A 144,179-nucleotide genomic window follows, 5' to 3' on the forward strand; every position below is an offset into this window, starting at 1 on the left:
AGCCTAAAAAATCAGTGTGAAAAAATGAAAAAATTTTTCTTTAAAGATATTTCATATAATCATAGTTTAATTTCTACTATTTGACTTAACAGAACTCTCTGAAGACAATGTATTTTATCAACTCTAATTTGCTTAAGTTTCTTTGAAATCATATAGGATCAGTATGGTCCAAAACATATCAGATGTACACAAGTTATGAACAGAGAGGCTGTTAATATAAAGTAGCATAATGGATATTAAAGTTGTATAAAGTTATGTTAGCAAGTCATTACAAAGACAAAATTTATTTATTTTTAAATCTTGTTTCTGAGAGAATTAATTTTTAAAAATATCTGGCTATGCATGTCCTCCTACTAATCCGAGCAGATATGTTGGTTGAGTTCTATTACTAGTTTTATTTTCGACTCACCTTTCACATATTTGAGCCCAACTTCTAATCCTTGCTGAGGGGTGGTCGAGATGAGAAAGAATTTCACAGTCTCAAAGATGTCACCATTGTTTACTAAAAGTTCTTTGGCTTTAATAATACACTCATCCACAGGAGGAAGGAATGCCTAAAAATGAACACAAAATTCCAAATTATCTCTTTCTTCATGAAGTTGGTGTGAATTGAATTTAGAAAGTTTTGTTACTTTAACTCACTTAAGTTCCTCAAGGTAAATTAGAATGTTATTTTTCATGACAAAAAATCCACTTCAAATAAAAATGTATCTCAGAACTGTTGGTATGTGTATTAACACTTTTACTATTAAAGCACTGCAAGTCAAATAAACACAACATAACCATAGAAAACACCCAGAAACAAACTACGAAAACAAATATAAACAAATGCAAAATCAAAGAAGCCCTACTTATACAGCAACTAAAACCAATATAAAGAAACATCTTTATACATGTACTAATTAACAACCCAACATCTAACTACCACACTCCCTTCAATCCCATACCCACTTATACTCTCACTCCTACGACATGCACTTTCGGCAACTGTCAGTTGCAAACTCTTTCTTTATTAACCTGATGATGACCTACAAAGGTCAAAACATTGCTCTCTGGTTTATTATTAAAAGTGTTAATACCCATACCAGCCATTCTGAGACACATTGGAATGTTATTTTAAGTTACATAGGTTCCATAAGTGTCCTACAAAAGAGACAGACAAATGATAACAAGGTAAAAGTGTAACAACACATAGAGAAAAGTTTCAAATAAGAGGGTTAAATAAGAAATCTAAAACTATAAATCCAACATGGCTAACTAGACTTCAAATGTGATGGACAAACATGAAACACGAGGACTTTTATCATATAAAGCATCAAGTACAATAAGTACTTTTAGGGATAAGAGGAAACATAAAACATATATACAGCCAGCAAAAAATAACACAGTTACTATGACTAAGTTACAAAGGAAACACATAAACGTATTGAAGTTAGGGGAATGCATATACCAACATCAAAATGTAGAAGATGGTTTTCATCACTGGATCCCAAAGACACATTTACTACCAATGGGACTGACATACAATATTTCAGATTTTCATTAGTTATTAACCAATCTGATGAATAAGTAGCAAAATGGATTTAATGTTATTTTAACATCCACCTTTCTTTAAGTTTAATATATATTCAGAAATGTGACTTATATTCCTAAATGTGTATTGTGCATGTCCCACCTGTTCTCTAAATTTGTAGAAGAGTCTTGAGAGTAAGAATACAAAAGATATGTTTTACGAAAGCACTAGAATATCATTGAATACTGTTGCCAAGTGAATTTATCAATGCTCTTGACTAATGAGTATAAATATTAACCATTGCAACATGCAGAGAGACAATTATTGAATACTGGATGTTATCTACTTTCAGTATACCATAAGCCACAGAAGCTATAATTGTGATTAATGCTTATTAATGAAAAACAACAACAGAATCTCACCAGAAACATTTGAAAATGTTTAACATTATGAATCATTCAACTTCAGAGAACTAACTTTGGATGTTATTATTTATACAAAGACATTTATAACTTTGGTAGTGAAAAATTTGCATGTGCTTGTACAAGGGCTGTTCAAAAAATAAGCGGACTGTTTGAATTGCGCCGCTCCAGTTGGTTCCAGGGGAATCCACTTGGTGTCGCTAGGTTCGCACAGATCAGCTGATTACGACGCCATTTCCCGATTGCAGATATCTTCATTTGTGTATTAGCTACGCGGTTTTAAGTGAAGTGCGATTTTTTCGTTTGGCAGATTTCAGAATGAATGACCTGAAGGAGCAACGACTTGCTGTGAAATTTTGTGTTAAACTTGGAAACTCTGCGACTGAAACTTTTGCTATGCTTAACACGGCTTACGGTGATGTTGCTATGAAGCGTATGGCATGTTTCAAGTGGCATGAACGTTTTAAGGATGGTCGACAGTCCATTGAAGATGATGAGCATCCTGGATGTCCTTCCACGTCAACTGACGACCCACACGTCGACAAAATCAACACCCTGGTGCAGGCAAATCGACGTCTGACTGTCAGGAAGCTTGCTGAAGAGTGTGGGATATCAGTTGGATCTTGTTACAAGATTTTGACCAAAAAATTGAAGATGCACCACGTTGCTGGGAAATTCAGCCCTCAGAACTCGTGAGTTTTTGGCCAAACACTCGATCACTGTTCTTCCCCACCCCCCTACTCACCTGACCTTGCTCCTTGCAATTTTTTCTTGTTCCCCAAACTCAAAAGACCCTTGAAAGGAAGAAGATTTGAGACGATTCCCAAGATTAAGGCAAATGCAACGAAGGAGCTGGAGGACATTACAAAAGAAGCGTGCCAGGATTGTTTCAACAAGTGGAAACACCGTTGGGATAAGTGTGTGCGTTGGGGAGGAGAGTACTTTGAAGGGGTCCCAGACCTGTAACTTCTAAATAAAGTACATTTTGTTTTATGACGCCAGTCCGCATATTTTTTAACAGACCTCGTAAAGCAGACAGCTAGCTTTGCCGTCAAGTGAACTGTACACGCACCAACATAGAATTAATTTGTTGTCTGTAAATGTTGAAGATAAAGTATTCAGTTCCAGACCAGATAAAAGACTCAGCATTGTTTCTAAGTTTGTAACAGTGTTAAATATAATCCATTATTTGTAATAACCGTTATTATAAATTGTACTGTTGTTTATATATTAAAATATATTTGTTTTGAAATAAAATTGTTGCAAATATCATACATTTGATACATATCAACATTCAAGTAACTTCTAAATTCAAATTTCTGGTTATTTGAAATCCTAATATGTAACATAATAAATCAGAGACCCATCCAAGATTGATTATCATGTGTAACAGCTGATATGTAACATAATAAATCAGAGACCCATCCAAGATTGATTATCACGTGTAACAGCTGATATGTAACATAATAAATCAGAGACCCATCCAAGACTGATTATCATGTGTAACAGCTGATATCTCAGAGACCCATCCAAGATTGATTATCATGTGTAACAGCTGATATCTCAGAGACCCATCCAAGATTGATTATCATGTGTAACAGCTGATATCTCAGAGACCCATCCAAGATTGATTATCATGTGTAACAGCTGATATCTCAGGGTTTTCATTGCTATAAACCAATCTGGTAAATGAGAAGTATCTCATATTTTCTTTGTTATTAACCAACCTGGTATTTTAAACATAATATTTTCTTTGTTATTAACCAACCTGGTATTTTAAACATAATATTTTCTTTGTTATTAACCAATCTGGTATTTTAAACATAATATTTTCTTTGTTATTAACCAATCTGGTATTTTAAACATAATATTTTCTTTGTTATTAACCAATCTGGTATTTTAAACATAATATTTTCTTTGTTATTAACCAATCTGGTATTTTAAACATAATATTTTCTTTGTTATTAACCAATCTGGTATTTTAAACATAATATTTTCTTTGTTATTAACCAATCTGGTATTTTAAACATAATATTTTCTTTGTTATTAACCAATCTGGTATTTTAAACATAATATTTTCTTTGTTATTAACCAATCTGGTATTTTAAACATAATATTTTCTTTGTTATTAACCAACCTGGTATTTTAAACATAATATTTTCTTTGTTATTAACCAATCTGGTATTTTAAACATAATATTTTCTTTGTTATTAACCAATCTTGTATTTTAAACATAATATTTTCTTTGTTATTAACCAATCTGGTATTTTAAACATAATATTTTCTTTGTTATTAACCAATCTGGTAAATGAGAAGTATCTCATATTTTCTTTGTTATTAACCAACCTGGTATTTTAAACATAATATTTTCTTTGTTATTAACCAACCTGGTATTTTAAACATAATATTTTCTTTGTTATTAACCAATCTGGTATTTTAAACATAATATTTTCTTTGTTATTAACCAATCTGGTAAATGAGAAGTATCTCATATTTTCTTTGTTATTAACCAACCTGGTATTTTAAACATAATATTTTCTTTGTTATTAACCAACCTGGTATTTTAAACATAATATTTTCTTTGTTATTAACCAATCTGGTATTTTAAACATAATATTTTCTTTGTTATTAACCAACCTGGTATTTTAAACATAATATTTTCTTTGTTATTAACCAATCTGGTAAATGAGAAGTATCTCATATTTTCTTTGTTATTAACCAACCTGGTATTTTAAACATAATATTTTCTTTGTTATTAACCAATCTGGTATTTTAAACATAATATTTTCTTTGTTATTAACCAATCTGGTATTTTAAACATAATATTTTCTTTGTTATTAACCAATCTGGTATTTTAAACATAATATTTTCTTTGTTATTAACCAATCTGGTATTTTAAACATAATATTTTCTTTGTTATTAACCAATCTGGTATTTTAAACATAATATTTTCTTTGTTATTAACCAATCTGGTATTTTAAACATAATATTTTCTTTGTTATTAACCAATCTGGTATTTTAAACATAATATTTTCTTTGTTATTAACCAATCTGGTATTTTAAACATAATATTTTCTTTGTTATTAACCAATCTGGTATTTTAAACATAATATTTTCTTTGTTATTAACCAACCTGGTATTTTAAACATAATATTTTCTTTGTTATTAACCAATCTGGTATTTTAAACATAATATTTTCTTTGTTATTAACCAATCTGGTATTTTAAACATAATATTTTCTTTGTTATTAACCAATCTGGTATTTTAAACATAATATTTTCTTTGTTATTAACCAATCTGGTATTTTAAACATAATATTTTCTTTGTTATTAACCAATCTGGTATTTTAAACATAATATTTTCTTTGTTATTAACCAATCTGGTATTTTAAACATAATATTTTCTTTGTTATTAACCAATCTGGTATTTTAAACATAATATTTTCTTTGTTATTAACTGGTATTTTAAACATAATATTTTCTTTGTTATTTTAAACATAATATTTTCTTTGTTATTAACCAATCTGGTATTTTAAACATAATATTTTCTTTGTTATTAACCAATCTGGTATTTTAAACATAATATTTTCTTTGTTATTAACCAATCTGGTATTTTAAACATAATATTTTCTTTGTTATTAACCAATCTGGTATTTTAAACATAATATTTTCTTTGTTATTAACCAATCTGGTATTTTAAACATAATATTTTCTTTGTTATTAACCAATCTGGTATTTTAAACATAATATTTTCTTTGTTATTAACCAATCTGGTATTTTAAACATAATATTTTCTTTGTTATTAACCAATCTGGTATTTTAAACATAATATTTTCTTTGTTATTAACCAATCTGGTATTTTAAACATAATATTTTCTTTGTTATTAACCAATCTGGTATTTTAAACATAATATTTTCTTTGTTATTAACCAACCTGGTATTTTAAACATAATATTTTCTTTGTTATTAACCAATCTGGTATTTTAAACATAATATTTTCTTTGTTATTAACCAATCTGGTATTTTAAACATAATATTTTCTTTGTTATTAACCAATCTGGTATTTTAAACATAATATTTTCTTTGTTATTAACCAATCTGGTATTTTAAACATAATATTTTCTTTGTTATTAACCAATCTGGTATTTTAAACATAATATTTTCTTTGTTATTAACCAATCTGGTATTTTAAACATAATATTTTCTTTGTTATTAACCAATCTGGTATTTTAAACATAATATTTTCTTTGTTATTAACCAATCTGGTATTTTAAACATAATATTTTCTTTGTTATTAACCAATCTGGTATTTTAAACATAATATTTTCTTTGTTATTAACCAATCTGGTATTTTAAACATAATATTTTCTTTGTTATTAACCAATCTGGTATTTTAAACATAATATTTTCTTTGTTATTAACCAATCTGGTATTTTAAACATAATATTTTCTTTTGTTATTAACCAATCTGGTATTTTAAACATAATATTTTCTTTGTTATTAACCAATCTGGTATTTTAAACATAATATTTTCTTTGGTATTTTAAACATAATATTTTCTTTGTTATTAACCAATCTGGTATTTTAAACATAATATTTTCTTTGTTATTAACCAATCTGGTATTTTAAACATAATATTTTCTTTGTTATTAACCAATCTGGTATTTTAAACATAATATTTTCTTTGTTATTAACCAATCTGGTATTTTAAACATAATATTTTCTTTGTTATTAACCAATCTGGTATTTTAAACATAATATTTTCTTTGTTATTAACCAATCTGGTATTTTAAACATAATATTTTCTTTGTTATTAACCAATCTGGTATTTTAAACATAATATTTTCTTTGTTATTAACCAATCTGGTATTTTAAACATAATATTTTCTTTGTTATTAACCAATCTGGTATTTTAAACATAATATTTTCTTTGTTATTAACCAATCTGGTATTTTAAACATAATATTTTCTTTGTTATTAACCAATCTGGTATTTTAAACATAATATTTTCTTTGTTATTAACCAATCTGGTATTTTAAACATAATATTTTCTTTGTTATTAACCAATCTGGTATTTTAAACATAATATTTTCTTTGTTATTAACCAATCTGGTATTTTAAACATAATATTTTCTTTGTTATTAACCAATCTGGTATTTTAAACATAATATTTTCTTTGTTATTAACCAATCTGGTATTTTAAACATAATATTTTCTTTGTTATTAACCAATCTGGTATTTTAAACATAATATTTTCTTTGTTATTAACCAATCTGGTATTTTAAACATAATATTTTCTTTGTTATTAACCAATCTGGTATTTTAAACATAATATTTTCTTTGTTATTAACCAATCTGGTATTTTAAACATAATATTTTCTTTGTTATTAACCAATCTGGTATTTTAAACATAATATTTTCTTTGTTATTAACCAATCTGGTATTTTAAACATAATATTTTCTTTGTTATTAACCAATCTGGTATTTTAAACATAATATTTTCTTTGTTATTAACCAATCTGGTATTTTAAACATAATATTTTCTTTGTTATTAACCAACCTGGTATTTTAAACATAATATTTTCTTTGTTATTAACCAATCTGGTATTTTAAACATAATATTTTCTTTGTTATTAACCAATCTGGTATTTTAAACATAATATTTTCTTTGTTATTAACCAATCTGGTATTTTAAACATAATATTTTCTTTGTTATTAACCAATCTGGTATTTTAAACATAATATTTTCTTTGTTATTAACCAATCTGGTATTTTAAACATAATATTTTCTTTGTTATTAACCAATCTGGTATTTTAAACATAATATTTTCTTTGTTATTAACCAATCTGGTATTTTAAACATAATATTTTCTTTGTTATTAACCAATCTGGTATTTTAAACATAATATTTTCTTTGTTATTAACCAATCTGGTATTTTAAACATAATATTTTCTTTGTTATTAACCAATCTGGTATTTTAAACATAATATTTTCTTTGTTATTAACCAATCTGGTATTTTAAACATAATATTTTCTTTGTTATTAACCAATCTGGTATTTTAAACATAATATTTTCTTTGTTATTAACCAATCTGGTATTTTAAACATAATATTTTCTTTGTTATTAACCAATCTGGTATTTTAAACATAATATTTTCTTTGTTATTAACCAATCTGGTATTTTAAACATAATATTTTCTTTGTTATTAACCAATCTGGTATTTTAAACATAATATTTTCTTTGTTATTAACCAATCTGGTATTTTAAACATAATATTTTCTTTGTTATTAACCAATCTGGTATTTTAAACATAATATTTTCTTTGTTATTAACCAATCTGGTATTTTAAACATAATATTTTCTTTGTTATTAACCAATCTGGTATTTTAAACATAATATTTTCTTTGTTATTAACCAATCTGGTATTTTAAACATAATATTTTCTTTGTTATTAACCAATCTGGTATTTTAAACATAATATTTTCTTTGTTATTAACCAATCTGGTATTTTAAACATAATATTTTCTTTGTTATTAACCAATCTGGTATTTTAAACATAATATTTTCTTTGTTATTAACCAATCTGGTATTTTAAACATAATATTTTCTTTGTTATTAACCAATCTGGTATTTTAAACATAATATTTTCTTTGTTATTAACCAATCTGGTATTTTAAACATAATATTTTCTTTGTTATTAACCAATCTGGTATTTTAAACATAATATTTTCTTTGTTATTAACCAATCTGGTATTTTAAACATAATATTTTCTTTGTTATTAACCAATCTGGTATTTTAAACATAATATTTTCTTTGTTATTAACCAATCTGGTATTTTAAACATAATATTTTCTTTGTTATTAACCAATCTGGTATTTTAAACATAATATTTTCTTTGTTATTAACCAATCTGGTATTTTAAACATAATATTTTCTTTGTTATTAACCAATCTGGTATTTTAAACATAATATTTTCTTTGTTATTAACCAATCTGGTATTTTAAACATAATATTTTCTTTGTTATTAACCAATGGTATTTTAAACATAATATTTTCTTTGTTATTAACCAATCTGGTATTTTAAACATAATATTTTCTTTGTTATTAACCAATCTGGTATTTTAAACATAATATTTTCTTTGTTATTAACCAATCTGGTATTTTAAACATAATATTTTCTTTGTTATTAACCAATCTGGTATTTTAAACATAATATTTTCTTTGTTATTAACCAATCTGGTATTTTAAACATAATATTTTCTTTGTTATTAACCAACCTGGTATTTTAAACATAATATTTTCTTTGTTATTAACCAACCTGGTATTTTAAACATAATATTTTCTTTGTTATTAACCAACCTGGTATTTTAAACATAATATTTTCTTTGTTATTAACCAATCTGGTATTTTAAACATAATATTTTCTTTGTTATTAACCAATCTGGTATTTTAAACATAATATTTTCTTTGTTATTAACCAATCTGGTATTTTAAACATAATATTTTCTTTGTTATTAACCAATCTGGTATTTTAAACATAATATTTTCTTTGTTATTAACCAATCTGGTATTTTAAACATAATATTTTCTTTGTTATTAACCAATCTGGTATTTTAAACATAATATTTTCTTTGTTATTAACCAATCTGGTATTTTAAACATAATATTTTCTTTGTTATTAACCAATCTGGTATTTTAAACATAATATTTTCTTTGTTATTAACCAATCTGGTATTTTAAACATAATATTTTCTTTGTTATTAACCAATCTGGTATTTTAAACATAATATTTTCTTTGTTATTAACCAATCTGGTATTTTAAACATAATATTTTCTTTGTTATTAACCAATCTGGTATTTTAAACATAATATATTTCTTTGTTATTAACCAATCTGGTATTTTAAACATAATATTTTCTTTGTTATTAACCAATCTGGTATTTTAAACATAATATTTTCTTTGTTATTAACCAATCTGGTATTTTAAACATAATATTTTCTTTGTTATTAACCAATCTGGTATTTTAAACATAATATTTTCTTTGTTATTAACCAATCTGGTATTTTAAACATAATATTTTCTTTGTTATTAACCAATCTGGTATTTTAAACATAATATTTTCTTTGTTATTAACCAATCTGGTATTTTAAACATAATATTTTCTTTGTTATTAACCAATCTGGTATTTTAAACATAATATTTTCTTTGTTATTAACCAATCTGGTATTTTAAACATAATATTTTCTTTGTTATTAACCAATCTGGTATTTTAAACATAATATTTTCTTTGTTATTAACCAATCTGGTATTTTAAACATAATATTTTCTTTGTTATTAACCAATCTGGTATTTTAAACATAATATTTTCTTTGTTATTAACCAATCTGGTATTTTAAACATAATATTTTCTTTGTTATTAACCAATCTGGTATTTTAAACATAATATTTTCTTTGTTATTAACCAATCTGGTAAAACATAATATTTTCTTATTTTCTTTGTTATTAACCAATCTGGTATTTTAAACATAATATTTTCTTTGTTATTAACCAATCTGGTATTTTAAACATAATATTTTCTTTGTTATTAACCAATCTGGTATTTTATTTTCTTTGTTATTAACCAATCTGGTATTTTAAACATAATATTTTCTTTGTTATTAACCAATCTGGTATTTTAAACATAATATTTTCTTTGTTATTAACCAATCTGGTATTTTAAACATAATATTTTCTTTGTTATTAACCAATCTGGTATTTTAAACATAATATTTTCTTTGTTATTAACCAATCTGGTATTTTAAACATAATATTTTCTTTGTTATTAACCAATCTGGTATTTTAAACATAATATTTTCTTTGTTATTAACCAATCTGGTATTTTAAACATAATATTTTCTTTGTTATTAACCAATCTGGTATTTTAAACATAATATTTTCTTTGTTATTAACCAATCTGGTATTTTAAACATAATATTTTCTTTGTTATTAACCAATCTGGTATTTTAAACATAATATTTTCTTTGTTATTAACCAATCTGGTATTTTAAACATAATATTTTCTTTGTTATTAACCAATCTGGTATTTTAAACATAATATTTTCTTTGTTATTAACCAATCTGGTATTTTAAACATAATATTTTCTTTGTTATTAACCAATCTGGTATTTTAAACATAATATTTTCTTTGTTATTAACCAATCTGGTATTTTAAACATAATATTTTCTTTGTTATTAACCAATCTGGTATTTTAAACATAATATTTTCTTTGTTATTAACCAATCTGGTATTTTAAACATAATATTTTCTTTGTTATTAACCAATCTGGTATTTTAAACATAATATTTTCTTTGTTATTAACCAATCTGGTATTTTAAACATAATATTTTCTTTGTTATTAACCAATCTGGTATTTTAAACATAATATTTTCTTTGTTATTAACCAATCTGGTATTTTAAACATAATATTTTCTTTGTTATTAACCAATCTGGTATTTTAAACATAATATTTTCTTTGTTATTAACCAATCTGGTATTTTAAACATAATATTTTCTTTGTTATTAACCAATCTGGTATTTTAAACATAATATTTTCTTTGTTATTAACCAATCTGGTATTTTAAACATAATATTTTCTTTGTTATTAACCAATCTGGTATTTTAAACATAATATTTTCTTTGTTATTAACCAATCTGGTATTTTAAACATAATATTTTCTTTGTTATTAACCAATCTGGTATTTTAAACATAATATTTTCTTTGTTATTAACCAATCTGGTATTTTAAACATAATATTTTCTTTGTTATTAACCAATCTGGTATTTTAAACATAATATTTTCTTTGTTATTAACCAATCTGGTATTTTAAACATAATATTTTCTTTGTTATTAACCAATCTGGTATTTTAAACATAATATTTTCTTTGTTATTAACCAATCTGGTATTTTAAACATAATATTTTCTTTGTTATTAACCAATCTGGTATTTTAAACATAATATTTTCTTTGTTATTAACCAATCTGGTATTTTAAACATAATATTTTCTTTGTTATTAACCAATCTGGTATTTTAAACATAATATTTTCTTTGTTATTAACCAATCTGGTATTTTAAACATAATATTTTCTTTGTTATTAACCAATCTGGTATTTTAAACATAATATTTTCTTTGTTATTAACCAATCTGGTATTTTAAACATAATATTTTCTTTGTTATTAACCAATCTGGTATTTTAAACATAATATTTTCTTTGTTATTAACCAATCTGGTATTTTAAACATAATATTTTCTTTGTTATTAACCAATCTGGTATTTTAAACATAATATTTTCTTTGTTATTAACCAATCTGGTATTTTAAACATAATATTTTCTTTGTTATTAACCAATCTGGTATTTTAAACATAATATTTTCTTTGTTATTAACCAATCTGGTATTTTAAACATAATATTTTCTTTGTTATTAACCAATCTGGTATTTTAAACATAATATTTTCTTTGTTATTAACCAATCTGGTATTTTAAACATAATATTTTCTTTGTTATTAACCAATCTGGTATTTTAAACATAATATTTTCTTTGTTATTAACCAATCTGGTATTTTAAACATAATATTTTCTTTGTTATTAACCAATCTGGTATTTTAAACATAATATTTTCTTTGTTATTAACCAATCTGGTATTTTAAACATAATATTTTCTTTGTTATTAACCAATCTGGTATTTTAAACATAATATTTTCTTTGTTATTAACCAATCTGGTATTTTAAACATAATATTTTCTTTGTTATTAACCAATCTGGTATTTTAAACATAATATTTTCTTTGTTATTAACCAATCTGGTATTTTAAACATAATATTTTCTTTGTTATTAACCAATCTGGTATTTTAAACATAATATTTTCTTTGTTATTAACCAATCTGGTATTTTAAACATAATATTTTCTTTGTTATTAACCAATCTGGTATTTTAAACATAATATTTTCTTTGTTATTAACCAATCTGGTATTTTAAACATAATATTTTCTTTGTTATTAACCAATCTGGTATTTTAAACATAATATTTTCTTTGTTATTAACCAATCTGGTATTTTAAACATAATATTTTCTTTGTTATTAACCAATCTGGTATTTTAAACATAATATTTTCTTTGTTATTAACCAATCTGGTATTTTAAACATAATATTTTCTTTGTTATTAACCAATCTGGTATTTTAAACATAATATTTTCTTTGTTATTAACCAATCTGGTATTTTAAACATAATATTTTCTTTGTTATTAACCAATCTGGTATTTTAAACATAATATTTTCTTTGTTATTAACCAATCTGGTATTTTAAACATAATATTTTCTTTGTTATTAACCAATCTGGTATTTTAAACATAATATTTTCTTTGTTATTAACCAATCTGGTATTTTAAACATAATATTTTCTTTGTTATTAACCAATCTGGTATTTTAAACATAATATTTTCTTTGTTATTAACCAATCTGGTATTTTAAACATAATATTTTCTTTGTTATTAACCAATCTGGTATTTTAAACATAATATTTTCTTTGTTATTAACCAATCTGGTATTTTAAACATAATATTTTCTTTGTTATTAACCAATCTGGTATTTTAAACATAATATTTTCTTTGTTATTAACCAATCTGGTATTTTAAACATAATATTTTCTTTGTTATTAACCAATCTGGTATTTTAAACATAATATTTTCTTTGTTATTAACCAATCTGGTATTTTAAACATAATATTTTCTTTGTTATTAACCAATCTGGTATTTTAAACATAATATTTTCTTTGTTATTAACCAATCTGGTATTTTAAACATAATATTTTCTTTGTTATTAACCAATCTGGTATTTTAAACATAATATTTTCTTTGTTATTAACCAATCTGGTATTTTAAACATAATATTTTCTTTGTTATTAACCAATCTGGTATTTTAAACATAATATTTTCTTTGTTATTAACCAATCTGGTATTTTAAACATAATATTTTCTTTGTTATTAACCAATCTGGTATTTTAAACATAATATTTTCTTTGTTATTAACCAATCTGGTATTTTAAACATAATATTTTCTTTGTTATTAACCAATCTGGTATTTTAAACATAATATTTTCTTTGTTATTAACCAATCTGGTATTTTAAACATAATATTTTCTTTGTTATTAACCAATCTGGTATTTTAAACATAATATTTTCTTTGTTATTAACCAATCTGGTATTTTAAACATAATATTTTCTTTGTTATTAACCAATCTGGTATTTTAAACATAATATTTTCTTTGTTATTAACCAATCTGGTATTTTAAACATAATATTTTCTTTGTTATTAACCAATCTGGTATTTTAAACATAATATTTTCTTTGTTATTAACCAATCTGGTATTTTAAACATAATATTTTCTTTGTTATTAACCAATCTGGTATTTTAAACATAATATTTTCTTTGTTATTAACCAATCTGGTATTTTAAACATAATATTTTCTTTGTTATTAACCAATCTGGTATTTTAAACATAATATTTTCTTTGTTATTAACCAATCTGGTATTTTAAACATAATATTTTCTTTGTTATTAACCAATCTGGTATTTTAAACATAATATTTTCTTTGTTATTAACCAATCTGGTATTTTAAACATAATATTTTCTTTGTTATTAACCAATCTGGTATTTTAAACATAATATTTTCTTTGTTATTAACCAATCTGGTATTTTAAACATAATATTTTCTTTTATTATTAACCAATCTGGTATTTTAAACATAATATTTTCTTTGTTATTAACCAATCTGGTATTTTAAACATAATATTTTCTTTGTTATTAACCAATCTGGTATTTTAAACATAATATTTTCTTTGTTATTAACCAATCTGGTATTTTAAACATAATATTTTCTTTGTTATTAACCAATCTGGTATTTTAAACATAATATTTTCTTTGTTATTAACCAATCTGGTATTTTAAACATAATATTTTCTTTGTTATTAACCAATCTGGTATTTTAAACATAATATTTTCTTTGTTATTAACCAATCTGGTATTTTAAACATAATATTTTCTTTGTTATTAACCAATCTGGTATTTTAAACATAATATTTTCTTTGTTATTAACCAATCTGGTATTTTAAACATAATATTTTCTTTGTTATTAACCAATCTGGTATTTTAAACATAATATTTTCTTTGTTATTAACCAATCTGGTATTTTAAACATAATATTTTCTTTGTTATTAACCAATCTGGTATTTTAAACATAATATTTTCTTTGTTATTAACCAATCTGGTATTTTAAACATAATATTTTCTTTGTTATTAACCAACCTGGTATTTTAAACATAATATTTTCTTTGTTATTAACCAATCTGGTATTTTAAACATAATATTTTCTTTGTTATTAACCAATCTGGTATTTTAAACATAATATTTTCTTTGTTATTAACCAATCTGGTATTTTAAACATAATATTTTCTTTGTTATTAACCAATCTGGTATTTTAAACATAATATTTTCTTTGTTATTAACCAATCTGGTATTTTAAACATAATATTTTCTTTGTTATTAACCAATCTGGTATTTTAAACATAATATTTTCTTTGTTATTAACCAATCTGGTATTTTAAACATAATATTTTCTTTGTTATTAACCAATCTGGTATTTTAAACATAATATTTTCTTTGTTATTAACCAATCTGGTATTTTAAACATAATATTTTCTTTGTTATTAACCAATCTGGTATTTTAAACATAATATTTTCTTTGTTATTAACCAATCTGGTATTTTAAACATAATATTTTCTTTGTTATTAACCAATCTGGTATTTTAAACATAATATTTTCTTTGTTATTAACCAATCTGGTATTTTAAACATAATATTTTCTTTGTTATTAACCAATCTGGTATTTTAAACATAATATTTTCTTTGTTATTAACCAATCTGGTATTTTAAACATAATATTTTCTTTGTTATTAACCAATCTGGTATTTTAAACATAATATTTTCTTTGTTATTAACCAATCTGGTATTTTAAACATAATATTTTCTTTGTTATTAACCAATCTGGTATTTTAAACATAATATTTTCTTTGTTATTAACCAATCTGGTATTTTAAACATAATATTTTCTTTGTTATTAACCAATCTGGTATTTTAAACATAATATTTTCTTTGTTATTAACCAATCTGGTATTTTAAACATAATATTTTCTTTGTTATTAACCAATCTGGTATTTTAAACATAATATTTTCTTTGTTATTAACCAATCTGGTATTTTAAACATAATATTTTCTTTGTTATTAACCAATCTGGTATTTTAAACATAATATTTTCTTTGTTATTAACCAACCTGGTATTTTAAACATAATATTTTCTTTGTTATTAACCAATCTGGTATTTTAAACATAATATTTTCTTTGTTATTAACCAATCTGGTATTTTAAACATAATATTTTCTTTGTTATTAACCAATCTGGTATTTTAAACATAATATTTTCTTTGTTATTAACCAATCTGGTATTTTAAACATAATATTTTCTTTGTTATTAACCAAACCAATCTGGTATTTTAAACATAATATTTTCTTTGTTATTAACCAATCTGGTATTTTAAACATAATATTTTCTTTGTTATTAACCAATCTGGTATTTTAAACATAATATTTTCTTTGTTATTAACCAATCTGGTATTTTAAACATAATATTTTCTTTGTTATTAACCAATCTGGTATTTTAAACATAATATTTTCTTTGTTATTAACCAATCTGGTATTTTAAACATAATATTTTCTTTGTTATTAACCAATCTGGTATTTTAAACATAATATTTTCTTTGTTATTAACCAATCTGGTATTTTAAACATAATATTTTCTTTGTTATTAACCAATCTGGTATTTTAAACATAATATTTTCTTTGTTATTAACCAATCTGGTATTTTAAACATAATATTTTCTTTGTTATTAACCAACCTGGTATTTTAAACATAATATTTTCTTTGTTATTAACCAATCTGGTATTTTAAACATAATATTTTCTTTGTTATTAACCAATCTGGTATTTTAAACATAATATTTTCTTTGTTATTAACCAATCTGGTATTTTAAACATAATATTTTCTTTGTTATTAACCAATCTGGTATTTTAAACATAATATTTTCTTTGTTATTAACCAATCTGGTATTTTAAACATAATATTTTCTTTGTTATTAACCAATCTGGTATTTTAAACATAATATTTTCTTTGTTATTAACCAATCTGGTATTTTAAACATAATATTTTCTTTGTTATTAACCAATCTGGTATTTTAAACATAATATTTTCTTTGTTATTAACCAATCTGGTATTTTAAACATAATATTTTCTTTGTTATTAACCAATCTGGTATTTTAAACATAATATTTTCTTTGTTATTAACCAATCTGGTATTTTAAACATAATATTTTCTTTGTTATTAACCAATCTGGTATTTTAAACATAATATTTTCTTTGTTATTAACCAATCTGGTATTTTAAACATAATATTTTCTTTGTTATTAACCAATCTGGTATTTTAAACATAATATTTTCTTTGTTATTAACCAATCTGGTATTTTAAACATAATATTTTCTTTGTTATTAACCAATCTGGTATTTTAAACATAATATTTTCTTTGTTATTAACCAATCTGGTATTTTAAACATAATATTTTCTTTTTGTTATTAACCAATCTGGTATTTTAAACATAATATTTTCTTTGTTATTAACCAATCTGGTATTTTAAACATAATATTTTCTTTGTTATTAACCAATCTGGTATTTTAAACATAATATTTTCTTTGTTATTAACCAATCTGGTATTTTAAACATAATATTTTCTTTGTTATTAACCAACCTGGTATTTTAAACATAATATTTTCTTTGTTATTAACCAATCTGGTATTTTAAACATAATTAACCAATCTGGTATTTTAAACATAATATTTTCTTTGTTATTAACCAATCTGGTATTTTAAACATAATATTTTCTTTGTTATTAACCAATCTGGTATTTTAAACATAATATTTTCTTTGTTATTAACCAATCTGGTATTTTAAACATAATATTTTCTTTGTTATTAACCAATCTGGTATTTTAAACATAATATTTTCTTTGTTATTAACCAATCTGGTATTTTAAACATAATATTTTCTTTGTTATTAACCAATCTGGTATTTTAAACATAATATTTTCTTTGTTATTAACCAATCTGGTATTTTAAACATAATATTTTCTTTGTTATTAACCAATCTGGTATTTTAAACATAATATTTTCTTTGTTATTAACCAATCTGGTATTTTAAACATAATATTTTCTTTGTTATTAACCAATCTGGTATTTTAAACATAATATTTTCTTTGTTATTAACCAATCTGGTATTTTAAACATAATATTTTCTTTGTTATTAACCAATCTGGTATTTTAAACATAATATTTTCTTTGTTATTAACCAATCTGGTATTTTAAACATAATATTTTCTTTGTTATTAACCAATCTGGTATTTTAAACATAATATTTTCTTTGTTATTAACCAATCTGGTATTTTAAACATAATATTTTCTTTGTTATTAACCAATCTGGTATTTTAAACATAATATTTTCTTTGTTATTAACCAATCTGGTATTTTAAACATAATATTTTCTTTGTTATTAACCAATCTGGTATTTTAAACATAATATTTTCTTTGTTATTAACCAATCTGGTATTTTAAACATAATATTTTCTTTGTTATTAACCAATCTGGTATTTTAAACATAATATTTTCTTTGTTATTAACCAATCTGGTATTTTAAACATAATATTTTCTTTGTTATTAACCAATCTGGTATTTTAAACATAATATTTTCTTTGTTATTAACCAATCTGGTATTTTAAACATAATATTTTCTTTGTTATTAACCAATCTGGTATTTTAAACATAATATTTTCTTTGTTATTAACCAATCTGGTATTTTAAACATAATATTTTCTTTGTTATTAACCAATCTGGTATTTTAAACATAATATTTTCTTTGTTATTAACCAATCTGGTATTTTAAACATAATATTTTCTTTGTTATTAACCAATCTGGTATTTTAAACATAATATTTTCTTTGTTATTAACCAATCTGGTATTTTAAACATAATATTTTCTTTGTTATTAACCAATCTGGTATTTTAAACATAATATTTTCTTTGTTATTAACCAATCTGGTATTTTAAACATAATATTTTCTTTGTTATTAACCAATCTGGTATTTTAAACATAATATTTTCTTTGTTATTAACCAATCTGGTATTTTAAACATAATATTTTCTTTGTTATTAACCAATCTGGTATTTTAAACATAATATTTTCTTTGTTATTAACCAATCTGGTATTTTAAACATAATATTTTCTTTGTTATTAACCAATCTGGTATTTTAAACATAATATTTTCTTTGTTATTAACCAATCTGGTATTTTAAACATAATATTTTCTTTGTTATTAACCAATCTGGTATTTTAAACATAATATTTTCTTTGTTATTAACCAATCTGGTATTTTAAACATAATATTTTCTTTGTTATTAACCAATCTGGTATTTTAAACATAATATTTTCTTTGTTATTAACCAATCTGGTATTTTAAACATAATATTTTCTTTGTTATTAACCAATCTGGTATTTTAAACATAATATTTTCTTTGTTATTAACCAATCTGGTATTTTAAACATAATATTTTCTTTGTTATTAACCAATCTGGTATTTTAAACATAATATTTTCTTTGTTATTAACCAATCTGGTATTTTAAACATAATATTTTCTTTGTTATTAACCAATCTGGTATTTTAAACATAATATTTTCTTTGTTATTAACCAATCTGGTATTTTAAACATAATATTTTCTTTGTTATTAACCAATCTGGTATTTTAAACATAATATTTTCTTTGTTATTAACCAATCTGGTATTTTAAACATAATATTTTCTTTGTTATTAACCAACCTGGTATTTTAAACATAATATTTTCTTTATTTTATTAACCAACCTGGTATTTTAAACATAATATTTTCTTTGTTATTAACCAACCTGGTATTTTAAACATAATATTTTCTTTGTTATTAACCAATCTGGTATTTTAAACATAATATTTTCTTTGTTATTAACCAATCTGGTATTTTAAACATAATATTTTCTTTGTTATTAACCAATCTGGTATTTTAAACATAATATTTTCTTTGTTATTAACCAATCTGGTATTTTAAACATAATATTTTCTTTGTTATTAACCAATCTGGTATTTTAAACATAATATTTTCTTTGTTATTAACCAATCTGGTATTTTAAACATAATATTTTCTTTGTTATTAACCAATCTGGTATTTTAAACATAATATTTTCTTTGTTATTAACCAATCTGGTATTTTAAACATAATATTTTCTTTGTTATTAACCAATCTGGTATTTTAAACATAATATTTTCTTTGTTATTAACCAATCTGGTATTTTAAACATAATATTTTCTTTGTTATTAACCAATCTGGTATTTTAAACATAATATTTTCTTTGTTATTAACCAATCTGGTATTTTAAACATAATATTTTCTTTGTTATTAACCAATCTGGTATTTTAAACATAATATTTTCTTTGTTATTAACCAATCTGTTATTAACCATATCTGGTATTTTTATAATATTTTCTTTTTTAAACATAATATTTTCTTTGTTATTAACCAATCTGGTATTTTAAACATAATATTTTCTTTGTTATTAACCAATCTGGTATTTTAAACATAATATTTTCTTTGTTATTAACCAATCTGGTATTTTAAACATAATATTTTCTTTGTTATTAACCAATCTGGTATTTTAAACATAATATTTTCTTTGTTATTAACCAATCTGGTATTTTAAACATAATATTTTCTTTGTTATTAACCAATCTGGTATTTTAAACATAATATTTTCTTTGTTATTAACCAATCTGGTATTTTAAACATAATATTTTCTTTGTTATTAACCAATCTGGTATTTTAAACATAATATTTTCTTTGTTATTAACCAATCTGGTATTTTAAACATAATATTTTCTTTGTTATTAACCAATCTGGTATTTTAAACATAATATTTTCTTTGTTATTAACCAATCTGGTATTTTAAACATAATATTTTCTTTGTTATTAACCAATCTGGTATTTTAAACATAATATTTTCTTTGTTATTAACCAATCTGGTATTTTAAACATAATATTTTCTTTGTTATTAACCAATCTGGTATTTTAAACATAATATTTTCTTTGTTATTAACCAATCTGGTATTTTAAACATAATATTTTCTTTGTTATTAACCAATCTGGTATTTTAAACATAATATTTTCTTTGTTATTAACCAATCTGGTATTTTAAACATAATATTTTCTTTGTTATTAACCAATCTGGTATTTTAAACATAATATTTTCTTTGTTATTAACCAATCTGGTATTTTAAACATAATATTTTCTTTGTTATTAACCAATCTGGTATTTTAAACATAATATTTTCTTTGTTATTAACCAATTAACCAATCTGGTATTTTAAACATAATATTTTCTTTGTTATTAACCAATCTGGTATTTTAAACATAATATTTTCTTTGTTATTAACCAATCTGGTATTTTAAACATAATATTTTCTTTGTTATTAACCAATCTGGTATTTTAAACATAATATTTTCTTTGTTATTAACCAATCTGGTATTTTAAACATAATATTTTCTTTGTTATTAACCAATCTGGTATTTTAAACATAATATTTTCTTTGTTATTAACCAATCTGGTATTTTAAACATAATATTTTCTTTGTTATTAACCAATCTGGTATTTTAAACATAATATTTTCTTTTTATTAACTTTGTTATTAACCAATCTGGTATTTTAAACATAATATTTTCTTTGTTATTAACCAATCTGGTATTTTAAACATAATATTTTCTTTGTTATTAACCAATCTGGTATTTTAAACATAATATTTTCTTTGTTATTAACCAATCTGGTATTTTAAACATAATATTTTCTTTGTTATTAACCAATCTGGTATTTTAAACATAATATTTTCTTTGTTATTAACCAATCTGGTATTTTAAACATAATATTTTCTTTGTTATTAACCAATCTGGTATTTTAAACATAATATTTTCTTTGTTATTAACCAATCTGGTATTTTAAACATAATATTTTCTTTGTTATTAACCAATCTGGTATTTTAAACATAATATTTTCTTTGTTATTAACCAATCTGGTATTTTAAACATAATATTTTCTTTGTTATTAACCAATCTGGTATTTTAAACATAATATTTTCTTTGTTATTAACCAATCTGGTATTTTAAACATAATATTTTCTTTGTTATTAACCAATCTGGTATTTTAAACATAATATTTTCTTTGTTATTAACCAATCTGGTATTTTAAACATAATATTTTCTTTGTTATTAACCAATCTGGTATTTTAAACATAATATTTTCTTTGTTATTAACCAATCTGGTATTTTAAACATAATATTTTCTTTGTTATTAACCAATCTGGTATTTTAAACATAATATTTTCTTTGTTATTAACCAATCTGGTATTTTAAACATAATATTTTCTTTGTTATTAACCAATCTGGTATTTTAAACATAATATTTTCTTTGTTATTAACCAACCTGGTATTTTAAACATAATATTTTCTTTGTTATTAACCAATCTGGTATTTTAAACATAATATTTTCTTTGTTATTAACCAATCTGGTATTTTAAACATAATATTTTCTTTGTTATTAACCAATCTGGTATTTTAAACATAATATTTTCTTTGTTATTAACCAACCTGGTATTTTAAACATAATATTTTCTTTGTTATTAACCAATCTGGTATTTTAAACATAATATTTTCTTTGTTATTAACCAATCTGGTATTTTAAACATAATATTTTCTTTGTTATTAACCAATCTGGTATTTTAAACATAATATTTTCTTTGTTATTAACCAATCTGGTATTTTAAACATAATATTTTCTTTGTTATTAACCAATCTGGTATTTTAAACATAATATTTTCTTTGTTATTAACCAATCTGGTATTTTAAACATAATATTTTCTTTGTTATTAACCAATCTGGTATTTTAAACATAATATTTTCTTTGTTATTAACCAATCTGGTATTTTAAACATAATATTTTCTTTGTTATTAACCAATCTGGTATTTTAAACATAATATTTTCTTTGTTATTAACCAATCTGGTATTTTAAACATAATATTTTCTTTGTTATTAACCAATCTGGTATTTTAAACATAATATTTTCTTTGTTATTAACCAATCTGGTATTTTAAACATAATATTTTCTTTGTTATTAACCAATCTGGTATTTTAAACATAATATTTTCTTTGTTATTAACCAATCTGGTATTTTAAACATAATATTTTCTTTGTTATTAACCAATCTGGTATTTTAAACATAATATTTTCTTTGTTATTAACCAATCTGGTATTTTAAACATAATATTTTCTTTGTTATTAACCAATCTGGTATTTTAAACATAATATTTTCTTTGTTATTAACCAATCTGGTATTTTAAACATAATATTTTCTTTGTTATTAACCAATCTGGTATTTTAAACATAATATTTTCTTTGTTATTAACCAATCTGGTATTTTAAACATAATATTTTCTTTGTTATTAACCAATCTGGTATTTTAAACATAATATTTTCTTTGTTATTAACCAATCTGGTATTTTAAACATAATATTTTCTTTGTTATTAACCAATCTGGTATTTTAAACATAATATTTTCTTTGTTATTAACCAATCTGGTATTTTAAACATAATATTTTCTTTGTTATTAACCAATCTGGTATTTTAAACATAATATTTTCTTTGTTATTAACCAATCTGGTATTTTAAACATAATATTTTCTTTGTTATTAACCAATCTGGTATTTTAAACATAATATTTTCTTTGTTATTAACCAATCTGGTATTTTAAACATAATATTTTCTTTGTTATTAACCAATCTGGTATTTTAAACATAATATTTTCTTTGTTATTAACCAATCTGGTATTTTAAACATAATATTTTCTTTGTTATTAACCAATCTGGTATTTTAAACATAATATTTTCTTTGTTATTAACCAATCTGGTATTTTAAACATAATATTTTCTTTGTTATTAACCAATCTGGTATTTTAAACATAATATTTTCTTTGTTATTAACCAATCTGGTATTTTAAACATAATATTTTCTTTGTTATTAACCAATCTGGTATTTTAAACATAATATTTTCTTTGTTATTAACCAATCTGGTATTTTAAACATAATATTTTCTTTGTTATTAACCAATCTGGTATTTTAAACATAATATTTTCTTTGTTATTAACCAATCTGGTATTTTAAACATAATATTTTCTTTGTTATTAACCAATCTGGTATTTTAAACATAATATTTTCTTTGTTATTAACCAATCTGGTATTTTAAACATAATATTTTCTTTGTTATTAACCAATCTGGTATTTTAAACATAATATTTTCTTTGTTATTAACCAATCTGGTATTTTAAACATAATATTTTCTTTGTTATTAACCAATCTGGTATTTTAAACATAATATTTTCTTTGTTATTAACCAATCTGGTATTTTAAACATAATATTTTCTTTGTTATTAACCAATCTGGTATTTTAAACATAATATTTTCTTTGTTATTAACCAATCTGGTATTTTAAACATAATATTTTCTTTGTTATTAACCAATCTGGTATTTTAAACATAATATTTTCTTTGTTATTAACCAATCTGGTATTTTAAACATAATATTTTCTTTGTTATTAACCAATCTGGTATTTTAAACATAATATTTTCTTTGTTATTAACCAATCTGGTATTTTAAACATAATATTTTCTTTGTTATTAACCAATCTGGTATTTTAAACATAATATTTTCTTTGTTATTAACCAATCTGGTATTTTAAACATAATATTTTCTTTGTTATTAACCAATCTGGTATTTTAAACATAATATTTTCTTTGTTATTAACCAATCTGGTATTTTAAACATAATATTTTCTTTGTTATTAACCAATCTGGTATTTTAAACATAATATTTTCTTTGTTATTAACCAATCTGGTATTTTAAACATAATATTTTCTTTGTTATTAACCAATCTGGTATTTTAAACATAATATTTTCTTTGTTATTAACCAATCTGGTATTTTAAACATAATATTTTCTTTGTTATTAACCAATCTGGTATTTTAAACATAATATTTTCTTTGTTATTAACCAATCTGGTATTTTAAACATAATATTTTCTTTGTTATTAACCAATCTGGTATTTTAAACATAATATTTTCTTTGTTATTAACCAATCTGGTATTTTAAACATAATATTTTCTTTGTTATTAACCAACCTGGTATTTTAAACATAATATTTTCTTTGTTATTAACCAATCTGGTATTTTAAACATAATATTTTCTTTGTTATTAACCAATCTGGTATTTTAAACATAATATTTTCTTTGTTATTAACCAACCTGGTATTTTAAACATAATATTTTCTTTGTTATTAACCAATCTGGTATTTTAAACATAATATTTTCTTTGTTATTAACCAATATGGTATTTTAAACATAATATTTTCTTTGTTATTAACCAACCTGGTATTTTAAACATAATATTTTCTTTGTTATTAACCAATCTGGTATTTTAAACATAATATTTTCTTTGTTATTAACCAATCTGGTATTTTAAACATAATATTTTCTTTGTTATTAACCAATCTGGTATTTTAAACATAATATTTTCTTTGTTATTAACCAACCTGGTATTTTAAACATAATATTTTCTTTGTTATTAACCAATCTGGTATTTTAAACATAATATTTTCTTTGTTATTAACCAATCTGGTATTTTAAACATAATATTTTCTTTGTTATTAACCAATCTGGTATTTTAAACATAATATTTTCTTTGTTATTAACCAATCTGGTATTTTAAACATAATATTTTCTTTGTTATTAACCAACCTGGTATTTTAAACATAATATTTTCTTTGTTATTAACCAACCTGGTATTTTAAACATAATATTTTCTTTGTTATTAACCAATCTGGTATTTTAAACATAATATTTTCTTTGTTATTAACCAATCTGGTATTTTAAACATAATATTTTCTTTGTTATTAACCAACCTGGTATTTTAAACATAATATTTTCTTTGTTATTAACCAACCTGGTATTTTAAACATAATATTTTCTTTGTTATTAACCAACCTGGTATTTTAAACATAATATTTTCTTTGTTATTAACCAATCTGGTATTTTAAACATAATATTTTCTTTGTTATTAACCAATCTGGTATTTTAAACATAATATTTTCTTTGTTATTAACCAACCTGGTATTTTAAACATAATATTTTCTTTGTTATTAACCAACCTGGTATTTTAAACATAATATTTTCTTTGTTATTAACCAATCTGGTATTTTAAACATAATATCAAAGCAGGAATTTACATTTTCAAAGAAAATAAAAGGTGCTTAAAAGTGATAGCTCCTCTGAATTGATGAAAACAAATATATATCAAGTTAGTAACAGCTATTTTCCTATACTCTGTGGTGTTAATCCCTTTAACACAAGAAACTCTATATTAGAGTATGTCTGGAGAAATTCTCTTTAATTACTTATTTCTAGAACTTAAAATTTACTATAACAATTATACAAATCTGGCATGACTCATAATGTACAACCTTTTCCATCAACTGATTACGTTCCACAAGGGAGGTTGGACAGTGAGCACACAACCGGACTTTTTCTACCACACTTTCTGAAGAGGAATTTAACAAGTCTATAGACAGGTCCCTGGGATTGAAAGAAAATAAAACAGATTCTTAAATCTTATTTAATGTGATAAAAACAACTTTAGGTAGAACTTACATGAGACATTACACCATGTAGAGTTATGTTTCCAAGTTGACAAGGTAAAAACAACTTTAGGTAGAACTTACATGAACTTACAATTTTTGAGATAGTTAGTGAAACTCAGAAGACTGGGTTCAAAAATGTTAATTTCATAATGAAAATTTCAAATTATTCTTGGTGTCATCATTAGGCTTAGTTTCAAAGTGTTAAGTGCTTACCATAGCCCTAGCTTAGTACATTTCCATGCTAGATATTTCAATGCTGTCTTGAGCCATGGGTCATCTCTCTTCATGACTTTAGCCAAACAAATAACCAGTTCTGGCTCATTACCTCTTAACAGCATTGTCAGAGCTTTCTGAAAAAATGTGTAAATAAATTTATACAAGCTTTATATCAGTGTCCATCTTTATACCTTAAGGATAGACTTGTGAACAAATGGTGTGGAACAAAGAAACAACAACACAGAAACTTTAACAAAAGAACTATTATATCTGGCACACAAATAAGCAACTACTTAAAAATATGTTTATTTGGCTGGTCAAATATAGATTGATATCTAAAGAAAAAAGTACATAACAGTATTTGGTTGCATTATTTTGGAACTGATAAATGCAAATACAAAGAGACGACTGGCAGAATGTACGTGCAAATAATGAACGGTTAATGTAACTGCAGTTGGGAAGGAGTAACATTTATTTAGATGAAGAATGTATGTTTCCTCTTTAAAGGAATTGAATTCTTTATTGAAATATAATCAACAGCAAGCTTTGTTTTAATAACCACTGATATTAATAAATAAATGACTGGTCAGAGATCTCTGCCACGAGGACACGCATGCCTGTAAAAAAATTATTACATCTTTGTAAACACTGATAAACATTCATGCTTAGTTAGCTGTACATAATAACAAAAACATTGCTGTTAAAAGAAAGGATAAAATTCTTTATTATGAAAAATGAAACTGTAAAATTTAGTGATTTAAAACTGCAATCACAATAAATTTAAAGAAAAGCTTTGTGTAATATAAACAGTTTCCTGTGTTTTTACCATCTGGTGAGAAAAACTATTAATTTACCCACGTCTCCAGATGGCTTGTTTTAAACAGTTACATTTCAGGAAGATAAGTTTAAAAAGTAATCTAGATCAACTGCCGACTTCTCAATATCAAGTCTTTAAAAACCCAGATCTCTATCAACTTGAACATTAAATATCTGTACCTAGTCAAGATTGATTATATGAAGATGAAGCTTTAACTGATATCAAATTCAAAGTCCAATTTATTTACATATTAATTACCTGTGGGTCATCAACAGCAAGAAAAACACAAGCTGCATGTATAGGAGAACCATTTCTCATGTGACATTCTGCCAATTTGTCCACACATTCCTTTAACAAACTGTGGATAAATATTATATTTTATTGTTAATTTCATCATGACAGATAATAAAATACCATCTTATTCTAGGTTATTAATTACCTTAACCATCAGGTACTAAGAATGTTCATCACTTATTTTATGGTAAACAAATATAAAGATATGTTTCATTACATGCTATATATAACCAGTTTTGTTGAAAATGTTTTCATGTCATGGTAGTATGTATATTTAATTGATAAACAAATACTGTACTTATGTTTCTGAAGGATAACTGTGAGAAACTTAAAAAAATTCCACAATGAACATCTAACAGCCAAAATACAGGGCTAACAAAAACTAATGTGTTAAATACATGGCTAACAAAACTAATGTGTTAAATATAGGGCTAACAAAACTAATGTGTTAAATATGGGGCTAACAAAACTAATGTGTTAAATAGAGGGCTAACAAAAACTAATGTGTTGAAGAAAGGAAAACAAAATATATTTATCATGATACATAAATAATTCCCCTAAAAACATCTGATAATATGGTATTGAATTGCACTATATCAGCTCAACATCATGTTCTCTGAATGTTTAGTAGTCAACATTAATACATATAATATTAAAAGATTAAAGAAAACAATGTACCTATTACCACAACTAACATCTTTAACATGCTAACACACTTTAAATGTGCTTTCCAGGTACTATCTTAATAGCAAAGTACATTTCTATCTTTAAAAAGCTTGAAAATTCCAAAACCAAAGAAAAGAGGAATACAAGCACAAAGAAGCTTGTTACAAAATTTACCAAAGAAGTAACTATACTTACACATAACATAATAAAACACAGGACAAACTTTGACCTGGCTCAAAGACAGGAAATCAGCTATAGTACATGATGTAAACTAATGTCACATTACATTCCTTTTTTACAGCCACTACTAGTTAAAATGTTTAATATATTTATGCAAGATTTTTATATTTTTGTTCTCTTCTGACAATTACATTTAATTCCTAGCTTATTACTGTATGAATTAGAGATAAACTTAATTTCTTGTACTGGCTAAAACTTGTGAGATACTGTTTGAGTTATGGACAGACATATGGATGCAGTGAGGGTATCCATTCATATACTTCTAGTAATTCCTGTCTATTTAATAGATTATGTTAATTGCTAGAGCAATTATCAGTTCTTATCTAGCCAAGCAGCTCACCCTAATCACCTAAGAATTAATTACATTGGAACTTTAACCTGCAGAATTAATTTAGTCTGTCTTGCTGTCTCTAGAATGAAAAGCAGTACTTTAAGAAAGAGGATGTAGACTTATTGTCCACTAACGAATAGGACAGAGACTTAATGTCCACTAAGGAAGAGGATGGAGACTTATTGTCCACTAAGGAGGAGGGCAGAAACTTAATGTCCACTAAGGAATAGGATGGAGACTTATTGTCCACTAAGGAGGAGGACAGAGACTTAATGTCCACTAAGGAAGAGGATGGAGACTTATTGTCCACTAAGGAGGAGGATAGAGACTTAATGTCCACTAAGAAAGAGGAAAGACTAATTTTCATATAAGGAAGAGGATGGAGACTTATTGTCCACTAAGGAAGAGGACAGAGACTTAATGTCCTCTAAGGAAGAGGAAAAAACTTATTGGCCTCTAAGGAAGAAGATGGAGATTTAATGTCCTCTAAGGAAGAAGATGGAAACTTAACATCCTCTAAGGAAGAGGTCAGAGACTTAATGTTCTCAGATCATTACTTGTATCATGAAAGCACAAGTACCAACTCTAAAAGAACAAGCAACTTGCAAAGCCAGATAAGTGGTCACAAATCGACCTATAAAAGAAACAACCTTCTGGTCTTCAGACAGTAAAAACCCGAAAAAAGCCAAAGATGTTTGTATGAAAAGATAATGAGATAGGGATGAAAGATTCTTGGAATAAAAACATGTTTCAACCAAAAATATCGAAATCTGTGCAACACTTACCAGAATACTGAAATGTAAATTAAAGGTGTGAATTAAATTACAAAATGTCACATACATAGGGGACATAAATAAATAAAAACCAGCACATTGTCATGGGTAAAAATCAAATGAACGATAACTATCATGAAAGCAAGTGATGTTTAAGTTAATATAACATGAAGGTGTATCATTGGCCGCAAGATGTTACTGTTCATATACCTCATAAATGGATTAAAGTCAGATCCATATGGCAGGATAATGTAATAAAACTGTAATATGAATTACCAAAAATCACAAGGAAAAAAACCCCATAGACAATAAAGGTTACTAGAAAAGAATACTGAATTCACACTTGAAAAGTCACACTACCATAAAGTTAAAGGTATCTTCCAGAGGTAGTGTAACTGTTCTTTTAAATTATATTTTCAATTAGTAAATATACACACAGTTGTTGACCTGTATAGAACATTTTAAGTTAAAATATAGTTGATGACATGTATAGAACATTCTAAGTTAAAATATAGTTGATGAAATGTATAGAACATTCTAAGTTAAAATATAGTTGATGATCTGTGTAGAACATTCCAAATATTAGAAAATGTGCACAACACATTATTTCAAAAACTGTATGAACTGAAATTAAAACTTCAACTAAAATTTTCTAACATAAATTTAAAAATTATTTCAACAAATATATTTCTGTACGAAGGTAGTATTTTTCATTCATTAGACTTTATCTAATCATAACTAAAAGCTATTTTAGGTTTTATTTGATTTTTAAAAAAAACATAGTTTAAAAATGACAAAGAAAAAGCAGTAGAAGAAATCTAGTCAGACTACCAAGAATTTCCATGATGTGTGTTTTTTGTTGCACTGCTGTTTTTACTTCCTTCTGTATTAAAGAAAGGAAACGTTCCTTCTTCAGAAGTAACTGCCACACTGTATGCCTCATCCAAGTTTCCTCGATTTTGGAAAAACTCAGTCAATTTTTGGGTGTTCCCTATTGCAGCTAAATAAGGCACAGCTCTGTCATCGTCAGACTGAAATAACATCTCCGCATGCCTGTAGATATAACACTGTGATTACAAAAAACTTAAAGTACACAAAGAATAAATTATATGCAAGTATATAATTCATTTGAACTCCATCATATCTCAATCTTTGAATGTTTTGTACAAAAATACTTAACTTTTATATGGTTAGAAAAAATCTAGAGATAGAATTCTGCTATTTTTACAACTGTTGCACATGAAAACAATTTTTAGGATATTAACAGCAAAGTATTCATGAACTGAAATCCCTGCATTAATCAGGTCTCGTGCCATAATATTCTAGTCATTGATAATATAAAGTGGGTAGAGTACACAACTAAAATGTTCTCACATGTAGTAAAGTTCTGTTGTTTTGTATCTATTAATCTGGTTAGCCAGAACATCATATGAACTTAAAGGTGGATTTAGTAGACATTTAAAAATGCTGAAATTAACAGTTTCTGAGCATCTACTAATGACTGAGAAAGATTAGAATGTGTCTTAGCACATTAGTAACAGATAGCATTAAAACACATTGATTTGTGAGACAATCTGATCAGTTTATTTTGAATTTTGTGCAAAGCTGCATGAGGGCTATCTGTACTAGCCATCCCTAATTCTGCAGCAATAAACTAGAGGAAAGTTAGCTAGTCAACACCATCTATCATCAACTCTTGGGCTACCCTTCTACCAATGAACAGTAGGATTGAATGTCACACTGTAATATCTCCCATGGCAATAAGAGCGAGTATATTTCATGTGACAGGAAAAGTTGAAATTACAGTAATACACAGCACAGCAAAAGAGTGACCATATTTCCAAACAGAAGACTCTGAGTGACCATATTTCCAAACAGAGGACTCTGAGTGACCATATTTCCAAACAGAAGACTCTGTGTGACCATATTTCCAAACAGAAGACTTTGAGTGACCATATTTCCAAACAGAAGAACAATGACAATCCAGCTCTTGTCCCTAATTTGAATATAATTTGAAATAATTTAATTTGTACTTAATTTCCTTTAAATCTACTGACTTGTTCCACATTCTTTGATAGATTTTTTATGCAGAGTATTCATGATGAAGCTTTGTAAAATGGACAGCAACTGCCTGTTGTGGAGGCACAAGAGAAGAGGATGACATTTTGAAAGTCTTCCACCTGAAGATGAAAAGCAGAAGACTTTGTCCTCTACACTTGTGTCTTCACAACAGACAGTTGCTGTTCATTCTACAAAGTTTCATCATTATTCCACATTATTTCTAACTATATTAATACTAGCAATGTTTTTGAAATAATTTCATTTACCTTTTTTGGAGATAAGCACAAACCAAATGAGCAAAAATAGCCAAATTATATACCCATGAATCTTTAGTTAAATTATATACCCATGAAACTTTAATTATTTACTTCATCTTAAAATAAGTTACTTCACACTTGGACTTTTTAAAGACATTTTCAAACGTACTACCCTTATTACTGTGAAACTTTAGACTTGTTTTTGTGAAGAATGAATGGAATGTGGAAGTTCTATTTTTTTTTCATTAAGTAATCATAAAGTTCAAGATATAACTGTAAAGCATGTTTTTGTGGTGAGCACTGACTTAACTGTCTTCACATTAACAAATACGCATAACTAGTTTTTTTCCCCAAGCACAAATGTAACTTTCAAGAAAGTATAGTGGCAGAAGAGTACAAGTAACAACAATGAACAAGTCAAGATGGTATATTACATTAACGATTTGATGTAATGGAAAGTCTGGTATTTTTATCAGAAAACTGGGACATTTTGTTCACCCTGAGAACTCTTCTCAGGACAAACTATCAAAATATGGGACTGTCTCAGCAAAATGGAGACATCTGGTCATTCTACAAAATTTATGGTATGACTGCTCAAACAAAAGAGTACCAGAAAACTTTATATATGAATAAAATGTATTTGAATGATAAAGAAACAGAAAAATCTAAACTATATAAAGAAACCCTAAGATGTCATACAATCATACAAATGAATGAGGTATACAAAAACTAGAGAAACTATCAGTAATCAATACCCTTTAATTTTGCAATGTCTTATGTCTGATAGATACTGAATATTTTAATTTTGAAGAAATTAAATTGTTTTTAGTATTTTTAATTTCATATTTCACTAGTGTGAAGAAGACATTGCAAACTATTATATATATTATTCTGTTGTTTTACTCACAAATAATACAGTTTGTAGTTTATGTAGAGAACAGATTTCTCCTGTACTTACAGAATATTAAATAATTCTGTGTGTAATTTGACTTAAATATTTTTCTGAAATACAAGGTGAAGAAGAAGGATATTGACTTTATTTAATATTCATATATGAATAGTACTTACAGGTCAATGTGTCTGTTTCTGTACACCCAATTAATACATTATAAAACACTAGTTCTCTTTCTAAAGACCTAATTAATATATTATAAACCATAGTTCTATTTCTGTACACCCAATTAATGCATTACAAATTATAGTGTATATCTGTAGACCTAATTATGTTATTATAAACCATAGTTCTATTTCTGTACACCCAATTAATGCATTACAAATTATAGTGTCTATCTGTAGACCTAATTATGTTATTATAAAACCTAGTTCTATTTCTGTACACCCAATTAATGCATTACAAATTATAGTGTATATCTGTAGACCTAATTATGTTATTATAAAACCTAGTTCTATTTCTGTACACCCAATTAATGCATTACAAATTATAGTGTATATCTGTAGACCTAATTATGTTATTATAAACCATAGTTCTATTTCTGTACACCCAATTAATATTTCAGTAGAAATAATTAATATATTATAAACATAGGTCTGTTTCTATAGACCAAATTAATACATTATAAAACACTAGTTCTATCAAGTTTTAACTGTATTTATTTAAAGCTTAGCCTTGTATTGAATTTAAGATATCTTGAAAACACAAAATAAAACTGACATTATTTATATATAGGATGAAACATTACAAATATCACATCAAGAGTAAGATAAAAGTGAAAATGAAAGTAAAGGTTATTGTATATGTGCATACACTTTTGATAGTTTTTAACAAGTTCAAAATAGCCAGCACTATACAACATGCTAAATAGATTTGGAAATGTAGTGATGATAAAACCACTTACAGAGCAAAATAAAACTTCAAACAAAAAGTGATTTTAAAAATGATCTCTGATGGTTTGGGTTAAAACATTTATTAAACTTTAAAGGATGATTTTAATATAAATATGCAATTTAAACAGGAAGCATGTTAAAAATGTAATATTTCAAGTAGTATTTGAATATGGAGCCATAAAATATAAGAACAGGTTTGAACAATAAATTCAATTTAAAAACACTGCTATTAAATATTTATTTACACAAAGCATCATAAGTAGAAAACATAACTGTACCTTCTAATAGTTCAGTTTTTATTTTGAAAACGACAATAGGGGTGGTTTCACTGAAACAACTAACACTTTAGTTTTATGTCAAAAAATAACCTGTATTCAGTATATCCAGGAGTACCCAAGGAGAATGGGGTAAAAATGAAATTATCAGTTTTGTAGTATGCAAGTGCTAATAGTGCATGACCAAATAGATTTAAGAAGGCACATTAAAAGAAATGTTACAATAAATAAGATATACTTTAAAGAAATAATTATATTTTTATAATTGCATTTGGATACATATTTTTATTAATGAAATGTTAAAACTGAAAACTATTTAAATATCTAGTGTCTTCTACTGTCAAATATAAACGAGGAATGGAGTTTATCCAAGTAACTGCATTTACAATCTATCTCAGAAGAATGGTTCAAAAAGAGATGACATATCTGGAGAGAAAAAGACTGAAGACACAGCTATTTTAGAATAACTTTAATCACCAAGTTATAACGACAGACATGTCTTCCATGAGATTGGTAATTTTGTTGACATTATCTGATATCCAGTCACATGGTAACACCTCTCAGCTCATCCTGTAAACTTCATCTTGACTTGAGACCTTTCTTCACACCAGGTGAGTGTTCTATTAACTGAACTATAAGGTTAATTCATTAAGAATTGTTACAACAGCATTTTTGACAACTAAAACTGCTCCATTCTTTTTCTCTAAAAATAAGCTTAATTTGCAAGCCTTTTCTCAGGGTAGTGGGACAAACACCATAGTTTCTGAGGTACTTTTGATATATTTTTTTATTCTTTCTTTGACTCAACATAAAACCCAAGATTTCTTGCATGCTAGCATGTGTTATCATAACAAAGACCATTTTCTATTACAATAGAGAATGCCTTGTGATACAAGACTAAATAAACAATTCCAACAATAAACAGACAAATTGAGATGAATGAGTAGGATTTGCTACTTTCTTAACTCAAACTACCAGGATATCAAAATGAAACAGCCATACTACTTGTAGCAAAAAAAACAAAAAACTATTTAACATAATATTCTATATTCACTGAAGATGTTTAGAACCAGTGTTATACTTTAGTTACAAATGTAGATACAAATGAACACAGGTTGTGAAGATGTTTAGAACCAGTGTTATACTTTAGTTACAAATGTAGATACAAATGAACACAGGTTGTGAAGATGTTTAGAACAAGTGTTATACTTTAGTTACAAATGTAGATACAAATGAACACAGGTTGTGAAGATGTTTAGAACCAGTGTTATACTTTAGTTACAAATGTAGATACAAATGAAAACAGGTTCTGAAGATGTTTAGAACCAGTGTTATACTTTAGTTACAAATGTAGATACAAATGAACACAGGTTCTGAAGATGTTTAGAACCAGTGTTATACTTTAGTTACAAAAGTAGATACAAATGAACACAGGTTCTGAAGATGTTTAATGACTATATTTATCTAATGTTAAGTACAACTGCAACCAGTCTGAGATTTTCATAAAACAGTAACATGTAAATTTCTTTATTTGATATTGTATCTCTAGTGCAGTGCAAGTGTTTCTATGTTCAGAACACAAATAAAACATGTAAACTGCAGAGAAAGAACATAATAGCAACAAAGGTTATCTTGAAGTGGAGGATAAGAGAAAACTGACAGGCCAGCCTAGAGTGCAGAGATCTGTCCAGTGCCTGGTGTATACACTACAGTGAAGTTGTTCACCCTACCTGGATGTCAGATTTCTCCAGTAATCTAACGATACTCCAGCCTACCTGGATGTTAGATTTCTCCAGTAATCTAACGATACTCCAGGAGCAACAGCAAGAGCTTCTTCCCACTAAGTTTTTCAAAGACAGTTAAAATATTGCAGTCAGTCAAAATTATGTGTTAGAAGAAGTAGTAGGTAATAGCTCTGTATTTCAAACAAAATTTATCCTCTATGACAACAAATAATATATTCAAATAACTGTTACAATACATTCTTGACCAATTCTTGTTAGAAAAGACTTTCCTAAGTAATCACATGAACATAAATAGTTTTAAAATCATGGAAGAAAAGTAATTTGAAACTAAATAAACAAACAATAAAACAGTATACTGTGACACAAGACTGAATAAACAAACAATAAAACAGTAGACTGTGACACAAGACTGAATAAACAATAAAACAGTAGACTGTGACACAAGACTTAATAACAATGAAACAGAAGACTGTGACACAAGACTTAATAAACAATGAAACAGTAAACTGTGACAGAAGACTTAATAAAGAAACAATAAAACAGTAGACTGTGATACAAGACTTAATAAACAATGAAACAGTAAACTGTGACAGAAGACTTAATAAAGAAACAATAAAACAGTAGACTGTGATACAAGACTTAATAAACAATAAAACAGTAGACTGTGATACAAAACTAAGGATTAAATATAAAACTTGAATCAGAAGATTATTGAGGAAGAATAAAAGTTAATCTACAGAAAATAAAGTTTGTTTTTGAATTTCACACAAAGCTACAAGAGGGCTATCTGCATCGAGCCGTCCCTAATTTAGCAGTGTAAGACTAGAGGGAAGGCAGCTAGTCATCATCACCCACTGCCAACTCTTGAGCTACTCTTTTACCAATGAATAGTGGGATTGAATGTCACATTATAATGCCTCCATGGCTGAAAGGGCAAGCATGTTTGGTGCGAAAGAGATTCAAACCCGTAACTCTCGGATTACAAGTCGAAGACCTTAACCCACCTGGCCGTGCCAGGCCTCAGAAAATGAAAGGAAGGAACATGAAATGTTTCTGTTTAAACAAATACAAAAGATTGGTTCAAACAAACATGATGAGTGTTTACTTACATTCTAGTATAAATAAATTGTAAAAGGTTTCAGTGATTAAACACAACACACATAAAAATACGTTTCTGTTAACATATGAAATACTTAAACAGTTAAATAAACAGATAGTCATCCCACTCACCTCTCCAAGTTCAATTTTGAGCTCACAATAATGTTGCAGATCTCCTGCTAGCAGATGTTTACTAGCTGCTTCCAGTAAACAGTCTTCTTTACTCTTAGCTCCAACACCCCCAGTCCCATACCTCGTCATTTTAATCAACTCTAGTTCCTGGGCCTCAGACTAAAATAAACAACATAACAAAAATACAGTGGTCATATCACTTGTCTTGAACTGTAAACTGTGGATTACAACAAAAACACAGTGGTCATATCACTTATCTTGAACTGTAAACTATGGATTACAACATAAATACAGTGGTCATCTTACTTGTCTTCGACTGTAAACTGTGGATAAGAATTTAAGTCATTAAGTATGGAAAAATTATAAAAATTTCACCCTATAGAAGTATCAATGAAATATAATATACAGAATCACAAAGAAACTGAATCAGTGTTTCCAAAAGGTCTTATTTTGAAACAAACAGTTTAATACAATCGAGCAAAACAAAATCTACATCTGTAAAGATCATATTTTGATCAGATAACTAAAATATTTAATTAATAGCTTTGTTTAGAATGTAATTGATGAGAGCTAGTCTATTCTAAAATTCTCTGTCTTCCGAAGATATATTGATTGATCACTATGGTGACCAACAGAAGTATTCTCTATATAAATCCTTAAGCTCTTTTTAATATAATTAAATGTCACAAACATAACAATAAAACACAAGAACCAGTTTTGTAATTTAATTTTCCACAACAATTTATCTGTGTCTTCAATTAAGTTGCTGATAAAATTATATGTGACAATTATACATTATCAAAAAATAAAAGATTATATATGACCAAATCTGCAGTACCACTATTGAGAATTGCAATGCTAATTTAAATGGATTGTTTTATAAACTTTTGTTATTAAGGTTCTCAAATTATTAGCATAAAACATGACCAGATGATGAGAACTGTTAATGGTAGAGCAGACAACTGATTAAACATTCAACATGTTGTCTACTTCTGTTAACTAAGTTTAACCCAGGTCATAATGGTAAGAGTAACATTTTTCAACATGTTTGGGTGTTACTTGCAATTGGTTAGAATCTTTAAAAGATTGATACACACCTTAGAATAGTGTGAATATTAGCTTTTGTGCTAGTCTGTTATTTAATGTACTTATCTCAACAAAGTTATATATCTGATGTCACTTTTTGTATTGTACCAATGGAATTAAAAATGAAAACTATGAAAGCTGAAGCAAATATAACCAATAAATGTTCATTTTTTATATAGTTTCACTTAGTTAGAGAAATAACTGTTAATGTGAAGAAATATACTCTTCAAAACAAGAAACACAAAAGTGATATTTTTGTTATTTTAAAGAGAAATATATGTAATAACGTTACAAGCTCAGAGTATGTGATGTTACACGTGTTAAGGCACTGATTATCAGACCAAAATGACAATAAAAGTTGTGCACTTTGAAAACAGAGGAAAACAACGAATTTTTTGCCAAAACGCATGTGTGTCCAATAAATTTGTTTGAGAGATCTGCATGTTCTGAAAGTGCAACATGTGCAAAAGCCCTATAAAAGTGATGGGTCCTCGGTTTCCATAGCTCAGTGTTAAGCCACCGACACGCAATACAGTTACGCCAAGACTGACTGAAGCACAACGCAACAACGCCATTGGTCGCTTGGAAGCAGGCGAATCTCGATCAGATGTTGCCAGAGCTGTGAATGTCCACCCAAGCACCATCACAAGGCTATGGAATCGTCACCAACAACATGGATCAACTCGTGACCGTCCACGATCTGGCAGACCTTGTGTGACCACGCCCACACAAGATCGCAACATCCCGTTACGTCACCTTCAGGATAGAACCACCACTGCAACGTCTACTGCCTCAGCCATACCAGTGCTGCGTAGGATTTCCGATCAGACTGTATGCAACCGTCTACGAGATTCTTAGACCCCATGTGCAACCCATCATGGTGAATATCAGCGACACATTTCAACATGACAACGCCCGTCTTCACACAGCCCGACTCACCACTGTCTTCTTGAGACACCACAACATCAACGTTCTTCCCTGGCCCTCCAGATCACCAGATTTAAACCCCATCAAACATCTTTGGGATGAGTTGGACCGACATCTGCAACGGCGACAACCTCAACCGCAGACTCTATCTCAGCTTGCAGCAGCTTTGCAGGCTGAGTGGACAGCCATTCCACAGGATGTGATTCATCATCTCATCACTTCCATGGGCAGGAGATGCCAAACAGTTATTGATGCTCACGGGGGGCATACTCGTTATTGACGTTGAGTGACGTTAAACGTCAACTAGTGAGCGTGAACTTCGCCTTTACAGACTTTGGATGTTCAGCAGTGAATGTGGAAAGTTTCACACATATCATACAGAACTACCTGGAATAAACTTGTTAACAATTTGTCTCATATTCTGCCTTTTGCGTTTCTTTTTTTGAAGAGTATATAATGAACAGGTCTGGCATGTCTTTTCGGAATTTAAATGTTAGAACACTCACAACAGAATGGACAAAAATAAAACACAACCTATTACCCAGAAAACATAAGACAATGTTTTATCATTGAGGCATTATGAGGTCAAATTAGACACTTTTTGAACCAGTTTCCAACTCTCTCTTTTTGCCCCAGTGTGGCTGTAATAGTAAGATGTCGGCTTGTATAGAATAAATAATGTTTTCTGGAGTAACAGGTTGTGTTTTATTTATTTTTTAAACAATGAATATCCCCCCCCCCATCAGTTTGCACTACAAACTTTAAACTCGCTTAATGGAGAAATGTTTATTTTCATAGAGTATACAAATAACTTACAGTTTTGAACTTGGTAAGATGTTTCTTGTGAACAATCCTATGCTTATATTGAGGTGAAAGCTGGGCCACATCCCAGTTATCCAGAACTTTAACAAGGTCCCACAGGTTTGCAACTCCATTTAGAGGCTAAAAACCATTCAATTTAAGTGATTTTGAAACTTAAAACTTTTTTTTCAGTAAATCTGAAAAGTAACAACCAATTCAGCTTGTAACAAAATCATTACAGTTATAACTTATGTATATTCTAGAACAAGTGTAAACAAAGGTGAAATAGTCATCAAATGGCATGTACAGAATGATGCTTATACAGGAAGTCTTCGAAGACTACTCTTTAAAAGTAACATAGGTGTGACAGTATACTGTTCCTAAAGACTTTTTTTCATCACCACATCAATCTGAACTGGTTTTTACAATAGTGTGTGTGCTTTCTTATCTGCACTACTAGAATAGTTTCCCAAAACTTTCTCCACAAACGTCACTCTGAACTAGACAGTTTCTGCCCATTTTAACTGTTTTGATGAATAAATCAGATGTAGATTTGAACCTTTCAAAGTTTACAGTATGACTATAAACATGAAAAAAATGTTCAACTGTTTATATTTAGCACAACCAGGATTAAAAAGCTAACTTATTCCTCTATCGTAAAACTTGTTTTAAAATTCCTTGCCAACTTTGAAACTGCGATGTGTTAACAATATTTCACAACTATATTTAATTTTTCCATATTAGTCTAAATTTGGCAACATGAATTTCCAAACTTTATTTTTACATATAAGCTGAAACTTTAACAAATTACAGTGACTTTCTTTCAGTTTATACTTTTGTTACAACTTGCTTACATACAGAACAAAGATAACAGCTGGTTAATTTGAAGCAAACATTACAAATGCTGTTCTTTAGTGTTGGCTCATTTGTCAAAACTTCATCAGAGTAAGTAGTCTTTACTCAATAATTAATACATTTTTTTTGTACATCTTTAACAATTACTAGACTCTTTAGTAATGATTATCTTTTAACTGCCACAACAAAGATACCTTTTGATGCAAAAAAAGCCATCATGGATTAAAATATTTCAAAGCCTGAGGACACAAGTATGTTCAGTTTTTATTGCTAAGGAAAAAAATATTAATCCATACTTGTTTACTTCTAATATTATTACTTTTTTGTTGAGTAACTTTAACTGGTTTATTCCTTTCTCTGTCTTTGATTAATTATTGAACTATCTGAACAACCATTAAATCACAAGTTTCAGATAAAACCCTACCACGAATAGTTCTGTGTACAGCTGAAAAGTTGAGATCATGTCTTTTGGGTTCTGTTTGAGGAAGTTATATTTCAACTGTTTAGATGCCATTCCACACAGAGGTCCAGGACTCAGGGGATCCTTTGTGGATTCAGCTGGAAGGGGATGAAAATTTGTATTAAATTAATCTCTCATCTAAATAGTAAAAAACAAACACAAGTATACATTAACTTTAGTGTAATAAGAAAATAAGGCATAAATATGGTTATATTTAAATGATCTATCTCTTAGAAACAGCAACAATAGATTACAATAAAGATGTTTCGTGAACAACAGATTGCAATAAAGATGTTTCTTGAACAACAGATTACAATAAAGTCATTTCTTGAACAACAGATTAAAATAAAAGTTATTTACTGAACAACAGATTAAAATAAAAGTTATTTACTGAACAACAGATTACAATAAAGTCATTTCTTGAACAACAGATTACAATAAAGTTATTTACTGAATAACAGATTACATTAAAGTTGTTTCTTGAACAACAGAATATAATAAAGTCATTTAATAACAGATTATGTTACAGTCTCTTCCTCTTTACTACAGACAGATGTATTTTTTCTTTCCTTCTGACTTCAGTAACAATTGGAGAAAACTTGTGTTACTTACAACATACAATGTAAAAAAATGAGATTGACTCCTCACAGCAGACATTCTTGTTTTATAATTCACAGATTTAATGAGGGTTTATTACAATGAGTGTTAAATAACTTTAAAACATTTTACAGTATATTGGTTGTTTAAGGAATTGTGGATATTCTAATGATATAAGCCTACAGTGTTTCATGTATAAATGTTTATGTGAAAACTAATACACTGAGTAAAAAAATGTTTTATTTAATACATACCCACTACATCACCATCCAATATCCTTTGTGTTACTAAGTTGTCAACAGTGTTTTATTACTTTATATGTATCTAACACGTTACCTGTAAGACCTATAAAATCAGACACTGGTTTTCCAGATAACACTTTCCAAAACTGAATAGATGCTAAAGGTAAAAGTGACCACAGCCTCACTGTGGAGTCTCGAGAGGTGGAAGCAAGCAAAAATGGACGACTTGGATGACAGGACAGACCTGAATATAATACATATCATAAAGGGTGTTGATACTGTCACATGTAACTATCTTGTTTCATAGCATTCTATAGAACTTTACAATAAATAAAATTTTTAAGTTTAAACTGCAAAATGAAGAATTTATCTCAATTCACAAACTAATTACCAAACTATAAGGATTTATATAAAGTTATATCATTAATGGATATACATGTAACATCACACTTTAATCACAATTAAATATAAACTAAGTTGAATTAAGTATCTTTCAGAACTAAGGCTTACTGTGTAACCATTATAGCAACTCAGTAAGTGAGGAACTATCTCTCAAAGCTAATTACAACCTAGTTTATCCTTGTAAGTTTTTAACAGACATTATTATGTAATAACACAATAACTTAGCTCAAGAGTGTAACTAGACCCAAGGGTCATGAAGCAATACATTCTCTAGATCCTTCATTAACTTTGTATTTTAGAATATTCCACTATCAATTCCAATATTCAAAATTTCAAATATCAATTTTTTTGTTTTTTAGGCCTCTACAGCAGTTGCACAACCTATCAACTACACTACTAACAAATTGATGTTTTGTGTTACGTTTAGTGACTGAGATATATCATTATACAATACATACTTGGTCAGATGTCTGAAATTTATAACATGCATATTAATTTACCAAATTTTCATGAGTAACATCAAATCAAATGATTCATCATAATGTAGATGTAAAACTTTTCATCTTCATTTCTAATATATAAATGAATGAAACTAAAAATTACTGATGATCTTATAAGTCAGTGACTGGGGAGTTTCAACAGTCACAACTTTACTACCAATCTCAGAAATCAGTGACATTGGAGATTCAACAGTCACAACTTTACTACCTATCTCATAATTCAGTGACACTGGAGATTAAGCAGTCACAACTTTACTACTAATACCATAAATTAGTGAAACTGGAGATTCAACAGTCAAAACTTTACTATCAATATCATAAATTAGTGATGTGACACTGGAGATTTAACAGTCACAACTTTACTACTAATACCATAAATTAGTGACACTGGAGATTCAATAGTCACTACTTTACTACTGATCTCATAAATCAGTGACACTGGAGATTCAACAGTCACAACTTTACCACTGATCCCACAAATCAGTGACACTGGAGATTCAACAGTCACAACTTTACTACAAATCCCATAAATCAGTGATGCTGCAGATTTAACAGTCACAACTTTACTACTGATCCCACAAATTAGTGACACTGGAGATTCAACAGTCACAACTTTACTACTGATCTCATAAATCAGTGATGCTGCAGATTCAACAGTCACATCTTTACTACAAATCCCATAAATCAGTGATGCTGCAGATTTAACATTCACAACTTTACTACTGATCCCATAAATCAGTGACTGGGAAGTTTGAACACCATCATAGACAGCACAATATGAAAAGTTGTTGAATGTGTTTATGTTCTTTAACTGATGTAAATTCTTAAAAAATCTTTTCCTTTTTCTGTAATTTTTTACCACACTTAATTAGATTTTTAACATCATCATTCATTGATCCCATATTTAAACAGATTTTTAAACAATGTGGTTTATTTATCATCCCATATTGAAACAGATTTTTAAACAATGTTGTTTATTTATCATCCCATATTGAAACAGATTTTTAAACAATGTTGTTTATTTATCATCCCATATTTAAACAGATTTTTAAACAATGTTGTTTATTTATCATCCCATATTTAAACAGATTTTTAAACAATGCGGTTTATTTATCATCCCATATTTAAACAGATTTTTAACCAATGTGGTTTATTTATCATCCCATATTTAAACAGATTTTTAACCAATGTGGTTTATTTATCATCCCATATTCAAAGAGATTTTTAACCAATGTGGTTTATTAATCTTACCAATTTAACTATGTTTTTATTTGATGTGGTTTATTTCTGTGAAGTTACCTGAAAGTTCTCAGGTTTAATTCTTCACACCATGGATATTGTTAGGTGATGGTGACACAATCAGACACAGAAGTTCATAAGGTAGGATAACAGTCACTATTCGTTTAAATCCTTAAGGTTTGACCAATCTCCACTGTTTAATCACACAAGTTAGGTTTGAAATATTTTAAACAAAACAGAGTCTAAACAAATGAAATATTTAAAATCTTACTGTTTGATTCACTAAAGTCTGAGAATTCAGAAAATATCTTGTGATTACAACCATATACATATATGTGTGTGTGTGTGTGTGTGTGTTGGTTGTACAAGAAGTTTTACATTCAATGGCTATAGATGCACAAGAATTGATCAAAGTTTCACACTCAATAACTATAAATGTACAAGAGCTGATCACAGTTTCACACTCAATGATTATAAATGTAAAAAGTGATCACAATTTCACACTCAATGCTCACAGAGGTACAAGAATTGATCAAAGTTTCACACTCAATGGCTACAGATGTACAAGAATTGATCAAAGTTTCTCACTCAATGGCTATAGATCTACAAGAAATTATCACAGTTTAATGTTTAACACTCAATATAGATGTACATGAAGTTATCACAATTTCACACTCACTGGCTGCAAATGTACAATAAATGATCACACTTTCACACTCAATGACTACAGATGTACAAAAGTTGATCACAGTTACACATTCAGTGGTTATAGATGTACAAAAATTGATCACAGTTTCACACTCAATAACTATAAATCTACAAAAATTTATCCCAGTTTAACACTCAATCGCTACATATGTACAAGAATTGATCACACTTTCGCACTCAATGGCTACAGATGTACAAAAGTTGATCACAGTTACACATTCAGTGGTTATAGATGTACAAAAATTGATCACAGTTTCACACTCAATAACTATAAATCTACAAAAATTTATCCCAGTTTCACACTCAATGGCTACAGATGTACAAGAATTGATCACAGTTTTACACTCAATTACTACAAATCTATAAGAATTGATCAAAGTTTAACACACAGTGGCTACAGATCTACAAGAAATGATCACAGTTTCACACTCATTGGCTATAGATGTACAAGAAGTTATCACAGTTTCACACTCATTAAATTTAACTTTTAATCATAGTGTATATGTACACCTGTTCAAGGGCATAATAAACTCATTACATCAGAGATGATTTAGTGGAAGACAAGACACTACTATTTATTATTATTATAAAATGTCCAATCCAAAAACATGACTGATGATGTAATAAGCATTTTTGTGGAAATATGAATGATGATACAAGAAATCCAGTGTTTGGTATAAGCCTGTACCAATGTTCGTTCCATCATTAGAAGGAACCGTCATTATTATGAAATCAAACATGTCGATATAGCAAAATCATGAATGCTGAAAATATGGTTATATTCAGTTTAGAAAAGTAAGTGACTTATAGTTTTCAGATCAATACATACTAGCATGTGTAATTTGGTACAGCAGAATGTATAGTACAATAGCTTGTGTATTACTGATTTGTGAATCACTTTACATGCATCATTACACATGTCAAATTCGATAACATTATGTTAATACACACAGAAAGACATATATAATTACTGACCTCATTATGTTCCCATTACCGTTGTTATTGAGAAACTGGTATATTTCACATGTTCTTATATTTAGTTAGTCAATATTTATAGAGCATGAGGTGGAGGGTCATGCTAATATTTTGCTTTGACACAGGAACCTTATGGTTGTATTGTTCCTGTATTCTCACTCTAATCACTCGTACTGAAGAGCTGTATGAAAGTTTGAAGAAGTTTCTAAGAGCTGAAATTTACATATGAATGATTGTTTGGTTCCATTCTTGATGTTAGTAAAAGATATGTGTTTAAGAAGATATGATAGAAATGAATAAAAAGCCTGTGACCCATGAACTTCTGAAAGGTTTTGGTTTATGTGGAATTTCACGCAAAGCTACACGAGGCCTATCTGTGCTAGCCGTCCCTAATTTAGCAGTGTAAGACGACAGGGAAGGCAGCTAGTCATCGCCACCAACTGCCAACTCTTGGGCTACTAATTTACCAATGAATAGTGGGATTGACTATCACATTATAATGCCCTGACAGCTAAATGGGTGAGCATGTTTGGTGCAATGGGGATTCGAACCTGTTACCCTCAGATTATGAGTCAAGCTTTTGAAAGGTAAACCTTTCTCTTTCAGGGGCATATTGGGACACACTCTTGTTGGGTCACAACTCTTGTATATTGATTGTTCTTATGAAGATGGACATTTTTCTTTCTAGTTCTAGAAGCCAGAAGTTACATAATAAATGTAGGAGCCACTGAATCTCAGTAAGACCATATAAAGTGTAGGAGCCACTGAATCTCAGTAAGACCATATAAAGTGTAGGAGCCACTGAATCTCAGTAAGACCATATAAAGTGTAGGAGCCACTGAATCTCAGTAAGACCATATAAAGTGTAGGAGCCACTGAATCTCAGTTAGAACTTGTTTTTATTCACAGACATATTTTTTCAATTTAATTTTTACAAAACATTTCCTGTATCTATTTGTTGTAAGTTAGTCATGTGACCTACCTAATAAAAAACAATGTAGAAAAAAACATCATACCATAGACGTCTGCTCCATGATCTTCCAGAACATCTAAACAAGCCCCATCTCTGATGTCCCACACTCGTATTGTGGCATCCCAACTTCCTGAAATTAAGATGTGAGGTATCTCCGGACTCCAGGCGAGAGCATGTACATACTTTGTATGTCCAGAAAGTGTACAGCATGTGGAGCCAGTTGTGTAATCCCACACTTTCACTGTCCTCAAGTTAAAATGATTTCATAGAAGAAATATTACTTAAGTCTTGGGTGAAAATAATGTTATGCACAATTAAGATAAAACTGAACTACACATAAGAATGCTTAATGAAATGTGGTTTTAAGCAAGTAGAATGCTTAATGAAATGTAGTTTTAAGCAAGTAGAATGCTTAATGGAACATGGTTTTAAGCAAGTAAAATGCTTAACAGAACATGGTTTTAAGCAACTAATTTGGAACAAAATATAAATATTTCAGTGACAGAAACAAATTTACACATTTATAAAACCAGTTGCACAAATATTTATTACTTTGGAGCATTCCCCTCTTTATGAAAATTCACAGAAACTAATTACTACAATACACTGTACAAGGAATGAAACTTGTGTAACTAACCATTCATCAGCGTCTTATTCAATGAAAGTATAATACTGTGAACAAGTGTTAGGATAAGAGAATATTTTGTCATTCTTTCCGTTTTATGATGCTGGTTCGTCCATACCTTCATAGAATGTAAGTTTCAACACTATAGTAACACTTCACTGACCCCTGTTGAGAACTGAATGAACCAGGGTGAGAATACTTACCATCCTTTAGAATTCCTATATACCTGTACCAAGGGTATGCCATAAGGGTTCTGTTTGAATGAACAAACTGATCAAATTTAGGGTCTGAAATAACTGTCATGGTACTCCATTCAGTCAGTGTCTTAACTATATAGATAGAAACTAGCATATGGTATTGATATAAGCTAGAATAAATCAGTTTAATGGCCCTCCACAAATGAACCTTGACAGAAAGAACATTTAACTCAAATATTAAGTTTTGTTGTCATATACAGAGAACTGTCAATAAAGCAGAGAGTTCACATAAACGCTTTATGTGATACTAGTTGGACTTTCCAACAAATTTCTCCATACTGGAAATGCAACCCAAACACTGTCAAGTACATCCTAGATCGTGAGACTGAAGCAGGTAAATTTGAAAATAGGAAGGGAAGAGACAGAACACCTAAACTCAGTGATACTGATGTTAAGTATCTTTGTTTATGTAACCTTCAGGACAGAAGGAAGACTGCCACTGATCTCAAGCATGAGATAAGTGACCACATACCAAATGACAAAAAACTGTCCAAAGCAACAATACCAAGAAGATTTAAAGAGAATAGAATTTTTGGTTTTGTATCAGTTTAAAAACCTTTATGTCAATCTCCAACTTTTATCAAGAGAATATTGGTGAAATTTGCTAAAAGGTACAACACTGGACTGTTGATGTTTGAAAAATGGTGTCCAAGTTTGAAATATTTAGTTCCAAATGTAAGTTGTACATCCAGCAGAATAAAGATGAACGATACTTACCTCAATGCATGACACTTACCATGAAGTATGGGAGAAATAGTGTGATGGTTTTGGTAAGGTGGTGGTGGTGGTGGGGGGTGTTTTCTGTTGAGGTGACAGGGATATTTGCAAAATAGAAGGAATAATGGCCTAGTACAAGTACCATCAGATACTGATCTGTTATAGTATACCCAGTAATTTGCATATTAATGGTAAAGGATTTTACTACCAAGAAGATAATGGCCCCAAACACTCATCCAACCTATGCAGAAATTACTTTGCTAAGAAAGAAGCTGCTGGAGTCATTTAAATAATGCAATGGTCCCCACAGAGCCCCAATCTCAACCCAGTTGAACAGATCTGGGATTTCACAGACCAAATACTTGACAAATCAAAAGTTACTTCCAAAGAAACTTCAGAGACATTTGGAAGAAAATCCCAAAGGACACTTTGATTAAATATGTTACAACAATGCCTGAGAGACTATCCACACTTATTAAAGATAATGGGGGTATACAAAATATTAAATGTTTGTTGAACTCAGAGACTTCCACTGAGTTTAAGTTATACTAAATATGAAGATTAATAAACTTGTGATGTTTCACCTGTGATTTACGTTCTCTTGTTCTTTGAAAGTAGCCTGAAATCTAGTTTTTGACTCTGTCCTAACACTAGAGCACAGTACTGTACCCTGTGCCAGGAAACACATATCAGTCTTGTTCAAGAAAAGTTACTTAAAAAGTTACAAGGCAGTAGAATATTATTAATTGGAGTTTATCATTATCTATAATCAGGCATAGTTCCTCGAGAACTGTAATGTTTCTATTTCAAAAACAGTTACTTTAGGTTAAGATGCAGTATGAAAGATAATATCTAGAGAACCATAATGATGCCATTCAAAAACAACAGTTGCTTTGTACTTCAGTGTTAATGTAGGGTGTTTAAGATAAGTGAAGAAATAAAGATGATTTATAGAGGGTTATCACAAGTACATCATTTAGTTTTCTAAGTAACCTTAAAATATTAAATTATTTGTATTACAATCACTTTCAACATATTTCGAGAAGAAACTTCTGATTATCTGAGTCCTTCTGTAAAAAACTGAAAATTAGATATATGTCAGAACAATTCTATTTTAATCATGACATCAAATAATGTGAAACAATATCAATGGTCTAGTGTATCTATTGAATATGAAGAGAACTTTTAAAATTGGAAAAAAATGAACCTTTGATGGACAAGATAAATGTAACAACATTTCAGTTAAAGCATAAGCTTCAACTTTCTGTACATAATGAACAGTGTGTTAGAAAGTCTGTACGTAATGAACAGTGTGTTAGAAAGTCTGTACGTAACGAACAGTGTGTTAGAAAGATTATTAAGTTCTATATTAAAATTTAAGTTTCTACCACACTTGAAAACAGCAATTAGTTTTACTAACTTGTCATCAGAGCTACTGCAAAGAATCCCATCTTTCAGCAGGGACCACTTAACTCGAAACACTTTGAGCGTGTGCCCTGATGGAAGAAAACCAAAACCTGTTAAGCTTTGATGAAGGTAAATTACTCTAAAACTGACAAAAAGCTAGACAACCCAATGATGGCTTAAGTTCTTTTGTCTTTTATTTGGATTAAAAAGTTAAAATGCTGGTAATGGTTCTTATGTTTTGTAAACATAAATCTATACTCTGTTATTCTCAAGTGACCTGAAAACAATGCATGACTGTGAAAGAAAAAGTCATCCAGAAATATTCTGAAAGATTTATCAATTCATATTTTTATACTATAACTACTAATTCTAAATTGAACTAACAACATTTATTGGAGATAACGTTCATAAAACAAAGTTATAAAAAAACCTGAGAGTAAAACACTATACTTTACTAATATTGCTCTGAGCTATATTTCCATAAGGACTGGTCATATAATTTAATCAGTAAAGCAATTGGCTAATGTTGAATTGTACTTGAAAACTTACACATTTGTCGAACATTTACACTATGTGACACAAATTTTGTTTCTGGATAGTATGTGTTATTTCTTAATTGCTTATGTTGTAAAAGTACACAAAATAGCCGTTATTCCCTTCAAACTTTGCTTTTGTGACCTGGATAATGAAATTTAGAAATTCATCTATTTTCTATGCAAAAACAGGCAAATCTGCAAATTTTCATTTACATAAAGTCTGAATAAAACAACATATGAATCAAGATTTATATGTATTTATACTAAAGTTATACAAAAATGTTTAGAAGTGAGTAGTTTTTCGAAATTTGCGACTGTAATGTAAATCACTTTCATGTATCAGCCCCTAAATATAGTCTCCCATCATGTTTTCGTTATATGCTCCCAGGTCACAAAAGCAAAGTTTGAAGAGAAAAATAGGTCTTTTCCATTTACTTTAGGCAGAAGCAATTTGGAAATAACACTTTCTGTCCAGGAACAAAAAAAAGTAAAAACTTTGTTACATAGTGTTTATATTTCGTTAAACTAAAATGTAAGTTAATTACTGAACCTGACAGAATCTTCAGGGGCTGAGAATTGCTAGATCCCACGTAGAATACTCGAACTTGTTTGTCCTCACATGCAGTGGCTAAAATATTCCTGTAAGAAATATACGTTCAAATTTATTGGATTACAGCTCAACTAAAGTCTTTCAAGACATAGATAGTATTCAATTTATATGGCTCTACAATTAAACTTCTTAACAGTTTACAGTACAAAAAAATGGAACTCCCAATACAGAGCAGCAAATGTCCATTCTTAAATAATAGAACTGATACTGACACATACATAGGTTGATACAAATCAATGGAGCATAGAACAGTGCAAGAAGAAACAGACACTGGCTACTAGCAAGAAGAAGTGGTTATTACAGTTTGTAACACAGGATGATGAAGTAGGACTTTGTTACAATATGTAAACAATATTCAGACAATAAAAACATATGATGAATATTGTTTACATATTGTTAAATACAGCCACTGAAGTGAAATGAAGCAGAACTTTGTCACAATATGTAAACAGTCTTAAGGTAATAATGATACATTCTTCTTAATATAAAGAAATATTCATATCTGAATAACATACTCATTTGAAGGATTCCAGTCACATCCGTAGACAGTTCCTGGGTGTTTGAAACTCTGTATCAATGTGCCATCAGCATGATGAATCATACTGTAGACAAAGAAAATCTTTTACATTTCATCTATTACAGTAATACAACGAGAAATCCTACTTTCGTTTTTATACAAGTTTTTCAGCACTGATTTCACGTGTCTAAAAACATGTAAACTATACAGAAAATTCTTCATACTCTGATCTCTGCAATTTCTAATCAGGAATATTTTTATAAATGAGGCTGTGGATCTGATCTAGTAACACCAAACATTCAGTCTTCTTCGAACAGTACATTTAATAAAGTTATTTCATTATTCTGATCTAACTAACGTAAGACAACAGCAACTTAACACACATTACATATATATAAACCTCCTTCTCTCCTCCATCCAAACAAAGAACAAGATTTAAGTTTCCAAGTTAAAGATAACTGTAGAACATGGTATTATATATAGTGTTTACCTGCACAACTGTACACATACACAAAAAGGTGACTCCTGCTAAAATAAAGAGGCATTATCCCTAGAACAAAAGCAAGTGGTTGACACCATCTGGAAGTTGGGTTCTTAACTCATACCTTACTACCAACTGCTTATGGGTTAACACTTTAAGGTCCAAAGGTTCAAATACAATACAGAAAGAGAATTAAAAACTGCTACAATAATTTATATGCTCTGTTGACAAAGTCTCATAACTGTTTACAGCATTTAACAAGTACAATGTATTCACAAGACATTTTGGACTTTTTATATCATATTACTAAGTAAATAAAATAATTTAATAGATATAGGCCATTTCTAGTCGTGCTGAAGAGAATTTTATAATACTCCTAAAATGTCACTAAAGTGAATAAAAGCAGGTCACAATTTGTCACATGCTTCCCTGTGAAGAATCTTTCCACTAAAATATCAAAATATACCAGTACAGACAGTAGTAGTTACATTAGTCACTCTTCAAGTGTTGTCTGTACAGTCAGTAGTAGTCATGTTAGTCACTCTTCAGGTGTCATCTGTATAGACAGTAGTAGTCACTCTTCAGGTGTCGTCTGTATAGACATTAGTAGTCATGTTAGTCACTCTTCAGGTGTCATCTGTATAGACAGTAGTAGTCACTCTTCATGTGTCTGTATAGACAGTAGTAGTCACTCTTCAGGTGTCTTCTGTATAGACAGTAGTAGTCACTCTTCAGGTGTCTTCTGTATAGACAGTAGTAGTCACTCTTCAGGTGTCGTCTGTATAGACATTAGTAGTTACGTCAGTCACTCTTCATGTGTCTGTATAGACAGTAGTAGTCACTCTTCATGTGTCTGTATAGACAGTAGTAGTCACTCTTCAGGTGTCTTCTGTATAGACAGTAGTAGTCACTCTTCAGGTGTCTTCTGTATAGACAGTAGTAGTCACTCTTCAGGTGTCGTCTGTATAGACATTAGTAGTTACGTCAGTCACTCTTCATGTGTCTGTATAGACAGTAGTAGTCACTCTTCAGGTGTCGTCTGTATAGACATTAGTAGTCACTCTTCAGGTGTCGTCTGTACAGACAGTAGTAGTCACTCTTCAGGTGTCGTCTGTACAGACAGTAGTAGTCACTCTTCAGGTGTCGTCTGTACAGACAGTAGTAGTCACTCTTCAGGTGTCGTCTGTAAAGACAGTAGTAGTCACTCTTCAGGTGTCGTCTGTACAGACAGTAGTAGTCACTCTTCAGGTGTCGTCTGTACAGACAGTAGTAGTCACTCTTCAGGTGTCGTCTGTACAGACAGTAGTAGTCACTCTTCAGGTGTCGTCTGTACAGACAGTAGTAGTCACTCTTCAGGTGTCGTCTGTACAGACAGTAGTAGTCACTCTTCATGTATCGTCTGTACAGACAGTAGTAGTCACTCTTCAGGGGTCTTCTCTACAGACAGTAGTAGTCACTCTTCAGGTGTCGTCTCTACAGACAGTAGTAGTCACTCTTCAGGTGTCGTCTCTACAGACAGTAGTAGTCACTCTTCAGGTGTCGTCTCTACAGACAGTAGTAGTCACTCTTCAGGTGTCGTCTCTACAGACAGTAGTAGTCACTCTTCAGGTGTCGTCTCTACAGACAGTAGTAGTCACTCTTCAGGTGTCGTCTCCACAGACAGTAGTAGTCACTTTTCAGGTGTCGTCTCTACAGACAGTAGTAGTCGATCTTCAGGTGTCGTCTCTACAGACAGTAGTAGTCGATCTTCAGGTGTCGTCTCTACAGACAGTAGTAGTCACTCTTCAGGTGTCGTCTCTACAGACAGTAGTAGTCACTCTTCAGGTGTCGTCTCTACAGACAGTAGTAGTCACTCTTCAGGTGTCGTCTCTACAGACAGTAGTAGTCACTCTTCAGGTGTCTTCTGTATAGACAGTAGTAGTCACTCTTCAGGTGTCGTCTGTATAGACATTAGTAGTTACGTTAGTCACTCTTCAGGTGTCGTCTCTACAGACAGTAGTAGTCACTCTTCAGGTGTCGTCTGAACAGACATTAGTAGTCACTCTTCAGGTGTCGTCTGTACAGACAGTAGTAGTCACTCTTCAGGTGTCGTCTGTACAGACAGTAGTAGTCACTCTTCAGGTGTCGTCTGTACAGACAGTAGTAGTCACTCTTCAGGTGTCGTCTCTACAGAGAGTAGTAGTCACTCTTCAGGTGTCGTCTGTACATACAGTAGTAGTCACTCTTCAGGTGTCGTCTCTACAGACAGTAGTAGTCGCTCTTCAGGTGTCGTCTGTACAGACAGTAGTAGTCGCTCTTCAGGTGTCGTCTGTACAGACAGTAGTAGTCGCTCTTCAGGTGTCGTCTCTACAGACAGTAGTAGTCACTCTTCAGGTGTCGTCTCTACAGACAGTAGTAGTCACTCTTCAGGTGTCGTCTCTACAGACAGTAGTAGTCACTCTTCAGGTGTCGTCTCTACAGACAGTAGTAGTCACTCTTCAGGTGTCGTCTCTACAGACAGTAGTAGTCACTCTTCAGGTGTCATCTGTATAGACAGTAGTAGTCACTCTTCAGGTGTCGTCTGTATAGACATTAGTAGTTACGTTAGTCACTCTTCAGGTGTCGTCTCAACAGACAGTAGTAGTCACTCTTCAGGTGTCGTCTGAACAGACAGTAGTAGTCACTCTTCAGGTGTCGTCTGTACAGACAGTAGTAGTCACTCTTCAGGTGTCGTCTGTACAGACAGTAGTAGTCACTCTTCAGGTGTCGTCTGTACAGACAGTAGTAGTCACTCTTCAGGTGTCGTCTGTACAGACAGAAGTAGTCACTCTTCAGGTGTCGTCTGTACAGACAGTAGTAGTCACTCTTCAGGTGTCGTCTGTACAGACAGTAGTAGTCACTCTTCATGTATCGTCTGTACAGACAGTAGTAGTCACTCTTCAGGGGTCTTCTCTACAGACAGTAGTAGTCACTCTTCAGGTGTCGTCTCTACAGAAAGTAGTAGTCACTCTTCAGGTGTCGTCTGTACAGACAGTAGTAGTCACTCTTCAGGTGTCGTCTCTACAGACAGTAGTAGTCACTCTTCAGGTGTCATCTGTATAGACATTAGTAGTTACGTTAGTCATTCTTCAGGTGTCATCTGTATAGACAGTAGTAGTCACTCTTCAGGTGTCGTCTGTATAGACATTAGTAGTTACGTTAGTCACTCTTCATGTGTCTGTATAGACAGTAGTAGTCACTCTTCAGGTGTCGTCTGAACAGACATTAGTAGTCACTCTTCAGGTGTCGTCTGTACAGACAGTAGTAGTGACTCTTCAGGTGTCGTCTGTACAGACAGTAGTAGTCACTCTTCAGGTGTCATCTCTACAGAGAGTAGTAGTCACTCTTCAGGTGTCGTCTCTACAGACAGTAGTAGTCACTCTTCAGGTGTCATCTGTATAGACATTAGTAGTTACGTTAGTCACTCTTCAGGTGTCATCTGTATAGACAGTAGTAGTCACTCTTCAGGTGTCGTCTGTACAGACAGTAGTAGTCACTCTTCAGGTGTCGTCTGTACAGACAGTAGTAGTCACTCTTCAGGTGTCGTCTCTACAGAAAGTAGTAGTCACTCTTCAGGTGTCGTCTGTACAGACAGTAGTAGTCACTCTTCAGGTGTCGTCTCTACAGACAGTAGTAGTCACTCTTCAGGTGTCATCTGTATAGACATTAGTAGTTACGTTAGTCATTCTTCAGGTGTCATCTGTATAGACAGTAGTAGTCACTCTTCAGGTGTCGTCTGTATAGACATTAGTAGTTACGTTAGTCACTCTTCATGTGTCTGTATAGACAGTAGTAGTCACTCTTCAGGTGTCGTCTGAACAGACATTAGTAGTCACTCTTCAGGTGTCGTCTGTACAGACAGTAGTAGTCACTCTTCAGGTGTCGTCTGTACAGACATTAGTAGTCACTCTTCAGGTGTCGTCTGTACAGACAGTAGTAGTCACTCTTCAGGTGTCGTCTCTACAGAGAGTAGTAGTCACTCTTCAGGTGTCGTCTGTACAGACAGTAGTAGTCACTCTTCAGGTGTCGTCTCTACAGACAGTAGTAGTCACTCTTCAGGTGTCATCTGTATAGACATTAGTAGTTACGTTAGTCATTCTTCAGGTGTCATCTGTATAGACAGTAGTAGTCACTCTTCAGGTGTCGTCTGTATAGACATTAGTAGTTACGTTAGTCACTCTTCATGTGTCTGTATAGACAGTAGTAGTCACTCTTCAGGTGTCGCCTGAACAGACATTAGTAGTCACTCTTCAGGTGTCGTCTGTACAGACAGTAGTAGTCACTCTTCAGGTGTCGTCTCTACAGAGAGTAGTAGTCACTCTTCAGGTGTCGTCTGTACAGACAGTAGTAGTCACGTTAGTCACTCTTCAGGTGTCGTCTGTACAGACAGTAGTAGTCACGTTAGTCACTCTTCAGGTGTCGTCTGTACAGACAGTAGTAATCATGTTAGTCACTCTTCAGGTGTCGTCTGTACAGACAGTAGTAGTCACTCTTCAGGTGTCATCTGTACAGACAGTAGTAGTCACTCTTCAGGTGTTGTCTATACAGACATTAGTAGTCACGTTAGTCACTCTTCAGGTGTCATCTGTATAGACATTAGTAGTCATGTCGGTCACTCTTCAGGTATTGTCTGTATAGACATTAGTAGTCACTCTTCAGGTGTCATCTGTACAGACATTAGTAGTCACTCTTCAGGTGTTGTCTGTACAGACATTAGTAGTTATGTTAGTCACTCTTCAGGTGTCATCTGTACAGACATTAGTAGTTATGTTAGTCACTCTTCAGGTGTCATCTGTACAGACATTAGTAGTCATGTTAGTCACTCATCAGGTGTCGTCTGTACAGACAGTAGTAGTCACTCTTCAGGTGTCACCTGTACAGACATTAGTAGTCACTCTTCAGGTGTCGTCTCTACAGACAGTAGTAGTCACTCTTCAGGTGTCATCTGTATAGACATTAGTAGTTACGTTAGTCATTCTTCAGGTGTCATCTGTATAGACAGTAGTAGTCACTCTTCAGGTGTCGTCTGTATAGACATTAGTAGTTACGTTAGTCACTCTTCATGTGTCTGTATAGACAGTAGTAGTCACTCTTCAGGTGTCGTCTGAACAGACATTAGTAGTCACTCTTCAGGTGTCGTCTGTACAGACAGTAGTAGTCACTCTTCAGGTGTCGTCTGTACAGACAGTAGTAGTCACTCTTCAGGTGTCGTCTCTACAGAGAGTAGTAGTCACTCTTCAGGTGTCGTCTGTACAGACAGTAGTAGTCACGTTAGTCACTCTTCAGGTGTCGTCTGTACAGACAGTAGTAGTCACGTTAGTCACTCTTCAGGTGTCGTCTGTACAGACAGTAGTAATCATGTTAGTCACTCTTCAGGTGTCGTCTGTACAGACAGTAGTAGTCACTCTTCAGGTGTCATCTGTACAGACAGTAGTAGTCACTCTTCAGGTGTTGTCTATACAGACATTAGTAGTCACGTTAGTCACTCTTCAGGTGTCATCTGTATAGACATTAGTAGTCATGTCGGTCACTCTTCAGGTATTGTCTGTATAGACATTAGTAGTCACTCTTCAGGTGTCATCTGTACAGACATTAGTAGTCACTCTTCAGGTGTTGTCTGTACAGACATTAGTAGTTATGTTAGTCACTCTACTGGTGTCATCTGTACAGACATTAGTAGTTATGTTAGTCACTCTTCAGGTGTCATCTGTACAGACATTAGTAGTCATGTTAGTCACTCTTCAGGTGTCATCTGTACAGACATTAGTAGTCATGTTAGTCACTCATCAGGTGTCGTCTGTACAGACAGTAGTAGTCACTCTTCCGGTGTCACCTGTACAGACATTAGTAGTCACTCTTCAGGTGTTGTCTGTACAGACAGTAGTAGTCACTCTTCAGGTGTCGTCTCTACAGACAGTAGTAGTCACTCTTCAGGTGTCGTCTCTACAGACAGTAGTAGTCGCTCTTCAGGTGTCGTCTGTACAGACAGTAGTAGTCGCTCTTCAGGTGTCGTCTGTACAGACAGTAGTAGTCGCTCTTCAGGTGTCGTCTGTACAGACAGTAGTAGTCGCTCTTCAGGTGTCGTCTGTACAGACAGTAGTAGTCGCTCTTCAGGTGTCGTCTGTACAGACAGTAGTAGTCGCTCTTCAGGTGTCGTCTGTACAGACAGTAGTAGTCGCTCTTCAGGTGTCGTCTGTACAGACAGTAGTAGTCGCTCTTCAGGTGTCGTCTCTACAGACAGTAGTAGTCGCTCTTCAGGTGTCGTCTGTACAGACAGTAGTAGTCGCTCTTCAGGTGTCGTCTGTACAGACAGTAGTAGTCACTCTTCAGGTGTCATCTGTACAGACAGTAGTAGTCATTCTTCAGGTGTCGTCTCTACAGACAGTAGTAGTCAGTCTTCAGGTGTCGTCTCTACAGACAGTAGTAGTCAGTCTTCAGGTATCATCTGTATAGACAGTAGTAGTCACTCTTCAGGTGTCATCTGTATAGACATTAGTAGTCATGTCGGTCACTCTTCAGGTATTGTCTGTATAGACATTAGTAGTCACTCTTCAGGTGTCATCTGTACAGACATTAGTAGTCACTCTTCAGGTGTTGTCTGTACAGACATTAGTAGTTATGTTAGTCACTCTTCAGGTGTCATCTGTACAGACATTAGTAGTTATGTTAGTCACTCTTCAGGTGTCATCTGTACAGACATTAGTAGTCATGTTAGTCACTCTTCAGGTGTCATCTGTACAGACATTAGTAGTCATGTTAATCACTCATCAGGTGTCGTCTGTACAGACTCTAGTAGTCACTCTTCAGGTGTCACCTGTACAGACAGTAGTAGTCACTCTTCAGGTGTCGTCTCTACAGACAGTAGTAGTCACTCTTCAGGTGTCGTCTCTACAGACAGTAGTAGTCACTCTTCAGGTGTCGTCTCTACAGACAGTAGTAGTCACTCTTCAGGTGTCGTCTCTACAGACAGTAGTAGTCACTCTTCAGGTGTCGTCTCTACAGACAGTAGTAGTCACTCTTCAGGTGTCGTCTCTACAGACAGTAGTAGTCGCTCTTCAGGTGTCGTCTCTACAGACAGTAGTAGTCGCTCTTCAGGTGTCGTCTCTACAGACAGTAGTAGTCGCTCTTCAGGTGTCGTCTGTACAGACAGTAGTAATCGCTCTTCAGGTGTCGTCTCTACAGACAGTAGTAGTCGCTCTTCAGGTGTCGTCTCTACAGACAGTAGTAGTCGCTCTTCAGGTGTCGTCTGTACAGACAGTAGTAGTCGCTCTTCAGGTGTCGTTTGTACAGACAGTAGTAGTCGCTCTTCAGGTGTCGTCTGTACAGACAGTAGTAGTCGCTCTTCAGGTGTCGTCTCTACAGACAGTAGTAGTCGCTCTTCAGGTGTCATCTGTACAGACAGTAGTAGTCACTCATCAGGTGTCGTCTGTACAGACAGTAGTAGTCACTCTTCAGGTGTCACCTGTACAGACATTAGTAGTCACTCTTCAGGTGTTGTCTGTACAGACAGTAGTAGTCACTCTTCAGGTGTCGTCTCTACAGACAGTAGTAGTCACTCTTCAGGTGTCGTCTCTACAGACAGTAGTAGTCGCTCTTCAGGTGTCGTCTCTACAGACAGTAGTAGTCGCTCTTCAGGTGTCGTCTCTACAGACAGTAGTAGTCGCTCTTCAGGTGTCGTCTGTACAGACAGTAGTAGTCGCCTTTCAGGTGTCGTCTGTACAGACAGTAGTAATCGCTCTTCAGGTGTCGCCTCTACAGACAGTAGTAGTCGCTCTTCAGGTGTCGTCTGTACAGACAGTAGTAGTCGCTCTTCAGGTGTCGCCTGTACAGACAGTAGTAGTCGCTCTTCAGGTGTCGCCTGTACAGACAGTAGTAGTCGCTCTTCAGGTGTCGTCTCTACAGACAGTAGTAGTCGCTCTTCAGGTGTCATCTGTACAGACAGTAGTAGTCACTCTTCAGGTGTCATCTGTACAGACAGTAGTAGTCATTCTTCAGGTGTCGTCTCTACAGACAGTAGTAGTCAGTCTTCAGGTGTCGTCTCTACAGACAGTAGTAGTCAGTCTTCAGGTATCATCTGTATAGACAGTAGTAGTCACTCTTCAGGTGTCATCTGTATAGACATTAGTAGTCATGTCGGTCACTCTTCAGGTATTGTCTGTATAGACATTAGTAGTCACTCTTCAGGTGTCATCTGTACAGACATTAGTAGTCACTCTTCAGGTGTTGTCTGTACAGACATTAGTAGTTATGTTAGTCACTCTTCAGGTGTCATCTGTACAGACATTAGTAGTTATGTTAGTCACTCTTCAGGTGTCATCTGTACAGACATTAGTAGTCATGTTAGTCACTCATCAGGTGTCGTCTGTACAGACAGTAGTAGTCACTCTTCAGGTGTCACCTGTACAGACATTAGTAGTCACTCTTCAGGTGTCGTCTCTACAGACAGTAGTAGTCACTCTTCAGGTGTCGTCTCTACAGACAGTAGTAGTCACTCTTCAGGTGTCGTCTCTACACACAGTAGTAGTCACTCTTCAGGTGTCGTCTCTACAGACAGTAGTAGTCGCTCTTCAGGTGTCGTCTCTACAGACAGTAGTAGTCGCTCTTCAGGTGTCGTCTGTACAGACAGTAGTAGTCGCTCTTCAGGTGTCGTCTGTACAGACAGTAGTAGTCGCTCTTCAGGTGTCGTCTCTACAGACAGTAGTAGTCGCTCTTCAGGTGTCATCTGTACAGACAGTAGTAGTCACTCTTCAGGTGTCATCTGTACAGACAGTAGTAGTCATTCTTCAGGTGTCGTCTCTACAGACAGTAGTAGTCAGTCTTCAGGTGTCGTCTCTACAGACAGTAGTAGTCAGTCTTCAGGTATCATCTGTATAGACAGTAGTAGTCACTCTTCAGGTGTCATCTGTATAGACATTAGTAGTCATGTCAGTCACTCTTAAGGTGCTGTCTGTAGAGACAGTAGTAGTCACATTAGTCACCCTTCATTTCTTTACAATTTTCATGTACTCTTTGACAAATCAAAACACAGAACCAAATATTACAGCCACATTGAATGGTTAAACGATTGAGTTTGGACTGAGACTAGTTTTCTGTAACAACATTTGTCCCAAATAATTTGGAGTCTGAAAACAATTTGTTAAACCAAGAATTTTTCAAACAACTGAGACAATATGTAGAGTAGGTAAGAACTATGTAGTTCACTCTTTAAATGTAGACATAAATGTGAAACCTAAATGACCTATGTACCTTTCTTTTGAACGTTATTGTAACTGATATATGTGTATACAGTTAAAAAAGAAAACATACCAGTTATTGTCTGCTGCTGCTGAAGCAATCTTTCGAGCATCTTTCTGGTTCCAAGAAACACAAAAAACACAAACACCTTTCCCATGCTGTGGATAAAGAGAAGAGAACATAACATTTAACTGTTTTATATTTTCTCACTATAAAAATTATTTGGACTGCTGGACTTCTTTACACAAAAACAAAGTACATATAGTATCTGTGGATTTCAGCTTTTTAATCCCAACAATGAAGTTATTCTTAAAAGTAGAAAACAAAACTTGAGCTACAAAAAACTGAAGACTTTAATTTCCAAACATTCTTTAACTGAAACCTAAGTAGGCTGAAACTGTTAATGACAGATAAGTTGGTGAAAGTGCAAACTAACCACGCTAAAACTGCTAATGACTGATTAGCTAGTCAAAATGTAAACTAACCAGGTTGAAACTGCTAATGACTGATTAGCTAGTCAAAATGTAAACTAACCAGGTTGAAACTGCTAATGACTGATTAGCTAGTCAAAATGTAAACTAACTGGGCTGAAACTGCTAATGACTGATTAGCTAGTCAAAGTGTAAACTAACCAGGCTGGAACTGCTAATGACTGATTAGCTTGTCAAAATGTAAACTAACCAGGCTGAAACTGTTAATGACTGATTAGCTAGTCAAAATGTAAACTAACCAGGATGAAACTGCTAATGACTGATTAGCTAGTCAAAGTGTAAACTAACCAGGCTGGAACTGCTAATGACTGATTAGCTTGTCAAAATGTAAACTAACCGGGCTGAAACTGTTAATGACTGATTAGCTAGTCAAAATGTAAACTAACCAGGATGAAACTGCTAATGACTGATTAGCTAGTCAAAATGTTAACTAACTGGGCTAAAACTGCTAATGACAGATTAGCTAGTTAAATTGCAATCTAAATAGGTTGAAACTGCTAATGACAGATAAGTCGGTCAAAGTGTAACCTAACTAGGCTGAAACTACTAATGACAGACTGGCTGGTCAAATTCCAACTAGGCTGAAATTGCAATGACAGATTAGCTGGTCAAATTGTAACCTAACTAGGTTGAAACTTCTCATGACAGATTAGCTGGTCAAATTGTAACCTAACTAGGTTGAAACTTCTCATGACAGATTAGCTGGTCAAATTGTAACCTAACTAGGTTGAAACTTCTCATGACAGATTAGCTGGTTAAATTGTAACCTAACTAGGTTGAAATTTCTCATGACAGATTAGCTGGTTAAAATGCATTAAATAATGTTATAATTTTACTACATTGAAAATGTATTTCTAATAGGTACTTACTTCCTCTCACATAAATAGCTATTCTTGTTCACTGCTCTCCTGTATATGAAAAAAAATATGTTTACACATGGCACAAGCTTTTTTATTTCCTTTCCATTAGAATTGACTGATTCCAATGTGTCTATCATATAAATCATTGTGCATTAATCCTACACTAATGATGTATATGATTCCCTCTATTCAATTGTACCAAACTACTACTTTGAGTTTTGATGGAAGAATCAACTCTCAGTGGGAACAAGGGGTGTAAGTAGAGGTAAGTACTTATCAGAAATACATAGGAAAATTGTAACTTACTAAATTACCTTCTCTGACATAAATAGCTAGAATCCCACACTGAATAGGTGGAGGTACCAGTGAAAGGGAAGGAAAGAAATATTCTTTAAAAGCACCCAATGGACACTCCCTAAGATGAGGCTGTCATATTCTAGGATTTGATGTTAGAAACTGCACCACGTCTGAACCAGGTATACTCTTCACCCATCATAGAAAGATATCACACAAACAGAGGAGCACATTCAATTGGGGAAGAACAATGGCTGTAAAATGATCCAATCCATGCAATGTTCATGAAAATCAATCCCAGAAATTATAAAAGTGAGTAAAATGAAAAGAATGTTCCCCTGGTTGTAGAGAGGCTAGAGCATAACAGATTGTACACAGCAAGCCAACTATATTCAAAATGCATACTGCTGGAACTGATATCCATCAGGGGGTAGAATGAGGGTCATACCATCAGTAAGTCAACTACAATCCAAAATCTAGCTACCTGGTACCAATATCCATGAGTAGTAAGAATGAGGATCATACAACCAACAAGTCAAATATAATTCGAAACCTAGTCACTGAGAACCAACATTCTCATGGGGGTAGGATGATGGATCTCAATCAAAAGGATGAACTACAGTTTTGATGTCTCACTTCCATTTGTTTTCATGTTTCATATTGTAGGATATCATCTCATCTAAACCAGCAGAACACCACTGTTCTACTCTCAACAGACTGGTTTTATAATCATTACTATTTTTTGTTTGTATTTCATTAATCCATTCTGGAGAATGCCTCCATGGTCCACCACATCGACAGATTTGAAATGGAAAGTGGTAAGAGCTCTTACACTCTACTTGAAGAAAAGGAGGTTAAAATATGATGGAGAGTCTAGAGGAACAACAACACTTGAGGTAATGCAATGGGTTACCATGAAACCCTATTTTTCAAAGCAGATCATAGCAATTTATTCAATACAAGACATAGCAGAGATGGACAGTTATCTGCTTGTGCTTTACAAATGTTGTTCATGGGTGGAAATGGTCCAGAACAGGCAAACTTACGAAGCACTTCTATTGCAATCTTGTGGAACACTCCATATATGCAGTGTGTTGCATGGCCATAGAATAATAATATGCAAGTTGACATGGCTTGGCAATGCAGATTTGAAATGCTACAGAAAAATAGGAAAAGAAACTTACCCAATCAATGTCTCACTGAATGCTGATATTCTACAATTGCTACAGGTGGAAGACAACAACCCAAACAGCAAAGAAAACTTCAATCCAATACAAATAGTGAGAAATGAAAGATGAAGGAGGAAGGAAAGAGAACATGAACTGAGGGCATTTGTCAAGGGAGAAAGATGTAGGAACAGACAACACAAAGGGAAGCCATACAAGCAATATAACAGAGATGAGCATGTACACAACACAGATGTCTATCCAGAACAGGACAAGGATAAAAATGGGAAACAAAAGGAAGGAAAAGTTGCAAGATCAATGACTGATTCTCATGAACTGCTGAAGTGTTAGCAACAAAACCCAATCTGGAGAAAGAAGGATAAAGAGTATGTGAAACACCCATGGCAAATAAGCAGATCTCTGACATTTATCAGTAAATACAGAGAGAAGGTGATCAAACAGCATCAAAAGAGTAGTTCAAACAGAGGCAGTCCAGGAACACATTAATTTCATCATCTAGAAGTGCAGCCTGTCATGCAGGATTACAAATTTGGAAGAAACTCATCCACAGATAAAGAGTGGGATTGGGAAAAATAAAAGGTGTGAGACAGGACCGTCCTAAAATTCAAAATCGAAGAGACAGAAAACCCCTGATCCAAAAATGAAGAGAGGAAATCCACATAATAAAAACAGTGGGTTGATCAGGAAAACCTTGGACCCAGAAATGAATGACTGAAAGTTCCTATTTATGTTGAGAAACTTACATGTAGGAATGAAACAAGACAGAAAAAAGGCTAAGTGTTGTGAGAGGCCAGATCATCTTGCCAATGACCAGTGAAAAACTAGGCATGAAGACAAAGAACAGGAAGGTCCAGATGAAACACTGGTGAAGAAGGGATGGAGACAGAAGAAAAGGTTATGAAAAATTTGAAGCTGAAGAAGCCCAACAAACCAGGAAGAAACTATCAGAAGTACCAAACAGAAAATCTTAAGGATGAATGAAGTTTCTCCAAGAATAAGGAGAATGGGTGGATAAACAATTGTGTAGCCTGAATATATATATAGCCAGAGTGAGAGGATGAGGAATTGAGACCAAAACCAAAGCAATATGTGGTTTGTAACAAAAGCCTCATGTGAAGAAAACTTTAATGAAGTCAGAGCTACTGGAAAGCAAAAGAATCGAGAGACCACTCTGTTGGATAAATATTGTCTGGACAAGAATCTGATGCAGAACAAGAGTGAATGCACCTAGAACATGATGCCTAATAATAGGAATATTGAGATTGTGGGTTTAAAAAGAATATTCAATATGTATATGAATACAGGGGGATAGAGAATGGGTGCCACCCCAATGATTGAGATGAGCAACCACTGAAGAAAAGTCAGAAGAGATCATTACCAGACAATTTTCAGCAAGATGGTTCTCAATTAAGAAACAGAAGCAACAGGACTTTGATAGAATAAGACTTCTTAGCCTCAGACTAAAAAATCCTCAATATTCCAGTTGATCAACCCACACTTCTTACCTCTGAATTGTGAAAAACAAGATGAGGAAGAGGAAGCAGCAGCCAGTTGATCAAAAGAAAGAGGAAAGCACAATCCAAGAACATATAAGTGTGAAATTAATGCTGTAGACACCTGATAAAACATACAAGGTCAAAGCAAGTCCAAAGGGCAGTGCTCAAAACCACCTCGAGGAGAATAAATCAGGGTCACAAATGATAAAATATACAAATGATCATGCATGGTGTTCCACTGTGTCATTGACAAGTCTAGAGTAACAAAACCACCTAAAGGTGAGAAATGACTCCCAGGCAAAACAGGGCAGATCAAAAATTAGAATGAGGTGGAACAAACCTAGTATAGGCCATCAGTCTCTGGTTTAGTGTAATAACAACAAATAGCCTGGAGAAAGATGATGAACAGGTGCAATGATCTGTAGAGACAGAAAATCTTATATCTTCTTGGACAGATGCAGGCTGGTGGCAAGATCCCAGTTCATGGGGGAGGAAAGGCTACCAGGGAAGACTTTGAAGGGAAAAGAAACAGTAGAACAAGTCCCTCTAATAAAACTCAAATAATTCATGGATCTGTAATGAAAGATTACCAAAGGGTAACAACTTAATACAGAAAAGTTCCGACTGAACCAGAACCCTCTGGTATTGTTGGAGACAATGTTAAATGAAACAATGAAATGGCAAACCCCTGGAAGCTGAACAGAGGCAGGTAGATAAGAACCAGGATAGAAATGTTATATGGATGTGTTGTGTCTCAAACTGTGACAAATGAGCAATGATAGAACAGTCTAATGTTGACACTCAAATTTGAAACTCTCAGATACACATCACCAAAGAAACATACAGAAGTCATGAAAAGAAAGAGAAGGTAGATGTATCCAGGTAAAGATCACATTGTGAGCTCGAAAATCCCAACTGCAGTGAAACCATGTGTGTAAAGTGAGAGATAAACACAACAAACGAGCTAACATTGAGGTAATATGAAATCACAGAAAAATATGGAATTGGCTGAATCGTCACATACCTAAGAAATCATGTCAAAAAAGCCATATTAGGCATAACTCATTCTGCAGGAGGGGGAGGGAAACGTGGCAAAAACCTGGTGATGTAAAAAGGCTATCAAATCCTCGTTAACCTGAACAGGTTTGGCTTGTTCAGTGGAACAGGTTCAGAAGAAGAAAACTGACCATATAACAACCAGTCTCATGGCAGATAATCATAGATAACTCCATCAACAGGTCTCCCCTACCTGCAGTCTATGAAAACAGTGCTAGAGATATAACACCCAAAGGTGGAACAGGAACGTCATTGTAAAAATACACAAATTAAACAAAAGTGTTTGATGTAAAATATTCAAGTGTGAGAAAAAACAACAATTGGGAAATGAAGATAAAGTAAAATAAAAAACATTAATGAAGAAACCCCACTTTAAAAATTAAACTATTAAAGTAATACTTCACACAAAAAGCTTCACAAGACAAAATACTCTGAACAAGAGTACCATCAAACGAATAATGGTAGTTTGGTAGAATTGAACAGAGGGAGTCACGTGTTATGAGTGTGCTGCACTCTTATAGGTGCAGGACTGGCCCACGATGATTTGTATGACACATGCAGTGGAATCAGTCAATTCGAAAGAAGGGGAGATAGAAGGATTATGGCATATGTAAAAAGAAGTTTTTACATATAGAGGGCAGCACTGAACAGTAATAGCTAATTATTTTGAGTGGGAGTCATGTATTGTATTGGAAGTAAGATGTTTTCTTTTACAAAGCAGAAGGTACAGGAAATAAAGCTATGGAAATATGGGCTCTGCTTAACAGCTGTACACAAACAAACTTATGCTAATAAAATAACTATATAACACTGAATTTTAACAGATTAACAGAAAACCTTACTTACTATTTTATGGAAAGATAAACAGAAAGGAATAAATTTAAATGACAAATTTACTTTTTTCAAATAAGGAAAATAAAAATATAAAGTTTGCCACCATTTTATTTTTCTTTATATATTTGTCAAGTATATTTGTTCAACAATAAACTGCATATAGAATATGATAACCAATGATATGCCAGACTTGTTATAAACAACGAATGGATTTACTGTTTAATATTTAGGTACACTACTATCTGAAAGAAAGGTGTATCACAAAATCTATAGAACAAGACTACAGAGCAGAGAATAAATCAAACAAAAGTAATCAACTTATTCTGACGCTATGTGTATAGTAAAATAACTTACTGGCTGGCTTCCAATCTGTATTACTATTGGCTGGTTACTTTGGTCAAGGGCAGGAACACAAGAGAAATATATAAAAATCAAAACGTAACAAATCAGAATCATTTATAGTCAACATAAATGAAACTGAAACTAAAATAAATACAAATGCACAACTGAAAAGTTTAGAATAAATAATAATGAAATAAGTTAAGAAAATGTAGAGATACCTGTAAGTTTCAACTAAAATAAACAAAATATACTAAAATAACCACAAGGTAAAAGCATGCAGGATGAAGAGAAGTGGCACTATACTACTTAGACAACATTATATGTTTTGGCAGTATTCTAACATTGTGATGTCTTAATAGTATTCTAACATTGTGATGTCTTAATAGTATTCTAACATTGTGATGTCTTAATAGTATTCTAACATTGTGATGTCTTAATAGTATTCTAACATTGTGATGTCTTAATAGTATTCTAACATTGTGATGTCTTAATAGTATTCTAACATTGTGATGTCTTAATAGTATTCTAACATTGTGATGTCTTAATAGTATTCTAACATTGTGATGTCTTAATAGTATTCTAACATTGTGATGTCTTAATAGTATTCTAACATTGTGATGTCTTAATAGTATTCTAACATTGTGATGTCTTAATAGTATTCTAACATTGTGATGTCTTAATAGTATTCTAACATTGTGATGTCTTAATAGTATTCTAACATTGTGATGTCTTAATAGTATTCTAGCATTGTGATGTTTTTAATTCATTTACTTTTATGTCCATGTTAAAAAAAAATTAAACAGAACATTAAAGCTCAAAAAATGCCAGCCAGTTATATAGTCCCAATTAAAATAAAATGTAAATAAGGCACGTTTACGTACACATGTATCTCAATAAGGAAGAGAACATATAGTGACTAAAAAAATTCATTCTCAATATAATTTAATAAAGATCAACAACTATACTGATTTCTTTCACTCAGTGTAAGTTTTTAGTAACTTTGTGTCTTATCTTTAGTACAAATAACACATGCTTAAATATTTTTATTTCAGTCAAAATCTGCAAAAAAGCTCAATACCTACTTGGACAACACTTGTGACCTTCACACATGCACACACCACTTGTGACCTTCATGCACACACAACACTTGTGACCTTCACACGCACACACCACTTGTGACCTTCACACACACACAACATTTGTGACCTTCACACACACACAACACTTATTTCTGCTTGTTATACCAACCAACATACAATCTGTGGTAGTTAATATTGCTGTTAAATGAATATATAATTTCTACTACAGCCAACTAACACCAATCACACTGTCAGTTTTATTTCTGAAAATCATCTTACGATAAAATCTGCAGACAATCTGACTGAACTAGTACTACCCCAATTTCAGCAATGTCTAAATGTAAAATTAATTACAGATGTAAACTTGCAGCAAGGGACTATTTTACCATAAAAGTCCATTGAGATCACCTTTAAGCTGTAAAATACAGACATAATTCAATTTAGTAGCATATTAGAAATGACAACAAAATAGCTTTCAATACCATAACACAACAGTCAGTCTAAGTTGTCACATTCATGTCATCAGCACTGCCATCTAGGGGTCTTGAAAAACTTACTATGTCAAAAAAACATAAAAAACAAATAAGACAGAAATAGAGTAAGTTGTTCTCCCAAGAATCATTGGTGACATACAGTTTTATTTGCCCTCCACTAGTACAGCAGTAAGTCTACAGATTTACAACATTAAAATCAGGGGTTCGATTCCCCTTGGTGGGCTCAGCAGATAGTCTAATGTGGCTTTGCTATAAAAAAAAACACACAAACAGTTTTATTTAGTAGACATTTCATGTACACTTCCTCACTCTATGTGGTATCTCTAACGTGGAGTTTAGAAGACATTAACAAATAAGATACAAATTAGATAAGTAAGAAATAAGTGGTTTTTATGCTGCAAGTACATAGCAAAACTTGGCTTCAACTCCTGTTCCATAACTATTTTATCATACAATCTCATGTGATGTATGGCTACTTTACTCATTGATTGTTATAGTAATTCCACATGTTTCCGTTAAAGATTTCATACGTAACTTGTTGCCATAGACTTCTGTAACCATAATTCATTTAATGCTTGTCTTACACTAGTAAATCTTTTGCTGATGGTTCTTTGTGTGATACTCCAGATAACGACTCCCTGGTCAGACGTACCAGCAGCGATGCAATTCAAGTCAAGTGGTGCCCAAGATATTGAATAAATTATACTTTTATTGCCAGGAGAAGTAGCAATCTGGAGAATGGAAAAAAATATTGTGAACTGAAATCATGATAAACTATTTGTCTAAGATTCACTATCCACAAAATCACTGTTCTTCACTCACTAGTTCACCAGTCATTTAAATTACATACATACATACATATTATAACCATAAATTTTCAAGCCATAAACAAAACACATTAACATGAAATAAAATATGCTGCATAATTTCATAATTTTATAAAAGATCCTAGGGTAAAAGTTACAGCATGCAATTATAAAATTATATCCTAGGTTTTGGAGGAGACTGATAAAGTAGGACACATATTGTGATGGGGATACACCATCCATCAGTCTTAACCTACAATTTGCTAGTCTTACATAAAAACATTAGGAGAGTTAGAGGTGGGTGCTCAAGCCTACAACATCCTACATCTATATACCCCTTCACTGCCTGCAGACAATCGTGAGAAGGTAACCTCTCTCCCAAGTTAAAAAGATGAAAAAAAATAAAACATAAAAATAAGGTACTACCATTTGGTAGTACATATACACACACACACACACACACATTTTGTGTTAATACACACACATATATAAACACTTTTTCAAACATGATATTTATGTAAAATCTCGAGTATCTTGAGAGAGAACATTTGACTGATTTCTGTTTAAACATTAAACACTAATCTACTTCAATGAATTCTGACTAAAAAAGTTTAAAAATTCAAACTTTAAGTAGTTTTTCCAAGATATTACTTTCCAGTCAGATATTAAAGGATGTAATAAATTTATGTTTCGAAATATAAACGAAAAACAAAATGAGCAAAATAATACAATACCAGAAGTAAATACCTTTATGAGATATTAAATATTTCTTAAGCAAAGTTTGGTCTTTAGAGCAGATAAAAAGTTGGTGAAAAATGAAAAAAATAACTATTACAATTCTAACAAAATTATTTAAACAAGTTACATCCAAATGAGTTTACAAACTGATTCAATATGAGAACATTGAAAACTCACATTCTTCATGGTCAAAACATTCCATATTTTTATGGTCCCATCAAAACTTCCTGTTGCTAAGACATTGAAATCACTTGGCTTAAACTGACAGTCAAAAATAGTTTCAATATGACTCTGAAAAACATAACAAGATAACGACTTCCATAGTAGTAGTCCTAAAAACCAAGTCCTTGGTAAAAATCTAAACTTCCACAATAATATCATCTGTAACAGTCCTATCAATACACACTTTACTAAAATGCTTTATTATTTTGACTTTAATCTGGTTCCTTTTATTGTACCTTCAACAAATCAGTACTCACACTCCCTCAAATGTTACTTTAATGTACCTTCAGCAAATCAGTACTCACACTCCCCCATATGTTACTTTAATGTACCTTCAGCAAATTAGTACTCACACTCTCCCATATGTTACTTTAATGTACCTTCAACAAATCAGTACTCACACTCCCCCATATGTTACTTTAATGTACCTTCAGCAAATTAGTACTCACACTCTCCCATATGTTACTTTAATGTACCTTCAGCAAATCAGTACTCACACTCTCCCATATGTTACTTTAATGTACCTTCAGCAAATCAGTACTCACACTCCCCCATATGTTACTTTAATGTACCTTCAGCAAATCAGTACTCACACTCCCCATATGTTACTTTAATGTACCTTCAGCAAATCAGTACTCACACTCCCCCATATGTTACTTTAATGTACCTTCAGCAAATCAGTACTCACACTCCCCATATGTTGCTTTAATGTACCTTCAGCAAATCAGTACTCACACTCTCCCATATGTTACTTTAATGTACCTTCAGCAAATCAGTACTCACACTCCCCCATATGTTACTTTAATGTACCTTCAACAAATCAGTACTCACACTCCTCCATATGTTACTTTAATGTACCTTCAGCAAATCAGTACTCACACTCCCCCATATGTTACTTTAATGTACCTTCAGCAAATTAGTACTCACACTCTCCCATATGTTACTTTAATGTTACTTCAGCAAATTAGTACTCACACTCTCCCATATGTTACTTTAATGTTACTTCAGCAAATTAGTACTCACACTCTCCCATATGTTACTTTAATGTACCTTCAGCAAATCAGTACTCACACTCTCCCATATGTTACTTTAATGTACCTTCAGCAAATCAGTACTCACACTCCCCATATGTTGCTTTAATGTACCTTCAGCAAATCAGTACTCACACTCCCCATATGTTACTTTAATGTACCTTCAACAAATCAGTACTCACACTCTCCCATATGTTACTTTAATGTACCTTCAGCAAATCAGTACTCACACTCCCCCATATGTTACTTTAATGTACCTTCAACAAATCAATACTCACACTCCTCCATATGTTACTTTAATGTACCTTCAGCAAATCAGTACTCACACTCCCCCATATGTTACTTTAATGTACCTTCAGCAAATTAGTACTCACACTCTCCCATATGTTACTTTAATGTTACTTCAGCAAATTAGTACTCACACTCTCCCATATGTTACTTTAATGTACCTTCAGCAAATCAGTACTCACACTCTCCCATATGTTACTTTAATGTACCTTCAGCAAATCAGTACTCACACTCTCCCATATGTTACTTTAATGTACCTTCAGCAAATCAGTACTCACACTCCCCATATGTTGCTTTAATGTACCTTCAACAAATCAGTACTCACACTCCTCCATATGTTACTTTAATGTACCTTCAGCAAATCAGTACTCACACTCCCCCATATGTTACTTTAATGTACCTTCAGCAAATTAGTACTCACACTCTCCCATATGTTACTTTAATGTTACTTCAGCAAATTAGTACTCACACTCTCCCATATGTTACTTTAATGTACCTTCAGCAAATCAGTACTCACACTCTCCCATATGTTACTTTAATGTACCTTCAGCAAATCAGTACTCACACTCCCCCATATGTTACTTTAATGTACCTTCAGCAAATCAGTACTCACACTCCCCCATATGTTACTTTAATGTACCTTCAGCAAATCAGTACTCACACTCTCCCATATGTTACTTTAATGTACCTTCAACAAATCAGTATTCACACTCCTCCATATGTTACTTTAATGTACCTTGTTTTTATAGAGATCAAGTAACTGTCAAATAAGTATATCCTTGAAACACCATAAAAGGCTTCAAGTATATGATTTTGAATTAAAAGACTTGTTTTATTTCTAATTGTAATTCTTATCAAAGACAATGGGCTTACCATATATTAGCCCACAGAATTATGTACATATATATATATATAAAACTCTGTTTTAGTCACATGCTTTTGAATTTTACAAGTTTTCACTAACAACATTTCCTTTGTAACTTCAAGAGAAGTACGTGTTTTAAAAGTTACAGTCAACATCTTTATATTACATTTAAAACAAGTAGAAAATTACAGTTATATACAAAAATAAACTATACAGTTTCAGATTTTGACATTTAATTATGATACAATATACTTCAACCAGAAAACAATCACTTCTGATTAATTAATTATCTTTGATTTCTCCAACACTCACAGTATCTCTAAAAAAGTCCCAACTGCCTTTCCTGAGATCATAAAGGCCAACTCCACCATCTATAAACAAGCAGGCAATTTTAGCCCTAGGCACAGCATACCCTCGTCCACAAAACGATGTCCTTTTTTGATTCACTTTAGGATTTTCTGTTCTTCCATGCGTTAAAGACTGCTTTTGGTTACAACAGACTACGTGAATAGCATGGAATCCGTTATGTTTTAAAGAAATATTTTCAAGGGGTCCTTTCTGAGAAACTGTCCACACTCGGAGAACTCCAGCCTCACAGTCTAAAATACATTAAAATACCACTGAAAAAACTGAAATAATTTTATGAAAAAATATCAAGTTGTAAGTTTAGTGAATGATTTTAAAATACAGATGTGAAACTATATATGGTTTAGAACTGAGTCTGTTGGTGTTCACACACCGATACATTCACATGTCGTGTCACATATTTATACACACAAATATTTTGTCATGGATTTATGCATCCATGTGTGTCACTCGTTGATACACCCCCATGTTTTGTCTTGTACTGAGACATATCCTTAGGTTGAGTCGTTTTGATATAACCACACGCTGTGTTACTTATACATATATCCCATTTCTCATATATATATACATGTTGTGTCATATATGGATATCTCTTCATGATGTGTCATATACTAATATCTCTACATTTTTATGTATTGATACATATACATGTGTCACACATTGATATCTCAATGTGTCATGTAACAAGATATCCACATGTAGTGTTGTGTAATGAAATGTGTTATGTCACATATTGATGCAGCTATGTGTTGTGCTGCATACTGATGCAACCCCGTTATGTCATGTATTGATACGTCCAAATGTTGTGTCATGAACTGACGCATGTATTGATACATCCACATGTTGTGTAATATACTGATTCATTGTGTCGTGTACCAATACATCCACATGTTGTGTCATGTACCGATATATACATGTCACATACCAATACATCAACATCATGTATTGATATATTCAGTTCATGTATTGATATATTCAGTTCATGTATTGATATATTCACATCATGTATTGATATATTCAGTTCATGTATTGATATATTCAGTTCATGTATTGATATATTCAGTTCATGTATTGATATATTCAGTTCATGTATTGATATATTCACATCATGTATTGATATCCCTACATGTTGTGTCACATATTCATACATCCACATGTTGTGTCATGTACTGATATATATAATATTCTAGATTATAATATCATAAAAACAATAACACAAACACCAAGTTACTGTCACACTGTGCCACGACAAATTTCCAACAGAACCAGAAACTTTGGGATTATGGTGAAGGTGTATTTTAGTTTTAATGTGTTTGGTATGCATTATTATGAAAGCATTTGGTATTTAACTTAATTTTCAATTTCTGGGATATGTCGTTTGTTTGGATATCAAGACTCACCTCCAGAAACAAACATTCCTGGAGCATCTGGTATCCAGGCTACTGTCTGAACTGTTGAAGCCTTGCTTGGCATGTTGAAAATCATAATGGTTTGAAGAGCATTTCCACTGGTATCTGCTAGAAGTAAACCACTGTTCTGAATAGCTATTAGAAGATAGTGGGGTGACAAGGGATCCCACTCTAGTCCTGTTATGGCACAGCTTTCTGTGTTGTCTTCTGTACCCAAGTTTAGCTTAACATGCCTTTTTGGTTTTTGTGCTTTGATAGAAAAAAGTAAGAGGAGTGATAAGACAGTAAACACTTTACAAGTAACCTTACGCTACACTTTACAAATAACCTTACACTACACTTTACAAATAACCTTACAGTAAATATATGACAGTAATCTGTACAAATAACCTTACATTATGTACAAGACAGTAAACTGTACAAATAACCTTACAGTATATAAAAGACAGTACACTGTATATATAACCTTACAGTATATAAAAGACAGTACACTGTATATATAACCTTACAGTATATATAAGAAGTACACTGTACATAAACATTACACTAAACTGTACAAATAACATTACAGTACATATAAGACAGTAGAGTGTACATATAACCTTACAGTATATATAAGACAGTAAAGTGTACATATAACCTTACAGTATATATAAGACAGTAAAGTGTACAAATAACCTTACAGTATATATAAGAAAGTAAACTGTACAAATAACCTTACAGTATATATAAGAAAGTAAACTGTACAAATAACCTTACAGTATATATAAGAAAGTAAACTGTACAAATAACCTTACAGTATATATAAGAAAGTAAACTGTACAAATAACCTTACAGTATATATATAAGACAGTAAACTGTACAAATAACCTTACAGTATATATATATAAGACAGTAAACTGTACAAATAACCTTACAGTATATATATAAGACAGTAAACTGTACAAATAACCTTACAGTATATATATAAGACAGTAAACTGTACAAATAACCTTACAGTATATATATAAGACAGTAAACTGTACAAATAACGTTACAGTATATATATATATATATAAGACAGTATACTACAAATAACCTTACAGTATATATATAAGACAGTACACCACATATAACCTTACAGTATATATAAGATAGTACACTAGACATATAACCTTACACACACACACACACACATACACAAATTGTTATTCAAAAATACAATATTTCCTATCTACATGTAAAATATACTCCATCTGTTTGTTTCTTTGTTTTGAATTTCACGTATCATTACAAAGCTTCACTAAGACTGTCTGTACCAGCCATCCCTACTTTTGAAGTGATAGACAGCGAGTCAAGTGTTCTAACCAACAAGCCATAATGTGCTATTATTTTCCAAGTTCAGTGCTTTCTATGCAAAAGTTTGGTGAAAATAACATAAGTTTTTGTATCTGATAATAATAAATCAATAACTGTTGAAGAGAACGTTATATTTAGAAAAAGTTGAACTTACATTTCAGATACAAAGAAACAGTTCCATCTTGATGGCCCAAGGCCAAATGACGTGTCTCTAAAGAATTCCATTGTATCTGTGTTACACTGCTAAGGAAGGGTTGAATTTCTTTCAAAAGAGTCCCATAATTTCCTGAGGAACAATTACCACTCTTGGAAAATCTCCACAAGTACAAAGGTCCTTGACTTTCTAGATAAACTAAACTATCTATCTCTTCTGGATACCAGGTTATCAGTGTTGGTGTGGTTAGTGGTGTTTTCAGACATGCAAGCAAAGCATGTTGTGCAACATTCCAGATACAAATTTTTGGATCAACACTTGCACTGGCCAAACAGTCTTCATTCGTTTGATGCCATGTTAAACAAGTAATTGTTTTTTTGTGTTCAGACATAATAGATTGTAAACAAAATGTATTCTGTTTTCTGTCCATCTGGAATGAAGGAAAATAAAAAAATGTTTGGGAAACCGAATCTTAAAAATACAAAACATAACCTTTGATAAAGCAACTAATGAATACCATATGTTTTATGTTTTTAACTTGCTGACTGTGTAAAATAAGTTCCACACAGATTCGGAGATGCTAAGCCAAGGACTGCATATTTAGTCTCAGGTTTTGCTAATAATGATATACATACATGATAAGCTGAGATCTGCAAATACATAACATAATGAACTCATCACAATATGAGGACTCTAACAATGTACTGTAATAATATAGAATTAAAAAACACAAGATTTCTAAAGTTGTATCATAATAAACAACAGATCAGAATATAACGTTTAAGACTGTATCACAAAAATTAATAAATGAGATTAAAATATCTTTTCCTAATGCTTTTTATTAATAATAAATTTTAAACTAAAAGCACAGTTCTTGTATAACACTACTTCCCATAATCATTTCTTGTCACTTAAGTTAAAATTCCATCACTTTCACATTTACAAACTGAAGAGTTATACCATCACAACAAAGAACACATGTTGTTGTTTTATTTCAGAACTACATTCACATCTTTTGAAATACAACATGCAAATGAAATGCCATATAAATGGTTTGTTTTGAAATTCTCACAAAGCTACACGAGAGCTATCTGAGCTAGCCGTCCCTAATTTAGCAGTGTAAGACTAGAGGGAAGGCAGCTAGTCATCACCACCCACTGCCAACTCTTGGGCAACTCCTTTACCAACAAATAGTGGGAATGACCATCACATTATAATGCCTCCATGGCTGAAAAGGTGAGCATGTTTTGGTTCGAGAGGGATTCAAATGCCTTAACCCACCTGGCCGTGCCGGGCTGCTACATGAATGAAATATAGGCACATACAAATTTATCAAACTGTCATGGAAGAGCATATCAAAATTATTTTATATTTATGTCCACACATACAAAAAAAAAGTGGACTTTATAACACTACTAAATCTGTTGTTTATATTTTTAGCTTTGTTTTCCTCAGGTATAAAAAGGAAGTTAACACTAACCTCTAAGTCTAGGTCAACAAAGTGTCAAAGGCATACGAAACAACAGTACAGTGTGGATAAGAAAGAAAAATTTCATATATATATTCACTATTTATCAACTACAGTGACTTTTCATAGTATACTGTTCTACAGTATATAAACATATGTGATTAAGAAAGCCAGAATTTTTATTTAAAACATACATGGGTCAAAAGTGATGGAAAATTTGACTAGATTTATAATTATTTTAGAGCAGACTTTGGAAACCGTTTAACATGAATTACTTAGGTGCTAGTTTAGAGAATGTTTGAGGTCATTAGTTTTGCATACAAAGGGAAAATTGATGAATTAAATGGTTTTATAACACCTTTGATGTTTATTATACTCTTACAAAAACTTTTCTCAAGTCTAAACAAATAATTATTATCATTTAAAAACATCCAATTGAATAATATGTGATATTGATGAAGTTGGTTACAAACTGAAACAGATGTAATTCTTCACAGATTATGACTATTGGGATTGAAGTGCTCAAAGAACACATCAGTTCTCATGTAAGACACAGATTCTAGGTTCAAGCCTTGGTCAGGGCAGACTATATGACACACCAATCTATTGAACTAGTAACTGTCCAATGAAGCTTTGTAAATGGTTAGCCAAACAATTTATAATACATATTAGGTCCTAAGCCTTGCTTGACATTATACATATCATTTTGAGAAAGCGACATGTCATTAAGTTGTATGCTAGTGTTGCCAGCTTTAAATTGAGTGCTGGGGTATGATGTGAAATCAGAATTGTCTATAAAAAATTTAAATTCTCAAATAGTTCATTTAGTAAGAGAACACATAATGGACTATAACAAATCAAAAATCTATACTGAAGTCGCAGTAAAAGCAAACCAGTTTCTATCATTTTCATTCTTTACAAAACAACAAGTTTATTCGTTGTTGGCAGAATTACTCATTTTTGGAACAGTTTAATAAATTATTTATTTATTGCTTATAGCTTGAAATCTACACAGGTTTTATAAATGTTTATGGATAACATAGGCACTATTTAGTTTTATCACAACTGTAGGAAGTTTCAACAGATATTCTTGATGGGCTGAACTACTTTCTGTTATCTATTGTATTTGGTGTTTTTGTATTTATGGTTTTCTATTCTACATACATTAAAGTTGGTCATATACAGTCATGTGAAAAAGTTAGGACACCCTATGAAAGCCTGTGTATTTTTGTAAGATTTCTGGATATATAGATATTTAATTTCAATTTTAACAATACTGACAGATTATAGGAATATAACTAAACAATTAAAACTGAAGAAAAGACTTTTCAAGATCTTCTGTAAATGTAATTCTACAAAAATGCATATTCTAACTGAGGAAAACGTTAGGACACCCCCACATTTATTCCCACTTAAAATGGCTCAACTCACACACAGGTGTATCACACCAGGTGTACATGATTAGAAGATCGTTACTCAGCATTTTGAATGAGGCTTGCCCTATTTAAACCTCAGACATTTAGTTTGGTGTGCTCCTGACTGTTGAAGTGAGAGTGAGCACCATGGTAAGAGCAAAAGAGCTGTCTGAGGCCATCAAAAAGAAAATTATAGCAGCTTATGAGTCTGGTAAGGGATTTAAATAGATCCCAAAAGATTTTGAAATCAGCCATTCCACTGTCGCAAAAATAGTCAACAAGTGGAGGGCTTTCAAAACAACTGCCAACATGCCCAGGTCTGGTCGTCCAAGCAAGTTCACCCCGAGAGCAGCCACAAGATACTAAAAGGGGTCTCCAAACACCCTAACATGTCATCACGGGACCTACAGCAGGCTTTGGCTACTGTTGATGTGAAAGTGCATGCCTCTACAATCAGAAAGAGACTGCAAAAGTTTAACTTGCATGGGAGGTGTGCAAGGAGGAAACCTTTGTTCTCTAAGAAAAACATCAAGGCCAGACTGACGTTTGCCAGGAAGAATTTAGACAAAACCAGAACTTCTGGAATAATGTTCTTTGGACAGATGAGTCCAAAATTGAATTATTTGGCCACCAGAACAGAGGACAAGAACCTCATACCTACTGTGAAGCATGGAGATGAAAGTGTCATGGTTTGGAGCTGCTTTGTTGCAGCAGGATCTGGACAGCTCACAATCATAGAATCCACCATGAATTCTACTGTGTATCATAGGGTGCTTGAGGATCATGCGAGACCATCTGTACAAAAATTAAAGCTGAAGCGGAACTGAACCCTGCAACACAACAATGACCCAAAACATACCAGTAAATCCACCAAGGACTGGCTGAAAACTAAGAAATGGAGAGTCCTGGAATGGTCGAGTCAAGCCCAGATCTTAATCCCATTGAGATGCTGTGGGGTGACTTGAAACGGGCTGTACATGCAAGAAACCCCTCAAACATCTCACAGCTGACAGAATTCTGCATTGAGGAGTGGAGCAAATTTTCTTCAGACCGATGTCAGAGACTGGTAGATGGCTACAAGAAGCATCTCACTGCAGTTATTTCAGCCAAAGGGGATAACACTAGCTATTAGGGGGTAGGGTGTTCTAACTTCTTCCTCAGTTTGAATAAGCATTTTTGTAGAATTACATTTACAGAAGATCTTGAAAAGTCTTTTCTTCAGTTTTAATTGTTTAGTTATATTACTATAATCTCTCAGTATTGTTAAAATTGAAATTAAATATCTATATATCCAAAAATGTTACACAAATACACAGACTTTCATAGGGTGTCCTAACTTTTTCACATGACTGTATGTGTGTCCATATACATATATACATATATATATATATATATATATATATATATACAGGTTTTTTTTTCTTATAAAGTGTTAAACATTTTCATGAAATGCAGGAAAATTTCTTGAGGGTAGTTTGTTTTGAATTTCACACAAAACTACACAAGGGCTATCTGAGCTAGCTGTCTCTAATTTAGCAGTATAAGACTTCATGGAAGGCAGCTATTTATCAACACCCACTGCCAACTCTTGGGCTAATCTCTTACCAATGAATAGTGGGACTGACCATCACATTATAAAGCCTCCACAGATGAAGGCCAAGAATGTTTGGTGTGATGAAAATTCAAACCTGCAACCCTCAGATAACAACTCAAGTGCCTTAACCACCTGTCCATGCCAGACCAAAAACTTCTTAAGAATTATAAACATTACACCTTGCACTTTTAACATATCAATAATATATTTAGTCATCAACTAGATTAGTATCTGCTCATATATTGTCAAGTGCACACAAAAGTTTATAATTTTTTTTCACTCAACATACATATGTAGTTCTATTTATTTAAAATGATATAATGTCTATCAAGTGATATTAATTTAATTTTTATCAGTCTTTGAAGCTTAAGTTTAATATATTTTTCAACTAGTGTACTAGCCATTTTGTGAAATTATCCTACATATATTCGATAAACTACCCTCAGTAGAAATGTACCCCTGTAAAACTGTCTTTCCTTTCTTATAAAATGCACCCACATTTTTTATATTCAAATATCAGATTTACATGAATACAAAAAAAGAAAAAAACTCAAATATTAAAACTATATAATTATTAATCTGAATTGGAAAATAGAAAACACTTTTGTCAAGTTAACTTTTCTTTTGTGAAAAACCAGAAAAATGGAAAAGAACACACTAGTTTCCATTAAAGAAAGTAAAGTGGAGTTTAAAAATCAGCTTGAATTTATAAAACTCTTGTTAACTAGTCCAAAACCAACAGGCATGTATGATGACATTAGAACTTGTATACATTTTTAAATATCACTCTTACTTGTTTTCAGTTCTGCATCTTACCTCATATATGTATATGGCTAATGTGGCTGCATATGCAAACCTGTTTCCTCTGGCTGCTATGATGCAACTATGCCAAGGCTGGCACCCAGCTTCCAAAAGAGCTATCTGTCTTACCATTGACATTGTTACCTATTCAAACCAGCAAAATTATATATACTTCACTTTCAAAATAGTATTACATATTTCCAGTGCTTTGATTATATCCTTTATTCCCTACAGTTTAGTTGAAAGTATTACACTGTTTCTAATAAGTTGACTACAACAGTTTAAACTTGCACGTCCATCATTAAGATGTAATTATTATTTTTTAAAATCAAATTAAATGGAAACATGATAACAATTCAAAACCTGTGAAACAAAACCCAAATTATTCTTATCTCCTGGTCACTGTCTTTGATTTTATAGGCCATTACTGAATTTTTTTTCATACATCTAAATATAACTTTATAAGTGCAATAATTTTGTACTGACTCACAGTTAATTTGAAAATGTACAATTACCTGAAGACATCATGTTTCTATTAAAATTATACTTTTGACAAAACATACTACAACATACTAGATTATAACAGTACTAACAAATTGAAACATTAATGAATATTTATTGAAATAAGTAAATGTATTCTTTTGTTCATGATAAACAATTGTTTTGGGAGAAAGAACCTATATCATCCTGAATATTAACAAGAACAAAACAAAGATTTTACTCATCATATAATTTATACCATAAAGTGTTTATTCAAATGAGGTACAGCTAGAAACGTTTTGTTTTGGTTTTTTCAACCACTTGGATTGGACTTTCTTAACACTGACATTTAAAATAAGCCATTTTTGTTTTCAGTTTTTGTTGATCCAACTCTTTTGACATTACTTTTAATGTGAAACAATATAATTCAGTAGTTATAGTTTAAACCACGCACTTGACTTTTTTTTTTCTGAAATCTCCCTCTGGACCAATGGTATATAGACTACATTGGAAATTAGTGTAGGTTGTCTGTCTATTATTCTGCATCGCTGCTTCTTATAAGACTATAATTTACTTCTAGTATTAGTAATAGATAGCCTAAAAAAGAATATAAAGATTAAGATTAATCATCCACTTTTCAGTTTTTAAATTAGTTCTGTTTCAGTAATATAATTCACTAATTGCAAAAATTTAAACTGAAAATCAACTTACCTGTGATATTGCGTTACTTGTATCTAAAATAGATAAAGTAAGTTGTAAGTTAATATATGTTTGAAATTCTTTAAGCGACTCTTCTTCGAGAATTTTCAGTATAAAAAACAAAAGTTAAATAATTGTCGGTTTTACAATATAAACAAGCAGTAACCTTTTTTTACTTGATTATACTCACGTTAGTAACGATGTCTAGAAAATCCCTAAAGCATTTCTCTAATTATAGAACGCCATCTTTAGTGCTCTTTTAGAATGGCATTGTAATTTTAATTAATAAGTTCTTATTAAACTAAATTTATTACAGTAAAAAGACATTTAAATGTTTGTTTGTTTCATTTTATGTAAGCAAGCACAAAACTGCATAATGGGTTATCTGTTATCTGAGATCTGCCCAACACCTGTATCTAAACTTGATTTCTAGCATTGTAAATCCACAGACAAATAGCAGTGCCATTGGGGTATGTGTTTTTTATAGCAAAGTCACATTGGGCTACCTGGGGTGTCTGCGAGGGGAATCAAACCCCTGATTTTGGCGTTGTAAATCTACAGACTCGCCACTGTCCACCGGGAAACAGTGGTGGTGACGCTTAGATAAGTATGAAAAGAAAAACAAAAGACTTCCGTAGAGGAAAATTCTGCATTTGTTTCAAATTAGAAGTCAATTTATCAATATTTTGTATCTTTTCTGCTCAAAACTTGATGAACCCAAGGAGTTGACAAAAAGAGAGCCAAATTATTGTTTTTCAATAATATGTTAAATACTATTGAGAGATCAAACTGTGAAGACTTCTGAGATCAGTTAATGGAAAAGAACATACATATGCATGTTTATATATTTATAAGCCACCAGATTAAACTACTAATGATAGTAGCGCAGGAAGGATATAGAAGTTGGAGTAAGGTCAAAGTATTAAGCGACTCTACAAAGATACTTCAGCATTCGATATTTTGTTCGTTTGTTTTTGAATTTCGCGCAAAGCTACTCGAGGGCTATCTGCGCTAACTGTCCCTAATTTTGCAGTGTGAAACTAGAGGGAAAGCAGCTAGTCATCATCATCCACCACCAACTCTTGGGCTACTCTTTTACCAACGAATAGTAGGATTGTCCGTGACATTATAACGCCCCCACGGCTGAAAGGGCGATCATGTTAGGTGCGACGGGGATGCGAACCCGTGACTCTTAGATTACAAGTCGAGTGCCTTAAGCCACTTGGCCATGCCGGGCACAAATTCTGACTGAATAAACCAGTTTATCAGTTTAACAATTTCCACTTTAGCTCTAGAGTTATCGATCGACTTTATTTGTTTTTGAATTTCGCGCAAAGCTACTCGAGGGATATCTGCGCTAGCTGTCCCTAATTTAGCAGTGTAAAACTAGAGGGAAGGCAGCTAGTCATCACCACCCACCACCAACTCTTGGGCTACTTTTTTACCAACGAATAGTAGGATTGTCCGTCACATTAAAAAGTTCCCACAGCTGAAAGGGTGAGCATGTTTGGTGCAACTGAAATTCCAACCTGCGACCCTCGGATTACGAGTGAAATGCCTTAAGCCGAGCCCGTTCGACTTTGAAAACACATTTTTTCTGTGTTATGTATTGTTATAGTCCGATTATTTTGACGATTGGTTATAGATCCCTAATAATATATGAATCACACATACACATGGAACGAGAATATCATCAATATTGTATTTAATCCCTCAAGGTAAGAGATTTTTTATCCCCTTTTTTATTATTAGTTATTGACGACAAATTTTGTTATAGATATTCACGTACATTGACTAAGTATGACAGATGGTAATAAATGAAATAAAAATAAATCAATATAGCGAATGTTAATAATATGGTCAGTGAAAGCTAAATTTCACTGTCATAATTATTATTTTCATAATATACGCCTGCCAAAACTATGGCAGGAGTTCGATTCCCATCGGTGGATTCAACAGATAGCCCTATGTGGCTTTGTTATAAGAAAAACACAAACCCATAACTATGGAGCGACCTTAAAACTCGTTTCTTTCTTGTTAAAGTTGATTAATCTTGATAGTATGCAGGTTTTTTATTTAAAAAAAAAATCCCTAGTGTTATTAGTTATATAAGTTATCGTTATTGATATACTATTTGGTAAATACATTTTAAGTATTTTCGTGATTATGATAAACCCACTTGAAATAAATGTTAACCTGAAGATAACCTAAAGAAGTCGAAATGTTGTTCTATACTTTATTTTAATTAAAGTTCTACTACCCAAATCAAACATCTTGAGAATATGCTATTAAATGTTTTGTTTATATTTTCTAAATTGTTATTATTTCAGATTGTTATTTATTTGATAGTTTCGATATTTATCGACTTCTTACCGGTAATATGAGTTTACAAAACTCATAATGTACTTAAAATATTAAATTTTAATTATATTAATTAATAGTCATATATATATACCATTGTATTTTATGCATTTATTAATTTGTTATTCGGAACTCCGAAACTACAATTTCAGTATTTCACCCAGCGAATTGAAAGATTTAAATGGTATTTCCGTTTCCTTTCTAAAATGGCCAAATCGGCAAACGTGGAATATAGTGTGAGTACAAGAATATAATTCTAAGTTGATGGTTAGATACGACCTTTTTTCTCCGTTCAAACAGTTTAAAGCTAAATTAAATTGTGTGTGATTTTTTCTTATAGTTAGTATTGTACGCCAACAGAAAAGTATATGTTCAATATGTTGAAGTTAATCATAACGTATTAACGAGTTTATCAAACCTTAATATTCAATTTTTTTTTTTTTTTTTAATTTGTTAGATCAACTTAAAAGTAGTACGTTAACTTTATGGGCTTGGTAAAGATATACAAAGCAAACAATAAATAAATAATATTTGTGATATATTTAGTAAAATTTTCAAAGACACTCAAATGATAATATATATGTACTGTTTTCATTCCAAAACTTTAGTCACTTTCAGATCAACATTTCAGGCTAATTAAGTTGTTTCTGCACTGGTTTTTTAGAATGTGTTGAATGCGGTTAACCTAAATTTTAAGGGAGTTTAAGAAAAAACATGATTAATGTTTGAATAATAAGGGCTGACAATGGTGGTGGTGTCTGTAATTTGACATTTTGGAAACAAGAAGAGCGTGACATAGTTTAAACAGGGTGCTCTTTATGAATTGAATTACAACAGAGTTTTATTGTTTACTTGTATCTTTTTAATTCAAAAGCTAGTACATCACAGTTTGTTGCTGTTATTAACTAGTGCTGTAAGTTGTGTTTTAATAATTTAGATATTTACTAGAAATAATAAGATGGAGTTTGTACGAATAATAGTATGGTTTAAATATAACAATAAGTGAATAAGTTCAATGAAAGAAACGTTATTCAGTGTTAGAACTTTCATACATATTGGATTTATTCAGCTACTTGATTGATTAGAGTGGAGATTTTGTAAATAACTTTACTTTTGAGTTAGGCATACTTATTATTAGATTTAGAATTTCTTTGAAACATTTGTAAGCTTAGGCCTATAATTGGAAATGAAAATACTATGCAGTGAACATTAAGATATAAATAAGCTAATTTATTATCATTAAATGGACTGGATTTGGTATATCTTTTACCAAAATCCCAAAAGAACATGCCAAATGATAGAACACACTGCAATAATAATAATGTTTACAAGTTGTATTTATGTTGCATTTCACTATTGGAAATGGTTCAGTATTATCAAAATAACTCTTCTAACTTCTTGTACAACTATTGAAAGCTGGCCAAATAGGAACTGTGAAATATAGTTCTACATCTTTTTGTTAGTTTCATGAAACTTATTAACTTGAACTTGTTACTGCTTTACTCTTAACACTTTTCCTTTGTGGTCTTAATGGTAAACTGTGTACTATTATGGCTTTCTTTGAGACAAATATGTGAATTTATCCAAGTTGATTTTTATTTTTAGAAAAATCTGCTGTGTTAATTATGTCCATCTTTATGAATATATCAGTTGTACAAATTCTGTATCTAGGTTATGCAGTAGTGTATTGCAAAGGCAGTTTCTTTTAATATTTCAAGAAATCCTCAAACACATTAAGCAAAACACAGACATGACACAAGAATAAGTTTATACATCCAAGTTGTCTGTTTTTGTGACAAAACAAGAGGTCTGAAGTATTTGAACCTCAGTATCAAATATTACATTATCTGACTTCCATTTAAAAATAATCTGTTTCAGTACTGCACTAAGGGACACACATAGAAGATATCACAAAATCTACATAACATGATTTGTTTGAATGATGTATGAAGTTCATTCTAAACAGCAACCATTTCTGTTTTATGACAAATGACATGTTTGGAGAAGTTATTCTTTAGGTAGAAAAGGAATCATGTGTAATTAAATGTTACTCTTTCCAAATCCTGTAAGTAAACTTACAAAAGTATGGTTTATTTTAACAAAATAGAGGTTAACATCTAGAGTCTACCTGAAGGAACCTTTTTATTGTTTTTAGAACTGAGAGGTTAACATCTAGAGTCTAGCTGAAGGAACCCTCCTACTGTTTTTAGAACTGAGAGGTTAATGTCTAGTCTAGTAGAAGGAACCCTCTTATTGTTTGTAGAACTGATAGGTTAACATCTATACTCTAGTACAAGAAACCCTCTTATTGTTTGTAGAACTGATAGGTTAACATCTATAGTCTAGTACAAGAAACCCTCTTATTGTTTGTAGAACTGATAGGTTAACATCTATAGTCTAGTACAAGAAACCCTCTTATTGTTTGTAGAACTGATAGGTTAACATCTAGAGTCTAGTACAAGAAACTCTCTTATTGTTTTTAGAACTGAGAGGTTAATGTCTAGAGTCTAGTAGAAGAAACCCTCATTGTTTTTAGAACTGAGAGGTTAACATCTAGAGTCTAGTACAAGGAACCTTTTTATTGTCTTTAGAACTGAGAGGTTAACACCTAGAGTCTAGTAGAAGGAAGGAACTCTTATTGTTTTTAGAACTGAGAGGTTAACATCTAGAGTATAGTAGAAGGAACCCTCTTATTGTTTTTAGAATTGGGAGGTGAACATCTAGAGTCTAGAACCTGATGATTAGTAGAATTTGTTAAATTGAGGCGTAAGTGATTATGTTCAATTATCCTTACATGAGACTTGGGTTGTTGGAACTATCAGAAACATTAATTTTGTTTAGTTAATTAACCAAAAATAATAATAAAGGATAACAACAATATTTTGATTACTTGGAAGTTCAAATATTTAAAACTAGCAATCTGAGACACTAATTTTAATTAGTTCATCATTTTTATAATGTTAATCAACTTAATTATAATTTTTCATGGTTGTTTCAAGAGGTTCCAATCTTTGTAATTGATTTAACTGTCCAGCTTTAGTTGTGACTTGAACTGAATGCTAATGTAGTCTAACGCTAATGACGACATCATTTTAGCTGGACTTTAGGTCACAGATATTCATATGTTAGTTTGTGCATGTTATTGAGTTTTATTCTCTGTGATATACAACCAACTATTAAATTAAATTTTCTATGTGTTTCTTTTAGATTCCAAATGAATAAGTTCCAGTACACAGTACTGTTAAAGTAGGGTTAACTGTCACTAATCTGGTTTGGTGTGGAGTTTATATTTGTAAATGTAGTATGTTTCACTTCTGTTGTGGAGTTGCATGAATATCTTGTTTTCAAACAGAAACTTCAAGATGAACTGGATGATGAAATACCTTCGTATCAAGAAGCTGATCCACATTTACGTGGAGAAATAGCTTCACCTTCATCTCAAGAAACAGAAGATGAATTCAACACCTTAGATGAACCCATAAAAGATACAATTGTAATTAGTTTAGTGTCATATTTCTTATTAGCTATTAATTAGCTGGTTTCAATTCCTGAAAATGACCATTGGTTGTTGTTAATGATGCACTGATTATGTTTAACCTATATTTACATTAGTTTAATAGATGTAATAGACTTAATTTGTAATGCTTAGTTTGGTCGTTTTATTTCTAAAGAACTGTATGAAATGTTTTAATCAGCATTTAGTTTGTTATTTAGTTTCATTCTCAAACGTTAACAACGTAGAGACTCGGTAGGACGTTGTGATACTTAGTAGAACACATTTAGTTTGTTATTTAGTTTCATTCTCAAACGTTAACAACGTAGAGACTCGGTAGGACGTTGTGATACTTAGTAGAACACATTTAGTTTGTTATTTAGTTTCATTCTCAAACCTTAACAACGTAGAGACTCGGTAGGACGTTGTGATACTTAGTAGAACACATTTAGTTTGTTATTCAGTTTCATTCTCGAACATTAACAACGTAGAGACTCGGTAGGACGTTGTGATACTTAGTAGAACACATTTAGTTTGTTATTCAGTTTCATTCTCAAACGTTAACAACATAGAGACTCGGTAGGACGTTGTGATACTTAGTAGAACACATTTAGTTTGTTATTCAGTTTCATTCTCAAACGTTAACAACGTAGAGACTCGGTAGGACGTTGTGATACTTAGTAGAACACATTTAGTTTGTTATTTAGTTTCATTCTCAAACGTTAACAACGTAGAGACTCGGTAGGACGTTGTGATACTTAGTAGAACACTGGGAGTTTTATTTAAAGTTACACTTAACATTTATAGAGTTCTGTAACTTTTGTCTTTAGATATTTATTAGGGATAAATGATGGAATGTGGTCAGAACTGTGCAGTAGGTAGGCAACTTGCTGCTCTGTTGTTAAAAAAACTGAGAAAATTCATGTTCTAACTGAGAAAGTTAAACTACTGCAGTCAGACCTGTTCTCTCTAGTAAAATTGTTTATGTTAGGTAACTGTGTAATAAGCAGTAACTTACTCTCTGTTGAATTAAACGTAAGATCAAGAATATACTATTGATTGTGATTTGTGTGTTTCTAATGATGTACCCCTAACTTATATGAATTATTAGTCATTTAGAAATGGCTGATTAACAATGAATCCTATCACTAGTAACCAGAGAAGCAACAGAAAAGTAAATAATTTTTTAGGGTTTTCTAGAATCTAGACTGATACAAAATTAATTCTCTTGTATAACTCAGAATTTTGTACAAATATATTTTTAACATTTGGAGGATTGTTCTCTCCTTGTCAATAAAAGTGTTAACACCCATACCAGCTGTTCTGAGATACATTTGTATTTCAAGTGGGTTTCTCATCATCAATAATTGTTTCTATATTTATATTGTATTAATACTAGTAAGTAACATAGATGTTTTACTTAAACTGTTTTGATTTGAAGTTACTAATATTATAATGTTCAGTGTTTGTAGTTTCTAAGTAATTGACAATTGATTTTTTTTTTGCATGAAAGAAAGTCTGTACATCTTGGAAGTAAGAGTACAGTGGAATACAAATCTTTTGAATAATTTTCCTTAGAAATAAAAGTGTGGTGAAACAGTTGTTAGGAAACTTCTGTAATTTAAGTTTTAACTTTTACTGTAAGTGAGGAGATCATATATCTTTTTTAAAATCATATAAACTAAATTATTTTGTTTCTGTTCTATTTATACTAATAGTTTTTGATCGGTATAGTTCTATTTTAGAATTAAATGTTTGAAGCTGCTAGATAAACAGAGTTTGTAGCAATTGTGAAATTGTTGAAAATAAAAATAAATATGCCAGGTTAGCACTAAACAAGATGTTTTACTTTAATAGTTCAGAACTGATTAGACTAGTTAATTCAGGATATGAGTAGGAATAAAACAGTTATAGAAAGAACAATAAACAGTTTTTAAGATTTATTTCTTATGTTCACCAACTGTGTTTTCTAACTAAACATAACTTTAAAAAATGTATCTGGAATTTTTGCTTGTCTCCTTCTTCTCTCAAAACCCATAAGTCAAATATAAACATTTTTGTAAATTCTTCAGTACTGTAGAGCTTTCACTGGTTTTCAGGGTTAAAGACAGTTATTATAAAAACTATCTTATTTGTGTTGTTAATTGTCTGTATAGATGAGAGACCTACGTGCAGTGGGTACAAAGTTCTTCCATGTTTTGTATCCCAAACAGAAAGCAGCATTGTTGAAAGATTGTAAGTTCAAGAAATTGTTTTCATTGACTTTTTACTTTATGTTATTGGTTATATAATAATGTAGTAAAAAATCTAGAAATGTACAGTATGTTCTGTTATACATATAAAAAAGGTAAAGAACAACATAAATAGATGATAAACATAACTCTTGACATTGTTTATCATTTTGGTAAAATACCAGTATCAAAAGGACCAAACTCTTCAGTTGTTTATTTCAAAGTTCTTAGTTTAAAATAACTTCATGTGATATAACATTAAAGGACAACAAAAGACCTTTTGATCCTACTAAACACTAAGCAAGCCCTTATTATTCAAATGCTAGCAAAAGTACTTGACTTTGTTCAGGTTATTAAGTATTATGTATGCAAAAATAACCTATATAAATTTGTTTCTAAGCAACATGACATAAAAGCAATTGTTGGAATGTATTATAACCTTAACACATTGGTTTTTCTATATATTGGAAGTTTTTATAAAAGGAACCACTTCCTTTCTGTGTAGTTTTTGCAACCTTGTTCCATTAAAAAGATGCATAGGTGCACGTGCGTGTGGATAAGGTAATTAATACCCAGATACTCACCCCCAGGGTTGACTTAATGTATGTTATATTGCAGGCTTCTAGGTTCTTTCTTCTTAGAGTTATGGCAGACACAGACACACACTTTTATTATTATAGAGTTATCAAGCTTCCCTTTAAACTCTCACAACCCTTTCACCCTGTAATAAGATTCCAGGATCTGTCTCCTATCACTATCATTTCTTAATCAAAAACATAGTAAACTGTATAGTGTTTTTTTCCTGTTTTATGAAGTATAAGATACTTACATTGTATATCTTGGTATTATAGTGTAAATAACTTACCTAAATTATGGTTAAAAGTAGGGAAAATAAAACAATTGGCTGATATTTATGTTCACAAAATGCATGGGTCTCTTGCATTGATTGCCAGCTGGGGCTCCAGTTGTGGAATTGTTTATACTTGTGTTTCCCACTGACACTCCAGATATCAGCACACCCAATGTTTGGCAGTTGATTTAAGCTCATGGAGGGTTGTTGCTTTCCCCAGTACAGGGAAACAATTTTTTGAATCCTATGGGTAAAAGTTGATCCCTACTGTCGTGTGGTGAAAACGTCAAATTAACTGCATCTACAACATTTAAAGGCAACTCCTTCCTAAGGCTAACTACCCTGTTATCAAAACTAAGCTGTTTTCTCTGAAGATAATTCTTTCTCAACCACGGTTTGTTTGTGTCCTGTTGTTTGTACCAAAAACGATGATGCATTATCAGCACTGCCAATTCCCTTAAACACCTCAATTTGATGCTTTGAATTTTTAAAATTTATAAAAGTTGGGGACTCAGAGCTTGCATCCTTTTGTACTTCTAAAATATGTAGATTCAAACATATTAATTCCTTATTGTAAGTTTACATTGTTACCAACACATAGCTTTGATTGATTATTAGTTAGTTTGATCTGACATCACCAGATTCACCTAGAAGCTCTGATAATTAGTTAGGTTTTGTAAACCCAACATCATATGTGTGCAAAAATAAATAGAAAGACCTTTAACAACAAGTTAAAATATGGTGGTGTTTGTTTTCTGAAGTAATCCATATGTTACAGAAAATATGGTGGTGTTTGTTTTCTGAAGTAATCCGTATGTTACAGAAAATATGGTGGTGTTTGTTCTCTGAAGTAATCCATATGTTACAGAAAATATGGTGGTGTTTGTTCTCTGAAGTAATCCGTATATTACAGAAAATATGGTGGTGTTTGTTCTCTGAAGTAATCCATATGTTACAGAAAACATGGTGGTGTTTGTTTTCAGACATTTTTGTTTTAATACAGTTGTTTTGGTATACTGTGCATGCAACTGTGACACCCTTGATTTTGTAATATAATTGTTTTGGTATATTTTGCATTTGACTGTGACACTCTTGTTTTTGTAATACAGTTGTTTTGGTACACTGTGCATGCGACTGTGACACCCTTGTTTTTGTAATACAGTTGTTTTGGTGTACTGTGCATGCGACTGTGACACCCTTGTTTTTGTAATACAGTTGTTTTGGTATACTGTGCATGCGACTGTGACACCCTTGTTTTTGTAACACAGTTGTTTTGGTATACTGTGCATGCGACTGTGAGACCCTTGTTTTTGTAACACAGTTGTTTTGGTATACTGTGCATGTGACTGTGACACCCTTGTTTTTGTAATACAGTTGTTTTGGTATACTCTGCATACAACTGTGACACCCTTGTTTTTGTAATACAGTTGTTTTGGTACACTGCGCATATGACTGTGACACCCTTGTTTTTGTAATACAGTTGTTTTGGTACACTGTGCATGCAACTGTGACACCCTTGTTTTTGTAACACAGTTGTTTTGTTATACTGTGGATGGGACTGTGACACCCTTGTTTTTGTAATATAGTTGTTTTGGTATACTGTGCATGTGACTGTGACACCCTTGTTTTTGTAATACAGTTGTTTTGGTATACTCTGCATGTGACTGTGACACCCTTGTTTTTGTAATACAGTTGTTTTGGTACACTGCGCATATGACTGTGACACCCTTGTTTTTGTAATACAGTTGTTTTGGTACACTGTGCATGCAACTGTGACACCCTTGTTTTTGTAACACAGTTGTTTTGTTATACTGTGGATGGGACTGTGACACCCTTGTTTTTGTAATATAGTTGTTTTGGTATACTGTGCATGTGACTGTGACACCCTTGTTTTTGTAACACAGTTGTTTTGGTATACTCTGCATACGACTGTGACACCCTTGTTTTTGTAATACAGTTGTTTTGGTACACTGCGCATATGACCGTGACACCCTTGTTTTTGTAATACAGTTGTTTTGGTACACTGTGCATATGATTGTGACACCCTTGTTTTTGTAATACAGTTGTTTTGGTACACTGCGCATATGACCGTGACACCCTTGTTTTTGTAATACAGTTGTTTTGGTACACTGTGCATATGACTGTGACACCCTTGTTTTTGTAATACAGATTTTTAAGAATAATTGATAGTAGTTTAATAAAACACATAGTCTGTTTATTTGAGAAAAACTAATGAAAGGTAAAAGACATGTTACTCTGAATAAAATATTTATACATTATCAAACTTTTAATGTTATTATTTGTCTCTTGTTTCTCTAGGGGACTTGTGGGGACCACTGATTCTGTGTGTGTTTCTTGCAATGTAAGTAAGGTCCTTTATTATTTATTTATTTTATGGCAGGTTTGTGAATGGTGACAAGATGTGTGTATTGCTAGTAGATCTGAGTGATTTAACCAGTTAATCACGAGAATCAATTACATCAGTTAGTGTCACTTTATCTTTTATTCAAAGTTACAATAAAACTGATGAATCAAAATTAATGTGTTAAAATTATTTGAAATTTCATTTCAGTTTATTGTCATTAAAATAATCAATTAATCAATATGATTGCTAAGTCACTTGTCATCAAAATAATTAATTATTTGAAATTTTGTCTCAAATTGTTGCTATTTTTTCATTGTTTCAGCTATCCAAGTTTTTGTATGTATTATTATATTGTTGAGCATAAATCTTTGTAATGGCTGTCTTAACTTTTCCAAGTTTTAGCTCAAAAATTGATTTTGTTTAAGTTTTTTTATGTTTTGGTGTTTTAATGAAGGAGAAGACTAATGATTCGAGGGTCTCATGTTTCATTCCCACTGCTGCTAAATGTACTCATCCTGTTTATTTATTGCAAAGTTACTAAGACTATTTGACCCTTTCACAAAGTTTGAACTGCTGACAAGAGGGCAGGAAACTGACTGGCAGCACGCACTTCACAGGTTTTTGTTGTTGTGGTTTTTCTGCTTGAAGAATCATGGTTTGGGGAACAATGTGTTACTTTATTAACTGAATGTAATTATTAAATGTGTGAAGTTTAACAAATTGCTTAGTACCAGGTCTTATCTATCTCTAATTATTTGCAAAAGCTTTGAATGTGAAAAACTTTTTAGTTTTATACGTAAAATAGAATAAAATTTTCATGTCATTCCAGAAAGTTAAAAAGCTGTATTTTATTGTGAATGAGATTTTGATGTTTAAATATTATAACTTTGGAAAGGTTGTCATGTTAGTTTTTTTCATAATTGGAAAAGATATTTCTATAAACTTAAAATATGATATAAATAAAACAGGTGGATAAATAATTGTGTTCTTATCATAATGTTTATCAGTTAGACGGTAAAGTCTAACAGTAGTTTTAACAGTGTGTATTTGATATATTGTGGTGAGATTTTCTAAGCTTTTTAATAATTCAAAATTATATTGTAGCATCAATACCAGTTTTGTTATATGCCCTAAAAACTCAAAACCATTTCGTACTTGTGTTAATATTTAGGTTCTCAGTTTGTCACAGTGTGAGGTAGTATACTCTCATTAATTATTGTGAACCCTTTTATTTGTGTACGATATTTATTACCATAGTTTAAGTTGATTTGCTAGTTAAAAGTGGGTACTTTATAAATGTTCAATTGAATTTTGTTATTAGTGTAACAGTGAATGCCTGTATAACTGCTTTCACTACTTTGCATCACCCATGAACTATAACTTATAACAAAGTCATTAGACAATAAGTGACCATGTGGGGAAATCTTTTAATTCAGGTAATGTGGGATACAGTAAACATGCACTTGTAAAGCCTTGCTATGCAAACCATACTTGTATGTATTATAACGGTACTTGTATGTATTGTAACATTACTTGATAAAACAACTCAGTTGTTAAGGAATCATTTAATTTGCATACTTTAATGTAGAAGTAATCAGTGTACATATAGGAACAACAGGCACACAACTTTAGAACCTAGTTATCATTTTAAGTACTAAACTATATATTGTTAGGTTAAGCCATAAGTTTTTTTTCTCAGAATGGTGAGATGCAACTTGAACAGTGCATACGTCATTCAATCTGGGAGTCAGAATCCTTCTATATCATATATAAAGACTGAATATTGGTGCTCAGTTGTAGTTCAACCTGCCCTTGCCTGCTTGTAGACATGCAAGTTTTAAATAATTGGATTTTTTGTTCTTATTCACATGGGTTTCTATTATTGGAAATAATCATTCATTGAAGAACTCGGGACAGAGACAAGTGAAAACACCATGAAAATGAGAGTTACGAAGGTGATATAATTGGGAAATTTCCTCACAATGGTATTGTATTTTCAATGAACAAAATTTTAAAGCAGGAGACAAAAGCCAAGCAGAAACTGTTCCTCATTTCACCTCTTTTAGTGTCCTTAATTAAAAAATGTTTTTATAACGGGTTTCTCATTTTAGTTCATAGAAAGGGTTTCTTAATACTAAGATGTTCATTGACAATTTTAAATCTTAAAGCATTTGTTGAATGGACTGGTAATCAAGGTAATATTCAGTTAAGATGGTGTTTGACATGTTTTTTTGAAGTTCCTGGATAAACTGAATTATCATCTGTCATTTTGTTCATTCTTATATATCATTCGGAACTCTAATCACCCATTTTTCTTTTTTTCATCATTTTGTTTTGACTGTGTCTTATCTGTTATCCTTCTTATTGTTTTACATTTTATTATCCAGTAGATCCTGTAACACCTGTTTTTATTCTCGAGTAATGGCTGCTTGGTCATTATTTATATTTAAGACATTCGTCTCGAAACAACTGTTAGACTAAATTTATATTTCTTCTCAGATTTTAGCATCAAAATTTGTATAGTAATTGTGAATCAATCCCTAGAGTGCAGGTTTCTAAATTACATATTTTTTCAACAAAACAAATGCTCAGTGTTGGTCCTCATTGGAAAGTGGAGAATGCTTAATAGGTGTAATGTGCCATATGATACATGTAATGTGCCACAGTGAAAACATTTAAGTTGGTAGTGTGTCTTCATGATCTTCTCGATGACAAGAAACCCACTTGAAGTGAACATATATTCTCAAGATGGCTGGTATGGGTATTAGAACTTTAATTAAAATAAAGTACAGAACAACATTTTAACCTTCTTAGGTAATCTTCAGGTCAACAAAGATAATTTGCAACTGACTGTTGCCAGGCGCATGTCTTATGGACAAAAGTGTAAAGGGGTACCCGATTATAGGGGGAGTTGTAGTTAAATGTTAGGTTATTAATTAGAAAAAGGTATAAAGGTGTTCCTTGATATTGATTTAATTTTGGTTTTAGTTGTTGTATAAGTAGGGATTCTTTGATTTTGCATTTATTTATGTTTGTTTCCATACTTAGTATTTGGTTTTCTATGGTTATGTTGTGTTTATTTGATATGCAGTGTTCAAAAACATGTGAAGGTTTTTTTTTTTGTTTTCTTTGAATCTGGTTTCCAGTTTTTTGCTTATTTCTCCAATATAGAAGTTATGTCTGTTGTTGCTGGTCGATCAGCATGTGCCCACCCTGTCTTTGCCACTCGATACACGCTTGGAGAATATAGCCATTCAGGTTTCCTTGGGTTGTACCATCACTATTTGTTCTCTCTACTTGGTTCCTGAAGAGATCAATGATCAATCAGACCTTGATGCCCTTGTTGAACAGTTACTGTCTTCCTTTTTAATCCTGGTGGATTTTAATGGACATAATCCCTTCTGGGGTGGTGCTGATATTGATGAGAGAGGGTCATTCCATAGAGCATATGCTTTTAAATCACAATCTTTCTCTCTTCAATACTATTTCTTATACATTTTATGCACCTAGTCAGTCTTTTACTGTTATTGATCTCTTTTTCTGCTCCTCTTCACATTTCTTTTACTTTCCTTGGAGGGTTGACAGTAACCTACGGGGCAGTGATAGGGTTGACAGTAACCTATGGGGCAGCGATCATTTTCTTATCATTTTGAGAAAGACTGGCAGTGGTCAATGCCACCCGACTTATGTGCTTTGATAGAAGTTGGAACAGACCAAGTGGCCCTCTTTCACTGTTCTCCCAGAACTTGATCCTGTCATCATCTGTAAGCTATCAATAGACGAGTGAGTGGAAGCAGTGACTGACTGTATTATCCAGGCAGCTGCTCAGTGTATTTCTAAAAACTTGGCATGTTTTCCACAGTATCCGTGGTGGAATCCTGCCTGCTACAATGCAAGAAGGCTCAAAAACGGGCCTGGGATATCTTTTGTAGATAACCCATATTTTTAAGCCATATTACTTTTCAGCAGGTCAAAAGTCAAAGCCAAAAGGAATCTTGGATTAAAAACAAATCTACCATCTCTTCTGCCACCAGTTTCAAAGTTATATGGGACAAGATTGGAAAGGTCAGTAGACAGTATACGTTTGCCCCCCTTTCAATCTTGCTTTCTAATGGCCAAGAAGTTGCTGATGTCCAAAGTATTGCCATATTGCCAATACCCTCTGTGAAAGCTTTTCTCATGCATCTAGCTATTTTGCCACATCCCCCATCTTCTTAGCCTTCAAGACACAGGCAGAGTGATTATCTCTTTCCTTCAGGGATGATAGTCTCCATGACTATAATCACCTCTTCACACTGGTGGAACTCAAGCTTGCTCTTCATCAGTCTGGCAATACATCAGTAGGACCTTATGATATTTGCTACGAGATGCTGTGCCATCTCTTGATATTCTTCTGGTTGTTTTTAACCAGATCTGGCAGAAGAAAGTTTTTCCTGATCCTTGGTGCCATACTATTGTCTTTCCTTTTCCTAAGCCTGAGAAGGATCCCAAGATTCCTTCAAATTGTTGCCTAACTGCTTTGATGAGCTGTCTCTGTAAGATCTTAGAGAGTATGGTTAATGCTTATCTTGTTTGGTTCCTCGAATCAAACACCCTTCTCATGCCCACCTAGCATGGGTTCTGACGACATTGCTCTATGGTGGATCACTTAATTCAACTTGAAACATCAATCAGGGAAGCTTTTCTCAAGTGATAACATCTTGTTTCTGTATTTTTTTTATTTTTTTACCTTGAGAAAGCTTATGATACTACATGGAGTTATGGCATCCTGCAAGACTTCCAGTCATATGAGTTGCATGACTGTTTGCCCATTTGTTTTTTAACATTTTTTTAATGAACTGGTGATCTCACGTCCATGTGGGTTCCACACTTTTTTGTTCTTTCCCACAGGAACTCTGAGTCCATCATGCTGTGTCTTAAGTGTCACACTTTTCATTATAAAGATTAATGCCATCAGTGGACAACTCCCCCCTACAGTTGCAAACAGTCTCTATATCAGAGACTTTCACATCTTGTGTCACTCACCAAGTATGAGGTTTATTGAATGACAGCTATAGATTAGTCCCCAGTCATTTACTGAAGTGGACCTCAGCAAACAGTTTTACCTATTCTCACTCTAAAACCATTTGCATTCACTTTTGCTGCCAATCGGGTATTCACTCCAATCCCAAGTTCTGTCTTGGAGAAGTTGTGTTTCCTGTGGTCCCTTATGCAAAGTTCTTGGGGCTTATCTTTAGCTGTAGGCTTACCTATATTCCACACATCAAGCAGCTATGTGTCAATTGTATAAGGGCACCGAACATCCTCCATGACCTCTCTTCCAACTCTTGGGGAGCAGATCAATGTTTTATGCTAAAAAAATCTATCATGCCCTTATTCAATTGAAACTGGACTTTGGGTCTCTGTTTAGCCTTGAAGGTGTTGGACCCTGTTCACCATCAGGGGCTTTATCTCTGCACAGAGGCCTTCCACACTTCTTCAGTTTAATGTTTGTACACTGAGTCTCATGAACCTTCTCTACATCTTCACTGTTTGCAACTGTCTTTACTGTATGCTTCAAAACTTCAGTCCTTAACCCAACATCCCACCTGTGTTTTCCTTCTTCAGTGGACTATGCTTTTTTAAGAATTGACAGTCTGCCAGTGTTCCTTTTGGCTTTCATATCCAGTTGCAGTTAGGTTAATTTGATTTGATCTCTTCTTGAATAACATTGCTGTATCCATTGGTCAGCTCATCCCACCATGGCTTATTACCATTCCCAAATGAGACCTTTCTTTAAGTCATCTGAAGAAGGCGGATATTTACTGATTGGAAATACTGCCTTCTATTTGCTGAACATCTTTTATACTATCCTTCTATTCCCATTTATATGGATGGCTTGAAATTAGGTGACTCTGTGGGCTCTGCCATGGTTTGTTGTGGTTGAGTGGTTCCACACAGAATCCCCTCTACAGCTTCTTTGTTCACTGCTGAACTGTATGTCATCTCTCTTACCTTGGATCACATAAAAGCTATGCAGTACATAAACTGTACTATATAATCAACTCGCTTAGTTCTCTACTGGCCCTGGAATCATTTCACATTATTTCTCACCCTGTTCTTGTTGATATTCAAAACTGACTGTCCCATTTCTATCAAGTGTTTCTGGATACCAGGCTATGTCAGTATTAGCAGGAACAAACTCACTGACATTGCAGCTAAGTTTGTCTGCTCCGGTGCTATTATGGTTATGTCTGTCCCATACATAGACTACAGTCCTGTATTCAAGGCTTGGCTACATGCCACTTGGCAGTTGACTTTGAGTGAGCAACATGATAACAAGTTTTTCCAGATCAAACCTTCTAATACTCTTTGGCATTCTTGCTTCTGTAACTTTCAGAAGGAGGAAGTTGTCCTGGCTAGGCTACGCATTGGCCACAGTTTTCTAACTCATCATTTTCTTTTATCTATGACTGATGCACCAATGTGTGGTATGTGTGACACTCAAGTCACAATAGCCCACATTTTACTGTTGTGACATTGTTATGACTGTGAGTGACAGCATCATTTTAGACATATTTTTGCCTTGGGTTCACCCTTGATGTTGGACATTGGCAATGGTGATACTGTCCAAATCAGTTGTGTTTTTAAAATTTTTAAGGGACATTGGCCTTTTTAATTTGTAAATTGGACTTTTTTAACATGATTCCTTTTTAGATGTTTTAATTATTTTACTATAATTTTTATTTTTTTACTGGTTGTTTGACATGGGTAGCCTAGTTGCTTTGCGCCAACGAACGCCAACCAACCAACAAAGCAAATAAAGACTGTTACCAGTTGCAATAGCTGTTGGAAATAAGTTATTCATTTCGTAACTTTGTTTTTTCTTTGTTGCAACACATCAGTAACATTGTTATCATTGTTGTTGTTTTGAAATTAATTGATTTTGTTGCATAAAATTCATTGGAAGAAGGAAATATCTGGTGTTTAATTAAAAGGGGGTTTTGTAGTGAATATTAACTATTAATAAAATATTTATCTTATATTACTGAAGTTAAGAAACCTGTAATGTTTAAAATATGTAATTTTCTAGTTTACCATTTGTGATTGTTTTGGTGTAGCCTAAAAACAGGTAGAGGTATTGTAATTCACTGAATGTGTTGTTTTTTAATTGCAAACGTGGTAGGATGTTACAAAGAAGCACAGAAGAAGCAGATAGTTTAAGTAAAGGTGGACCCCAGTTTGCCGAAGTGTTTGTTATCGTTTGGCTTGGTGCTGTTGTTGTGACTTTAAACTCAAAACTTCTTGGTGGAAAAATGTAAGTAGAAAAGTAGTCTTTGCTAGAATTTTTCACTAAAGAAATCTTATTTGTTCTAAGTTGTAATATTGGTAGCTACTGTATTAGAACATTTGTTAAATGATAAAGTAAAAGTGATCTAATAGTTACCATATATAATGGTTAATTGTATATTCTTCATTTAATGAAAATAAATAAATATTTGACAAAACATTGGTATGTTAACTACCTTTCTAAAATTGATTTACATGTTCTGAAAGTACTTTTTTACCCTGTCGTCAAACTCCTTGCATGCCAAGCTGTTAATGTTCTAATGGCAATGGCTGTATCCTTAATGTCTTTTGTTAACAGAGTGTCGACCACTGATTTATCCCTGATGTCTATCATTTACAGTCTGTTGACCTTTGCTGCATCACTGGTACTTGGAGGAAGATTCTTACCTCTGGGTGTTTTGTTAAACTTTCCTCTTGAATCCTGATTTAATCAAAGTTTATTAACGATTTTCGGTAATTATTAAAATGATTGTTCAGAAGTGTGTATGACTGAAGATAACTAGCTTCATGGTAGTTTTTAAGTTGTTTTGTTGATATAGATTATTAAATTCTATGCAAAATATTTGCAGAATCTTTCTGAATGAGTGGAAGCAAAAATATGCAAGAATCTTGGAAAGTGCACTGTGTACATAAGTTGAGTAGGTTATATTAAAATAATTTTGAATATGGTGATCAGCAACTTATGTGACAAATAGTCATTATAAAGTTGTGATGGAACAGATTGTATCAGAACTACTTTTTGACATTGTTTGGTATTTTTTTAGATACTATGATGCCATTGATACTTGATTGCCTTTGGGAAGAACATATGAAATATTTGTATATTCAGATCATAAAAATATCATCAGATCAAGGATTTAGGAATTCTGATATTAATATTAAAGATACCCAAAAAAAGATGTAATTTTGCTGAGTTTTGCTGTAAAAGAACCTCTAACAGCTTTATGACAACCCTCTAGTAATTTATTGTAGTGAAGTTGAGCAAATGTGACTGGCAGTCAATGAAAATAACATTCTATACTTTGGAAAATTGCTCAGTATTGTCCCTCTTTCTATTATAGTGCTGTATGGTCTCATAAACAACTGTCACTTCATTTGTTGTGATAAGGTTTAGAAACTTGTTACAAAATAATGTTCTATTGTTTTTTTCCAAAAAGTGATTCGTTCTTGGAATGTTGAATTTTAAGCATCTTAATTTTATTTCATCATTAGAGACAGAAAACCAAATGAAGTTGATCAATAATACACATGTTGTTGTCTGCGAGTGACAGAAGATAATACAAGAAGGCACTAAACAGTTGTTTTTTAATTACAGTTCCTTCTTCCAGAGTGTGCGTGTTGGGTTATTGCCTTTTGGCCCCCTGTCTATCGCTAATAATTTGTCAGTTGATTCTCTTAGCTCCTCAGCAGACAGTGGCCTTGTTTATTTTACGTTTTGTTGTTACCATGTTTGGATTTGCCTGGGCAACATTTGGTAAGTAGTAATACTTCAAGTATCTGTAACAGGATGAATTTAATCTGAGTATTCCTACTGTAGACATTTTTAGTGATTTTGCACATAAAAATATATAATTTCATGTTCTTTAGATTACTTGTGAATTTGAACAGATTCATAATTAAGAACATTTTTGGTGTAAGGAAATTTGTTTACATTTTGCATGTTATTAGTCTGTATTGTTTAATGCATTATTTAATTGAATAAAAATTAAGTACATTACTATAATTAGTATAAAAAGCATTAGGGTTAATGCTGTTTGACAATCAACAGCAAGAAAAAAGATTGGTTAAGTATTTCTTCTTTTACATATTTATTTTTTATGTATAATAGTAACTAAAATGTAAAAAAATAGAAATCCTTTTAGGTTAATTAAGCTTAGATAAAATAAATAATAATAATATAATAAGAAAATTTCATGAGACACACACGTGAGCAGCTTGTAGTAGCTTATGGGTAATGCAAATTGTTAGTGCAATGTGAACTGCATGTTCCCTGAGTGATTTACAACTTACAATAACACCAGTAGTTGTTTAACAGGGTCCAAAAGGCAATGAAACAATTAAATATAAATAAATGTACAATGTTATGAAGTCAGAGCTACTCAGGAGCAGTGAATATAGTTTTCTCTTACAATTTAAAGTCATTCTAGAAAGAAAAAAGGATAATTTATATTTCTTTTTAGTGGTAATGTGGTCAGTCATATTGACCCATTCTGTTTTGAGATAAGGTAGAGGAAATAGATAAACTATAAAGTTTTACTGAAAAAGAAACAAAAAATCGTTTGAAATGCATTTGGGAGGTTTTAGGAGATTACACAAAGGAAATTTGAGATTTGTGAGTTGAGGATATTAGTTTTAATTTTATCGTTTGTTATATATTGTAATTTATCCCAGATGAGTCTCCAATGTATTATGATTTCAACTGGCCTGAAATCTGGATTTGCATTTAGAAGTTAATTGAATGTTTATCTTTCAAATTTATGATAATTGCCATCATGACTGACACACACAATTTTCTTTCTTAACACAAATATACATTAATATACAAACAACAATACAATTTATATTAACAGTTATTACAAATAGTCATTACAAATAATGATTTATATACAAAAGTTTTATAAACTTATAAACAATATTAAGTTTTCTATCTAGTCTGAAACTGAATCATTTATTGATAGTCCATGATAAGCAAATTAATTCTGAGTTGGTAAACTAGCTAGCTCTCTATTCTTGGCTGGTCTCATACCAGTTACAAGCTGACTTTTTTCTGATGAAGATATTTAACATGCTTGTAGAAATACTAATGTCTAAAATTAATTTAATAAAGTTAAATGGTTTGTAATGTTTTAAATCTATAGATGTTCCTGGTCAAGTATCTGTAGTTTTCTAATTAATAAGTGTTTATCACAATTGTAGCTTCCGAGGTTTATCATCATACTAACTGCAGCGAACTAACAGTCTCTTGGTGCATTGATTTGTAAACTGTTTGGAAGGTTCAGTTGGCAGTAGTATTTTACACATGATTTGTAAACTGTTGGGAAGGTTCAGTTAGTATTTTACACAACACATTGTTAATCCTTACACTCAAGAATCTTCTACAGATGAGAATTTTACTACACGTTTCATACTGTAAATTAGATACATTTTTAAATACATATATAAGCCACACAATCATTGATATTAAAATAAACATTCATTAGTAAATCTGTTACACATGAAAATTACTTTGCACACAGACTATTAAAACAAATACTCAGTATATTCATGGACGAATTTTTATTTTGTTAAAAATACTTCACTAAAAATATGATTTTTTATATGTGAAAGACATAATATTAACTGAAAGACTGACAAATTTTGTGAAGATATATGCACTATACTGAAAGTTAGAGTATTAAATCTATTAAGACTTTAAACAAGTACAAAGAGGTCACGTGGTTGGTCAGAATGTTCATATTGAGAGAGTTAAACCATATAAACATTATATGTACAAAGTTTTAAGTTAACTTCTGTAATACACATACTTATATTTGAGTGTTATTTGTATGTGTTTTTTTATTGCAGCTTCTACTGCGTTTCTTGGAGATAGCCAACCACCCAAGAGGAAAGCTCTTGCAGTTTATCCAATATTTCTGTTTTATTTTGTGATAAGCTGGTTGATAATTTCACATTCCCCATGATTAAGTAAAATTATGAGATCTCTGGTGAAATTTTGGTGTATATTCATGCACAAGACTATTGTGAGAGTGAGACACTATAAACGTTTTGAGAAATGTTAGTCTAAAACTGCAAAGAGAACTTCTAGCACCATCTGGTGGCTTAACTTTTATATTCTGTGAGTAAAGGTAATGGTTTATTTGTCAAGGTTTCTTTAATTGTAGCCTCTCTTGTCCTTTTGTGTAGTTATCACCCGTTATGGAACTTTAGCAGTTTGAGAAGAACAGTTCTGATTAATTTATTGTTTTATCTTGTTGTTCATAAGTACTATCCTGTACTGCCTGATATAGGTTTATTTAAAATAATGTGTCCTACAGTGTGTGTTCAGTAAGAAGTTTAATTACGCACCAGTTGAAATTTGGTTATTTAGAACCACTGTGTTGAATAGAAGCAACTTAGTAACATGGTATAGAATGAATTTATATCTGGTTAACTTTGTTGAAGATGATAAAGCGACAAATGTATAATGTGAAGTCAACATATTACCAGAATATTACAAACTGTAAACTCTGCAAGCTTGAAACAAAAAATGGTGTGTTATATTTAACTGAATCTGCTTATTCAGTTTCTAGTACTACAGTTTTGTGAATTTTTAAAACATTCATGATACATGTAACAATAGTTTCATGTAGTTTGACCTGAAGAGTAAGGTAAAAATGTAAAGTATCCATTTAACTGGTCCAACTAAACACCTTCCATTTGAGGAAACGTTTGGAAAAATGAAATGAAAGTTAGAAATAGGGAAAATAAAACATATTCACAACTATTTTTCTTTTCAATGTTAAATATAGTTTGTTAAGAATTATAGTTTTTTCTTAAATAGATTATACATCTTTGTTATTTTCTTTCATATTATATTTACTTCATTCAATATTATTCACCAAATTTATGCTTTTTTTTTTATCTGAAAAAAGATTTATAAATGAACCCAGTGTTGATTAGATAGTAAAGTTCTTACCCAGTACTAGTCAAGCAACAATTTTTATTTATCCCTTTAACTATAAATATGAAAAAATAATTAATCTGAAGTTAAAATAACAAGTATGTAGGATAAATTTAAGGAATAGAATGGTTCCTCTGTACTGTTCATATAGACGAAGAAGAAATATTTTGTGCCACACACTTCTAATTTTTATCGACAGTTGAATTTATTTTGTGGCATGTAATAATTGTTTAATAAAATACTTGTGTTACATGCATTTGTTTTCTATATAAGATTCATGAGACTTGTTCATTACACAAAGGAGATGAGAAAGTCGACAAAGTTACCCAAAGGTCATTCTGGGATTTTTAATAGTTTGATTGGAAATTTCTTAACTATTTTTCATCATGAACAAGAATTTGATCCACTTCAGGATAAGTGTTAGATTCAATACACGTGTACCTACTTGAAATAAATTCTGGTACAAAGAACTGTACAGAATGTATTCTAACAACTTTCCACTGTTTATATAGATTCTGTAGAGCATGAATTTTGAACCCTTTGGGATGACTGATAGATGTGTAAACCCATCCAGTAATGTGTGGGATGACTGATAGATGTGTAAACCCATCCAGTAATGTGTGGGATGACTGATAGATGTGTAAACCCATCCAGTAATGTGTGGGATGACTGATAGATGTGTAAACCCATCCAGTAATGTGTGGGATGACTGATAGATGTGTAAACACATCCAGTAATGTGTGGGATGACTGATAGATGTGTAAACACATCCAGTAATGTGTGGATGACTGATAGATGTGTAAACACATCCAGTAATGTGTGGGATGACTGATAGATGTGTAAACACATCCAGTAATGTGTGGGATGACTGATAGATGTGTAAACACATCCAGTAATGTGTGGGATGACTGATAGATGTGTAAACACATCCAGTAATGTGTGGGATGACTGATAGATGTGTAAACACATCCAGTAATGTGTGGGATGACTGATAGATGTGTAAACACATCCAGTAATGTGTGGGATGACTGATAGATGTGTAAACACATTCAGTAATGTGTGGGATGACTGATAGATGTGTAAACACATTCAGTAATGTGTGGGATGACTGATAGATGTGTAAACACATTCAGTAATGTGTGGGATGACTGATAGATGTGTAAACACATTCAGTAATGTGTGGGATGACTGATAGATGTGTAAACACATTCAGTAATGTGTGGGATGACTGATAGATGTGTAAACACATTCAGTAATGTGTGGGATGACTGATAGATGTGTAAACCTATCCAGTAATGTGTGGGATGACTGATAGATGTGTAAACCCATCCAGTCATGTGTAGGAAGACTGACAGGTGTGTAAATATACCCAGTTATGTGTTAAAATAAGATAGATTATTTGCGGTTACCTAGATGCAATTTTTGATATTTAGTGTATCTTTTAGGACTGTGTTTTAATATGTAAGGTAATCAAACCTTAACAGTGTTTAATAGCAATCACTAGTAACAATGTTTCATAACAATCTTATAGTGTTTGATAACAATGACTAGTAACAATCTTAACGTTCTTTAATAACAATCACTAGTAACAATCTTAATGGTGTTTGATAACAATGACTACTAACAATCTTAACGGTCTTTAATAACAGTCACTAGTAACAATCTTAACATCATTTAATAACAGTCACTAGTAACAATCTTAACATTCTTTAATAACAGTCACTAGTAACAATCTTAACATTCTATGATAACAATCACTAGTAACAATTTGTACAATGTATAACAATCACTAGTAACAATCTTAACAATCTATGATAACAATCACTAGTAACAATTTGTACAATGTATAACAATCACTAGTAACAATCTTAACAATGTATGATAACAATCACTAGTAACAATCTTAACAATGTATGATAACAATCACCAGTAACAATCTTAACAATGTATGATAACAATCACCAGTAACAATCTTAACAATGTATGATAACAATCACCAGTAACAATCTTAACAGTTTTTGTTAACAATCACCAGTAACAATCTTAACAGTTTTTGTTAACAATCACCAGTAACAATCTTAACAGTTTTTGTTAACAATCACCAGTAACAATCTTAACAGTTTTTGTTAACAATCACCAGTAACAATCTTAACAGTTTTTGTTAACAATCACCAGTAACAATCTTAACAGTTTTTGTTAACAATCACCAGTAACAATCTTAACAGTTTTTATATACAATTACCAGTAACAATCTTAACAGTTTTTGATAACAATCACTAGTAACAATCTTAACAGTTTTTGATAACAATCACTAGTAACAATCTTAACAATGTATGATAACAATCACCAGTAACATTCTTAAGTGTTTGACAACAACAATCATAAGTAACAATCTTAAGAATGTTTAATAACAACCACTAGTCACAATGTACTGATGGTGTTTGCTCAATTTCATACCAAGTTGTTGAGGTATTTGTGGAATAACCGTTTCTAATTGTGATATGGTAGATTAACAGCAAGGTAGTTAGTCAACATCACCTACCGCCAACTCATGGGACACTAGTAAAATAGTGTGATGTTACCGTCACTGACACATAACGCACCTGCAGATCCAAAATGCGAACCTCGGATCCACTTGTCACTAGGATGAATTTCATGCAGTCATTTTAACTACTAACAAATATGTGCTTAAACGTGAAGTACTGGAGAACATGACTGTTACAAGTTTTTAATTGTTTAATAAATTTAGTAAACTTGTAAAATTCGTGTTATTTGAAAATCCAAATAAAGCTGCTAATTGCTTATTGAATGTGCTAGGGGATTATTAAGATTTCCATTACTAGATGGCGTCATTCTTAAACATAAAAGTGTTTGTTTCATTTTTAATTTCGCGGAAAGCTACACGAGGGCTATCTGCGCTAGCCGTCCCTGAGTTAGCAGGGTAAGACAAGACGGAATGCTGGTATTTACTACTACTGATTGCAAACTCTTGGACTACTCTTTTACCAACGAATAGTGGGAGTAACTGTCCCGTTAAAACGTCTCCACGGCTGAAAGGGCAAATATATTTGGTGTGACGGGGATTCGAACCCGCGACCCTCATATTATGAGTCGAGCATCCTAACCACCTATTCTTGCCGGGCAGGTGAAAGAAAGTGAGTAATGAATATTGTTTCTGAGTGTATTTGAATTAGAACTTGAGGTCTTTGTTTTAAAAGTGGAAATTATTGACAAAAGTTAATTATATATAAAAGATAGTTTAAAACAATGTTAACCTTATTTCGTCGTGTAGAGATATTTACAATTATTTCGTAAGTATAGAAGGAATTAATATAATTCGATTTAATGTTTTGTATACGCTTTCAATGTTAAATTAAAAATAATTACCCCTGGTGGTGTTAACTAGCTCTTTGTAGTTTTAAAATGCGATGTCAATATATTAAGTGTGGGTGATTTGGAGTTTCCCTTAAAGAATGTGCGGTAACGCTAAAGTAACTTATTCTAACAACACTGCTTTCCATTCAGAAAGAAATATATAAAAAAATGTCTAATATTAACATTAGTAAGTTATTAACGAAAGAAATTCGTCCCTTAGATATGCATTTACCATTTCATTTTGTTGAGGTTTCCATTTTCTTTTTTAGAATATAGATTTGAAGTATTTCCATAATATTTTTGTTTGATATGTTTTTTTAATACAACTGATGCGAGATACATGAATTCAACATGGTGAAATACAATCACTAACGGAGTGTAAGTCGTTTGCTAGCCGAAAATATTTGACTGCTACACTTTTGCGTATTCGTGTTTTCCATAATTCCGAGCGGAACAAAGCTCTTTCGAGTATGATTGAAAACTTCAAGTCTGAAGTTATATGTCGCCATCTGGTGCATAGGAATCTTTGTGATATGAGTAGTTATTTACGTTTATTACTACTAATTTTGACTGCGTTTTTTTAGGGCTCTGCCCTCTAAGTAGTTAATTTTTTTTAAATTGGTTTTGAATACATTATTCTCTAATCTATTGCGGAGTGGGCCATCCGATAGGCCTAAGTAGATTATTGTTAGCACCAACAGAATAATTTGTATACATATACCTAGATCTAGGCTTAGTAGAAAATCTAGGCTAGGAATTGTAGGCTGTGGCGATATAATGTAGTCACTGTTAAATTCGAATCTAACTTGGTAATGATCACTTAAAAATTCAAGATAAGTTTCCTACTTTCTCAGCTTAGGTTTTTTTTACATAAAATAAAAAAGTAAAATATAAAAATGAGGTGTACGTGATCCAATCATAGATCCATTCTCTACTACAGTTATCTCCTTAAGAAGATTCACATAATGTACATAAATTTTCACATGAAATATAGGCCTTAAAATACAAATTATCATTTAACAAACCAAGTAACTCTCTGCTAGCTATTTCCTTTTATTATTAGGCCTACATTACAAGTGAGAATATATTTATGTTATAATGCTTACGTTTCATGTGAAATTTGTGAACATAATATAAGACCTTCTTACGGAGATAGTAGTTAGTTTTGAAACTTACTTTTTCTAAGGATTATACATAGAAGTTTAAACTTGCAATAGCTGTACATTTCTAAAATTTTAGTCGTAAAAAGTATCCACGTTGCTCGTTTGCCGGTAATATAAATAGTGTCTCAATTACAAAATATATATTTCATCTCAGCCGGTTCGAATTTATATTGAGCAGAAATTCTCTTTGGCACTGGATATATCAGATATATTGTGGTTAACATGTTATTACATTCAGAAATTCTTAATAATTACTGCTGTTCTTTTGACGTGTTACGTGTAGGCTTTAAGCCGGTATAAGGCGCACTGAAAACCATAACTAGAAAAGCCTATATTCGCAAATAACCCCTTCCTCTCCACTGTTAGATTACTGTATAATTAAGGAAAAGAATGTTCTTAAAAGGAACAAAAATACAACAGTGTCACAGTACTATATATGCGGACATATAATGCTAGAAGTCGGGTTTCTGTCATTTGTGTAGCTTTTTGCATAATAATAAACAACAATAACCGAAACCTGCATAAATAACATATTTAACAGTGATAGAACAACCCAGTGTCAGTTACATTTTCGTGAGTAAGACATATTGGTATACATGTTAAAGTGTGACCTTATAATAATAGACCAGCAAGTTTTGCTTAAATATATTATTTGATTATATATGATATATATTATATATGATAAATATTGTTTATTTTTCGACATGGCATGTGCAGTTTCATTTATTGTGCCAATGAAAACATTATTTGAACAACCCTTTATAATGTTTACGTACAGAAACAATGACTTTAGGTTTAGAATTTCTTGTTACATGCATTGCAGTTTGTTATTGTTTGTTTGTTTTTTTACCTATGATGCGTGTGAAGTAATAAGAAAGACGTAAAACCCTAATATATATATGATTCAGTTTGTAAGTTTTCTTACAAGGTGTCATTGCCCAAAGTTTCATTTGGATCGATGTAAATATGAAGAAACTGCATATTCATTTTTAAAATAATGTTTGGCCTTTGACCCCTAAAAATCTTAACTGTGAACAAAATTAAAAACAAAACAAAACTGAAAAGGTATTTTGGTGTTTTGGACCATGTATTTAAATAGTCAATTCAGAAACACAGGAGTAGTGTAATAGTTGGTAAGAGAAAGAAGTCTAGAAAATACAACACTTATGAGTTTGAACTGCTGTATCGTGGTAGGTTATAAGCTATTTAAGATGATTTATATTTGTTTTAGTTAATACATTATTTACTTTATATCCGAAATAAAATTTGCTTTTTCTTTGAACCATGACGGTCATTATGAGTATGGCAATGTAAGTAGTGCTTTAAGTGGGATGTATTATTAAAACCTAGAATCTATAATAAATAATACCAGGGGTACTACTACTAATAATAATGACAATATAAATATAAATATTCGTAAACGAAACGATCATTATGTACTAAACCTTTCTAGTGGGGAAAATATCAAACAGTAATATTTATTATTATTTCTTATTGCACAGCTAGTATTTCATTTTTTACTACTGCATCTCTCAGTAACTGATTTGAAACCATTTAAATTGGATTTAGTCTATTAAATCATTTCGGTGCTCATGTTATGCGATAGCTCGTCGATAGCCAACTAACCCAATTTACGGAACACCGCGTTTTCTTGGGCATTATTGAATAATGCAAGGTTATTAATCACGAACCATATTATATTTTATGCACTGTTAGTCATCTAGTTGGCAGTATTTGTCTTTTAAGCATTTGTGATCATCTTTATACGTCACAAGAAGTGGATTTAAATGATTGGAATATTTTACTCAAGGGAGAACTGAATGGTTTTGAAATGTTCATGCCAGAATGACATATACAATACCAGGCTATCTCCTGAATCCTAATCAGACATAATAAATAAACAGTGAAAATAAACCAACTGTCTTTAGATTTAAACTTTGTTTCAACTAAATGTAAAAGCAGAAACTTTGTGTATCAATTCGATAAAAGTAGATTTTTTTCTTAAGATTATCTAATACTATAAAACACAACTTATATCTGTCTGTTTGTCTCCCGGTAATGTGCTGATGTCACAGCAACTTATTATGCAATTTAAGTCCTGTCAATTAGAAACGAGTAGTCCAGGAATGATGAAAAATTGAAGATATATTTGGACTAAAATTAACAAACAATTGCACCTTTTTCGCAGTTTGAAGACGTATCTTTGCTAAAGCGTCGAATTACGTCAGAAAACATTTTCCAGTCTCAAAACATTTTCTTCTCTGGACAACGAAGCTAAATGTACGACACAATTTAACTTTGACACCCATCTGTCTAATCGGTCACTCACTAATGAAATATAGATAAGAAGAGCAGGACATGTGATAGACACAAAACTGCAGAATAAATACAAAACCATTTATGAATGTTGATAATGGAAACGCTAACAGAAAGAAACACGATTGGCTCGAGAAAAGTAAGATGAGACAACGATCAACACAAAGTTCTGAACAGTAAGGTTTAAGATTTGCGTGTTTCTCCCTGAGCCCACGCTTAGTCATGGACAACGTTCAACAGAACTAGACATCAAGATCACTAGATAATCACGAAAATTAGGGAAAACTTATTGGAACCTGTATATTCATAAGAAAAATAAGGGAATACTAATTGGGACCCGAATATTCACAAGAAAAATTAGGGAAAACTCGCTGGAACCTGCATATTCACAAGAAAAATCAGGGAAAACTCATTGGAACCTGCATATTCACAAGAAAAATCGGGGAAAACTCATTGGAACCTGCATATTCAGAAGAAAAATCAGGAAAACACATTGGAACCTGGATATCCACAAGAAAAATCAGGGAAAACTCAGTGGAACCTGGATATACACAAGAAAAAATCAGGGAAAACTCATTGGAACCTGCATATTCACAAGAAAAAATCAGGGGAAGCTAATTGGAACCTGCATATTCACAAGAATAATCAGGGAAAGCTAATTGGAACCTGCATATTCACAAGAATAATCAGGGAAAACTCATTGAAACCTGCATATTCACAAGAAAAAATCAGGGAAAGCTAATTGGAACCTGCATATTCACAAGAAAAAATCAGGGAAAGCTAATTGGAACCTGCATATTCAGAAGAATAATCAGGGAATACTAATTTAAACCTGCATGTTCACAAGAAAGATTCAGGGAAAACTCACTGGAACCTGCATATTCACAAGAAATGTTGTATGCAAGGATCGTTTTGAATAAAACTTAAGTTTTGTCCAAGATTTATTAATAATTCACAGTGCTTCTATGTTTTTCCTTCTCCAGTGAGTTTTAATGGACAAGTTATGTTAGTTTTTTAATAATTGCTCATTTTGTTCTTCGTTGTTTGCAAAACCAATTTAGAAAGCAATGAAATGGTTCATCTAGTGTGGATCTTTTGAATATTTATGTTAAGTAATTTATAGATATCTAAAATTAGGTTCACGATGTCGGAAAAACACGAAGATTTAATAATTCTTGATAAAAATTGATAAAGGTGGACCTTTAACTTTCAGTAGGTGGACCTTTAGTATTCAGTACAGAATGATACAAAACATAGGTGGACCGTTAACCTTCAGTGGCAAATTAAAAAAAAAAGAAACAACAGCCAGGAGTTTCGAAAGAAAAAATTTGGAAATTGTCGAGATGAATTGACTTAGTTACTATTTAATATTTTAGTTAAAAATATATCTAAAGTTTATCTAATAAACGGATAACTTTATTTCTGACTGAAACGCTGTTAGTATTTGTTCTAGTATTGTGATTTGGGAAAGTAAACTACTACTTGTTAAAGAATCAATTAGATGTGGAGACTGCTTTTATATTACTTACATTTCTCGAAAGGGTAAACTAAATCAGGATTTTCCATGCGACATAAAAATCACTGTTCTTCAATAACATGAAGTTTGCTAAATATATAGCTCTAACATTTAAGTCGTCATCATAAAAAAAAAAATTCAAAAATGTTTTCCACCTCAATACCGAGAAAGACGAATTGTTAGAGGCAATTTATTTATTCTAAAAAAAGTATGTCATAAAATGAAGGACACAAAAGGAACTTGCTACTGTTATGTTATTTTCATGTAAATCTGGAAGCAACTATCTAACGGTTAAAAAAAACCAAACAAAAACAGTTGAACTAATGTGATTGACAGGTCAGAAAATATGTTGTGTGAATAGAAAGGTGCTTGGCATCATGGGATATGCCAGAACGACAACCTCGATACCAGGAGGTCTGGCACAACCAGTTCAGACATACTGACAAACACCCGTAGGTGTTAAACATGTCTTTATAAGAATATTAGTGAAATACTAAACGTAGATATAACAGCTTTCTTATTGAACTTCTTTTCTGAAGTAGAAAACTAAACGGATGTTTACAAGTATGCTTCTGAGAACAAGTGTAAAATACATACAAACTTGACACAAGTCCTTTTAGTGAAGTAAAAAGCTAAATATAAATAACACAATTTCTTTTTCTGATTTTTTACTTCAATTTTTTTATAGCAAGGCAATGTTGTAAGTATTTAACAATTCAGTGCATTTCTTTTATAAATTACCCTCGAGTAATTAAAACCACGAAATTAAAAAAACAAACCTTTGTAAATGTAAACAACTATTGCCTTATTTTTCTATAAGAATTAAAACGCTAAAGTTTGTATTTTATTTTTTAATTGTTTAGTTTTGTGTTATGTTTCATTAATCTGAAAATATTTTTATTTCCTTAGCAAATCTTTTTTTTTTTTAATTTATTGTTAAGCGCAAAGTTAAACAATGGACTACTTTTGCTCTGGCCCGGCATGGCCAGGTAGTTAAAGAGCTCGACTCGTAATCTGAGGGTAGCGGACTCGAATCGCCGTCACACCAAACATGCTCGCCCTTTCAGCCGTGGGGGGCGTTATAATGTAACAGTCAATCGCACTATTCGTTGGTAAAAAGAGTAGCCCTAGAGATTGGCGGTGGGTGGTCTTACACTGCTAGATTAGGGACGGCTAGCGCAGATGGCCCTCGTGTAACTTTGCGCAAAATTAAAAACACACTTTTGCTCTGCCCATTGGGTATCGAAATCTGATATTTAGTGTTATTAAGCCCTCATCGTATCTCTAAACTATCGGGTGCAGCAGAGAATGTTGGATAATACCTGGAGTAATTTGCTCAAAGTTGCGTTCGAGACAAATATTGGTACCTGAGAAAAGTTTGTTTGGTAAGTACAATGGGATATTTGAGTTTTGTTCATCACGGCGATCTAACCCATAATTTTAGCGTTACAAGACCTCTAGTTTACTGCTGAGCCCCTGGGGATGGGGGACATGGGAGAAAGACTGATTCATTGTAATAAAAGACGATTCAGTTAAGAAAACAATTGTAGAGTATTTGATTCGTGAAGGTTTATTAGATTAATCTAGTATGACAGTATAAACCTGCTACTATCAGTCTAGCTCGACGGAGAAACAGTAGCTAATGTGATGAATTTAAGTACGCAACCAATCCACTTCTCAAATTGTTTCATTTTGTTCGTGTTTATTGGACACTGTAGCATGAAACCACTAACATTATTTTATGAAAAACAGGAAGTATATTATATAGGAAATACTGACATAACTAATACTCAGAGAGTTGTGCTACAGTTTCGTTTTAGTGATCTGAAGTAAATTAAGGTCTCAGTTTAATTTCGTATTATCATAGTGATGAAGGACGTTTTGATAAAACAGGCTCAGCACTTCTCGATTTTTACAAATTCCTAACCTCACAAACATATCCAAAGATAAAGACAGGCTCAGCACTTCTCGACTTTTACAAATTTCTAACCTCACAAACATATCCAAAGATAAAGACAGGCTCAGCACTTCTCGACTTTTACAAATTCCTAACCTCACAAACATATCCAAAGATAAAGACAGGCTCAGCACTTCTCGACTTTTACAAATGTCTAACCTCACAAACATATCCAAAGATAAAGACAGGCTCAGCACTTCTCGACTTTTACAAATTTCTAACCTCACAAACATATCCAAAGATAAAGACAGGCTCAGCACTTCTCGACTTTTACAAATTCCTAACCTCACTAACATATCCAAAGATAAAGACAGGCTCAGCACTTCTCGATTTTAGAAATTTCTAACCTCACAAACATATCCAAAGATAAAGACAGGCTCAGCACTTCTCGACTTTTACAAATTCCTAACCTCACAAACATATCTAAAGATAAAGACAGGCTCAGCACTTCTCGACTTTTACAAATTCCTAACCTCACAAACATATCTAAAGATAAAGACAGGCTCAGCACTTCTCGACTTTTACAAATTCCTAGCGACACAAACATATCCAAAGATAAAGACAGGCTCAGCACTTCTCGACTTTTACAAATTTCTAACCTCACAAACATATCTAAAGATAAAGACAGGCTCAGCACTTCTCGACTTTTACAAATTCCTAACCTCACAAACATATCTAAAGATAAAGACAGGCTCAGCACTTCTCGACATTTACAAATTCCTAACCTCACAAACATATCCAAAGATAAAGACAGGCTCAGCACTTCTCGACTTTTACAAATTCCTAACCTCACAAACATATCTAAAGATAAAGACAGGCTCAGCACTTCTCGACTTTTACAAATTCCTAACCTCACAAACATATCCAAAGATAAAGACAGGCTCAGCACTTCTCGACTTTTACAAATTCCTAACCTCACAAACATATCTAAAGATAAAGACAGGCTCAGCACTTCTCGACTTTTACAAATTCCTAACCTCACAAACATATCCAAAGCTAAAGACAGGCTCAGCACTTCTCGATTTTTACAAATTCCTAACCTCACTAACATATCCAAAGATAAAGACAGGCTCAGCACTTCTCGACTTTTACAAATTCCTAGCGTCACAAAGATATCCAAAGATAAAGACAGGCTCAGCACTTCTCGATTTTTACAAATTCCTAACCTCACAAACATATCTAAAGATAAAGACAGGCTCAGCACTTCTCGACTTTTACAAATTCCTAACCTCACAAACATATCCAAAGATAAAGACAGGCTCAGCACTTCTCGACTTTTACAAATTCCTAGCGACACAAACATATCCAAAGATAAAGACAGGCTCAGCACTTCTCGACTTTTACAAATTTCTAACCTCACAAACATATCTAAAGATAAAGACAGGCTCAGCACTTCTCGACTTTACAAATTCCTAACCTCACAAACATATCTAAAGATAAAGACAGGCTCAGCACTTCTCGACTTTTACAAATTCCTAACCTCACAAACATATCCAAAGATAAAGACAGGCTCAGCACTTCTCGACTTTTACAAATTCCTAACCTCACAAACATATCCAAAGATAAAGACAGGCTCAGCACTTCTCGACTTTTACAAATTCCTAACCTCACAAACATATCCAAAGATAAAGACAGGCTCAGCACTTCTCGACTTTACAAATTCCTAACCTCACAAACATATCTAAAGATAAAGACAGGCTCAGCACTTCTCGACTTTTACAAATTCCTAACCTCACAAACATATCCAAAGCTAAAGACAGGCTCAGCACTTCTCGATTTTTACAAATTCCTAACCTCACTAACATATCCAAAGATAAAGACAGGCTCAGCACTTCTCGACTTTTACAAATTCCTAGCGTCACAAAGATATCCAAAGATAAAGACAGGCTCAGCACTTCTCGATTTTTACAAATTCCTAACCTCTCTAACATATCCAAAGATAAAGACAGGCTCAGCACTTCTCGACTTTACAAATTCCTAACCTCACTAACATATCCAAAGATAAAGACAGGCTCAGCACTTCTCGACTTTACAAATTCCTAACCTCACTAACATATCCAAAGATAAAGACAGGCTCAGCACTTCTCGACTTTACAAATTCCTAACCTCACTAACATATCCAAAGATAAAGACAGGCTCAGCACTTCTCGACTTTACAAATTCCTAACCTCACTAACATATCCAAAGATAAAGACAGGCTCAGCACTTCTCGACTTTACAAATTCCTAACCTCACAAAGATATCCAAAGATAAAGACAGGCTCAGCACTTCTCGATTTTTACAAATTCCTAACCTCACTAACATATACAAAGATAAAGACAGGCTCAGCACTTCTCGACTTTTACAAATTCCTAACCTCACAAAGATATCCAAAGATAAAGACAGGCTCAGCACTTCTCGATTTTTACAAATTCCTAACCTCACTAACATATCCAAAGATAAAGACAGGCTCAGCACTTCTCGACTTTTACAAATTCCTAACCTCACTAACATATCCAAAGATAAAGACAGGCTCAGCACTTCTCGACTTTTACAAATTCCTAACCTCACAAAGATATCCAAAGATAAAGACAGGCTCAGCACTTCTCGATTTTTACAAATGTCTAACCTCACTAACATATCCAAAGATAAAGACAGGCTCAGCACTTCTCGACTTTTACAAATTCCTAACCTCACTAACATATCTAAAGATAAAGACAGGCTCAGCACTTCTCGACTTTTACAAATTCCTAGCGTCACAAAGATATCCAAAGATAAAGACAGGCTCAGCACTTCTCGATTTTTACAAATTCCTAACCTCACTAACATGTCCAAAGATAAAGACAGGCTCAGCACTTCTCGACTTTTACAAATTCCTAACCTCACAAACATATCCAAAGATAAAGACAGGCTCAGCACTTCTCGACTTTTACAAATTCCTAACCTCACTAACATATCCAAAGATAAAGACAGGCTCAGCACTTCTCGACTTTTACAAATTCCTAACCTCACTAACATATCCAAAGATAAAGACAGGTTCTGCGCTTCTCGACTGTTACAAATATTTACACATTTCTTTCCGAAAGTGGGCCGAAGGGCGCCTTGAGGAATCACCTGTTTTAACCGCTTACACCTCTGTGCAGTAAAGTTTTGTCTGTCTGTCAGTCAGTAGACACTAATAAAAAATGATGTCACATAACGGACGTTCAACATTGCAGTTTGTGCTGTCACGATGTCAGTAAATCGTGGACATGATATGAATCATGAGGAGAACTCGACACTCTGTAGGATACCACACAGTGTTACAAGGAACTTTAAAAGCAAGAAGTATTTGTTAATCTTAATTTTGGTTTCAATTACTCTTGAAACAGAACACTTTCGGGGACTCTGCGGAAGTACATCTAATATTAATAATAATTATACATGATAACTGTGTGTGTGCTCTCAGGAAAAAACGGTATCCGTAGTGGCAGACTATGAGAAAGTTTCAGTTTTCCACTTCAAGAGGTTGTTTCAGATGTGATTTCTTGAAAACTCGTTAGAAAGAGACTTTGTATTTTTTACAGTTTAAAACCTAAACTAACAACTCAGTTTCTTGATTTTATGAAATTTAAAAACCGGCCTTATGTCCTCGTAACGACTAAAACTAGACTACATTAATAAGTAACTTGTGATGTATTTAATTGTTACTATACATTTCGCTTTGTTTAACGTTTCAATGTGTGTGTGTGTTTTCTTATAGCAAAGCCACATCGGGCTATCTGCTGAGCCCACTGAGGGGAATCAAACCCCTGATTTTAGCGTTGTAAATCCGGAGACATACCGCTGTACTAGCGGGGAGCACGTTACAATGAGTTTAAATAAGCTGCAAAGATTCAGATGTGTGTAAAACCTGGCATGACCAGGTGGTTAAGGGACCCGACTCATAATCTGAAGGTTGCGGGTTCGAATCCCCGTCACACTACACATACTCACCCTTTCAGCCGTGGGGGCGTTATTATGTTACGGCCGATGCTACTATTCGTTGGTAAAGGAGTAGCCCAAGAGTTGGCTGTGGGTGGTGATGACTATCTGCTTTCCCTCTAGTTTTATATACTGCTAAGTTAGGGGCGACTAGCTTTGTGCGAAATTCAAAACAAACAAAACAAATATCTGTCGGAGAACAGTTAGACTGAACGAGTGTCTTCTAAAAGGTTCAATATTTATATATACATTAGAAAGTTGGCTGTTATTTTTCTATTCTCTTACATATAGGATCAACGTTGTCGATAAACCATCTTTCGCTGAGAACTTCTTTCATGTGTTGTGTATCACCGAAACATATTTCGTGAATTAATCTAAAAGCGCGAGCTGTGACTGGCGGTTCTGTGCACCTGGGGCTCTGCTCCAGATGAACCGTGAATTTTTTTATTACCTTCAACTAGCAGATAAACGTGCATGAATCATATTTATCGCCTAGAAAGACGCCTTCATCATTGGAGAAAATGGGGAGACATTTTTCTTGATCAAATCGCAGTAAACTTGGAAGGAACTCTCTCGAAAGTTTTAATTTTTTTTCTTCATCGTTTGTAGGGAACGGAAAAGTACATTAGGACTTTGATACACGTTTTAAACATAACGGTTTATGTTTAGTTTTGACAACATCAGTATATTAACATTCCTTCAAAAAGGCTTAAATTACTGACATTCCTTACTGATGCATGAGTGCAAACTTCAGGAACTCGTGCGAATAAATTACCTCCAATTTTAAAACTGTTACTTTATTAGTTAATAAGAAACAAGCTACTGGAAGGAAGCACAATATGTTTATCCTAAAATGGGTTTAAGTTTAAGAACACATTGAGTTATAAATATTTGATTCTATAAGATAAATTCATTGATGCTACTAACTAAATGCTAATCGAAAATTTTGAGTTTGTACCAATATGTAAAGTGATTTAACACTTTGTTTCACACTAGAACATCTGGAATAATTAGATGACATAATTCTACTGTTTGAGCATAGCACGTTTAATGAAACAAAACAAAACTGGTTTTCATTTGAAAGACCCGCTAAAAGTGTAAATTAATCCCATTAATAAAGTAGCGGCGCTTTTATTGGCGGCATACAACCTACTATTACATCGATTCAATCTCCAGGCAAGCCACGTCCGTCGGTCTCGGTCCATTAAATGTATTGGGAATTTATGTTTCATGTAATTCAGTGTGTGAGAAATCCTTGTAAACGGATACTATGTATATAAACATTCTAGGTACACGCCGTTTACGATTTGGTAACCTGTTGTGACCTTCTGTAATTGCTTGTGAAAAGACGTTAAACCTTCTGCACACTTTCAGCATCAACCGAGAAGCAAAATGAATATTAACTTCTATAATAGCTGCACACTGAGTATAGTCAACCTAAATTAGCAGTTATTAGACGGACCAAATTCCTGAAATTGCTAAGTATTCCCATCAACAACTACACAAATAGACAGATTAAGTTACACCATTTAATGCCTGGCGATGTAGGACCACTATCTCTGTATCAGTTTGAAAACTAACATAAACTTTGAGTGATGAAACAAATACACGGTTCTGTGTGGAATTTTCTAAACGCCCAGTTTCGATATTGGTGAACTATTAGCTCATTCAATTCACGATTTTCGTTCTTGTGATTGTCATTAACGTATACAAACAATTTTGAAATGAAAACAAAATAATCAATTTATTGACATAATTAATTGACAATACAAAGCGGATTTTATTTCCTGGTGTGTTTGAAATTGATTAATTTTATCCCAAAAAATAAATGAATAAAGTCTTAGGCTTAACCTGAGAAACAAGCGAATATATTAGTGTGAGTATTAATATTTCAAAATAGGAAAATATTAAATTGAGCAAATATTTATGTTGACAGATATTTTCTAAAACGATCTTTTAATATAAGCTTTAGTGCTGTAATCGTGTCTTGATATATACGTGGTATAATTTCAATCAAGATTTGCAGTTTTATAATTTAGAAGAGAGTGACGCATGTTAAACTTTAGTAGCCGTAAGTTTACAAATGTTTTATTACTTTAAACAATATTTACTGTTTCCGTTCGTATTCCTTCTTCACTGAGACAATGAGATTATAACAGTAAATATTTTCGAGTGTGTTAACTATATAGGATCGTAGGTAAATCCAGGATTATGGAAGAGGGGGTAAAATAAATGGATATTGTAGCGTTTGAGGGGTAGAGGGAGGGGCTTGTTTGAATAGTTTTCTGAATAATACTTGTCACTCTCTACTGATTTGTGTTGGCCACTCCCATTAACAAGTTAGTTATAAGAAAATCCAAATGTCCAATGCGTTCTGTTACCATCGCGAACATCTCTTCTTCATTTGAGGAATTGGCTGTTAGAGACAGGTTATATCAAGCGCTGTTCACTAATGGGCTAGAGAGAGAGAAGGCAGGGATGTTTGATAACCACAACTGTGGAAAAGGACTCCTTCAAAGACTCCTGGGGAGGGGGGGGGTTACATCGGTTATAATATTTTGGAGGTAAAGATCCTTTACGATTATCTTCAATATTTTTAGATAACAAACAATCCGAAAGCTTTTTCAGTATGAGCAGAACTAATGCCTGAAAAATAATTACATTTAATATACATACCGTCCCTTATTACTTGTGTTTAATTTTCATTGTTTTATTTGACTTCTTTTTTCCATTGGAAAGAGGAATCGATCCGACCCTGAAAATTAGATCCATTATTTTGTAAGTTACTTTTGTCTTAACTTAGTATAATTTTGATCAGTTGTAAATAACTCACTGAGTTTTCACTGTCTCTTATCTCTATCATTTCTCTACACAAAACACAAGTTGAAAAATGATTATAACTAATCACCTAGATATTTTTTCCAAGACTGTTCCTCAGGAGAAACAGAAATGAATGAAAAAAATATATAAGGTCACATATTAGAGTATCTGTCATAACACGATAAATAAGATAGAAAGATTATAAAAAGAAAACTATTGTTCACGGTTCTTAAAGCTTATAAACGACTATCTTATATCTAAAAGTACTAGCATTATGTTTTATAAACTCGTGAAATTATAAATATGACAGCAGTCCATTGTCGCTCAAACTCTCTTCGCTGTGTATACAAGTTAATAAAGAGAGAATTTTAGTATCGGAAAATTTTAATTAATAATCTGAGTTCACTGCTGGGATACTTATCTGTATATTTAACTTTCTTAAATTAGAAAATAGTGTATCTCGACACCGACTAACTGAAATAAATGCTGGGATACTTATCTGTATATTTAACTTTCTTAAATTAGAAAATAGTGTATCTCGACACCTACTAACTGAAATAAAGACCAGAATCAATCATTTAGATTATAACGTGTAGTACCTTACAACCACGTTACCTTATAATCATAAAGTACCTTATAACAATGTAGTATCTTACAACCACGTTACCTTATAATCATAAAGTACCTTATAACAATGTAGTATCTTACAACCATGCAGTACCTTATAAACATGTAGCATCTTATAACCATGCAGTACCTTTTAAATTGCAGGATTTATAAAAAATACAGTACCTTGTAACACACAATACCGTATAACCGTGCAACACTAACGACGATGCAATGCCTTATAACACGTAATACCTTATAAAACTGCACTGCTTTATAATCATGTAGTACCTTATAACCGTGTAGCATATTATAATTATGTGGTACCTCATAATCATATAACACCTTATAACAAGCTAGTACCTTATAATTATCTAGAACCTTTCAACCATGCAGTAATTTAAAATTATGTAGTACCTTTTAATCATGCAGTACCTTACAATTATGTAGTGCCTTTTAACTACGCAGTATCTTACAATTATGTAGTACCTTTTTAACCATGCAGTACGGAATATTATATAGTAACTTTTTAACCACGCAGTACCTTATAATTATGTAGTACTTTTTAATCATGTATTACCTTATAACCAGTTTCATATAAATTTGATACCTTTTAGCATGCCAGTAATTTGAACCTTTATACAGTTTACAGCTAATGACACAACAGGTTCATAACCAAGATAAAAGACAAAAAACCTTCAAATACACTGCTAGTCAAAATCTGAAGGCCAATGAACATAAAGAAAAAATATGCATTTTGCGTTGTTAGACTCAACCACTTATTTGAGTAGAGCTTCGAAAGATGAAAATAAGAAAAGGTAAAATAAACTTTTTAAGCATTTAATAGGGAAAATGTGAACACTATGAAATTAGCCTAAATACTAGCTAGTCAAAAGTTTCAGACTATACCAAAAAGAAGTCCTAAACAGGGTAGGAAATGCCCAACAAGAGGTCTCGGTAGTGAGCTGTGCGACCGTCATTGCGAATAACTTTAAACATTCGCTTTGGCATGGTCAATATAAGCGTTTGCAGAAGGCTGGCTGGAATGTTATTCCAAGTGGTGAAGATGACTTCAGGAAGATCATGCACTGTTTGAAGTTGACGTACATTTCTATAGACTTTCCTTGCCATCCACTCCCAAACATTTTCATTGGGGTTCAGTTCGGGCGAACACGATGGATGATCCAAAAGAATCATGTTATTCGCCATGACAAAGTCCTTTCTACTGCGGGCATTGTGGATTGCAGCATTGTCCTGCTGAAAGATCCAGTCATTTCCACACAAGCGAGGGCCTTCAGTCAATAAGGATGCTATCTCCAACATGCCAATGTAGCCAGCTGCTGTTTGACATCCCTGTATAACCTGAAGCTCCATTGTTCCATGGAAGGAAAAAAGCACTCCAGATCATGAATTAACCTCCTCCACTGTGTGTGTAGTGTAGAAAATGTCTCCGGTGGGATATCCTTATCGTGTCAGTAACGTTGGAAGCCATCTGGACTATCCATGTTAAATTTTTTTCTCATCAGAGAACAAAACCTCCGTCCGCTTTTCTACGTCCCGTGTTTGGTACTTCTCAGCAAAGTTTAACCGAGCTGTTTTGTGGTGTGAAAGGTGGCTTGGCCTTTAAAGACGTTTACGGTTTTTAAAGGCTTTCTCTCGTAGATGCCGTCTTATTGTTCTTGAGTTGCATTCTGCGTCCGTAAGGGCCTTAATTTGGTTCGATGATCGGCTGGTGTCTTGACAGACAACCCGTCGAATCCTCCTGCTCAACGCCGGCGAAATTTTCTTGAGCCGACCACTTGAAATTCTCGTTCCGTATCTCTCAGGGTCTTTTATTAAATTTCCAACAGCAGTTTTACTATGCCTAATCTCACCAGCGATGGCATGTTGAGAGAGACCTTGCTTTTGCAGCTCGACAATTCTGCCACTTTCAAACTCTGTCAACCTTTTAGCCTTTTTCATGTTTTTACACAATGTAACACAGGAGATGTCAGTAGGAGATGTTGACAACGCTAATGCTTGAACACAAATGACTAAATTTCGTTACGTGTTTACTGATTAACGCTTCGTTTCAGTGTGGTCTTAAACTTTGACCAGCTAGTATTTAGGCTAATTTCATAGTGTTCACACTTTCCATAGTAAATGCTAAAAAAGTTTTTACAATTTTATTTTCATCTTTCGAAGCTCAACTCAAATGAGTGGTTGAGTCTAACAACGAAAAATGCATATTTTTTCTTTATATTCATTGGCCTTAAGATTTTGGCCAGCAGTGTATATAACCACAAAACATAACGTAATGTTCCACATGTCATTCTTTTGTCCCTGTTTCTCAGTGGCATAGCGGTAAGTCTGTGAACTTATGGTGCTATAAATTGGGTTGTGGTACCCGTGGTGGGTAGAACATTGCTAGCTCTTCTTTGTGTTTAATGACAAACAAACAGTTTTCTAAACCCTAACTTTTATGAAATAAATTAAATATTATGGTAACTTGAATCGCTATTGTTATGTGTTTTTCATTTTAATGACTTTTATTTGGCTCAGTTAAAATTAAAGAAATATTCAATTGTTTAAAACATTTTGTGCTGACGTTTTTATTTTATTTTCCTAAGTATTCACAATTCTGTCGCAGTTATGATTACGTTGTTATAGAATACTTGTATTTATATTCTGGTGTGATGAATTACTTGTATCTTCGTCCTGGTTGTTATTAAGTACATAAAATTTGTTTTGGTATTTGCTAGTTACTACAGAGTACCTGTATTTGTATCCTGGTGTGATTAATTACTTATATCTTCGTCCTGGTTGTTATTAAGTACATAAAGTTTTGGTTTTTGCTAGTTACTACAGAGTACTTGTATTTATATCCTGGTGTGATTAATTACTTATATCTTCGTCCTGGTTGTTATTAAGTACATAAAGTTTTGGTATTTGCTAGTTACTACAGAGTACCTGTATTTGTATCCTGGTGTGATTAATTACTTATATCTTCGTCCTGGTTGTTATTAAGTACATAAATTTTGTTTTGGTTTTTGCTAGTTACTACAGAGTACTTGTATTTATATCCTGGTGTGATTAATTACTTACATCTTCGTCCTGGTTGTTATTAAGTACATAAAATTTGTTTTGGTATTTGCTAGTTACTACAGAGTACCTGTATTTGTATCCTGGTGTGATTAATTACTTATATCTTCGTCCTGGTTGTTATTAAGTACATAAATTTTGTTTTGGTTTATGCTAGTTGTTACAGAGTACTTGTATTTGTATCCTGGTGTGATTTATTAATTATATCTTTGAACCGGTTGTTATTGAACACTTAAAAGTTTTGTCATGGTTGTGGTAAACCATTTACAACCCTTTCTTGGTTGTGGTTGTATAATTGTAATTATGACCTGTTGTTATTGAGTACTTAGATTTTTATCTTAGTTGTGAGGAAATATTTATAATTTTGTTCTGGTTGTGATGGAGTACTAATATTTTTTGTTATCCTAGTTGTAACCAAGATAGATATATTATAACATTTATGTTCAGGCCTGCTGATTCAGGAAAGAAGGTAAAATAATTATTCGTAAGAAGTATAAGAGAGACTTCACGATAGCACGTCATTCCTCGAGCTTTGCCTCCATTGTTTTTCTCATGTAGTCTTTGTATGAGGACTAACGGGGGTTGAGACTAACACTTGTTCACTATATAAACAACGAAAAGTTTAATAACAAATCTTTTACAAAACTAATAGCTTTACGTTATATAAGTGGAGATAAAATTTGATAATAACCTTTAAAACGAGTAATAAATCAACAGAGTTAAAATGTTGCATCGTTAAATGTTTGGCCAAGGTCGATGGTAATTAACTTAGGTTTTATCGTTAGACAAACATACATTTTGAAGACAACTTTTGATGTGAACATAAACTCACTAGTGTGTTTAGTATATACACATACATAGCCGTTACGGCGATAAGTATCTTGTTCAGCACCGCAATATTTCTGCCTAATATGTTACTGCAGAATAGTAATTACTATTTCTGTCTGTGCGTTATTTATCTAATTTAGAACTGATAACGAGATATATTTCTGTGTATCGAGATTCGTGTAAATCTACCAGAACAAGTTAGATGCCACAGTAATTAATAGCATCATTACGTAGTGAATTTATATGATAAATTGAAAGAACGAACATCAGATTTAGTGTTTTCTGAATCTTCCAGTTTACAGCTGATGACGCCCCCTGTTGATAACTAAGATAAAATGTTACTATACATATATATATTCACAATAGCAGAGGTAACAACTTCTTTTAAGCCTATTTTTTAAAGCAATGTAAATGTATTCGTATTCACATGCTATTTATTAGCATGTCACAGATCTACTACTGACGTTACATGACGTCATTCGAAAGTAACCATCTGACAGGCGTTAAAGTCAGAGAGAGAGAAACACGACTTTACTCTCAAGGTAACAATAATAAAACTTCTGTTTTATTATCATATGGAGAGTAAAGGTTATTTGCTTTTAACTTTCATGTTAAAATAACTATTTGTTTATTTTTTATTTGAGCTTAAAGCTATACAATGGGCTATCTGTGCTTTGCCTGCCATGGGTGTCGAAGCTCAATTCCTAAGATAAAAGTCCTCAGACATATCATTGATCATTAAGCTCTCACAGTGGCACAACAGTATGTCTGCGAAACTGGGTTTCGAAACCCTGGTGAACAGAAGACATAACTTGAATCTGAACATAAAAATAACTAATTTTCTGCAGTTGATCAACATGTCTCTCTGTGTGTATAATGATTGTAGATAGAAATCTTATAATATTATACGCATGAAGTTTATAATATTATATATTATAGAGGTTAATTTTATAATATTATGTATTACACACATTAATTTCATAACATTATATATAGTACAGACATGAAGTTTATAATACAATATTATGTATTATAGACATTAGTTGGATAATATGATATTATGTATTATAGACATAAAGATTATGATATCATATTATGTATCAGAGACATTAATTTTATAATATAATATAACGTTTTCCAAACATTAATTTTGTAATATAATATTGTGTATTATAGACATTAATTTTGTAATATGATATGTTACAGATATGAAGTTTATAATATTATGTATTACAGACATGAAACTTTTTGTAAAGTTTAGGTTTAAAACTTGTTTTTAAGCTTTAAGTAAGTCCAGTGGCACGAGGTTAAAAGTATTTCATTCAGTAGTAATAACACTTTTTCATAATTTGGAATAGGTTCTCAGCCAAGAAAACCTATTTTGATAATCCCTTATCAACAATTATGTTATCATAAAGTTAGGCTAATAGTGAAAACCATCAAATTCATCTCATGATGCATGTAATAAATCAGTATGAAATATAATCTGTGTAACCTGACAAGTTATAGAAACTAAAACCCTAACTTGGTGAGGAGCAGAGCTAATTAAACATAGTTTGTTAAATTTTTATAAAGATTGGTATGTGCGTGTCACCAGTTTGCTATCCTTTGCTGTTAACGATATTTTCGGCCCATAAACAGGCAATCGCACCTGGTGGCTTGTTTCCAAAACAGACTTAGCGTTTTATTATAACATCCTGTCCCATGTGTTTGTAGATTCATAACAACATGTGAAATTCGAATATTTATCAAGTTAGAAACCGTTTAAAAGCACTAATAACTGAAAATATACACCATCGCCTAAACAAAACCAACAATGTAATACTAGACTACTAAGGAATCTCATAAACGTTAATGTTTCATATTTAAATCAGGAGGAATAATACTAGAATTATCCGATTAAATATTTTGTGTGTGTAAATCTAGTAGACCTCGTTAGCAACATAAAATCGGCTATCCGACTGCTTTTACGTTGTTAATTTAACTGTTAAGCTCAAACTCGTAACAACGTTAAACAAAGCGCTGTGTACTTGTGATATCCTTGCTACAGGATTGCTATTAATTAACTGTCGAGTTTATTCCGTGTATACAATAATCTCTTTTTGAAAATTATATATATATATATATGTGTGTGTTTTTCTAGGCAAAAAGAGTACATACAGTCTGGTTTAATTTAGTCAGTTTAACTGTCAATAGATGGCGGTTACACAAACGAGGGAGAGGACACGTTTTTACTGCTTTGACTTCGTAACATTACTTTTCTTGTTTGCATTTCTGTCAGTTATTTGGGCCTGGCATGGCCCAGCGCGTAAGGCGTGCGACTCGTAATTCCGAGGGTCGCGCCAAACATGCTTTCTCTCCCAGCCGTGGGGGCGTTATAATGTTACGTCCAATCCCACTATTCGTTGATAAAAGAGTAGCCCAAGAGTTGGCGGTGGGTGGTGATGACTAGCTGCTTTCCCTCTAGTATTACACTGCTAAATTAGGGACGGCTAGCACAGATAGCCCTCGAGTAGCTTTGTGCGAAATTCAAAAACAAACAAACAAACAAAACAAGCTTGCATTTCATACGTAATTTAAAACATACACACATACAAAACTATTCAGGGTTAGCTTGTTTAACTACAAATCTAGAACTAATCCTCCTTAAAACTGAGAAAAAATTAAGCTTAACTATCTTTTGTAAATAAGATCAGTGAAAATTATTTAGCATTTTTATTTCTTTATTTTTATACTACTACAAAACGGATATAATTTTTTTTAATTATGGTGTTATGAATGAAAGAGAAAAGGTAAAGAATAGTGAAACATAAACTGTTTTTTACAATGTAATCATTATTGAACAAAATGGCTGACCTTTCTCAATCAGAAACACTTCATTTGCTACAGTTGGTAGACTGTCATGTTTATAAGCATGGAAAATATACGCGCACCATTTTATAAAAAATTAGGCTGGTCATCATTTTCCTAAAATGTAGCCACATGGGGAATTCTTCTGTAATATGGCCAGGTGGTTTAAGGCGTTCGAGGGTCGCGAATTCGAATCCTGGTCGCACCAAACATGTTCACTCTTTCAGCCGTGGGGACGTTATAATGTAACAGCCAATCCCACTATTCGTTGGTAAAAGAGTAGCCCAAGAGTTTGCGGTGGGTTGTGATGACTAGTTGCCTTCCCTGTAGTCTTACACTGCAAAATTAAGGACGGCTAGCGCAGATAGCCCTCGAGTAGCTTTGCGCGAAGTTAAGAAAAAAACAACCTTCTGTAATAATAAAGTTCACCTTGTGGTGTAACGTAGTACTATCCCAACCATTTATCATCATTCGTTCACAGCCGAGAATCAGTTGTTTTTGATTTATCTATTCAAATAAATCATTCGCTTGACAACAGTCACTATAGCAACATATGCCTAGCAACAGTCACTATGGAAACATTTTCAATGGAACAGGACAGTTTTTTCTTTTACTGCAATGTAATTATTCTTTTAAGGTGGCACCTTGCAAGTCATTCATATATTAATTTCCACCTCAGCTAACTCTTGGTGAAGAAAGGTCCACTTTCTATTTTGTCTTTAATTGAATTTTTGAACTATGTTTTATTAACATCACACTTATTTACGACTTTGATAAAACATGTACGAAGCAGGTTACGTACGGTATGTTACAAAATCTATGACATCCACAGCATATAACTAATACACTGGATGGTTTATATTTGGATTCTTACAGTTTATTGGTCCGGGGCGCGGCCTAGTGCTGGACTGTGAATCTGAACATATACGGTTTGTGTCCCGTTGCCAAATAAATTGCACTCCGCAATTTAGGGCCTTTGATGCATTATGAGAGAGATGTTTAAATCTCAGTATTTAATACGAGTAGCTCAAGAGTTGATGGAAAGTGCTGTTAATTGGCAACTTTCTCTCTGGCTTATAATATCAAAATTATGGATAGGTAGCACAGAAAAACCATTGTGTAGCTTTGCGAGAATATAAGGAAAAAACAACAACAAATTTGTCAAAATAAACATCCAGTATCTTCGACCTAAAGTAGCGTAATGAACTTTTGAATAGGTAAGAGCCTAAAATAATAAAGGGATTTATAAACAATATTCATAATGAACTACCAAGGTTGGCTTGATGATAAGACATTAAGAGCTGTTTGAAGAGCTTTGACACAGGTGAAATACAAGCACTTAAAAATTTATGATAATATAAAAGGTATTGTATATGTTACATCAAATATATTGTGGAACCCCCTTCACGTTCTTACAATTCATGTCGCCATGTTCATTCATGCTGTGTCTGACGATCGGATATTTTGGCTGTATTCCCGCAGCATAGTTTCCATTGCAGAAGGTTCCATCATAAGTATGCCTTGTCTAAAGCACACAACTCCTTATTGCATAGTTTCCATAATCCATATAACATAGTAAGATAGCGGTTTTCCAGTGGCTGTCACATCGAAGTCCGCGATCACGATATTTTGTCTGGAGTATCAAGAATACCCATTTCATTTTCCAACTGCCTGAGGTATCCTAGTAACACAATACCCTATTGGCTTCGTTTCAAAACGAAAATCCTTCTTTAATATGTTGACTGTTGTTGTCTGGGACACGTGGACGGCTTTTCCCAGTGAACTTTGTGTTCGTGGAATCTCGCCTGTTATAAGACATTGCTCACGGTGTCTGGAATACGTCTTACTGTAGGTATCTTCTGGGACGGTTCATATTCTCCAAATTAATCTACATTCTTTTATTTTACATTGTCATAAACTACAAGGGTTTTTTATTGTACATTGTCATTAACTACAAGGGTTTTTTATTTTACATTGTCATTAACTACAAGGGTTTTTTATTTTACATTGTCATTAACTACAAGGGTTTTTTTATTTTATATTGTCATTAACTACAAGGGTTTATTTTATTTTATTTTACATTGCCATTAACTACTCACCAAGGACTTCGACTCTGCACTGGGGCTTTCTGTACCTCTCCAGTTCAAAGTATATACATTGAATCTCATGAACCTTCTCTACACTTTCGCCGTTTGCAACTATCTTTACAACATACTTCGAAACTTCATTCCTTACCAAAGCATCCCACCTGGAAATGTGTTTTCCTTCCTCGGTGGGCAGTACTTTTTCAGAACAGACGATCTGTCATTGCTCCGTTTGGCCTTCGCATCCGGGCGCAATTGGATGAATTGGGTCTGTCTTTGGATAACATTGCAGATTCCACAGCTTATTACAGCCCCCAAATGTGACCTTTCTTTCAGTCACCTAAAAAAGGCAGATACTCCAGATTGGAAGTACCGTCTTGTATTCAATGAATATCTTTCAAACAATCATTCAGTTCCCATTTATACAGATGGTTCCAAATCAGGTAATTCAGTGGGCTCTGCTATGGGTCAGTAGTTGCGCGCAGAATCCCTTCTACAGCTTCTGTGTTCACTGCTGAACTGTATGCCATATCTCTTGCCCTGGATCATATTGCAGCTGAGCAGTACTCCAACTGCACTATTTATACGGATTCGCTTAGTTCTATACTTGCCTTGGAATCGCTACACGTTAGCTCACATCCTATTCTCGCTGATATTCGAAACCGACTGGCCCATTTCTCATTAGCAGCTACTTCAATCCAGTTTTTCTGGATACCAGGCCATGTTGGTATTCGCGGGAACGAGCTTGCAGACATGGCAGCTAAATATGTCTGCTTCAGCACCATCACTCCTATGCCTATTCCGTACATGGACTATGGTGTTGTCTTCAAGGCTCGGCTCCGTGCCAGCTGGCAGTCCATTTGGAGTGAGCAACGTGACAACAAACTTTTTCAAATCAAACCCAAAATTGGACTTTGGCCATCTAGCTTCCGTAAAGTTCGGAAGGAAGAAGTTGTTCTCACTAGGCTACGCATTGGTCACAGTTGTTTAACTCATCATTTTCTTTTATCTGGAACTGATGCACCAATGTGTAGTTTGTGTAACACTCAAATCACTATCAGCCACGTTTTACTTTCTTGCCACCGTTACAATTCTCAACGACGACAATATTTTAAACATATTTTTTCCCAGGGTCAGTCTGTAACATTGGACAGAGTTATTGGTGATGGTGACTCTGTCCACCTTGATAATGTTTTTAATTTTTTAATGGCTATTAATCTTTTTAATCTCATTTAAGTGTTGCATATTTATTCATTACACCTTTTTAGTTGTGGTTCCTTTTTTACAGTTTTAATCTTTCTCCTTCAATTTGACATTGGACAATGGCCAGAACATTAAATAACTCGACACCAGGACTGGAAAAGCCAACTTCAGGTGACTAACGCTACTGTTTGAACTACTCGTTAGTCGTTCTGGCGAGTTGTTATTATACTTTTGCTGCATATCATTTCACACTTTTACTACTTAACTTTTTAGTACTGGCCATATTGACTCATAACCCGGAACCAGGACTGGAAAGACCAACTTCAGGTGACTGACGGTGGTTTTTATACTTACCTGTTAGTCTTCCTGGTGGGTTACGATCATTACCATTCTGCTACAGGTAGTTCTTTACAACTTTGTTGACTGGATGTCAACATTGGTTTTTACGCCATTTTCTGTTTTAATTGCCGTTTTGCTTTTATCTTCAATTACTTTTACAAATTTTACTCCATTTACTTGACTTTATCTTTTTACTGGACATTTGGCTACTCATTGTTACAATTTTGCTATGTATCTTTTAAAACTTCTATTCTTTTACATTTTGATACTGGTTGCTATGACACATAACCCGGAACCAGGACTGGAAAGGCCAACTTCAGGTGACTGACGGTGGTTCTTGAACTTACCTGTTAGTCTTCCTGGCAGGTTATGATCATTACCATTTTGCTGGAGTAAATACCTTACAACTTCTTATACTCTGCCTTCTATCTTAACATTGTAGACTAGGTGTCAACATTGGTTTTACACTTTTTTGTTTTACCTTCATTTCCATTTATGTCTATTACTACATTTATTTATTTATTTTATTTTTTTTACATTTTTACCGAATGTCTGGCGCAGATAGCCTCGCTGCTTTGTGCCATAAAACACTAAATCAATCAATCAATCAAAGCCATTAACTACAAGGGTTTTTATTTTACATTGTCATTAACTACAAGGATTTTTATTTTATATTGTTATTAACTACAAGGGTTTTTTTATTTTACCTTGCCATTAACTACAAGGGTTTTTTATTTTACCTTGTAATTAACTACAAGGGTTTTTTATTTTACCTTGTAATTAACTACAAGGGTTTTTTATTTTACCTTGTCATTAACTACAAGGATTTTTATTTTACATTGTCATAAACTACAAGGGTTTTTATTTTACCTTGTCATTAACTACAAGGGTTTTTTATTTTACATTGTTATTAACTACAAGGGTTTTTATTTTACCTTGTCATTAACTACAAGGGTTTTTATTTTACCTTGTAATTAACTACAAGGGTTTTTTATTTTACATTGTCATTAACTACAAGGATTTTTATTTTACATTGTCATAAACTACAAGGGTTTTTATTTTACCTTGCCATTAACTACAAGGGTTTTTTTATTTTACATTGCCATTAACTACAAGGGTTTTTTTATTTTACATTGTCATTAACTACAAGGGTTTTTATTTTACATTGTCATTAACTACAAGGGTTTTTATTTTACCTTGTCATTAACTACAAGGGTTTTTATTTTACATTGCTATTAACTACAAGGGTTTTTATTTTACCTTGTCATTAACTACAAGGGTTTTTTATTTTACATTGTCATTAACTACAAGGGTTTTTCTACAGAGATCCCTCACAAAATCAGCTGCTGGTGGTAAAGCATCACCCACGACAAGTGAAATATTACCAAAACATAGTTTTAATATATGCCATTCCACTGCATATATATATATATACCGATTGTGGTTGATAATGGACTTGCTAATCTGTACACTACAAATCGTTTTAACACTCGACATTCTATTTTTATCAGTTGGCCCTCTATAGCATACATCTAGTCGATGTTTGTTTGCTTGTAGTTAAGCACAAATCTACACTAACAGCTATCTAGCATTTTATTAAGTCCGCAGACACACCGCTGCGCCACTGGAGGGCTCCAGTTGAGGAAAGAATGTTATTATACATTCTTTGTACCATCTCTTTGACATGACCTGTTGAATCGAAGAGTTAAACATCGTTATAATAAAGAGTAAGCTAATACCTGCAATTTTCTAACTCTAGAAGAAAACCCTTTGTTGTTTGTTTGCACAAATCTAGCTACTCAAGGGCTGTCTGCGCAAGCCTTCCCCAATTTAGAAACGATAGACTAGAGGGAATGGAGTTTTAGAATACTATAATCGAATAGTGGAATTGACCGCCACGTTATAATGCACGCATAGCTATAAGAACGAATGTTTGGTCATGGGATTTGGATTTACCAAGCGCAGATTACGTGTCACGCGCTCTTGCCACCAACCAGCCCACCATGCAAGCTCTTGTTATGAGGAAATTGTACACTAGTGAAGTTTTACGATTCCAAAATGCTGTCTATATGAGGAAATTTATCGCACGTTAATAACTGCTGGCCCTCGAATTCATCTCATCGCTGAATAATTCTGATTATTAATGTTGTGAGTAAAATATAGGTAGCGTACTAGTTACACTGTCCCCTGTGATAATTGTAATTGTTGATGTGATGAAATTTATTGACCACTAGTAATTTTCTAGTGCAGGCTACATTACGTCATTATGTCTGTGTTTTGGTAATCTCTTTTATTCGCCACACGTAGCATACGTTAATGTGGGTAACTTAAGTGTGATTTATTTCTTCTGGAACATTTATTCAGTGTTCTGAGGATTTATAGAGCGTGCATATCTACTAATTTAACAGCCTTGTAAACCCTCGAAGTTCGTTTTAGTTCGTAATGTAACAATTCAAACCTATTACATTTTACACACGAGCAAAGAGAATTAGGTTCTTTTACATCACGTATCGCCTCTTACCGATGCAGCCTGTTTGTTTAATACAGAAAATGACGAATAAAATGTCTAACAAAAAGTCTCTCCAATGTAGAAAAATTGAAACCAAACTATCTTAGATCGAAACTGATATGTCTATTTGTTACACTATCCTGTCACGCTTGGTTTGTAAATAAACACGAAGCGACACATTGGACTATCTGGTTTGTGCTCACCATGATTATGGAAACCCGGTTTTTGGTGAGCTATTGTTACGGACACAAGTATATTAATAGATCACGCTCACAAAGAAACCTATGGAAACGTAACGGTTACTAATGTCATAACGTACAGGAACTCTACAGTAGGTATAAGTTAATACAAATCAATGGTAGAAGGGTTAGAACTATGAAGTTTTCCGTTTTCAATGAACAAACAGAATTAAGTGGTATAATATATAGATTAATTAACAGAATTATCAAATTTCTTAATTAATCACGATGTACGTATTGAAAGAGTAACGCCACTATTTATGGCCTCGCCTGACAAGTCGTTTGAAGAAAGTTCACAGTCTCCAGACTTACAACGCTAGAAACTGGGTTTCAATAATCGTGGTGGCTAGCCCATTGTGTAACTTTGTATTTGATTACAAACAGATGTCAGAAGAGATTCCCAAGCCTTTTCTCCGTTCTTTATACTCATAAGTCACCAAGGGTTTCAGAACCGAAATAATTATATGTTATTTGAAAAGGATTTTATTTATACCTCACTGAATCGCAAAGACAGTTTAAACGGTTGAACGGAACAAACAGGTCATCTAAAACCATCAGTTGGTAAAGAGAGTTAAAACTCCCTAATCAGAACTCGAGTGACTTATATTTTATAGATTAAATAACGTAATAATAAAGAAACCTGACTTCAACAAACAGATAAAAATAAACCATGATTTACTTGTTCTTGCAGAATGATTACACAGCAGGGATTCTAAAAACCATAAGCACACAGAGAGTTGTTTGTTCTTAATTAAGCACAAGGATACACGATAAAACAGATGATGCTATCAATTTAAAACGTGAACGTGTGTTATAGTGTCACTTTAAAACGTGAACGTGTGTTATAGTGTCACTTTAAAACGTTGAAACGTACGACACTGCCTCTTTAAAACTTCAAGGTTTATGATATCGCTGTTTGAAACGTTTAGACGTATTCTAGTACCACTTTGAAACACTGGTATAGTAGAGCTTTAAATTTAGAATTATTTAATTTATACGACTAGAATTCTGAGCATCAAAATGGCGTTTGTTCAAGCTACAACTTGAATTACTCATACTTCAGATCTACGATTTAAATAAAATTTTTGGTGCATAAAGATTTTTGTAGGAAATAATTCATTTTAAATAACGTACTATATCAGATCGTTACGTTATTACTCAGTTTATGATTTTTTTGCACAGTATATTACGGAACTTTTAATTACGAAACAGAATTGCACACAGACGTAGTGTTTTATTAAGAAGGCACCTTTCGTGTATACAGATAGGAAATGCTCCTCACATAGGCCTCGCTTTGTTCGTTGTTATCACGTAATACAATGAAGTGAACATATTAATCAAAGCTTTGGCAGAGTTTATCGCAAACAAGAGCTTCTAAGATGTCTTCACACAGGGAAAGCTCTTTATTTCACAGCGATAACACGGTAACAGCTTCTAGGAAAAAACACGAAGCAAAAAAACTTCCCATTTTCTCTCATGATTAGAATGACGAAGCTCTTGACTTTCTGGCGATACCTTCGACTTTAATGTCTGATTTTTAATTTGTAGTCAGCTTAAACATAAGCTAGCCGGAACTAAGATAAAATACAATGACTATAAAAAATCAAATAAGTGTCATTTCTGGTTAAATTTAAATTTTGGTCAAATACACCAAAAGTTTGGTCTCCTGTTGAAAGATTGCAGTATCTTATACTCGTCTATTTCAAAGTGACATTGTTTCTCCTTCTACTATTGACATTGTTTCTCGGGGACTCCTTCTTCTGCTATTGACATTGTTTCTCCGGGACTCCTTCTTCTGCTATTGACATTGTTTCTCCGGGACTCCTTCTTCTGCTATTGACATTGTTTCTCCGGGACTCCTTCTTCTGCTATTGACATTGTTTCTCGGGGACTCCTTCTTCTGCTATTGACATTGTTTCTCGGGGACTCCTTCCTCTGCTATTGACATTGTTTCTCGGGGACTCCTTCCTCTGCTATTGACATTGTTTCTCGGGGACTCCTTCTTCTGCTATTGACATTGTTTCTCTTCTGGACTCCTTCTTCTGCTATTGACATTGTTTCTCGGGGACTCCTTCTTCTGCTATTGACATTGTTTCTCGGGGACTCCTTCTTCTGCTATTGACATTGTTTCTCGGGGACTCCTTCCTCTGCTATTGACATTGTTTCTCGGGGACTCCTTCTTCTGCTATTGACATTGTTTCTCGGGGACTCCTTCTTCTGCTATTGACATTGTTTCTCGGGGACTCCTTCTTCTGCTATTGACATTGTTTCTCGGGGACTCCTTCTTCTGCTATTGACATTGTTTCTCGGGGACTCCTTCCTCTACTATTGACATTGTTTCTCGGGGACTCCTTCCTCTACTATTGACATTGTTTCTCGGGGACTCCTTCCTCTACTATTGACATTGTTTCTCGGGGACTCCTTCCTCTACTATTGACATTGTTTCTCGGGGACTCCTTCTTCTGCTATTGACATTGTTTCTCGGGGACTCCTTCTTCTGCTATTGACATTGTTTCTCCGGGACTCCTTCTTCTGCTATTGACATTGTTTCTCCGGGACTCCTTCTTCTGCTATTGACATTGTTTCTCCGGGACTCCTTCTTCTGCTATTGACATTGTTTCTCCGGGACTCCTTCTTCTGCTATTGACATTGTTTCTCGGGGACTCCTTCTTCTGCTATTGACATTGTTTCTCGGGGACTCCTTCTTCTGCTATTGACATTGTTTCTCGGGACTCCTTCTTCTGCTATTGACATTGTTTCTCGGGGACTCCTTCTTCTGCTATTGACATTGTTTCTCATTGGGGACTCCTTCCTCTGCTATTGACATTGTTTCTCAGGGACTCCTTCTTCTGCTATTGACATTGTTTCTCGGGGACTCCTTCTTCTGCTATTGACATTGTTTCTCGGGGACTCCTTCTTCTGCTATTGACATTGTTTCTCGGGGACTCCTTCTTCTGCTATTGACATTGTTTCTCGGGGACTCCTTCTTCTGCTATTGACATTGTTTCTCGGGGACTCCTTCTTCTGCTATTGACATTGTTTCTCGGGGACTCCTTCCTCTACTATTGACATTGTTTCTCGGGGACTCCTTCCTCTACTATTGACATTGTTTCTCGGGGACTCCTTCTCTACTATTGACATTGTTTCTCGGGGACTCCTTCCTCTACTATTGACATTGTTTCTCGGGGACTCCTTCTTCTGCTATTGACATTGTTTCTCGGGGACTCCTTCTTCTGCTATTGACATTGTTTCTCCGGGACTCCTTCTTCTGCTATTGACATTGTTTCTCGGGGACTCCTTCTTCTGCTATTGACATTGTTTCTCGGGGACTCCTTCTTCTGCTATTGACATTGTTTCTCCGGGACTCCTTCTTCTGCTATTGACATTGTTTCTCCGGGACTCCTTCTTCTGCTATTGACATTGTTTCTCCGGGACTCCTTCTTCTGCTATTGACATTGTTTCTCCGGGACTCCTTCTTCTGCTATTGACATTGTTTCTCCGGGACTCCTTCTTCTGCTATTGACATTGTTTCTCCGGGACTCCTTCTTCTGCTATTGACATTGTTTCTCCGGGACTCCTTCTTCTGCTATTGACATTGTTTCTCCGGGACTCCTTCTTCTGCTATTGACATTGTTTCTCCGGGACTCCTTCCTCTGCTATTGACATTGTTTCTCCAGGACTCCTTCCTCTGCTATTGACATTGTTTCTCCAGGACTCCTTCCTCTGCTATTGACATTGTTTCTCCAGGACTCCTTCCTCTGCTATTGACATTGTTTCTCCAGGACTCCTTCCTCTGCTATTGACATTGTTTCTCCAGGACTCCTTCCTCTGCTATTGACATTGTTTCTAAGGACTCTTTCCTCTACTATTGACATTGTTTCTCGGGGACTCCTTCTTCTGCTATTGACATTGTTTCTCCGGGACTCCTTCTTCTGCTATTGACATTGTTTCTCCGGGACTCCTTCTTCTGCTATTGACATTGTTTCTCCGGGACTCCTTCTTCTGCTATTGACATTGTTTCTCCGGGACTCCTTCTTCTGCTATTGACATTGTTTCTCCGGGACTCCTTCTTCTGCTATTGACATTGTTTCTCCGGGACTCCTTCTTCTGCTATTGACATTGTTTCTCCGGGACTCCTTCTTCTGCTATTGACATTGTTTCTCCGGGACTCCTTCTTCTGCTATTGACATTGTTTCTCCGGGACTCCTTCTTCTGCTATTGACATTGTTTCTCCGGGACTCCTTCTTCTGCTATTGACATTGTTTCTCCAGGACTCCTTCCTCTGCTATTGACATTGTTTCTCCAGGACTCCTTCCTCTGCTATTGACATTGTTTCTCCAGGACTCCTTCCTCTGCTATTGACATTGTTTCTCCGGGACTCCTTCTTCTGCTATTGACATTGTTTCTCCGGGACTCCTTCTTCTGCTATTGACATTGTTTCTCCGGGACTCCTTCTTCTGCTATTGACATTGTTTCTCCGGGACTCCTTCTTCTGCTATTGACATTGTTTCTCCGGGACTCCTTCTTCTGCTATTGACATTGTTTCTCCGGGACTCCCTCTTCTACTATTGACATTGTTTCTCCGGGACTCCTTCCTCTGCTATTGACATTGTTTCTCCAGGACTCCTTCCTCTGCTATTGACATTGTTTCTCCAGGACTCCTTCCTCTGCTATTGACATTGTTTCTCGGGACTCCTTCTTCTGCTATTGACATTGTTTCTCAGGGACTCCTTTTTCTGCTATTGACTCTCTCCTTCTTCTGCTATTGACATTGTTTCTCCGGGACTCCTTCTTCTGCTATTGACATTGTTTCTCGGGACTCCTTCTTCTGCTATTGACATTGTTTCTCGGGGACTCCTTCCTCTACTATTGACATTGTTTCTCGGGGACTCCTTCCTCTACTATTGACATTGTTTCTCTACTATTGACTCCTTCCTCTGCTATTGACATTGTTTCTCGGGACTCCTTCTTCTGCTATTGACATTGTTTCTCAGGGACTCCTTCTTCTGCTATTGACATTGTTTCTCATTGCTATTGACATTGTTTCTCCGGGACTCCTTCTTCTGCTATTGACATTGTTTCTCCGGGACTCCTTCTTCTGCTATTGACATTGTTTCTCCGGGACTCCTTCTTCTGCTATTGACATTGTTTCTCTCCTTCTTCTGCTATTGACATTGTTTCTCCGGGACTCCTTCTTCTGCTATTGACATTGTTTCTCCGGGACTCCTTCTTCTGCTATTGACATTGTTTCTCCGGGACTCCTTCTTCTGCTATTGACATTGTTTCTCCGGGACTCCTTCTTCTGCTATTGACATTGTTTCTCCGGGACTCCTTCTTCTGCTATTGACATTGTTTCTCCGGGACTCCTTCTTCTGCTATTGACATTGTTTCTCCGGACTCCTTCCTCTGCTATTGACATTGTTTCTCCGGGACTCTTCCTCTGCTATTGACATTGTTTCTAAGGACTCTTTCCTCTACTATTGACATTGTTTCTCGGGGACTCCTTCTTCTGCTATTGACATTGTTTCTCCGGGACTCCTTCTTCTGCTATTGACATTGTTTCTCCGGGACTCCTTCTTCTGCTATTGACATTGTTTCTCCGGGACTCCTTCTTCTGCTATTGACATTGTTTCTCGGGACTCCTTCTTCTGCTATTGACATTGTTTCTCCGGGACTCCTTCTTCTGCTATTGACATTGTTTCTCCGGGACTCCTTCTTCTGCTATTGACATTGTTTCTCCGGGACTCCTTCTTCTGCTATTGACATTGTTTCTCCGGGACTCTCTTCTGCTATTGACATTGTTTCTCCAGGACTTTCCTCTGACATTGTTTCTCCAGGACTCCTTCCTTCCTATTGACATTGTTTCTCCAGGACTCCTTCCTCTGACATTTGTTTCTCCAGGACTCCTTCCTCTGCTATTGACATTGTTTCTCCGGGACTCCTTCTTCTGCTATTGACATTGTTTCTCCGGGACTCCTTCTTCTGCTATTGACATTGTTTCTCCGGGACTCCTTCTTCTGCTATTGACATTGTTTCTCCGGGACTCCTTCTTCTGCTATTGACATTGTTTCTCCGGGACTCCTTCTTCTGCTATTGACATTGTTTCTCCGGGACTCCTTCTTCTGCTATTGACATTGTTTCTCCGGGACTCCCTCTTCTACTATTGACATTGTTTCTCCAGGACTCCTTCCTCTGCTATTGACATTGTTTCTCCAGGACTCCTTCCTCTGCTATTGACATTGTTTCTCCAGGACTCCTTCCTCTGCTATTGACATTGTTTCTCCAGGACTCCTTCCTCTGCTATTGACATTGTTTCTCCAGGACTCCTTCCTCTGCTATTGACATTGTTTCTAAGGACTCTTTCCTCTACTATTGACATTGTTTCTAAGGGCTCTTGAAATCCTTTAGTTTAGGATTTGAAAAATGTTTCCCAAGATTATGAATAATTTTTT

General features: G+C 32.1%; 2 protein-coding genes across 2 annotated transcripts; one reads left to right on the plus strand and one right to left on the minus strand.

Moving 5' to 3' along the window:
- Positions 1-353: 353 nt before the first annotated feature.
- LOC143228479 (WD repeat-containing protein 17-like) lies at positions 354-83,845 on the minus strand. The gene is made up of 22 exons (XM_076459731.1): positions 83,623-83,845; positions 82,447-82,575; positions 77,154-77,583; positions 75,653-75,910; positions 74,199-74,485; positions 71,658-71,771; positions 70,521-70,667; positions 61,876-61,961; positions 52,069-52,155; positions 51,494-51,582; positions 50,421-50,496; positions 47,445-47,647; positions 42,699-42,848; positions 41,730-41,863; positions 40,466-40,591; positions 37,637-37,795; positions 36,437-36,501; positions 31,055-31,276; positions 28,178-28,277; positions 27,100-27,236; positions 26,710-26,821; positions 354-554 (listed from the first exon to the last, which is right to left on the minus strand). Exons 2-22 carry the CDS (start codon positions 82,567-82,569, stop codon positions 354-356), a joined length of 3,306 nt encoding a protein of 1,101 aa, XP_076315846.1. The 5' UTR covers positions 82,570-82,575; positions 83,623-83,845.
- A 2,225-nt stretch (positions 83,846-86,070) lies between these two features.
- Positions 86,071-107,155, plus strand: LOC143230251 (protein YIPF6-like). The gene is given in 8 exon segments (XM_076463461.1): positions 86,071-86,207; positions 89,324-89,464; positions 91,621-91,699; positions 94,865-94,907; positions 102,076-102,207; positions 103,555-103,569; positions 103,571-103,713; positions 105,804-107,155. Coding segments are annotated over 8 exon segments (699 nt in total). The 5' UTR covers positions 86,071-86,177; the 3' UTR covers positions 105,920-107,155.
- The last annotated feature ends 37,024 nt before the right edge of the window (positions 107,156-144,179 follow it).

This window comes from Tachypleus tridentatus, chromosome 10, assembly GCF_004210375.1.
Source record: "Tachypleus tridentatus isolate NWPU-2018 chromosome 10, ASM421037v1, whole genome shotgun sequence".
Classification (NCBI taxonomy): domain Eukaryota; kingdom Metazoa; phylum Arthropoda; class Merostomata; order Xiphosura; family Limulidae; genus Tachypleus; species Tachypleus tridentatus.

Coding starts and splice junctions, on each gene's coding strand:
- LOC143228479 (XM_076459731.1), bottom strand. CDS start 82,569: ATGTCAATGGTAAGACAGATAGCTCTTTTGGAAGCTGGGTGCCAGCCT. Junction 40,592..41,729: donor TGTACACAGAACTATTCGTG/GTAGGGTTTTAT, acceptor AATGGTTTTTAG/CCTCTAAATGGAGTTGCAAA. Junction 28,278..31,054: donor ACACATCATGGAAATTCTTG/GTAGTCTGACTA, acceptor ATTTATCCACAG/TTTGTTAAAGGAATGTGTGG.